The sequence below is a fragment of the Necator americanus genome, chromosome V, assembly GCF_031761385.1.
Source record: "Necator americanus strain Aroian chromosome V, whole genome shotgun sequence".
NCBI classification, from domain to species: domain Eukaryota; kingdom Metazoa; phylum Nematoda; class Chromadorea; order Rhabditida; family Ancylostomatidae; genus Necator; species Necator americanus.
The window spans coordinates 4,202,535-4,344,539 of NC_087375.1; the positions used below are offsets into that span (position 1 = coordinate 4,202,535).

The 142,005-nt window shown below is 38.3% G+C and overlaps 12 protein-coding genes across 24 annotated transcripts in view; 6 read left to right on the forward strand and 6 right to left on the reverse strand.

Moving 5' to 3' along the window:
• Positions 1 to 8,747: 8,747 nt before the first annotated feature.
• RB195_012873 (uncharacterized protein) lies at positions 8,748 to 15,926 on the forward strand (the record flags this gene model as incomplete). Of its 2 annotated transcripts, XM_013449050.2 has the most annotated exons (11): positions 8,748 to 8,852; positions 8,908 to 9,027; positions 9,125 to 9,221; positions 11,039 to 11,166; positions 11,250 to 11,351; positions 12,776 to 12,913; positions 13,286 to 13,377; positions 13,478 to 13,604; positions 14,305 to 14,408; positions 15,023 to 15,177; positions 15,850 to 15,926. In XM_013449050.2, the coding sequence occupies 11 exons, from the start codon at positions 8,748 to 8,750 to the stop codon at positions 15,924 to 15,926; spliced, it is 1,245 nt and encodes a 414-aa protein (XP_013304504.2). The 2 variants fall into 2 exon arrangements, with proteins under 2 accessions (XP_013304504.2, XP_064058327.1); XM_064202446.1 differs by lacking the exon at positions 11,250 to 11,351.
• A 2,950-nt stretch (positions 15,927 to 18,876) lies between these two features.
• RB195_012874 (uncharacterized protein) lies at positions 18,877 to 28,560 on the reverse strand (the record flags this gene model as incomplete). 2 transcript variants are annotated; one of them, XM_064202447.1, is made up of 12 exons in its annotated part: positions 18,877 to 18,988; positions 19,842 to 19,946; positions 20,017 to 20,153; positions 20,265 to 20,334; positions 20,422 to 20,527; positions 21,466 to 21,573; positions 22,427 to 22,517; positions 23,169 to 23,269; positions 23,900 to 23,985; positions 24,080 to 24,189; positions 24,679 to 24,838; positions 28,535 to 28,560. In XM_064202447.1, 12 exons carry the CDS (start codon positions 28,558 to 28,560, stop codon positions 18,877 to 18,879), a joined length of 1,212 nt encoding a protein of 403 aa, XP_064058328.1. The 2 variants fall into 2 exon arrangements, with proteins under 2 accessions (XP_064058328.1, XP_013304503.2); XM_013449049.2 differs by lacking the exons at positions 24,679 to 24,838; positions 28,535 to 28,560 and having other exon boundaries at positions 24,080 to 24,156.
• A 310-nt stretch (positions 28,561 to 28,870) lies between these two features.
• On the reverse strand, positions 28,871 to 37,051 carry RB195_012875 (uncharacterized protein; the record flags this gene model as incomplete). 2 transcript variants are annotated; one of them, XM_064202448.1, is made up of 26 exons in its annotated part: positions 28,871 to 28,967; positions 29,085 to 29,176; positions 29,326 to 29,467; positions 29,550 to 29,725; positions 29,801 to 29,883; positions 29,984 to 30,098; positions 30,484 to 30,688; positions 30,759 to 30,937; positions 30,997 to 31,084; positions 31,473 to 31,545; positions 31,743 to 31,827; positions 31,888 to 31,969; positions 32,046 to 32,134; positions 32,650 to 32,739; positions 32,809 to 32,881; positions 32,940 to 32,980; positions 33,504 to 33,595; positions 33,727 to 33,800; positions 33,859 to 33,968; positions 34,390 to 34,500; positions 34,939 to 35,082; positions 35,517 to 35,626; positions 35,685 to 35,812; positions 36,127 to 36,266; positions 36,759 to 36,853; positions 36,958 to 37,051. In XM_064202448.1, 26 exons carry the CDS (start codon positions 37,049 to 37,051, stop codon positions 28,871 to 28,873), a joined length of 2,808 nt encoding a protein of 935 aa, XP_064058329.1. The 2 variants fall into 2 exon arrangements, with proteins under 2 accessions (XP_064058329.1, XP_013304502.2); XM_013449048.2 differs by lacking the exons at positions 32,940 to 32,980; positions 33,504 to 33,595 and having other exon boundaries at positions 33,849 to 33,968; positions 36,958 to 37,039.
• A 3,387-nt stretch (positions 37,052 to 40,438) lies between these two features.
• Positions 40,439 to 42,036, reverse strand: RB195_012876 (uncharacterized protein; the record flags this gene model as incomplete). 2 transcript variants are annotated; one of them, XM_064202450.1, is made up of 9 exons in its annotated part: positions 40,439 to 40,478; positions 40,534 to 40,732; positions 40,787 to 40,884; positions 40,941 to 41,161; positions 41,236 to 41,409; positions 41,467 to 41,568; positions 41,672 to 41,811; positions 41,914 to 41,954; positions 42,020 to 42,036. In XM_064202450.1, 9 exons carry the CDS (start codon positions 42,034 to 42,036, stop codon positions 40,439 to 40,441), a joined length of 1,032 nt encoding a protein of 343 aa, XP_064058330.1. The 2 variants fall into 2 exon arrangements, with proteins under 2 accessions (XP_064058330.1, XP_064058331.1); XM_064202449.1 differs by having other exon boundaries at positions 41,672 to 41,954.
• A 1,233-nt stretch (positions 42,037 to 43,269) lies between these two features.
• On the forward strand, positions 43,270 to 53,151 carry RB195_012877 (uncharacterized protein; the record flags this gene model as incomplete). The annotated part of the gene is made up of 24 exons (XM_013449045.2): positions 43,270 to 43,403; positions 44,373 to 44,426; positions 46,017 to 46,101; positions 46,186 to 46,305; positions 47,265 to 47,405; positions 47,468 to 47,569; positions 47,619 to 47,715; positions 47,798 to 47,931; positions 48,706 to 48,815; positions 48,904 to 49,000; positions 49,095 to 49,219; positions 49,278 to 49,365; positions 49,428 to 49,563; positions 49,743 to 49,882; positions 49,964 to 50,093; positions 50,154 to 50,247; positions 51,069 to 51,219; positions 51,274 to 51,396; positions 51,540 to 51,634; positions 52,492 to 52,591; positions 52,650 to 52,723; positions 52,784 to 52,862; positions 52,928 to 53,034; positions 53,130 to 53,151. The coding sequence occupies 24 exons, from the start codon at positions 43,270 to 43,272 to the stop codon at positions 53,149 to 53,151; spliced, it is 2,538 nt and encodes an 845-aa protein (XP_013304499.2).
• Positions 53,152 to 53,707: 556 nt separating this feature from the next.
• RB195_012878 (uncharacterized protein) lies at positions 53,708 to 58,457 on the reverse strand (the record flags this gene model as incomplete). Of its 2 annotated transcripts, none has more annotated exons than XM_013449044.2 (12): positions 53,708 to 53,791; positions 54,954 to 55,042; positions 55,097 to 55,214; positions 56,013 to 56,164; positions 56,787 to 56,916; positions 56,977 to 57,135; positions 57,222 to 57,380; positions 57,442 to 57,561; positions 57,697 to 57,771; positions 57,829 to 57,947; positions 58,091 to 58,175; positions 58,407 to 58,457. In XM_013449044.2, 12 exons carry the CDS (start codon positions 58,455 to 58,457, stop codon positions 53,708 to 53,710), a joined length of 1,341 nt encoding a protein of 446 aa, XP_013304498.2. The 2 variants fall into 2 exon arrangements, with proteins under 2 accessions (XP_013304498.2, XP_064058332.1); XM_064202451.1 differs by having other exon boundaries at positions 57,829 to 57,956.
• A 445-nt stretch (positions 58,458 to 58,902) lies between these two features.
• Positions 58,903 to 65,518, reverse strand: RB195_012879 (uncharacterized protein; the record flags this gene model as incomplete). Its single annotated transcript, XM_064202452.1, has 11 exons — positions 58,903 to 58,986; positions 59,267 to 59,355; positions 59,916 to 60,033; positions 60,083 to 60,234; positions 60,860 to 60,992; positions 61,046 to 61,159; positions 61,218 to 61,319; positions 61,384 to 61,485; positions 64,826 to 64,931; positions 65,235 to 65,343; positions 65,404 to 65,518. 11 exons carry the CDS (start codon positions 65,516 to 65,518, stop codon positions 58,903 to 58,905), a joined length of 1,224 nt encoding a protein of 407 aa, XP_064058333.1.
• A 2,364-nt stretch (positions 65,519 to 67,882) lies between these two features.
• Positions 67,883 to 83,869, forward strand: RB195_012880 (uncharacterized protein; the record flags this gene model as incomplete). Of its 4 annotated transcripts, none has more annotated exons than XM_064202455.1 (30): positions 67,883 to 67,980; positions 68,251 to 68,285; positions 68,734 to 68,795; positions 68,852 to 68,954; positions 69,046 to 69,149; positions 69,259 to 69,360; positions 69,423 to 69,524; positions 69,588 to 69,764; positions 69,823 to 69,943; positions 70,692 to 70,807; positions 72,360 to 72,415; positions 72,572 to 72,675; positions 72,751 to 72,835; positions 72,933 to 73,064; positions 74,173 to 74,284; positions 74,368 to 74,546; positions 74,603 to 74,672; positions 74,823 to 74,910; positions 75,953 to 76,056; positions 76,137 to 76,194; positions 77,061 to 77,143; positions 77,826 to 77,930; positions 78,831 to 78,932; positions 80,270 to 80,377; positions 81,150 to 81,215; positions 81,805 to 81,910; positions 81,989 to 82,035; positions 82,120 to 82,222; positions 82,843 to 82,967; positions 83,744 to 83,869. In XM_064202455.1, the coding sequence occupies 30 exons, from the start codon at positions 67,883 to 67,885 to the stop codon at positions 83,867 to 83,869; spliced, it is 2,979 nt and encodes a 992-aa protein (XP_064058334.1). The 4 variants fall into 4 exon arrangements, with proteins under 4 accessions (XP_064058334.1, XP_064058335.1, XP_064058336.1 ...); XM_064202456.1 differs by having other exon boundaries at positions 81,992 to 82,035; XM_064202454.1 differs by having other exon boundaries at positions 72,769 to 72,835; positions 81,992 to 82,035.
• A 2,090-nt stretch (positions 83,870 to 85,959) lies between these two features.
• Positions 85,960 to 92,978, forward strand: RB195_012881 (uncharacterized protein; the record flags this gene model as incomplete). Of its 2 annotated transcripts, XM_064202457.1 has the most annotated exons (22): positions 85,960 to 85,968; positions 86,261 to 86,337; positions 86,835 to 86,866; positions 86,918 to 86,943; positions 87,114 to 87,253; positions 87,347 to 87,433; positions 87,504 to 87,618; positions 87,688 to 87,777; positions 87,854 to 87,979; positions 88,143 to 88,274; positions 88,446 to 88,592; positions 89,421 to 89,498; positions 89,613 to 89,706; positions 89,771 to 89,907; positions 90,704 to 90,787; positions 91,508 to 91,600; positions 91,713 to 91,772; positions 91,846 to 91,929; positions 91,985 to 92,087; positions 92,174 to 92,178; positions 92,372 to 92,446; positions 92,904 to 92,978. In XM_064202457.1, 22 exons carry the CDS (start codon positions 85,960 to 85,962, stop codon positions 92,976 to 92,978), a joined length of 1,869 nt encoding a protein of 622 aa, XP_064058338.1. The 2 variants fall into 2 exon arrangements, with proteins under 2 accessions (XP_064058338.1, XP_013304493.2); XM_013449039.2 differs by lacking the exons at positions 85,960 to 85,968; positions 86,261 to 86,337; positions 92,174 to 92,178; positions 92,372 to 92,446; positions 92,904 to 92,978 and adding an exon at positions 86,715 to 86,761 and having other exon boundaries at positions 86,835 to 86,943; positions 91,686 to 91,772; positions 91,985 to 92,167.
• Positions 92,979 to 95,215: 2,237 nt separating this feature from the next.
• On the forward strand, positions 95,216 to 107,817 carry RB195_012882 (uncharacterized protein; the record flags this gene model as incomplete). Its single annotated transcript, XM_064202458.1, has 11 exons — positions 95,216 to 95,293; positions 95,491 to 95,713; positions 95,776 to 95,888; positions 96,605 to 96,664; positions 103,243 to 103,417; positions 104,027 to 104,118; positions 104,292 to 104,380; positions 105,111 to 105,212; positions 106,218 to 106,308; positions 106,375 to 106,568; positions 107,640 to 107,817. 11 exons carry the CDS (start codon positions 95,216 to 95,218, stop codon positions 107,815 to 107,817), a joined length of 1,395 nt encoding a protein of 464 aa, XP_064058339.1.
• A 2,795-nt stretch (positions 107,818 to 110,612) lies between these two features.
• Positions 110,613 to 127,245, forward strand: RB195_012883 (uncharacterized protein; the record flags this gene model as incomplete). Of its 2 annotated transcripts, XM_064202460.1 has the most annotated exons (24): positions 110,613 to 110,687; positions 111,698 to 111,772; positions 112,426 to 112,503; positions 113,246 to 113,356; positions 113,413 to 113,555; positions 113,670 to 113,739; positions 114,879 to 114,979; positions 115,716 to 115,867; positions 115,929 to 116,012; positions 116,782 to 116,850; positions 117,260 to 117,348; positions 117,405 to 117,518; positions 119,241 to 119,405; positions 119,531 to 119,665; positions 121,115 to 121,247; positions 122,208 to 122,371; positions 122,635 to 122,738; positions 123,805 to 123,904; positions 124,028 to 124,207; positions 125,075 to 125,186; positions 125,272 to 125,376; positions 125,885 to 125,991; positions 127,005 to 127,117; positions 127,209 to 127,245. In XM_064202460.1, the coding sequence occupies 24 exons, from the start codon at positions 110,613 to 110,615 to the stop codon at positions 127,243 to 127,245; spliced, it is 2,616 nt and encodes an 871-aa protein (XP_064058340.1). The 2 variants fall into 2 exon arrangements, with proteins under 2 accessions (XP_064058340.1, XP_064058341.1); XM_064202459.1 differs by lacking the exons at positions 110,613 to 110,687; positions 111,698 to 111,772; positions 112,426 to 112,503; ... (1 more) ...; positions 113,413 to 113,555; positions 113,670 to 113,739 and having other exon boundaries at positions 114,894 to 114,979.
• A 492-nt stretch (positions 127,246 to 127,737) lies between these two features.
• RB195_012884 (uncharacterized protein) overlaps positions 127,738 to 142,005 on the reverse strand; it is a gene marked incomplete at both ends in the record, with an annotated part of 16,277 nt that continues 2,009 nt past the window's right edge. Inside the window, 23 exons of one of the 3 annotated variants that reach the window (XM_064202461.1) lie at positions 127,738 to 128,007; positions 128,069 to 128,230; positions 129,544 to 129,672; positions 130,006 to 130,064; positions 130,639 to 130,774; positions 130,850 to 131,011; positions 131,520 to 131,616; positions 132,212 to 132,326; positions 132,482 to 132,565; positions 132,677 to 132,830; positions 132,893 to 132,982; positions 133,176 to 133,261; positions 135,559 to 135,699; positions 136,294 to 136,398; positions 136,629 to 136,745; positions 137,596 to 137,682; positions 138,158 to 138,230; positions 138,307 to 138,453; positions 139,213 to 139,353; positions 139,539 to 139,675; positions 139,841 to 139,925; positions 139,990 to 140,052; positions 141,008 to 141,085. In XM_064202461.1, coding sequence (XP_064058342.1) covers positions 127,738 to 128,007; positions 128,069 to 128,230; positions 129,544 to 129,672; positions 130,006 to 130,064; positions 130,639 to 130,774; positions 130,850 to 131,011; positions 131,520 to 131,616; positions 132,212 to 132,326; positions 132,482 to 132,565; positions 132,677 to 132,830; positions 132,893 to 132,982; positions 133,176 to 133,261; positions 135,559 to 135,699; positions 136,294 to 136,398; positions 136,629 to 136,745; positions 137,596 to 137,682; positions 138,158 to 138,230; positions 138,307 to 138,453; positions 139,213 to 139,353; positions 139,539 to 139,675; positions 139,841 to 139,925; positions 139,990 to 140,052; positions 141,008 to 141,085 — 2,718 coding nt within the window. Of the gene's footprint in view, positions 128,008 to 128,068; positions 128,231 to 129,543; positions 129,673 to 130,005; positions 130,065 to 130,638; positions 130,775 to 130,849; positions 131,012 to 131,519; positions 131,617 to 132,211; positions 132,327 to 132,481; positions 132,566 to 132,676; positions 132,831 to 132,892; positions 132,983 to 133,175; positions 133,262 to 134,466; positions 134,572 to 134,624; positions 134,721 to 135,558; positions 135,700 to 136,293; positions 136,399 to 136,628; positions 136,746 to 137,595; positions 137,683 to 138,157; positions 138,231 to 138,306; positions 138,454 to 139,212; positions 139,354 to 139,538; positions 139,676 to 139,840; positions 139,926 to 139,989; positions 140,053 to 141,007; positions 141,086 to 142,005 lie in introns of those variants that run through there. The other 2 variants (XM_064202463.1, XM_064202462.1) reach the window with 2 other exon arrangements.

Consider the following 142,005-nt stretch of genomic DNA (forward strand, 5'->3'; position numbering starts at 1 on the left):
AATAAATCGCTTTAGTCTAACTGAAGGTATTTTTTCGGCTTTGATTTTATGTTTCTGGAATATTTTTTGCAACATTACATTCGTACATCCAGAAATGTCATTTCCGGTATTATTCTATGAACCAAATTTTTATTATATTAGAATGTTGATACTAGCGAACAGAAGAAATCGTAAAGAACTTAAAATGTTGTTATCGTATCGGGTCATAAACGAAAAATGACGTAATAATTGTAGTAAGTCATGTACGTCTCTATTTTCAGGATTAAGATGGACAATTTTTTTTTGTTGAAGTGAAAGTGTACTGGAATTCATTTCCTACGTTCCTCTTTCATCTTTTTGATAGACATTCAGTGTTCCTCTTCTGAAATTCTCCTCCAGATTTTAATCCTTACAATTGACCGATCATTGGGTACAGCTGAGTTAAAAGGGCATGAAGCACGGTGCAGCTGCGCTAGCGGCTGCGGCCGAAGCGGCGCGGTGGAACTGCCGATTAGGATCAAGGTGGGACCATGGCGAATTGCAGCGATAACCATGGCGAATTGCAGCGATGCTAGCAAAGGTCCCACCTCGATTATAACCCCTACGCTCTACCGTGGTCTTTGAGCGCGGCCGCTTATGTAGCTGTACCAAGTTTGAAGCACTTCTGTGTCGACTGTAACTGGTAAAGGATCCTAATTCGACGAACGATTTTCACAAGTTTTGAACTCCACTTGGGAGAAAGTGTCGGGGTTCCTTATTGATTTGCTTGAGGTCATGCCAAGATTAGTACTGATCTTTCTTCATTAATAATTAATGTTTCGTCGTTATCGCCTCCGTCAGAGCGTGGATTCGGTCGTTTGGTTCGATATATTGTTGTTTTAATTTATCTATCGTTTGAATGCTTTCTGTAGGACTTTCTGTAGGTAAATCACTGATGGATTTGATTTTTCAAGGCTCTGTCGAAGGCGATAACGCCGAAACGTTAGCTGTTAATAAAGATCAGTAGCAATCCTGGCAATAGCTCAAGTAAATCAACGAAAACGTCACTAATTCAAGATGATAAGATTTAGTGGATCAAATTAGTGTTTTCATCCTCCCAGACAAGTAGGGCACCAATTCCTCAACCTCGTAGTGATGAAGGGCTTGGTTGGCACTACAGAGGTTTCGAACCATCAATCGATCGTGCAGTCACAGCGGAACCTCTTACCAACTGCGCCACATCCGACTCATTCCATATCTCTACTGAAAACAAAAAAAAAAAGAAAAGAGAAAAGAGTTTGAAAGGTCTTCAAATTGTTTACCATCTAGTTACTTAAAATTGTACCAGTCAGATAGGTTTGTTCTTAGAAAAAAAATCAGACCATACAAATTTAGGTGCTTGATTTGTATGAAACACGACAATTCTAGTTCCCTGAACAAACATATCTAGACGCCCACTTCTAGAAAAATCTCTATTTTTAGGGAAACAATCTTCAAATATCTAATTTTTCCCATTTTTTAGTTTTCCTCACTTTTAAATACATTTGTAAAAGGGAATTTTAAAGAAGGTTACGTAGGATTTTCTTCACTCACCCGAATAATGGTGGATTTTCAATGATGAGGTTATGAAGTTGAAACAGATGCAGTAAAAATTTTAGGAATAATTGTTTCATGAAACCTTTCCTATCGATTTTTCGGTGAACGATGATAAGTAGCAGATCTGCCGTCATCCTTGTCATCCGTGTTAATGAGGACGATTACATCGCTTTCATTTTTCGAATGTTCTCTTGTCTAGGAACCTCAGCATCTTGTGATAGTGTGCCTGAGAGGTTTTTAGATGGGACCTTTTTATTTTCTTAACGTTTCGGCTTTTTCGCCGTCTTCAGAGGCCACCATTCAACTTTGATTTTTGTCAATTTCTTCTGGATATCACCGTATGAGAATTGCTTTTACTGAGAACTATGATGTAAGCGTAAAAGTTCTCTCTTTAGTTTCTATATGACAATTTTGAGATCTCTACACGAATAGATAGATGTACAGATGCACCTGATCAATGGTAAGGCTATACGGGACGAGTATAAGAGTGACCATGCTGAATTCGCTCTACAGTAATCCAGGAAGAAACGAATAAAACAACAAAGTGTTCACATAATGGCGAATCTTCAACGTTTCACTTAATTTCTGTGTTCCTATCAGTATGAATTTGAATTTCTTTGCTTTGAAGACTGAGATCTGAGACAATGTGCTCTTAGTGTGGAAGCAATTCAAGTGCTTCCAATCGTAGTTGTGTTGGAAAAATTCGTGTCCATATTGTTTCACGAGCACGCTCACTACATCGGCTGAGGAGATGTGTTCGACTTTTTTTTTGTTCCACTCGTAGTGAACAGCACTTAACGTGCTCAATTTCCAACGATACATTGTTTCTTTGATTGAATAGATATCGAAAATTTTGAAGAGGAAGTTTAATGGATATCAAGGATCTGATCTTATTTAACGTAAATACTTAGGAACACAAATTACTCTTGTGAGAACTTCATGTACAAGGATTTTCCAACCCCTATGTGGTTTTGGATCTCCGTCGAATGCGCTGAAGAGAAGCATTGACCCCGTTGGGCATCGTCAGCGTTCAATGGATTACAGGAAAGGTAAACACGGTAGAAAAAACAAACCGCAGAAATAAGCGAACTCGACGGTTCGAGAAAAGAAAAACCGTCTCTAGGAACATTCTAGATTTGTCAGAAATCCTGGAAAATATGTAATCGAAGCCAAAACGTTCTTGTTACTTTTATTTTCCTTAGGTTTTTCCACTTTAAGCATTTATGCAATGCAATTCATGTCTTTTATGATTGTCCAGAAAATCCTATGAGAAGGACGAAGCATCAGATTGGTGTTGAAGCCGCCGGAATTCATTGTTTAAGTGTGCCGTCGATGAGTGATTAAGCTTAAAATGACGATCCTGCTGTTGTGGAGTGAGTGCCTAAAATAGCTCCCCGTTCCAATTCCTTGCAATCTTTTCGTGACCACCTGTCTCACCACCCCCTCATTCCCTCCATTCTTTGAATCGCCCCGTTCTCCTCCTCCTCCTCCTCCTACATACACTGTACATCAACGTCTCACCTGTTTGACCGCGCCCACCCCGACGACACTGGTGCGACTGTGCGCGAGTGAGTGACCACCACCACCACCAGCAGCAGCAGCAGCACACTTCTTAAACCGATAGCTGCTCACAGTGTGCTCTACCACCGCTGAGTCCAATAATTTGATTTCATTTTTACGGTACGGTCGTGCTACGGTGGTTAGGAATGCGACTTCTCCTACGTATTATACTACTATCTACAGTATGCTCTATTGTAACCGGGGGTGCTGGTGAGTGACTCTGCCTTCTCGAAATTTTACTGTATATCAAACTGTAACTTTCAAACCCTTGTAAGGTTATAATAAGTGATATTTCAAATAAACATCAGAAATTCGCTAATATCACTTGAACGTTGTGGTTGACCACTCTTTCGGAACCATACAGTAGCCTTGAGAAGCAGCCGCGTAATTACGGTAGCCCTGCAAACTAGCAGGCATAAGCGCGTATTGGCATTTCTTCTACAGTTCATATTCCAATCGTTAATAAAATAATAAATAAATATTAAATAAAAAATAAATAGTAAATAAATATTAAGTAAAATAATGAATATTAAATAATAAATAATAGATATTAAATAGTTGATGGTAGATAAACATAAGGGATTTGGGAACAATGATGCGAAGAATAATGAAAAGGAGGACCATGGGACCTCCTTAAATTTTTTTCGTATTTATTATTATTATATTCTTTTATTTTGCAATAGTATTTACTCAAGAGTTGCTGAGGGAAATAACATTTGGTTTTGCCGTTGTGATTACAGTATCCGGCAATAAAGACATTAATTGCTTAAAAGAGAACATAAATATGTTTTTTTGTATAAAGAATAGAATATGATATTAGTCTCTTCTGTAATTACAGTACCCATGAACTCATGGAAGGTTTCAATTTTCTTCCATTTCATTCCGTTACCTCCTCCCATCGTCTTCTTTTGAGTTCTCTGAATAATCTCTTTTGAGTATTGCCCATGTTCGACTGTCTTTGAATCTCCGCATGTTGAAAAGTAGTTTTTAATTGATTTTTGTTTAATAAATTTAAAATTGTTTAGTAAAAACGATCAATACCAATCTTGGCTATAGCTCAAGAAAATCATTCAAGATTTCTTTTGAGTTTCCTGTGTTATCCTGCCGTAGAAAAAAAACAACCTTTGTGTTTTTTACTTATTTTTTCTCGGATTCCAAAGCGATTCTGATCTTGAACGGAGGTAAATTTGTTGAATTGTTTGTTCAGATGCGTGATGCTTTCGTTGAGCAAGTATGAGTGAGTAAACATGCCTCGTTTCCCCCTTGTTTCATATGGTCTATGTAAACAGAAGGCTCAGCACTTTTCAAGTGTGAGGTCACGTCCTGAGTTCCCGCACATTTGTCAAATTCATGTCTTAGCGTGGAACAAGTTTTCTTTTCCTAACTATTACGAGATTGTGTTGCTGGTTTGATCGTATAATTTCCCTTGGAAAAATTTCGTTCTCGTTTTAACGAAAAATACCAATGTGTTCAGGATGTGGGTATTTTTGTACTAGTGGCAACTAAAATGACAATACTTCTTCTTCAGCGTTTTTCCACTGGAGCGTAGTGGTTACGGTTACGAGGGGACCCTTCTTAGTATCACTCACCGCTGCAGTTCGCAATGGTCCCATTAGATCCTAACCAGTAGCTCCATCGAGCAATTTCGTGCGGCGCAGTAGCTTACGCAACCGCGTGCAATGAACTTCAGGAGGTTTTAGCCAGGCCATTACACTCTGCTTGATCTCTTTAAGGATACAATGCCTTTCTTGGGATGCGCTCCCACGTTCACTTCAATTCAGAATCATTTGAGATTTATGAACGTGTAACTAACCTATACAACGACTTGCGGAGACCAACCAATCATCAATTCAGTTTCTAACCCTCCCAGACAAATCTGGTACCAATTTATCGATCGCAGATGTATGAAGGGTTTGGTTGGCTCCGGTGCGGTTTCGAACCATTGATTATGAAGACATAGCGGAACCTCTTCCCATATCCATCATACCCGTTCTTTGGTTCTCAGATGCCAGAATACCATTCAATTATACCTCTTTTCACAGCTTCTGCCCATAGATAAACTTTAATTCTCTTCGACACGACTATTATTTTTTTTCCTTGAAGATCTCTGTAAACTTTTCAGATGTTTCCACTTCTTATGCTTAGATTTCTTTTTAAACCTAGAGTAACTATAGTCAGATAGTGCCAGTAATCTGGGACAATGAAGTGATTATTTGGGAATCATGAATTCTTATCGGGTTCCCGAATAATCACTTCAATTCATTCGAGATAATCTGAGGCTAATCTGAGCTATTCAAGATAATCTGAGGCTGTTAAAAGTTCTTTTCTGTAGTTTCTTTTCAACAAATTTTCTAAGGATGGATGTTGAATTGTAGCACTCTATATGATGATACTTATTGTAGTAAGTTTGCTTTAAAAATGCCGGTGATAGAGCTGATCAAGCTTTTCTTTCTCTCTCTCTACCTCTCTATTCCTCTCTCGTTACCTTTTGTGAGGCAAATTTTCTTTTTATCTCCTGCACCACACTATCTTCTCACGGTGCTCGGACCTTTTCATTTCACAGATCCTCTCAATATTCTATTCATGCGGAAAGCTTATGCATGTGTTTTGCATGTTTTTTCTCCATGCATGACATTTTTTCTTAAATCTCTTTCCTGCTATCTTTCAAAAATTTCCACATTTCTATTTGGATGTTAGAAGAATCAGATGGCAAAATCCTTCTGAGAATTAAAATCATCAATTTCTCCACGTTCTCCCTGAAAATATCGGAAAATTGTCCTAGAACGTTTCAAGAAGTATCTGGAAGTGGATGCACATCTACACCTGGATTCTTACGTGATTTCGACATTTTTATTTTTTCACGTGTAAAAATTAAGGTTTGAACGCAATGCAATGCACAATTTCAGTAATTCCGTGGAATCAATGTCTTGTTCGCTCTTATGGAATATTTTGTTGTTTTTTTTTTGCAATTTTTGCATAATTTTGATCTCTTTTCTCCAATTTCTATAAATAAGTTCATTCATTTTATAATACACCATTTCTCACGGTAGAGATCGGGGCTTCAATTTGAAATAAGCGAAAAGTTTTGCTGTTAACAAGGAGTAGTATGGAATTCGTTGCATAATTTTGATCTCTCTTTTTTTTCTCACTGGACGACGTCCAAACGCCACTGTTTGACTTGCTGTTTTCACATGTGCAGGTTTGTCGAACGTGATTTTTATTTGCTCAACCCTGAGCGATTGTCGTGAAAAGTAATTATTACTGGTTACCAGTCAATATTTTTAGAAATGTTCAACTACGGGTAAGAATATCAAAGGGATTCGTTCCAGATCCTAGATTTTTTTCTTACTTTTGCAATTCCTTCACAAAGCTAATAAGACTTCTTCGCAACTTATGATGTATATATGGAATATAAATTTATATAAAATATTTTCATATAATTTATCATAATTAAACGCACCTGCGTTACGTTAGGGCAGATCAAAAATCACTTTTTTTAAATTTAAACGAATGAGTTATTGGCTACAAATACTGCTCTTAGATCATTTTATTATCGTTTTTTTATAAAATAAAATAAGTACTTAGTGTGTGAAAAAATAAATACTTAGTTTGTGAGCCTTATTGCGGTGTTTATTAAGGTAATTTTCATTTATAAAAATTCTTCCTCTCTTTTTAAAACGATTTTTCATTGAAATAACAAAGCAGATGGCATAGGAATTCAAAACACTTCGTGGAGAACATCGTAACCGAATTAGGGAGTAAGGGAGACTTCAACAAATTTGTGCTCGCCTCGGGTAATCGCGATTTCTCGAGAACCTCAACTCAGAAAAAAAGCCTCAATCCAAACAAGACGCTCCGCGACTCCCGTTTTTCGCACGCAGCAGCCGACCAAAAGCCGATTATCGCACCAACGATAGCACCGGTCGGACCAGCACACCACAAGCAAAAATATTCACTACGATAGGAAGTCCAAACCAAACCCACTAGCATCACTACGATCGTAAAACTGTGAACGAGGGTGAATTCCGCCATCTACTTTGCGGATTTTGAGCTAATTTTCGGTTGAACTGGATCACTTCCTTCCTTCCTGGAATTTTCAACTTTAACTGTTTCTCTATCCATGTCATGGATCCTTCCTCAGTAATCGTAAGAGAATGTCAAAGGCTCCTTGTTTTTTCAAGATTTCTAGAGAATAAGAGGATTTTCTGAGCTGGGAGGCATACACTAATGATCACAAAAGTGACGAGAACCTCAATGATTCCAAGAGGAAAATCCGAAAGAGAAACAAATTTCTTCAACAAAGTTGCCTGCAAGATTGAGTTGCTCTCCTACATCCCCTATTATTATATATCCGTTGTGATTGAAGATAACATGGAGTCGAAAAAGTACTGTAGGAAAATTTGTGCGGATAGAATCCTGAAGAAGTAATCGTTGAAAAATGAAGAAAGTAATAATGGTCGAAATGATTTAAGAAAAAACTTAAGTTTAGAGGAGCACATGCGCTTATAATAACATCTGAGATTTTGAAAAATAACAGATTGGATCGATACAAGAATGAGAAAAATTATGGGAATGAGTATGAAGTAAAATGTCTGTCGTAGGAAGGAAATATTTGGTAGGGAAGCATTGGAGACATTCTGGGTCCCTGCCAGAAATAACTGAAATGATTGGTTACGACAAATAACCTCGTGCCGTTCGTGACGTTCAGTGGGCTATAAGATCGTCCCTGTTGCAGTTCCTTAACATTTTATCTGACAGCATTACTACCTAAGAATACTTCATTGTGAGTATAGTCGGGTCAAAACAACATGAAGCACGGACAGCTGCATAAGCGGTGGCGCTCGAAGCGGTGCGTCGGAGACAGCGGTTGGAATCGAGGTGGGACCATGGCAAAGTGCAGAGATGGATGGCGTTAGTAAAGGTCCTCACTCGATCCTAACCGCTACGCTCCACCGCGTCGCTTTGAGCGCAGCCGCTTACGCAACTGTCCGTGCTTCATGTCGTTTTGACTCAACTATAGATTTCACTCGCCTTGGTGACAATCTGGTAACGCGGTGACTCATCTCGGCTCCGCTTGTCGGCTGGTCAGTATGTTTTCCCATTGAGGACTCTTTCGTAGTGTAGTTGGGACGATATCGGGGCTTGACAGGGAATGAGAAGGAGTTTGGTAGGAGATAGGTGAACAGTGACAGATTCCTCGAGACAATTCCAGGACTTTAATAAAGACGAGATTGTCGAAACGTCAGATTGTGGATAAGATTTCATCAGGACCGCTTTATGAGAAAAAGAACTACCGCTACTCTCCGCCGCCTCCACAATTTCACTGAGCTAATGAGCTTCGTGTCATTTCCCTCTAACAAAGAACCCTAGGGTTGCTTTTATACTTCGTTGTTGTCGCTAATGAGCTTGGGGCACTATCTATAACATAACATAACATTTACATCGTGGAAAACTACACAATCTGACGCATATTTGCTCAGCACCGCGTTAAATTTACGAAGAAGACGTCTAAAACCACAATAATTCGCAGAAATATTTCCAAAGATGCTTAAGAAACCAGTAAATAAAAACAAAAAGATTCTAAAAGAGGAATTATCAACTGAATAAGTGAAAATCCAACAAAAATTTGCCTAATGTTCCTACTTCCAGTATCGCCACAACTCCAAGTGAATCGTGCCATCGAACAAACCAAGTCGAGACAACAGGGAATTGGCCGAGCTCCCACTAAACAGCAAAATGTTGGTGACCGGCACCATTTGAATTGTTCTTTCAGTTCGAATAGAATTTTTCCAGAGCCCTGGACGTACGGAAACAATTGATGTGGATAAATTGAATCAACTTATACGTGCTCTAGATAAAACATGGATTTTACCACGTCTTGGAGCCAGGGAACCTGTTGGAAGCAATTTTCAGGTGAATTTCAGCGTGGTTTTGTGCATAGAACGCGAATGTGATGTGTTTTATGTTAATTCTCGGTCGATTTTTATTTTTATTTTTTCTCTTTTTTCAGTACAAGAAGACATGCGCCTCGATATTCAAAGCACGTCATGGTGCATGCCAACAACTTGGATTTGGTGTGATGTGCTTTAATTACTGTCATGAACGAGGTAGGAGGAGTTAATACCGTAATCTCATGCTTTTCTCACACGTAGCTATGGCATAGCATAAAGTTATGCACGGGACATTCGTAAATCCCACGTCCCACACCGCTACATTTTTCAGAACGATTTTCAGAATATATTTCAAATAGTAAGAGATATAACGTAGATCTCAACCTGACCGAATCGCGAAATTTAGAAAAAAAAATGAAAAAAAAATGATAAAGTAGTGTAGATCGTTTCATCCTAAATCTTGAGTGGGACATTTGACGTGAACGCATTGTGGACCCATTTAACCGGGAGAACAATGGAACTGGAGGGTGAGAATTACTAGAAAATACGAAGAAAAGATATTGTAAATAAACGAAACAGCAGATAAATGAAAAACGAGAGGATCAAAATTAAAGTGCGAGCCTTTAACTTGCTCTGATGATTGATTTGATTCCGATTTTTTTTTCTGATTTCCGTGCCAGTGATTTCAAGAGTAAGAGAGTACAGAAGACCTCGTTATGAACAAAAACGTTCCATAACCTCCTTCTTCCTATTGTCGAACATGAAATTGTCATCCGTAACGTCGTTGGTTTCTTGGAATATCAGCTCTACTTGTGGAATCCTCGTTGAGATTTATTGAAACTCTTAAGATTCTTAAGCGCTCGTATATCCAACCTCATCACTAACAGTCGACGTTTTTTCTCAAAAATTTATCTCAAAAATCATGGATTACGGTCGCCAATGATCAATCATACAATTTTGGCTAAGTGTATAGGTCTACGTTGTACCATTTATTCAGATTTCTTCCTCTTTCCCTGGTTTTTTCTTAGTTTTTTCTCTCCCTTTCTTGGACATTTTCAAAAGTAATCCCAACAAAGTCCGTCGAGCATTTTAAACGAAAAATATTAAAACAAAGTCACTATTCATATAGGCTCCGGCTATGCATTCCTATAGGGTTTTTTGCTGTTTTTTTTTTCTTCTTGTACACAAAGAAATTCATCACGGTTTTTAAGCACATCATTTCTCGTAACACTTTGCTGCTATCTTCAATTTTGTTTGACTCTGCTCTCACAATCTGCACGAACTCCGCCGTTATCGTCGTCGCGAGCTAAACAGCTCCGATGATAAATAACTCTACATAACAGCGGATCGATTTGATTCCTCCCACTTTGACGGATACGACTAAGGGAACCCAACAAGCTTCCATTCGGAAAAATTATTCTAATGACAAATAACGACATTATTTACTTATTTAATTGTTTATTTATTTGAAAGCACCCAGAAAGCACCCAAAAATGTGCCGTAAAACAGAAACAAAAAGGAACAAAGCTTACTATAATTTTGTATAAGCTTTATTCGGTGAAGTTGGCCCTTCATAGCACATTGTGTGGAATTATTATTTTGCTACAGAAGGTGAAAAATCCTCACGCGTGGTCCTTTTCCCAAACCTAGAACATTGCGGTAGAACAACCCCTACCAGGGTTTAGGGGACCCATTTAATCCAAAACGTCCAAGACGAACCGTCAGGGTACTATCATAACCATCGCAAGATTTTTTTTTGGGATTTTAAGTGTTCATTTAGAATTTATGCTTAATATGTGATCATACAATACATATACATGATATTATTCATTTCAAGATGAGATCAACGTAGCGTTGGATCCGTACGTATCTGATAGTACTTGGAGTAAACGAGTAAATCGATTACTTACTTTACATATTTTAAAAGATTTTACAAATAGACAGAAAAGAGATCGAATGATTACGGTAATCGATTGATCGGTGATCAATGTCGAGCTTTCCACTATCGATCGATGCCATCCAATCGTGTTTAGGTGAAAAGCTTACGTTTCGATGTCAGGACGCATCTGATGCGGCATACTGTAGACAATCCGGCACATTCGAGACATTCATAGCGAAATATCGCAAAGATGGTTACAAAGCGAAGGCCTATATCCATCAGGTAATGCTTATTATTGTTTGAAGTTCGAAAAAAATAATAAATTGTCGCAACCTAATCTAAAATTAACAAATATTATTTTAAAGATGATTTCACGTTGTTATGCCACTTCTATCTGCAACACTCAAACAGGAATTTTGAACTCGACGATAATCAACGAGGATATCGTTCCGGAAACAACTACAAGGGTTTGGCTTTGTCCTATTGTACATACACAAAAAAAGAAGCATTTTAGAATAACTAGTTGTGTAACACTGAACTAATTGAATTTGAAGGCATAGTTTAGCTTAAAGGCATCACCCCACAAATCTGAAGTGGTACGGATTTCAGGTGGAGTATTCGTACACGGGATCGTAGATTATGGAGAGAAGGATGATTCCGTCCAATTCTTCAAAATTGCCATAAAAAGCGGCCCGAAAAATACGGCTTCGAGCGTTCCGGCGCGCTATTTTCTACTACGAATTCGATTGGAGCGCGCCAGCTGTGTGCACGCGCCGTATCTTCTGGGCCGTTTTTTACGGCAATTAGGAAGAAATGGACGGAACCACCCTCCTTTCCACAATCTATAGGAAAGTATAGGAACTCTCCACCTGAAATCCGTATCACCTCAGATTCGTGCGGTGATGCCTTCAATGATGAATTCAATAAAATGCCCTAAGGGAGGATGAAAAGAAAATCGGATTAAATTCCATTTTTTTTTGCCACATTTTAATGTCTCTTATAACTCAAACTTCCTTTTGTATTAGAATAAAATGATGATTAAGAGAGCAAGAGTCTTTTTCGTTGCTTTTTTTTTAACCATTTTTAAATGTATATTTCCCTGACTATCAGTTGTGGTAGATTTACTGTTGAATTGTTGTTGTTGTTGTTCTATTCATTGAACTGTAAAGAAAAACCGCAGAAAAAAGACTGTAAGCTATGACGGACCCCTAATTTGAGTTAATATTTAAGACATAGGATCACACTTGTGCCTAACCCTACGAAGATGGATGATTTGATCAATAAATACACGTTTGACGCTAGTTAATCAATTATTACCCGTCACAACCGTGTATATTTTGAGGTCACAGACGTCTGCCTTAAATTCTGAGGAAAAACGTAAACATAGTCGGATCAAAATGACATGAACCTCGGTGCAGTTGCTTAAGCTGCTGCGCTCGATGCGGCGCGATGGAGACAGCGGTTGAGATCGCGGTGGGACCATCGCGAATTGCATCAATAAATGGTGCTAGCGAATGTCCCTTCCTTGTCGTTTTGACCCGCCTAAACCTAACGTTGAGAAGGGAAATGTTCTGATTGATAAATACTTGTTTAATATTAATTAATCTTCGACTCTTCTTATCTGTCACGAACGTGTACGAGTCGAAGACGTGGGCCTCTTTCGTAAATTTTTGAAAAAAAATGGATATTAGTATTCGAAGGTCATAACGAATATTTTGTTATCGATTTATAAGTCAGCTAACGGTACAAAACAAAATCACTTATGTTAGGGGAGGAATTTTTTTTTCATTAACTCTTTCATTCCTGTAATTTCGTTTATTAACAAACTACTACTTCTGTCCTTGTTTTTTTTTCTCCTTGGCACTGTTGCTTCGTCATTTGCTATCTGTAGATGAACCGGCATCGACTCTTAACTCGAGGTCCTAAGTCGTCCAAACCACGCGCAACATCTACTACCACTGCTGCTCCTGAGGAAACGGAATACGTAGAGATTGAGGAGGAGAAGATTGAAACCACTACAAGAAAGAGGGTAAGATGATCTACAGGAATGACAGCTTATGTTACTTAACTTTCCTACTTTTTCTTCTGTTTCTCAGAAATCCTTCTTTTGTTTTTGTTGACCCATTGACAGCAATGTGAGTCACGTATAACTCACGACTTATGTTCACGTGAAACCGTGTAAGTCGCTGATGACTAACGACTAGGGGGTCAATAAATCAATATATCAAAAGTGAAAAGGTGCCTCTTTATTTAAACCATTGATGTCCAAGTGGTTCTGTATAAATCTGCGTGGGACCATGCGTAACTACGCGCCAATTGTGCCACTGCATCGTCGGACATGCTCGTCAAGGTGTTAATTAGGAAGGAGCTCATTAACACTTTCGTACTCTATTTATTTCAGCCAGTTGAAAAGAAGAGGACAACTCGTGCTAGGCCCACCACGACCCTGTCCCCAGTTACAGTCACTGCATCAAGAAGTAACATTTGGGACAGGTTAGTTACTTTAGAATGATAGTACCGGTTTTTTTTCCCTCCTCGTTCTTTGAAACCACTTTTTTTTTGTGAAGTACAAATCTTTGACACTGTTATACAGGTTCACAGTCAGTCAAAACTCGAAAGTCTCGTCGAAATATATACCATTTTGGAAGCGTCTTCTCTCCACCACTATTAGTCCTCCAAAAAGTGTAGAAGAAATCACTGAAGCGTCAGTAGAAGTCGAGGTATGTTTATTTTTGTCCGAATATCTTCACAAAAGCATTGAGTTGTATTGGTACAACAAAAAAAAAACAACAAATTTGCTACTTTCTATATGTATATGTTGGAAATACTTATTTGAAAAGGATTCTAACTATGAAGCACGCTCTCCTTCCCTAACCAAGCATAATTCATATTTCTCTGACTTTTCGATAGATTTTTTCTGCGTAGATGATTATGATGTGTTAGACTGAGTTACGTTTGATGAAGTTGGTTCGCCTTTTTAATGATCTAATCTGCTGCCATCTAGAACAAAAAAAAACTATGAAAGAATCGGATTATAACTTTGGCGACAGCATAGGTAGGAAATGGGTGGGTGTAACGTCTCGGTAATAGGTTCTGCTGTGACTGAACTATCCCTCGATGGTTCAAAACCGCCTTAGTGCCAATCAAACCTTTCATCCCTCCAACGTGGATATATTGGCACCAGATTTGCCTGGACTTGATACATCGACTGACCATGGCAAATCATTGAACGGGAAAGGACGGAGCTCCCTAGAATTTCGCCCGAACGCCATAAAGGCCTTCTTTGCGCATTCGTCTGGTGGTCATCCTCCTACTACAGTGTGTGATAGACTGACATGCAAGTATTTCCCAAGTCCAAAACGCTAGATATTACATATACATATAGAAATTTCTTATAAGACACCAAACACTGCAATTCAGGTCACTCCTGAACCATCCGTTGAAGAAGAAGTCGAGGAGGTCGTAGATGTTACAGAGATTCAGTCTTCGGAAGCAACCACCCCAGTGGAAGACATTGTTTCGACGTAAGTTCCAACTCTAAAACATCATCGAATAGGGCATTTGACCGAGTAGTTTCTCTACTTATCCCTTGTTGAATTTACGTCGTTCTTGTTGAATTTCGCTCCTTTTGAGTGACGTTAGCCAGGCGACAAAGGTGTATAAGCTGCATTGCGGTTGAAAAAAAGATGTGTATGTACAAGAGTACACGTCCTTCACGTGGCAGCACACTACAAATTCCAACCAGGGAAACAAATTAACAATTGGATTAGGATTTCAGCGGCTACGTACAATTCTTTAGCGAAGTTCTGGAAATTCAAAATAATCCAAAGTCTACTTCGAAAGGAGTTGTAAGCAGTGAACAACTCAAGATTTCACGATCCAAAGACAATCGTACTTCCTTGATCTTCTAACGGTTGGGATCAAGACGGGACCATCCTCAACATCACTTAGACTACAGTGATCGATCGGTGCCAGAAAGCGATCCCAATCGCTACGCCCCACCGCACCACTTCGAGCACAGCCGCTAACGCAAGTGCATTTAGCTGCAGGTCGTTTTGACCCGAGCTTAAAAACTTAGAGATCCCTTAGGTGTGCACTAACACACATTAATTGCTACGTTCTCAGAGCTTAATTACAGGAAGCGACCGGTTCAAAAGACCAATCGAAATACAGATGTGACCCAAGGACCGGAACAAACAACAGAAAGGGAAAAACACACTTTCAAGCCACTACCTATGACCGTACCTCCTTCGCAAGGACCGGAACTGGCGTTTCAAAAGGCTGGCGAAAGAGGTAAATAATAACGCTGACTTCTTCTTCTATTTCTTATCTCCTTTCTAACCAATATTTTTAGTTTCATATGTTTTTGGAGTAGTAGTGCAAATCATGAGGTCGATGAAACTGACGTTGGCTGAAAAGAAGAAGGAAAATGCCCTAATACATTGTTTCATTCCTAGAAAAGTATTAGGACTTTTTGATCTCAGAACTTCTTATTTTCGGAAAATTTTGGTGCTCAGGAAGAAACAGTTTATGAAGGGCACAGAATGAGCTCCTTGAAGACTACGTTTTCCTATCGGGTTTTTTGTCGTAGGACATGACTTAGATCCATCGATAGCATAGAACAGGGATCGGTCTCCACCAGCCTCTGTCGGTAATTCCACCAATTGTGGTCATTGTGGTGCAATCGGGCCTATACGACATGAAGCTCGGTGCGCATGCGAAAGCTGCTGTGCTCGAAGCGCTGCAGTGAAGCGCAGCGGCTAGGACCTACGAGATACCATTGCTAGAACCACCGATCAGTGCAGTTCACGATGGTGTCACCTCGATCTCAACCGTTAGTTTCCCAGCGCCAGTTGGAGCGCAGCCACTTAGGCAACTGCATCGAATTTCATGTCGTTTTGAAGTTTTTCGTTATGAACTGCAACAACGATTGAAAAAAAGTTCACCCAAAGTATTCTGTTTTAGGTCCTGGATTTTGGAATCGCTTCCAACCTAATCGATGGTTCGAATCGATACACTATGTCACTAACACAGGCAAGTAGTCACGGGTGGATATGCGCATTACGCGATTTGCAGAAGGAACGTGTTCCTGCGGAATCCTGGTGTACTATTTTGCTTTTTCTCACATGTATTTTCACTTAAAGTATTGTAGTATATATTGTAGTATCAGTTGCACACTTTCTTAAAAATAATCTTGCTCACTTGTGTGGCTGAAAAGTAGTTATTATAGTCTGAATCATTAGACGACTTACTAGGAAAGATGCTCATTGATTGTATGCCATATTGGTCTTTCTCCTACAACTTAATGAAGTTGGAATATCTTGAAATGTTTTCGCTTTTTACGTTGTGAATTAAACTTTCGCTTAGCATGACTGTCGTAGCGAAGTACTGGTCTTTCTCTCAGCCATACTTCCATCATAATCTATTTTCTCTATGCTTTTAAACTTGTTTTTTACCTACTAAAAAGAACCGAAACGCTTTTTCAGCGCTTGAAATACGGTAGGGTCTCTTGCAAAGTGTTAATTGTATCGTGTCGCTTTATACAATGCTGGTATAGTCAGGTCAAAATAACATGAAGCTCGGTGCCAGTAAGTAAAGGCTGTGTATGCGGTGCGGAGCAATTACCGGTTGCGACAGAGATGGGGCCATTACTGGATTCACTCGGATGGCAGTGACTACAACTAGCGAGAGTATCAACTCGATTGGAACCGAACCGTTTCAAGCTCAACCGCCTCTGGAACTGCACCGTGCTTCAGTAATTCGACTATAGCAGGATCAAAACGACATGAAGCACGGTGTAGTTGCGTAAGCGGAGCGGTGGGTATAGCGGTTGAAATCGAGGCGGAACCATGGCTAACTATAGCGAGGAATGGTGTCAGAAGGGGTCCCTTAGATTCTACTACAAAACCAACATCTCGGTACCAATTCCAAAAATAATTAAATAAATAAAATATTCACGCCTGCCACTCTCATTGTCGTTTATTGCTGTGCTGTACCCTCCACCAAGGAGTGAACAAAACTCCAAAAACCAAATTAACATCAACCAGATCATCGTAGTAGTCGGCAACACAATGTTGGAGGTGCGTCAATGATCTCTGGATCATAAAACGTAACGATCTTATTACAAAACCGTTCTCGGCAGTCACTGCAATTGCTACTTCGCCCAATTTCTGGTTGAACTTCGAGGTATCATTTAAAATGCCCTCAATTTTTAGAATGTTGGATTCTTTGTCCACATGTATTATTTTGGATGAAATATTCCAAGGAATGGTTTGCAATAAACAACCACTGTATATAAAGGCTAAAGTTTACTAATCCATTTCGTTTTTTCCTACGACTCAGAAGTAATCACTTAGGCGATGCATTGGACAGTTTAGTAGTTTTGCTCTCCAAATAAGCTGCTATTCATAGTCAGATGCATAGTCGGATCAAAACGACATGAAGCATGGTGCAGTTGCGTAAGCGGCTGCGCTCGAAGCGGAGCGGTGGAAAGGGCTGTTGGGATCGTGGTGGGACCATCGCGAACTGCAGCAATGAATGGATAGTAGCAAGGGCCCCCACTTGATTCTAACAGCTACGCTTCACCGCATCGCTTCAAGCAACCGCTTACGCAACTGCACCGTGGTCCATCCCGTTTCGACTCTTATTATAATTGTGAATGAGTACTTCTGTGTAACCGAGAGAATTTCTACATAATTGAGCGAGAAGAATTGCGAACATTCACCGAACATTGCCTCCAACCAGCAGTCCCTTACATCGAATAATCGATGTGACGTGACTTACGTGAAATAGCCGGATCACAGTGCAAAGCGACTCAAGTGCCTAAACAGACGCAGCAGCTGTCTTGTTTATAAGGATTTTTTTCGAAGAGGTACAGGTATCATTACAATTCGTTTCCTTTTCTCTCGCCCTCCTTTTCTTTCTTTATGTGGACGTGTCATACTTATATATACTTAGTAAGCTTGTCATCTCACGAAGTACTAAGATTTACAGCTTCTATATGAGAGATTGTATAGCAGGCAGATCGATCCTAAAAGATCCTAAAACTGGGAACAGATCAGTTTGATTGTAGGTGTTCGGCTAGATTGACAGGGTGTAAGCTCGCAAACACATTCACATACGAGTGTATGAACTTCCCACGCCAAAGATATAGGGGCAAAATGTAAAAGAACCGTAGGTATGTCCTAACCACTTGCACCAATTCGTAGATGCCATGTAAAACGTTTTGCATTCAGTTTTAAAATTTTTCGATTTTCACAAGCTACTTGAAGACACCATACCACAAAATTGACGATGTTTGGTCTTTTCAATGAAGAGATATGGTCGGATCAAAACGACATGAAGCACGGTGCATTTGCGTACGCGCTCGAAACGGCGCGGTGAAGACAGCAGTTGGAACCAAGGGGGGATTATCGCAAACTGCAGCGATAGGTGGTGGTAGCAAGGGTTCCAGTACGCTGCTAACCGCTATACTCCACCGCACCGCTTCGAGAGAAGCCGCTGCACCGTGCTTCATGTCGTTTTGACCCTACTATATAATGGTATGACCATGCTCATACTCGTAATCTAAGCCCCTAACCCTACTTCTTCCGATGTTTTGACGAAGTTCTCCGTGTTTTTCGATTAAAAATGCGTGGAATTAGGTTCGTGGAGGTAAAGGTCACAGCTGCTCGAGCTTATTTCTTATGTACTTCGCTTTGAATGCCTGACAAATTGCAAATACATGTTCTTCATATCATGAGTTCTTCAGATACGAAAATTATAACATTTATTGTAACAATTGCTGAGTGCAAATTACTCATTCTTCTCCAGACACTACAAAGCAATGAAGTTGTACTACCCTTGCAATTGCAGCAGCAGGTTTCCAAGTACCCTGTACTATGCATGTGACATATCAATTATTTATACAGTTGCTGAGCACATTCGTTTAGTATATACAACTCGTAAAAGTTTATCTTTGCACACTCATTATGAGATCATTAAGAACAGCTTCTACACCGGTGGATTTCGATCAAGACCAGCCGCCTTCCTCGATTCTTCGTAAAGCAATTTGCAAGCGTCTGCATCTTTGCATTTAGCAATCACTTCGTGTATGGCAAAGTTTCTGAAGGTACTTTTTCTGATATCGATATTTGGTGATCGTTATCCTGACCATTTAGAATACGAAATAATAAGAAATAGAAGTTAAATAAGTGTTTCTAGTCGTGTAACAACAGAATATTTGTCGAGTCTACCTGAGCCTATTCGACTATTTTCCAAAGGTTGGGACAAAGTAAAGTCAGGATAAAGTCACTGGCATATCAATCCAGTTTGGATGCGCCAACGCATTTTACTGGAATTCGCAATCGTTGAGGTTTTGGAACGCGTGTTCGCTTATACAATGAGTCGCGGAGGCTATCCGATGATCAAGTCAGTGTTTTCATTCTCCCAGACAAGTTTGTTACTAATTTATCGACCCCAGTGGATGAAAAGCTTAGCTGGAACTGGGGCGGTTTCAAACCACGATCGTGCGGCTACAGCGGACCTCTTACCGTCTGCGCTACGCTTTTCATTTTCAAAGGTTACATAATTAAAATTGCACAATGTTGGGATCCCTTCAAGAAAAGATGAAGCTGGGAATGTAGATTACGAGAGTGTTCGTGTTTACGCTCAGTTCCCTCTAGTAGTCCTGAAAAATGCCTTGGGAAGCGGGCTTTGAGTAGGAATTTTCTTGCGAGGCAATATAAAAATAATATTTTAGATATAAAACGCCACTATACACTATAACAACACTTCCGTACACTCCCACCGTCTGGGCGGGAGTCGACCATGATCAGTGAGGTTTTTACAGCAGCCTATTCAAACGTTTCGACTGTAGCAATTTGATGAAGGAGATATGTGTCGTATCTAACAAAGTCTGGCCGTAATCCAGATGATGGCCGACTACCACCACGACAACGACCGTTACTAATAATCACCTGTAGTATTGCCCATTAGGATTTTGCAGTTGTTTGCTGAGTGCTAGATAGAGCGGCATTTGTGCACCGTCATCCACCGTTTTGAGCACATACCACATAATCGGTCTTAATCATAGATAATAAGGTCTCTGCAGCATGATCTACTCAGTCGCACAACAAATACCACATTTCCTACCTGAACACTACTCGAACCCACTGATACCCCGATTCCTTGAGAATATTCGAGTCTACATTTCCTGGATGACAAACCATTACGGACAGAGGCAGCTTCCGTTTCTCAATAATTCTGGCAAGATGTCTTGTGTACATGACCTGAAAGGGAAGTTAATTACCTGTGACTGATTAGACCAGATTCATCAATTAACATAATTTACAAGTTTTACAGTATTACTAGTTTTGATGCTTGGCACAATAGAAATGTACCTGAGCCATTTTGCTTCTAGTGTACGCCATCATACCACTATATCGCTTTGGATCATTCACGACATCTAAACTGTAATTATCCACATTAGTATTTTGCGTGTGCTGAGATTCTTTTTGAGTACAATAGAGCAGAAATAGAATTTCATCTTGAACAAACCTCACGGTATCAGCGTATTCATATAGGACCGAAGATATATTGATAATTCGACCATCCGCTGACTTCGAAATCAAAGGTAGCAGGTGTTCAGAAAGTAGAAAATGACCTGAGTACTGCGAGTACGAAACGAGGTTTTAAACTCTCTCTATAGTACAGTAGAAAAATTGTAAAGTTGAAGGCACCCTATCAAGAAGTAAGGGGTTTTTTATAAATGGGGTTAAAAGTTTTTTTTAATTTTTAGAAAAGGGGGGAAGCAGCCTTGTGGCACCAAACCCCCTATCGAGGCACCCACTAACGTTCCATGTTTGCGACAGCAGGCATACGCGCCGCATCACGTAAGCCCACGCAAGGAAACGTTGCACGATATCAAGAGTTTCGTAGGGAAGATTCGAAGGGCGTTCTTCCAACTGTTTTTCTGGCATCGAGCGCCCGCTAGCTCGCAGATGCGGCGCGTATACTTGCTGTCGCAAACATGGAACGTTGATGTGTGTCTCGTTAGGGGATTGCGACAAGGTTGCTTCCCACGCTTCGGTGCGACAATGCTGCTTCCCACGCCGTTTTTCAGGATACTTAAAGGCATCGCCCCACGAATCTGAGGTGGTACGTGTTTCAGGTGGGCTACGTCTTCCATTTCTCCCTGTATCAGTGGAAGCGCACGACCCTGGAATGCTGTTTCTTATTTCTTCTTTCCGAAGGCTTCCGTTGCAATGCGCAACTTTTGCGCCTCGCCCCGCCTGCGATTCGTCGAAAACCCATTCGAACGAATCGCAGGCAGGGGCGGAGCAAGGGTAGCGCGCTGGAGTTGAGAACATAAGAAACAGCGTTCTGAGGTTGTCCGTTTCCACCGATACAGGGAGAAATGCACGGAATCACCCCGCGCCCCTCTCTCTCCATAATTTACGATCCCGTATGCGAATACTCCACCTGAAATCCGTACCAGCTCAGATTCCTGGGGTGATGAAAACTTCAAACAGATACTAACCCCACTGTAGACAACAGGTTCCGAAAGACTACATGTAACTACCTATAGGTTTTTCTCCTCACCTAAGTAATTGCACTGCCACGTCTTCTCAAAACCGTCAATGGTTTTGGTAAAAGTTGGGACGCATAGAACTCCTGCATTGCAAATGAGCACATCCAGATAGGGCACTTCTAAAAAACACCGCTTTCTATTTGTTAACGTGTGAATGCAGATTTGTAACTACTGTAATTGATCTCATTCCGACTGGACATCTCATTCCGACTAATACTTTTCATTCTTACTGAGCACTTTCTTCTCAGCGTGGGTAGTAAGAAGTTGCTGTGTGAGCGACGCACATAATTATGTATAATCATGGCTACTTATTTTTTTACACACGTTACCATTTCACAGTTCCTTAATCACACATTGATGATCATCCGTGACATACTCGCCATCAGTGTCTATTGCAGCGTTCCTCAACAGTGAAATTAACATCAGTGAACGTGAGTGAAGTGAACGGTTTTCGCTTCAGGAAATGTTTAAAGGTCCGGAATAAGTATTAGGATGATGGGGTGACGTGTGGAGAAGGGGATGAATGCGGGCGTTTCCCTATTCAAGGCCTTACATTGGCAGCCCTTTGCTGAAGCGGCATGTCTCGGTGCTTTTCTTGGATACGACCAGCGAATTCGCCGACTTGTCGGGCGTAGACTTTGGCAACGATCGTTAGGAAGCCTACTAGTACCGATCAGGGTCCTAGGAACGTGTCGCTCCGGGTGTCATCCTAGACCTTAATAATGTGGTCGTTTTATGATGTGGAGTAGTGAGCAACTCAGGCGGTGAGCACTAGGCATGTCAACTAGAGTTTTCAAGCGATTTTGACTAATCGATGTATCTAGCGTAGTCACTCCTTGTAAGACCATGCACATATTCACTTCCTGATGTGTGTTGCTCGAACTGTTGCTCAGAAGCGACAGCTCCTTTGTGTAATGTGGAAGAAATGTCTAGAAACAGTGATCGAACAAAGTTTAACTGGATCTCACTCACCTTCGCAGAAACTCTGCGTGAATTTTCGCAGCGAACCGAAATCGGCAAGGTCCACCAATCGCAAGATGAGACGCTGTGGATCACATCCTTCCTAAAATTACATCTACTTTGAATTGTAATTAGTTTTATTTTATTTTATTTTGTTCATCTAATTCATAGAATGCAAAATTAGTATAATACACGTCTACAGGCAACATTGTAATATTGTGGGATTTACACCGCTTTCCAGTATACAGTAGGGCCAAGACGACATGACGCAATTGCGTGCGCGGCTTCGTTCTCTCGAGGCGCTACACTTGTGATTCATGTCGTTTTGACCCAAATATACAAAGGAGGGTGTGACGCAGGCTGTGAGAGTTACCAGAGTTGTCTGGGAGGATAAAAACGATGGTTTAGCACTCCGCCTCGACTCTGCAAGTCACTACAATGTTGCACACGCATTGTTAGACCTCAGACGATTCTGAGTTGAATGAAAGGCGTAGTTGTATCCGCACAAGAGTTGACTAACGTCGTGCACCTTATGCCGTATCCACTTTATCTTACTCTGTCGAGACAAAGCACACTAACATCTATTATCTGATTAGCGCAATAGAAGGGATGCCCTCCGAACGAGAGACACATCTCGTGTTTGGCCATGACGCTTCCAATCACACTTTTTTTTTACATCCGATGTATTTGATATGCATTTCATTATCAGTCTTTCAAATCATTCGGAACTTTAAGAAAATCTTCAAGAGCAAACCTTCTCAAGTCGTCTTATGGAGTCAGTGCCTCGTTGCATGTCGCGAACCAGCATGTAGACCGTCGCACCGCGGCGATTCAATTCTGCCGTTACCGCTTGGCCTACAATCCAATGCATCTTCATTCGAAAGAATCTTCAACCTATGAAAATATGCATGTAATCCACAAAATTTTGGAAATAAAAACTATGTATATGCAGTTCTTTTCTTTGTAGAGGAATTGTCTATTGTTTTTATTCTCTATTGTTCTCCATTCTCTATTCTCTATTGTTTTTCTCAGAGTGACTTTTTTTTGGCATAAGAGATGCGCGTAAGATAGTGTATGTGAGATGAGATCATAAAACTGAGACTCGAGAAATGTTTTCTCGACTCTCACTGTTCCCCCTTGTGAAAGCCTCGATTGTGAGGAAAAAACGATTAGATTTCGATTCCGGTATGGAAAAAAGTGCGCCTTCAAGACTTCAAATTGGGTGGCATCGCTGTTGTTCCCCAGCTTTATATCTAGTGGAACAGCGACGATTTTTCAGCAGCGCCAGCATCCTTGACCCATGTGAGTGTTCTACAGAGTTAGTCGAAAAGCTCAAAAAGCTTAAATTGCCAAATCCGGAAGACGCACATGCCTAAATTTGTTCTTAATTACACACTAGTGTGCGATTTTCGAATAAAATTTCTGGAAATTTCATTCTTTTGGTCTATATTGTTTAGGAAACTTTCGTTAAAATTAGAAACGAACCAATCCCGGAATTGGCTCCAGTTACGGCCACGATTTTCCCATCAGCCCGTACATCCTCTTCAAACTGTAGTCCTCTGATGTACTTTCTAAATTAAGCAAACAGTTATGTATGAGACTAGTTAGATCTGAACCGTTGTAGAAGAAAAAGAGAGGATATAATATATATTGGAATTAAAATACCTGCAATAAAATAATGAGGTGACGATAATGATTGCTATTGTTGCATAGTAGACTCCAGCCTCTTGCGTATAACACATCAAACAGAATACAAAGTGATGTGGTCGATTTTTCTGTCAATAGTTTAACGAATATGTGAACATATGTAATATAGATTATGTAGGATGCACACATCTTCCAGGTTGTGCGTTTTCAACCACCACCCTGGGCACAAAATAATAAATTTAATATTCGGATCGTAGATAGGGGTTCGATACTGGTGGGGGGGATTCGTGCGTACGACATAACGATGACAAAACGTAGTGAAATGGAATATCGATGTGTGAACCTCTGGAAAAGCGAGGCATGAGTCATTGAGTGTGACGAATGCATGGGCACACACCGGTTTCAGACATTTGTCACAAGTCACAAGAGAACATTGAGATCTAGTAGTGTACATAAGAGATCTCGGAAATCAATGTGTTTCAAACGTTCATGACGGGTCCAAATTGTGAAAGAAAACATTTTAAAAAACACCACAGGGGAATGAAATTCGAAAAGTTCACGAGGTGGATTTTAGTGAAACTCAGTCAAGAAATCGGTCGCTTGAATCAAGCAATGACCTCATGATGTCCAGAGATAAATAAATGCTGCACTTCTGAAAACATGCACGGAGCCAGCACCACGTCCGTTGCCAGCGATAACGAACGGAACTCTTTATGAGATCGATATGAGCGCATGCATGGATTGCAAACGAGAAAAATGTCTTTTATTTTTGCGTCACTGCAAATCGCAATTTAAAATAAATGCAAAATATAAAGTAAATAAAGCATTTATCTACGTAGTTCTCATCGAATCTATGCCATACGGTTTCAATTTGTGCGAGAAGTGACCCATCTACACATCCTTTTTGCAATTTTCAACACAGCGGATCCAGTGGTGTTCTAAACCGTCACTGGATCTTAACATACTTGAGTTACTATCCGTCTTATCATTTACGGAAATTACCCAGAAATACTCAAGGCTAGCCATAATAAGGTTCGATCACCCACAATCGCGAAAACGTAAGAAATGAAACGAGAAAGAACGAGGAGTTGCATCCTATTCCCCCCCCCCCCCCCTAGCAATTAAAATCAAGATAAATTCCACTACTGCATCCTAGTTGTACTTACTAAAAACGATCTGCCATTAATTTTGACCTGACTGGAGAAACTTTTGAGCTTAAAGGCATCACCCCACGAATCTGAGGTGGTACGGATTTCAGGTGGAGAGGAGGGTGATTCCGTCCATTTCTTCCTAACTGCAGTTTAAAAAAAAACGACCCGGAAGATGCGGCGCGTTCACAAGGTTGGCGTGCTCCAATCGAACTCGTTGTAGAAAATAGCTGAGTGACTAAGTGACTGACTTTGTCTACTCCTTTCTTCAGTTCTTGACGGGGTGGTGCGTTTTAATGTACGTTTAAATGACTACCTTAAATTAGGATTAAAGTAAGTTTAACGAACAGATAGTAATCCGTCGGATTGAAAAAATTACACGGAGGTGTTTGAAGAAAAAACTGAAGCTATGCTTGCATTGTAGAAAGTTTAAATAGTTTTGGTGGCTGCTGCTATCCAAGCGGTGGCACACGTGGCTCACTATTGAAGCAGAGTTTTTTCTGGAAACATAGAGAAGATCACACAGATACGAGATTTCAGTGCTTACAACAAAGATATATCCCCTTTGTAAGAAGATTGCTTTATGTTTCAAAAAACATTTGAAAAAAGAATTAAAAATCAAAACACTATAGGAACAACATTTTTTAAAAAAAATGGAACGAAATTTTAAAAAATCGTCTTAAAAAAAATTGAAACAAAATTTCTAGCTCTTTGTAGATGACGTTTAATACACCCTTGATCCATTTGGTGCATATGAGGAAAGAGAGAGAGAAAGAAAGAAAGAGACCAGTTGGAGGAACATTGACGTGAGAGACAATCATACTATAATATAATGCTGTAATTCCTTCTCCTGAATGTAGTCGTACGATCCGCGGTCGCGTGCGCGAAGTCAAAGAGCTGAGGCTTAGGGTCCACACAATATATTTAGAGGGAAGAAGAAAAAAAAAGAAAAAAAGTCGGCAAAATTCGACTATGCAGCGCATGTACGAGAAAGGAAATTAATCAGAAATTTATGAATTATAAAAATTTATTAATTCCAGTTTTAGTTTAGTAATTCATAGAATTTTCACATGTTAATCAGATTCATTGGGAAAATATACATGGAATGTCTCGGACGTGAAAGAAATTCGAGAACACAACACGTTTCTAGTGTGCATTGGTAAATGTAGATAAAATCAGACTGGCATCGATTGAAGATTCGTTTTTGTCAGCAAATATTTAAGGTTTTGGTAGAACCCTTTTGGTGAAGGTAAAATATAATTTCATTTTAGTATAACTAGCTGATATATAATTATGTTATATATTACATCTTTTATTACATATATATTATTTATTGCATCACTTGCATTATTATTATTATTCCTATATTTTTTATTATATATTATTTATTATTATAGTTTTATTTACAATTTTATTTCTAGTCCTTTACCTTATGTTATTTTTTATCTTATGTTATTTTAATTTTTTTACCCTATGTTATTTCAGAGGGACTTTGTTCAAGGGAGCTCAGTAACTTCCTGAAAAGGTTCATAGAACAATTATCGACATTAACAATGTTACAGGTATCCATTAATAATGTACATTCTTCTCTGGCTCTTATACCCATATATTATCCAACTGTAAATCACATGAGTTCGCACTCGTAGAACATGTCCGCATCGTAATGATCACGTGTCTATTTTTATTAATTGGAATAAGAGATGCGACACATGTTTACAAATAAATAAATTATGATGATTAAACTTTCAAATCCTTGCAAAAATTCAGACCAATCCTAGATGGAAGATGTAATTAATCCTTACAAAAATCTGTTCATCAATGCTTTTGCGATCATGATCCTTTTCCAAATATACACACAGTAGTACTGGCTACGCTAATTGCTGCATAAATTACTTCATTGATGACCAGAACATTCTGCGCGCACTGAAGAAATGTTTTTAACCGCTCTAAAAAAATCGCCAACAATTTAAAGTATTGGTTTTTTTATGTTAGTTCGAAAACCTAGCTTGAAGAACACTTATGTGTTTGCAAAAATTGGTGAGTAGACGTAAAAAAAAATAAGGGTTATGTCACCTCCGCTAGGGAACCTGTATATGGCATAGGAATTTAATCAACACTACTCAGCACAGAGCTTATGATTTACCAACAATTTATTTATTTAATCATTTATTCATTTATTCAAGGCGATATTGCCGAAACGTTAGCCACGAATAAAGGACTATAACAACCTCGTGTACGGCTCTACTAAAGAAAACAATTATTCATTTATTTATTTATTCACATACACGAAATAGTGGACTAATAAGAAAAAAAAAGAAAATATTTGTATACGTCAGAACATTTAAGAAAAAGTTGGCAAACTTATTGCCGGTGGAACCTGGCGCAGTCGTTTTCGTGGAAACACGTCAAACATGCGGGTCTCCTACTCCAGAAAGTGAAAAATCCTCTCATGACATCTACTCCCCTAATCCAGAACGCTTAACATCAGTCTAGTTATCCACATATTAGGGATTGGACCAATTAGCCCGAAGCGGGAGGGTCACGATGGGGTACCAAGCGAATCTAACGGGGGACCTTGAACAAGAGGGTTCACCAACTTTTCGTGATCCTCAAACGCCTAACCAGCCAAATCTAGACAAGACCAAACCAGCTAGAAGATGCGAAAGTCAATAAGAGGAGGTTATACAGAGATAAAGTTGAGAAAGGAAGTGATAGGACGAAACAAATCCGAAGCAGGTATAACGGCAAGATATTACAAGGATGCAAACTTAACATCAAGTGATGAATTTCGGAACAATTCACGTTATTCCATGTAGAACACAAAAAAAATCGAACAGAAAACCTAGTTCAACTTCTTAGTTTCGCTTCTATCCACTGCAAAGCATAGTCTTTGTGTTTTTTTCTGAGAAAAATCGGGTGTTTGCGTCTCAACTTCCGTCTATTAATCAATGACTAAGCAGAAGCAGAGTTCTTGTTAGTTGAACGAGAGCGGTTTATGAATGAAAGCGAACTTGTGGATGTAGCCATGGAGATTTGCGCAAGTGTTTCACATTGCCTAGCAAAGTAACTACGTATCCCAGTCAACTTTCTCGGTCTTTGGATGCTTGTTCAATTCTAATTTCCAGTATTGAGTTGGTGTAGAGCTCTACCATATAATTTTCAGATATTAGATATCTTTCTAACTGAAATATATAATAATACATAGTTTGTTACAAAACTGTAAAAACCGAATAAAATACAAGTGGGCTGTAAGTCTAAGACGATTGTAATAATGGCTCAATTAAAAAAAAAAATATATTTTGTGGCATGTCTCAGCCTAACGTACTCCGTAAGTTTTATTAGCAGCAACATCAACCAATAACAGAAATATCTCAACAATTCAACAAATTTTAAGAGGGTGTGAAGCGTTTAGAGTGAGAAGAAAAAAGCGGAGGGAACTCTAACAACTGGTTCATTCTAATGCGCCTCTCTCCACGGTCAGTAGCAACTATTAATGCTTTCGAGCGCTCATTTCAACCGTTCGTGCAATTTTCTTCAATGAATGCGAAAAAAAACAAAATATTCTGAGTTGTTAACGTTCCACGCCCTAACAAACACGTAAAAATATTGAAAATAACAACATCCGGAATAGAGGAACACCACAAACATTCCAACAGATTGATCAAACAATAAGTTTTCTCGCCTTTTTGAGTGATGTAAAGATTCTCTTATATTGTAATCGTTCGGCTGGTGGTAGATTTGTCGCGAGCATGGATGCACTGGAACGAAAGAATGAACACTACTTTTTTTGTTGGAAAAACCAGAGGTCAATTGAAACGTGACCAAACGTTTTCTCGGTGGAAATATGGACTACCAATTTAGAAAATCTAACCCACCTATGCTTATCGCTGATGTCATGAAGTTTGTATACTGCAAACTCCAAATCGTTCTGTGGGTAAATAACCGCCGAAACCATCGCACCAACAATCTGCAACCAAAATTTGTAGCATAAGAAGAGACTAGAGTTGACAGCAATTGACGAATTCAGCTAAGAGATGGTAATATACTGTTTTGTTTGTTAAAATGAGGTGATACACTGTTTTATTTATAAAAATGAACAACCTCAAAAAAACTAACCCTACTGTAATAAATCCTATGAAGAGTAATAGCGTGTGCTAAACTGTTAAGACCATGCACTAATTCCTCTGTTTCCTCCGCTGTTCCACAGTGGTGAATTATGAAGTGTCGCACAGCATTAAATACTTTTATTAATTGTTGTCTGAAAAAAAAAACCATTGGGCGACCGCTTTAATACTTCTGTCTTTTGGTAAAAAAAAATCAAAATTACTTGAAAATCTTACACAAAGACTGCACATTGATCATTATTGACTGATGGATGTGCATAACGTATTGCGCTATCTAAAACTTTTTGTACGCATCGTATACGCTCAAAATCAGTGCCCGGCAATGGCTGCACCGAAAGGAAACTGAAGCAGAGATCAACAACATCTCGTTCGATGTCAGTATGTGCAAATATCTAAAGAAATAAGATAAATCCATCACCAAGGCCTTCTAGAATTTGAAAGAATCAAACAGCAACATCAACAATCACCTCCAAAGCGTTTGCCGCAAGCAATAGCAGATCCTTGCCATCTCCAATTTGCATGTAATTTTCGAAGGTCGAAGCAAGTGGTGCTGCAAGTAGCACTAACACCATAATCGCAACAAAAAGGAACAGTAGGAAGAATAGAATAGAGAAATACGAACGGAACTGGAAGGTATAAAAAAGACAAACCTAATGCATCGCCTGCAACATCCTTTAACTTTGACGAAATAAGAAAAGTAATTATATTCAAATTTTCCTGTGGGTGTTCCACGTTCGTAGAGCAAAATCTCAGAAGTTCCATCACCTTAGAAAAAAACTTAAAAGTTTTAGGGCATTACCATCAAGCAACTTATGCTGCCAAGTAAAGCTTATTGTTTTTGCTCGATCCGCAGAACTTCGTCTTCAACGGCAATTAAAATTATTTCATGAATCTTGGAATTCAATTACTTATGATTATTTGTATAGAAATATCGATGGTAAAGATTCACGATGAGAAAGATAAGTCGACAGTAGTCTAGTGCTGTAAGCCAGCTGATTTCAAATTTCAGTTATCAGTATTTGTATAGCGGCAACTTGTTCGCAAAGAGATACAACGGAAAAAATACATTTTTACAAAGCTGCACTTTAAATACCATGTTAACTGATCGTTATTTAAAGCCAACTGTTCTCCAAATCGAATTAGAACCCACCTTCTCAACTGAAAATTGTGCGAGAATCACATCTAATGAAACACCACTACGCAGCAAACAGACTAATGAGTCATAGCCGAGTACTTCCTCCAGTGGTCGAATTCCTTCGCATAGTATTGGAATATATTTCAAATAGAAATTAATAGCACTTTCTAAAACTTTCTTCTCCACTCCAATTTTGCCTGAGATTATGCGTGTTGTTAACCTAAAAAAGTGGGACAGTCTTACAAAGCAACCACAGCAAAAAAAAAGTTTAACGGTGTTCCACAACGTACTTGGACAGAAGTTTCACGTCTTCCTCAGTAAGCAATTTTTTCATTACTGAAGGTCGAACGCTGCGAGGAATAAAATCCCAATATACATACAATATACACAACTGTTCAGAAACGGAGCGAACTTGCTCTTTGTCATCCCATGGAACAGTAGACAACATGGTTGAAAGTAATAAACGAATCTGGAACCACACATGAGAAGTCAACTTATAAGAAGGGGAGGAAATGTTAGGAGGCCCACCTTCTTTACAATTTTTAATTGCTGTTTATCATGTTTGCTGCATTTCAACAATTCTTTCCATCTTGTTGACATGAATAGGACCGACAGGCTGTAAGCAAACGAACAAGAATTATTTATTTTTTGCATTTGGAAATCAAAGTCGAAAAGGATGATCCATAAAGGATGAAAAGGATGATATTGATGATATCCTAAGACTAATCAATGTTAAGCATAATGCCTTTTATCCATATGGTGGGATCTCTCCTTTTTCCTTGAAAGGCTGTGTGAAAAGCTCATGGAAAGCTATTGCTGACCGTCACTAACCATTCAAAAATGAGTGGTCATCATCATGCAAAGAAAAATGTGGCTGCTTCCAGAAAACTTGTAGGCAACACACAAGGCCCGGTCCACGGTTTAGCAAGATTTCAAAAATTTGAGGCTAGTACATCATCCGTGCTGGTGTAATGAAAATAACGAGGAACATTTTTAAAAAATACCTTACAACCTGCGCCCACGAGAAATCCTTTCTCGAATGTTCCATGTACGTTAAAGCAGGGCAATGATAAAATGCTGAAATTGTGACCATAAAGTAATTCTGCAGACATCCTCTGCAAATTCATTACTACAATTGTCAATAATTGGATATTTTATACACCACTTGAGTGAAAAAATACCAAAACCTATGTCGAGAGGATGTCGAGAGGAAAACGACAAATTTGGGATTAAACACAAATGTAAAAACAAATAAAGACCTTCAATAGACTCACCGTCTGACTTATCCGTATTAGACGTAACGACTACGCACAGAATGCTTGCTACATCCTTCCAAGTGGCATCACCATTTGGTAACCCCTTCAAATGTGAAGACGCTACTGTGTCATTAGGAATACTTAGTTAAAGATATAAGACTACCTTTAGAAAATACAGACAGTTATTGAAAAATAACTCGAGTGTACTAAATTCAGCATTTAGAGAGACATTGCTCTCAATACCTCTGCAACAGAAGTTCCATAAGTAAAAACATATACGAAGAAAACGAAAATAAGATCAAGAACAATAAGGTGTTTTACCTTATTAAATCCCTTATCATCCTAATACCAGCTTTAAATAATGCATCGTCGCTAGACTTAAACACATTTATAAGCAAGAATGCAGCAGCCTAGAAAAATTCACTCCATGTAAAAAATCGTATGTAAAAAATATTGAAAAGATGGATGGTGCATGAAGTTGTGCCTCTTCCAACCTCACCGTGGTGTCTTCGCTGGCACCTGACAAATTCCGCAAGTTGCGAACAAATTCCATCTTTTACCTCCAACACTGCTCTACGTTTAATCACAAATCTTTCTCTATTTGAAGTAAATGTTCTCTTCACTCCTTTCCAAAACTGCGTTACACCTACCGACGATATTGATAAATGACGCTGTTAAGAAACAGAATTTGCCTGCAGACATATAAAAAGTAGGATTAAGAATGACCCACAAAAGAAAAGAATATTAACGTGAACAACTATTAGGTTGAATTTAGTAACGTTTCTGCAAGGAAATCATGCAGTTCACTATGAAGATCAAGGAACCATAGGATTCATAAGTTTGTGCACAAGTAAATAGAAGAGACAAAACAACTAAATTTTAATCTGTATGTTATTTCATCTATTTCTAATATATAACAGCTCACCAGATAGTAACCTCTTGAGGGTTCAGAACTAAATTGCAGAGGAAGGCCAAAAAAGGCTGAAACCAATGATTTAACAGCCGGCGAGACACTCTGGAGAATAAATTGGATGTAGATTAAAAGGAAAAAATAGGAAACATTAATCACAACATCACCACTCACAAATGCTGGCGCCCATTTGTTCTTCACTACATGATCAAGGAAGTGAGCAATGTTCTTCAGGTGTTCAGAGGATCTGCAATGATGAGAACAGTAAATACATAAAATTTGAAAAAAAAAACATCAATGCTTACAGATTTGTTCGGAAACTACTAGGGCAAAGACCACCAACACACTGTCAACAAAAAGTAAAACATTTGAGGCTACGCAAACAAAAATACATCTGGCACCAAAACAATAAGTCATACTTTGCTCCATTTCCAGTTCTTAATCTTTTGTCAGGAAGTAGGATAATTCTTATATTTCTCAAAGATTCCACAAAACAATGGATGAAATGTAGGAATTGCTTTCCAATTCCTTTCCACTGGTCCTTAAAACTATCCTAATTTCTCTTGCAAATCATCCTTTTGCAAGTTAATATCACTTTCAATAGAACTAAACGACCAACCCGGTTTAGAAACGGAACGTTGCGCAAGGTTTCACTCCTATAAAGAACACTTATCTTCTTACAATCCGCCGCAAATGCGATACAGAATGCGCAGTCCAGAAGTTCTGATAAAATCCGAGAAAAACTGTAGAAAAGTAGGGAAAACATCGGCATACACGAGGAATTACGTACATACGAACGCAAAACGAGAGATGAATGCAGGGATAATCCAGAAATTTCTAATCCTTATGCTTCTCCGCTGTTCAATTACCTTTCCTTTCATCCAATAGAATTTTGCTACTACTTTTTCTTTGCCACGCATATTTGAGTAAGCCGCATAAAAAACAAGAATTGCAAGGCATCCTCAAAGAGAAATAATCATCGCATTTCCGAAAGTCGACTATGTACATAATCTTGATCCAAACGCACTTTTTACATCCCAAAATGGTGATGACGATTGTCTACAACAGTGTCAAAAGCAGATAAACACCTACTTCTTTTCATCTCCTTCACAGTGCTGGATATTTCGTAGGAAATCGAGGTAGTCGTCAAGGAAAGGCTCAGAATTCTAGAAAATACACAGTGTATGACAATCAAAGAGTTTTCAATAACAAACCGTAGCGAACATGTGCTTCAGCAGTAGTCGCATAATCGAATTAGCCATTAATTGATAAGCTGGTACGTCATTAGCCATTTTATCAATACAATGCATCAGTTCTTCAATAACATTAGAAATCTGGAAATAAAATTGATAAGTTCACTGAATTCTCTCTCCTTCTGCTACACAGTTTCACCCCATCCTTCTCTTGAAATGAAAACTATGCTAGGCTAAAAAAAGTGATCATGTGCTGCACGATTCGGCAGATTTGCAGCATGTTTTTAAAGGCAGCATCAGTTTTGCATGAACTAGTCCTTCTAAAACTTTCAGTTAAAGGCAGCATGCCACGAGACTGACGCTTTTGGAATCTCGCCACGAAAAGATATATTAGGATTGTAGATTATGGAGTATGAGCGTGTTCACGTTCAGTTACATGATGTAGTTCCCAAACCACATGACTCGACTCATAATTAGCACTTATAAGCAAGTATATTGAATGCATCCACATCTGATCGTACCTCCACGAAACATGCTCCAAACATAATACTTATAAACATACCTTTCTCATCTCAAAACCATGAAGCAACACAAAGTCCAGAAACACCTCCATTTGTCTCCGTGAACAACGGTTATAAAGAGATGAGAAATAACATAGAATGACATCGCTCATCTGAAAATAAATGCTTAAGAAAACTTCGGCACCCGTTCCCCAATCCCACAATGAGCTTTGGACTCCAAAATTGAAGAAGATGCCGTAGAAGCTAGAAAATTATTAATTCAATGTTACGTGAAGAAGACCCGTCAACCAAGGAGAGATAAGACGTTGCCCCAAATATTAAGAAAATAGAAATTTGGTCAAGAGGAAAACTACATCCGACAACAAGGAAAAAGAGATTTACCAGCAAAAAAAGACGATGGAAATTCTAGTACAAATCTTCCAAGAATGTCTAAAAAAAACGAAATCATGAGCAGCCTTGCCAGCTTTATCACCTCGAATAGACGGGTTAAATTACTACTACTGAGTAATGCAGTTCAGTTTTGGCTCTTTCTGGGCAGTGATCTGTTCATAAAATTCTTTTTAGAACTGCTAGAAGTCAATATTGCAAACCTGAGTACGCAAACACATGTTTCCTCTTTCACTGGTTGGTAACTTCTGTAAAGCAGACGCTTCAACCAAATCATCTATATGCTTCCTGTTGTCAGAAGAAAGCAGAAGAGATAGTGTAGCGAAATAAGGGCACCGTCTGGTATCCTAAAAAAGAGACTCATTAAGTCACGTAACTAAGGAAGGGATAGTGTACAAAAGCGACTGAACACTGAGCTGAACAATTTTTATGAGTACGAACAATGCCCAAAATTAACAAAATAAAAGCCACAAAAAACGACAAAGTTATTCTAGACTTCTGCAGGATTGATTATAGAAGCCTCAAAAGATACCTTATAAATGATGGAGTTACTCAAATTTTAGACAGTAAACTCATTTTTCTAAGATAGGAGCGGCTTTATATAAAGTAACTTTATGAAAGCAGTAGTTAATAGGTCTGTTCAACAAGTGTTCTCACGTACACTCAGAGATTGTTGTATCCAAAACTTGAGTGATCAGGCGCATTTGGTATTGGTATATAGCTGACTTTCATTCACCCGTACCATACTAGTTACTCTACTCAAATACCAAATGTCAGTCACCTTGGTAATAACTTGTTCAAACCACAGATCCTTCACACGCTCCTCTGCCCGATAAGAACGAGTAGCCAGTAAAAGCTCCGCAAACAATCGAGAAGTGGTACATGCATCTGCTGCAAACTTGACAATTACTGATGTTCTCAGAACGAAACGAAAAGGAAACATTCCTACTTTTAAAGCCATTTCCCCAAAGTGTGCTAATAATGGAAGGTAATCTAGTGATAACTTCTTGGAGCAGCTTGTCATATTGGATAACATTAGAAAATCTAACGAGTTGGCACATAAGAATCGCAAAATTGCTGAAATTTGAGTATTTGACAAGAAAGAATCGAACCAATATTTGAAATGCGATAATAAGTAAATCTGGAACGTTGAAGTAACTATTCTTTATGTCAGTCACTCTTTTAAAAGTCATTTTTATGTCAGTCACTCTTTTAAAAAGCATTAGAATATTGATAAACAGTAGATAAGATCAGTTATTGTTGTGCAAAAAAGTTTTGATACCATATCATTTAAAATATCAGAAAACACAATAAATGATTTAATAAGGTAAGACATGAAAACATTTGGTAAACATTAGTTAATGACCTCAGTATAGAATAGAGTAGCATACCTCACATACTCGGCTCCATTCCCGCTCTCGATAACATTATAAAGTTCTTTAAAACGTTCCGTTGCTGTACTAACGCCAATCAACGCAAAGTACTTCCGCAGAGTATTTGATATGGGTCCGCTCAGATTCACTTCTGATGGCTAGAAAATTAGGATTTTTACTCGGGTCAAAACGACCTAGAGGTTGGAGCTGTGGCGTAAACGGCTACTACTGGCTACGCTCGAAACGGCGCCGTAGAGGTAGCGGTTTCGAGCTAACTGGAAACGTTCCTGGCTCCACTCTGAGAAGAGTGGAGTTAGCAAGGGTCTCAAACTAGATGGGAACCGTTAGCTCCATCGCACCGCTTGCATCGCAGGTGGTTACACAACAGCACACAATTTGACCCGACTTTATTCCATTTATGTAACTGCAGACACAAAAAACACTAACTCGCTGATGAAATCAAAAGGAAGCGAGCCAAAAATACAAAAATGAAGCAGAGACAGTTGAAATATAGATCAAGGACGTTATCGTCTATATGAATCCTGTAGATAAGCTTTTTTTTCTTCTTATCAAGTGGAAGTGAAGTGATGGAAGCAATAGGTAGAAGAAAAAACGTGTGAAAATTAGAAATCGAATGGATGAATGCTCACATTGAGAGTTTTTAACAACGTCATCAACGCGTCCACAACCTTTTCCTCAAGACCAACAAGATCCTCCAATAAGGCTGCACATGCGGTGTCGTCACCTAAAATGATGAACAGATAATTGAGTTTCACGCAAGTGCTTGAAACTTAAAAAAATATGAGGAAAACATATACGCATACATCTGCCCCGAAAAATCATACTCACTCAACAATGCCTGAGCAACGGTCCGTCGAACCTCATCTGCACTCTGTTCAGCATATCTTAGTCTCTTCGATGAAGGAGGCATCGTTGCAACCATATCAACGAAGATACACCTCCTACAGACCAACTGAAAAAAGTGGAAGGAATGCCACATGTGGTTGTCAAAGTAAGGAACGGTTGTTCACCATCTGCGGTAGCGTTAACAACATCTAGATGATGTTCCCAACAATCGATAAGTGAAGCAGACAGACGACAAAAAAGCGTTGAAACATTTTCGTTCACAGATACGATAGTCGGAGCCTGTGCTCTGACCCCCTTCACTTTTGAACGGTTGGGGAAAGAACCTCCTTCACTTTTGGACGGCTATCGAAAGGACCCCCTTCACTTGAGCTGCACCCCAGGAGCTGAACCCTGTTCACCTGAGGAGGGTCCGGCTTCTCCCTATCGCACCTATGTTTTCGTTTCATTGTTAACAAAATCCTCTTCCTTTGGTCCTACTTTGTTCTGCTCTCATGACGTCCCTAAGATTAAGAAGGGTAGGAAAGGAGGAAAAAAAAAAAAAAAAAAAAAAAAAAAATTTTAAAAAAAAAAAAAAAAAAAAAAAATAAAAAACTTTAATTCACAGGAGTTCAAATTCTGTACTTTTTTGCTGTAATTGTGCATGATTAGCATTTCTTTATGTTGGAATCGTGGTCACAATCACAATCACGAATCGTGGTCTTTCCTTGGAGATGGCTAACTATGCACAGTTACACGAAAAGTGAAGCAGAAATAAAGCCCTATGATGTAAGGTCATAGAAAAGCCGTAGGAGAAGAACAAAACTAATGTAGAGGGACTTCCCTAAGACTAGCAATCCTATTCATGCACTACCAGACGAGGAAAAAACGATGAAAAACTACTAAATGCAAAAAAAAGAAGATATCCCATTAAAATAAAAATTCCACGACATTAAACAGAGCCAAGAACGGAGAAATATGGGAGACAATGAATTTAAAAAAACCAAATCAAAGGGGAAAAAAAGAGATACAAGGAGCATGTCGTGTTCCATGCAAAGTAGAAGTAAACACCGTAAAGTCGTCCACACACTGCCCAATTTATTGCTACGTCTAAGGCCGCTCGCAGACTTCAGAGTCGCGCGGGCGCGCGGTTTGGCGATGCTGCAGTTTTGATGGTTATTGACTATTCACAACAGTGCGCTCCATAACCACCAAAACTGCAGAGCCGCCAAACAGCGTGCCCGCTCGGCTCCGAACTCTGCGGGCATCCTAAAACATTTCTACTGCAGAACATCTCGACAGTTCTTAATAGAATTCAGATCCCGCGATAGTCGGACAGCAGCTTGGAGACTTTTGGCGTCACATATGTCGTAGTAGAGCAGACTACACACTCTGCGCAAACACTGGGACACGAACTCAGAGAACAATCAGAAAAATATTTAAGCGGGATTTGTAATGATAGACATTCAGTACGAATGCTTACCTAAGGCAACTAAAAGCTAGTGACTCACAGTGAAGGGAGTGATAAGCAAATCGTGGTCATTTACATGATTTCATTAAAAACTACGAGACAATTAATAAAACGCAGGTAACATTCTGTAGATTTTCGTACAAACCTCACAAGCGTATAGAAAGCCCTCTGCCCAAGAACAGTTTTTATTCATGTGGCGCTCAACTAACTCGGTAACAAGTATGGGCCTGGAGATTTTTGTTCTTTAGTGGTTGCAATGTGGAAAGTATGGCGTGATTTTTGGGACTTGTCAGTTATTCTGCTTGTTTTCGGGAAAGTTCACTTCTCTTCTTTTCTTTTCAAAACAACTTATGGTGTGTTCATTAGAGCAAAAAATCTACCCATTCTATTCGGCATCACCAAATATTCGATATACTGTACTCCACTTATTTGGAACGAGATGAGAACTACGTCACCATCACAGTAACGATTCAACGGGTGCATGCGGCGATTTCTTTATGTTTGCATAATTCAGCAGTCAGGTGCTGAGATAAGATGATATAAACTGTCACCTTAGCAAAAAAGGAGAACAAGAATTGAGAGCAGTAGTATTTCCTGTGCATGATCTTTGGCACGAAAATACCAATGTACCTAATTTTGACAACTCCAAAAAAAGAAAATCCTAGAGACCAATTGTGGAAGTCCGCATGTAGCAAGTCCTCACCTAGGTGAGTGAGAATGAAGTGCGGGTTTCTTCGCACCACCACAGCAATCTGCAATTGGTCCTAATCACGTAAAATTTAGTACCTCAGTTGTAGAGTATGCGTCGTGTTTAGTACGAATTTTATGCATTCATGCACTGCGATCGGAGTCGAAGTAATCTCTGACCAAAAGAAAGTCACATTAAGTTGGACTGTGTCTTGAGTTCAGCGATGGAAATTCGAAAATGAAGATTAGAATGACGAATGAGCTGTACTGAACTAATGACAACTAGGAGTGGTGATTATACCATGTTCACTCATCACAATGCGTTTATACTCCAGTGAGACACTCCTGTAAAAATCCTGCGAAGTTGTTCGGTTGGTTTGAATTTAGTTCTAATCTTGCATAAAACGCTGGTAAATAAACCGCTTGAGAACAAATAGATAGATACACACATTAAAAACAAATGGCATCAAATGAAGACGATAAAAGAAATCTAGAGATAAAGTGTTTTAGGAAACTTTGAATGGAACAAATAATATCTTTGGTAGGATACAATTATCTAAACAGTGAAGTCAAAACTAATAAAGTTAAATATGAAGAATGCTTCCATACGTCTAACATTCAAATGTAACAATAAAAACAAGGAAATTAGCATAGCATAGAAATGAGGGAGACGGCAGAATAAAAACGATGAAGTTCTCCTACTTCGACTGCTGTACAAAAAAACTTTTCTTTGATGAAACGTTGTTGTAAAGCATATTCACCAATGAGATAGACAAGATCTTTTCAGCAAATCTTTACATATTATGTACACGAATAAGTAAAGCAATAAATAAGTACACATGTTCTGTCATTCTACATTCTATGTATCACTTCGTCCAGCCGTTACCACGGGATACGTTGCTGATGCATTCGGTATGCATCCAATCTTCGCATGTTGGACATTGAATTCAACAAATTTGATTGTTTGTGCCAGTGTTTGGCTGCATCCAAAGGCAAATAGCATACACATCCTTCTAGTCCTTCAAACAGTCCGGAATATTTATCATTGGTTTTCGTTTAGCCTGCTCCTCCTTGCGTAGATGGGAGCGCTAAACAAATATTTTAAGAGAAATTCTTCCACATAGAATTGATTTCAAACCTTGTACAGCTCCCGTATTGGAGTGAGCGCTTTTGGTCGACCCACAGAAAACACATCGGTACGGCGAGCAAGACTCATATTAACTTGGCTTCTCTTCACACCCTCTGCCAACTCCTCCATTATTTTGCGGGCTTTTTCAATATGGTGTTTCACCTGATCCAACGCCAAAATCACGTCTTCCGATGGCGTTTCTAGTACTCTGCAAGCGTTGGTGCGTATTGAAGCGAAGCCCTGAACATATTATATCGATGGTTGAACATTGCACTGCCATAATTAGTCACAATACCATTTCAATTGCTTGAAAAATGTTACTGCAGCTGTCTTGCATATCTGCCAAGTTCTTGGAACCTTCTCGTCGTTTCTATAGTCTTTTATCGTTACTTTCGTCATCATTTCTTCATCTCTATCGCTACTCTGGACTTCTTCTCCAATGTTCCCGTGGAATGCACTACTTCCCAATGTCACAGCTTCATGTGACCGGCGTCCTACAAACGTTTTAAGGGGAGATGAATTTTGGGGTGGTATGTAGAACTGAATACCGTCAAATTCCGACTTGGCGTCAACCTGCATCTGAACTGACGCCGCATCGAGATTGTTGAGCTTTCCTCGCTGGACGCGACTCTTCGCAGCTAGATTTCTAAAAATCACTTCTACCGATATCTTCAAATTCTGCAGGTATGCAGCGTGATTTACCTTATATCGCGTGTTGTAGTAAAATACAACCGAGTGCGTGGCCCTCCTCCTACATGCATCCTTATTTTTTTATGTACTTGTTGGACGGTGAGACCATCCTTCAACAGTGAGACTATATACTTTTCAGCATTCTCATCCAGTCTCAGCTGAGATGGAAGAGCTTCATGTCCTAGATGGGTGAGACAGTGCTCGACTGTCACACCATCAATTCTCTCTGTTACCTAGAATACGACTGGTTTTACTAAGATTAATCTGAAAAACTAATTGTTGATGTTAAAAAATGCAACACACAGACATTCATGTACGCTGTGCAGTAGGGCACAGATTTCTTCGTTTTTTGGGGTGGCGAAGATGGACAATAGAAAGAGCAATGACAGCGGAGGTAGGTGACCTTAGCGTGTTCCGTAGTCTTAGTCCTTGTTATGAAACGACTTATTACACCCGCCTCCTCCGACGCTAACTTCCAGCTCTTGAAGGAAAGACTCTTGAAAAAGGGGTATTCGAGATGCGAACTGAGGTACTAAACCTTATAATCCTGTAAATCTTGGAATCTTATCGTCTCCACCACAAAATCGTCTGAGTTTTCAGCATGCTGTTGATGAGCATGCTCTGCGAGCTCGCGGTGACTCTAAAGTTTAGTAGAATCAAAAAGTGTCAAAACAATACAAATGCGAACGACAATTACATGGACAAAACCAACGTGAAAGCTACCGACCGTCAAGGTGACTCACTTTGACGCTCTCCCTGCAGATCGGACAAATGATAGCTGGTGCTGAGTACTCGACAGCATGTTTTGCTCCTCTGTGTCGTCCCAGCCCACTCATACTGTTGAATGTCGCATCACAGTACTCGCAGTTATATACTGACTTTCCTGAGGCGGCAACTCTCCTATTCCTTTTCTGAGCTTTAAATTCCGAAATCTGCTTTTTCGAATATTCATGGACGTCAAACAGATGCCTTTGAAGTTTTTTACCCTTATTTACACCACAAACTGGGCACTCATTCATGGCAACACTAGAATCGGAACAATATCACTGATATACAAAAGAAGAAACAAAGTAGTCTTTAAAAAAACTAACTTGCGAGTAGCTTCCATAATGTAGATAGGGGAATAGTTGTAGTAATAATGGCAGTAATAAATTATGAAAATATCGTCAATGACCGCCCCAACAGAGAATCAGATCGCTTTTTTCTTTGCTGTGAAAATACAGTTGGATCAGAATGAATTGAATTCTGGTGCAACTGGAAGCGGTTTCGCTCGCATTGACACCTTATCTATTTGAATGAGGATGAGAAAAGGTACAGCAAACGATGTCGAAGGAAACGTGGAGAAGAAAAAAGAAGCAAAAAAGCAAAAAAGATGCTGATTAAAACGTGACGAAGAGAAAAATGTTGAAATTGTAACATATCATGTAATTGGATGTCTTGTAAGGAGTAAGGCGAAATGTACATTTAAGGAAAAACCACGCAATACAACGGTATGCGCAAACCATTAGCATTTAAGGTACAATCAATTGAACACAAAAACCAAAGAAATAACAGAAAAGAAAACAGACCTAGTGGTACTTGGAAAAGATGTGGCAATGAGCGGTGTGTGCAGGCGCCAACAAAATAACATATGTGCGAATTCTATAGTCGGGTCAAATCCACATGAAGCACGGTGCACTAGCGGAAGCGCTCGAAACGGCGCGTTGGAGGCAGCGGTTGGGATTGAGGTGGGACCATGGCGAACTGCAGAGATGGGTGGCGGTAGCGAGGATCCTTACACGACCGCAACCGCTACGCTCCACAGCGCCGTTTCGAGCGTAGCCGCTTGCGCAGCTGTACGTGCTTCATGCCCAACTATACGACGAACCTAGAATTTGTGACGGCTCCTCTCGGCACTTCTTATCTTAGAGTGTGAATCATAATTCGAAGTACTGAGCAAGCCTTTGTTTTGAATCGCGGAAATAATGAAGAAAGGATGAAGTCGAAAAGGACGTCTAGTAGAGGATACCAGCATGAAGATTTTAACGAAGATGAGTGGTTTTTTAGAGAGAAAACACAGTGTTAAACACAAATCACTTTGTAAGAAGACACATTCTTGTGAAGAAATGCAGTACGCGACATTTTCTATCAGAGCTTCTTTCTAATTCTAATTTTCTTCGCAATCAACCAAATCAGTGCGGAGGCGCTCCACCGTGAGCGCCGCAACGCAGCCGCTGGCACAACGTACACAATTCGACATATTCGGGAATAGGCATCACTCGTATTACTATTGACTATTAATTAACTTATTAGGATATTGAGATTTTTTGTGGCATTAATTCTTTTCAAGTTTGCCGTAGATATGCGCACTTCATCGCGAACCACCAAAAAACGACGGGGAAATGACAATGACTCTGATGATGGCCGTAGACACAAGGAACGGAAGCGTTCTTCTTCTCGATCAAAATCAAGGTCTCCTTCTCCGAAAGTGAAAAGGTATTGTATATATGTATGGCATGAAAGATGAGTGTTTGAGGGAATCGCCAATGTTTTCCGATCTCTCCAATAAGTCACATATTTCTATGGTTCCAGTTACTTCTGATTCTGTTTTTATTTTTCTAGTTTTCTTTTTGCTGGAATATCTCTTACATAGTTACCTACTAGACTAAAAATCTGCACCTTTGTGCATGAGTTACGGGGTTCCTCCATTGAATGAACCTAATTGGAAGTGTGGTGAAACACTTTTTTCATCCTCTATCTTCAAGCTCCCGTCCTTCAATAATGTGCACAAGCAAGCGGAAAACCATTTCTTTTTACTGCGTAAAACAGTATGTGAATACCTTCAATGGCGCAGAAAAACTATGTATAATTATGAAAAAAAAGAAACAGAAACGGACTAGAAAGCCCCCTCTGTTAAGTCGAAGTGTTTTATATTTTCTTACTTTTTCTCTTTCTGAATTGCTGTTTACGAACGCGTTGCGGTCAAAAAGAACTGATTTGTAATGGATACGGTTATTTACGAAATTCTTAACAAACGCGGCCTGTTCTCAACCAATGCAAATACTCCTCGTTTCGTTTTGATTCTATTGTCAGTGCTCAGTTTTCTTCATAGTGGTTTGTGCCCACTTTATATCGAATATCTTCATCTACCTATCTTTTTTTTCCTTGTTTCATTTCCATCTCTTAAATTTCATTGCATTAAATTTGGGCAGCTTCGGTAACGCTTCCGAATTCCCATCCCACCGCACTTTACAGTTGTTTACATCAATTGTCAAGTTTCTTATAAATTCAATCATTGTCGCATTCTCACAACTATTGTGAAAAACAGAAATGAGCGAAAGTTATAGTTTTGCTTTACGTACCTCTCTTCTTCCTACATATCAAGTGAGTCTTTATTCATTATTTCTCCTTTGTGAACTGTCTGCTATTGCCTGACCTTTCTACGTTCAACTTCTACTATTTTAGGTCTCGAAGACGAGAAAAAGAGAGAGAATCTACTCCACAAGGAAAGGAAGATTAGTAAGTATTTTATTGTGTTTTATGTGTCTAGTTCATATTTTTGATATATCTGACGTCTTTTCTCTATTTAAGTTGTTATCCTGAACATTACTACCACTTCAAGCCATAAAAAAGATTTGTTGTTATGGATGATTTATGTACAGGATTATCTATTATCTAAGATGGCATAATATCTCCGGAAATATAGCAAGGCTTTCCAAACCAATTCTTTATTAGAGTTCCTGGATTACGGAAATACTAGAGCCTCTGTTTTCAGGAAGAAAAATGAGTACTTACTTCTTTAGACTGAGTATTTGATTGCTTTCTCACATGTACGACGATTTTCGAAGTAAAGTCTCAGTTAGTTTCTAAAAAGGTTCTTCCAATTTCATCAGATGTTTAGATCTTTCGCGAAGAAACACTACTGTGTGCATCTAGTATTTCAGCACGTTATTAAATGTATGACGTCAAATTTCCAACAAGCTTTGAGGTTCCTCGAGAGTGGTTTAGTAGCAAGAAATTAGCGGAGAACTAGCGCTTCCATTGTTGTCAACAGCTTTTGAATTCTGAGTTTCACCGTTCGTTTCACTAAAGCAGAAGTAGTTTCAAAGTGAATATCTATCCATCAAAAGAAATAGACACTACTTTGCCTAATCAAACCTCTGCTTTTGCCTTTCTTCGAATCTTTTCGAATTTCGAGTTCCTGAACCTTTGAATTTAACTCGAATTTGGACCGCATACTCGGAAATCGTCCGCAACGATTTTTCCGTTTATCCTCTCGACCGCCATGTGCACAAAGTTGATTCCTCGAAAGTTGTTTCTTTCGATGTCGAAAAAATTACAGAAGAAAGAAACAAAACTACCCTATGTTTCTCAAAACCCGCACTTAGTGGTCTGGAAAATTTAACAGAAAACCTTCCTAAGAAACATATTGTTCGCATTGGATCATCCTATGTATAGTGTGCCACGAAAGTAGGTTTAAAAAATTGAGAAATTCACCGTAGTTGTTACATGTTTTGGAAACTAGACTTCCAGATACTTTTAATGTTGAATTGCAATATATTCCGCATAATCTGTTCTTTGAGTTCAATAATAGCAACATGCGACGTACACTACGTTGAAATTTTCACAAAATGGCAGGGAATGGAGGGAGAGGCTGAAAGAGAAAAGAAATGAACAAGAGGAAGGAGTAGCAGAGAAGAACGGAGGTCGATAAAGGCAGACGATCTCGAAAAAAGGAAAGAACACATGTTCGACAGAAAGCGACATTAAGACCTCGAGGGTTCATCTTCCGCTAAACCGAAATTTTTGCAAAAGAGGAAGAAAACTTAAACCTCCACCTAAATTGTTTATGGCTAAGTATTGCATAGTTCTCGACAACTTGTGCGTGCATCTAATAGTATTTGATCATAGAAATACTCAGTTTGTGTGAAAATTGAAGACTAGCTTGGGAAATAATTTTTAGTGAATTAACTTAGTGGTTGTCAGGAAACAATGTTATCACAACTGGTTAGATAAATTACAGTATCATCATTAGTGGTGTGTATATATCTCACAACGTTCTCACATTACTGTTTTTTTTTCGTCTTCTAAAACATCCTTTCTTTTCAGCGCAGAATCTCTATCTATCGAAGAAACAAACAAACTTCGTGCTAAGTTGGGTTTAGCGCCGCTTGATGTGGATGACACTCCTAAGGTTAGTTACTGCGCATTGTCTACCATATTATTTATTGCTTTTCCATATCACATTAAGTTTGTAACGTTGCTGTACATATTTCAGACTAGAGAAACGGAGGACGGACTAACCGTTCATGTTGAGGATGGCCTCGAATTCCGACACAAGAAACCAGAGAACTGGAGTGAGAAGAAGAAAGATGCAGAGCTGAAGGAAAAGCTGGAGGTTGTGGTGTATAATTTTCATTTGCGATTTAATACTGCTCACTACTTATTTCTGGACATTGTTTGTTTCTCTTTTGTTCTGTTTATTACAAACGTAGATTTTAAAAGACATAATTGCAGAAAAATGCATGCTTTCGATTTTGGATTTTTTGTATTATTTGAAAACTGAGCTTTTAGTAATTATAAAAGAAGTTCTCAGGTTCTAGTTCAATTTGGTTTTATTTTTTTCTGCTGTTTATTCCATGTATTATCACCTCTTTGTTTTCTGTCCCTGTGTTCGGGTGTTTGCGAAACGCAGCGATCAGATACCCTAGTTGGTAGATAATAGAGTTAACACGGATATTTCGTGGAACGGCCAAGGTAGCCGTCCAATGCTGACCACATATGCGATAGTCACAGCCGGTGCTCCGATCCTCTTCACTTTTTGAAGGTTTGGGGAAGGGATCCTTCCTCGTCACTTGAGTAGCATCCGATGAGTTAAACCCCATTCACCTGAGGAGGGTTCGTCTCCTTCCTATCTCACCTATGGTACTGACTGATGTTGTGGACTTTTTCGACTGGTAAAACAATTTCAGAAGGAAGTGTAGCCTTATTTCCTGGTTTTTTTGGATGTTCGACCACTTGAGAAGTGCCGATTCTCGAATAATTGACCCTTTGAAAAAATTCGAATTTGTAGCCGAAAAGTGTGCTAGCGCTTTCGGATTTTCGTCACTACAGCAAGATAAGCGGTCTTCATTTTGAAGCTAAATATGATGCCTATGTCGCGATAGAGTCACTCTAGGGATTAGCTGAAAAATCGGTCTTTCATTTCCAACAATTTTATCTCTGACAATTTTATCACATTGCATTATGTACAGTACAACACTTATCCATTATCCGCTAGCCACTTGTGATTATCTGCTTGTGCATCTGTTCGTGAAAATTACTTGAATCACAAATGGTTATAGTTGCTTAGTTTAGGTAGCAAAGAAGAAACGAATTATTTATGAGAAGTTATTATCTGAGAAAGGCTTAGCTGAGTCGGATTCGGATGATGACACTTCTGAGTGGGTGACAAAGATGAGAAAAATTGAAGAAGAAAAGAAGCGAGCGGAGGAAAGGGTTAGGAATAAAATTTCAGACAGTTCTTTATCTTTATATCGTCTTAATTATTGATTGTTAAGGCTAAAATGCTTGATGCAATGGATGAAGAATTTGGGGTGAACAGCTTAATCGCAGATGAAAAAGCGAAGCAAGCAAAGAGGAAGATGCGAAACGAAGCGCAGGTTGGTGTTTTTATTTCTCTGCCTTTTTTTCCTAATATGCTCCTTATAGCGAAATAAATCTTCGGGCACGGGAGGACTTATTGTTGGACATTCGAAGGAGGCATTTTCTGGTGTATCTGATCGTATTCTCGTTTTGGAAGATAAAGGTGGTTTTACACACTTACTAGTTGGAATTGGACTACTTCGCTTGTTTTGATCAACTGTTTGCTATTGTACTGTATTGCTTAGGTGTTCTTGACGAAGGGGATGAAGTTCTCGTCGATCCAAATCTCATCGACAACGAAAAGTACGCTCGAAATGTGGAACTAAAAAAACGGAAAGAGTTGCAGAGAGGTTTTGATGATGTAGACGAATTTGGAAAGGTAATAGTTGTTTCTCAGTCTTTTTGCACACGCTTCGTCTCTGTAACTTTTTTCTTAATGCACTGCTCGCTACCGCTTAATCAGTTCTTGTATGTAACGAGAAACACCTGCGTAGGATTTATGCAGAATAGGACAAATTTCAAAAGAAAGTCAGATGATCGATGAAAGACTCAAACCAAAAACGATTATTGTACTTGTAATCAATGTGAGAATCTTTTCCAAGAAGACTGTGCGATATAGTCAGTATGTCAATTGATATTTTTGGCGAAATGTTTACAATTTTAGTGGACAGTATCTAAGAATCTTTCTGATGGTGCTCTCTTTGTTCTAAGGAAAAACAATAAAAAGAAGAGAAAAAGTCCACATATCTACAAAAATAGACACTTCGTGCAAAGCGGTGGTTAGTATATCCGAACAGTTTGTGCCTAAAGCAAAATTTGATGGAAATCAGTGAAGTCGACGTTATTTGTAAACGGAACAGCAGGAAGTGCGTCACGTTACCCTCTCGACTTCAATATATTCGTGTGCAATTTAATTTAATAATTTTGCGAAATTTACTTAGTGTAAACATAGATAATATCGATATACAAATATTTAATGTGAAGGTTGAAGCTATCTTTCCTTCAAAATTAAAAAAAATAACAATTCATGTATTACCTGTTTTACTCCTGCAGTTTTTTTTTCTACTGCGATTTTCACAAATGCAACATTTTAATTTTCTCTCACTCTACGTGGATAATTTTTGTACAGTCTTCTTCTCGTTACCTTTTTCAGCAGAAATCATATGGAGTACTGACAAAATATGACGAAGAGCTTGACGGCGTACAAAGAGAGAAGTTCCGTCTTGATGAACGCGGAGGTTATGACATAGAAAAGGACGAGAGGTAAGTGTCTAGTGTACTTACCTCGTTCTCCCTATCTAATTTTGCTAAGATTCCTTTGAGCTTCGTAGCTAATATTGCTTGTATTTAGAGAAGCCAGAATGATGAAAGAACTGGAAATGGTTGGCAAAGTATTGGTCAATATGGATACGCCAAGCTACCGCGTCGGCACCGAATTTTATACCCAGGTATTTTTTTCGCATCTTCTCTAATTTTGTATATACGTTGTTTTTCTTGACTTTTTGAAATTGTGGCAGAGATGTTTTCACCACATCTGTATAGGAGGAAATGACGGCTTTTCGTAAAGTCAAAAAAGGGAACAAGAAATCAACACGGAAGAGAAAAATCCTAAAAGCCGAAGATCTGGTGCCTGAGGAGCCAGCAAGCGGTCGTGATTTGGGCTCAAGGTATTCGCTCGAGTGCTTCTTTGTGGTATTAGTTCATGCAGAAAGATTTTTTATGTAGGAATCACAGTAAACGACGGGAAATGAAGGAAGAAGACGATGAAGAAATGGAAGGGAAATCAGTAGAACCTGAAACTGTTGTGAATGGGGTATTTACAGTTACATTTGTGTATTATTTACAAGTTTTTTTTTAAATGATACTTCTCTTCAGAAGAATGGGGACGATGATGGCCCATCGCTTGCACCACCAGCACGTATGAAGCGTGCCACAAAGAATCCTGTTGATATCAACATGTTGAGAGATCTAGCGAATGAAGAAGAAAGCAGCGAAGGAGAATCTACTGATGGTAGTATTCATTTATTTCTAGTTTGGTTTTTGAGAACCGCACTCAAAAAAAAGCAAAGTGTTTAATCAATATTTGGCTGAGATGTGGATTTCCAAGGTCTAAAAAGGATGTAAAAGTGTTGCAAACAGTAGTATAGACTTTAAGTTCCTCTCATTAAAATTGAATCAAAACCTGCTCAGAGGAATTAGATGCTGTCGCTGATCTTGCCGGTGTCGTTATTAACGATGATGCTGAAGATGAGTTATCAAGCGTTCTCGATAAAGCTCGTCGTCTTAAACAGATTGTTGTGAAGAAGGAGGACGCAGATGTTGCGCAAAGTGTAAGTATTCATTTCTCTTTTAAGTATTTTCATTACGAATATGTGGTACGTGCAGTAAAAGCTAGAAACCATGTTTTCTAGGTCCGTACAATGATCAGTTCACACGATATCAAAGAGGAAATGGATGATGAAGGTGGTATGGAAGGAAGTGATGCTGTCAAAGATGGAGTTGTGACTCTCGACGCAACCATGGAGTACTGTAGAAATATAGGTATGCCAATTTTTTCATAGCTTCCTTACATTACCCTCTTATTTAATGATTTTTGTTAAGGTGAAATTCCCACCTATGGTTTGGCAGGTAATCGAACAGATGCTATTGATGTATCAGAAATGAAGAAAGAAGAAGATGACGTCGATACAGTAGAGTTGGTTAATTCTATCTTTAATTTTTTTTAGTTCAGGAACTCTTCAAAAATATTACCAATGTGAACGTCGGGCGTTAGCACGTTCACCCTGGTGTTTCACGTTTACTCCACTAAATTGCGATGACTAGAAATGAACTGTGGAAAAACTTTCTTAAATTTCTGCTACGGAACAAAAAACATAGTTGAAAACAACACTTTATCTCTCTTTTACAAATATACTGGCGAAGGATTTTGGAGTTTTGTTGTTAAAAATACCCGTATTTTCGTTTGAAAAGTTACTCCGACTACAGTCAAACGAATTTATGATAAATTATATTCGCTTCGGTTCTGTTTTTGAACCTTCTTTTCTCTTCATCACAACAACAGTTGCTTTTTTTACCTAAAATCTATTTGAATTTGAATCTATCAAGTGTAAACGCTGAAGTAAGAAACCCGTTTGTAACGTAGTTGGATTTGAATTTTTTTTTTCGTTTCTTGCAAATATTTATTTCGATTTCGCAAATGAAAATGAAACTTCAAGTAATTCCCCGCGCCGTTTTGATAGCAAGGAAGCTACGTGGTTAATCTTGCGATGATGATGAATCAGGCTTTTGAACAAATGTAATTTGTTCAAAAGGCTGATTCTGACTTTTGTTGAGCGTCGTTGTGAAACAGTTGAATACAAAAAATTGAAGACGTTCTAATTCGCTCAATTCCACATACCAATCTAAAAAAGGCTTGCAAAAAAACCGTGATTGCATTATTAAAGTCTAATTGACGACACTATCTTAGAAACAAATTCTAAACTGTTTGTTTGTTTTGATCGTGATCCTCCGTTGCAGAAAGTGGAAGCTGATGCAGGCAGAAAAAGAACAACGGCGGAGAGAACGTCTCAGAAATAAAGAGACTGCACGTCACTGGAGTGACAAACCTGGTAGCAGCGGTGTTATTGACAGTGATGATGAAAAAGAACTACAAGAAGCCAAAGAAACAGTGAGATTCTAAATTTATTATTTATATTCGTGTCTTACGAACCTCTAAGCATAGGTGTACAATTCGGATGATGACTCGGAGGACGATAGCTCTAAAAAGGAATACGAGAACGTTCTTGGTAAAGAAGCTGACGTCAGTAAAGGTGTTGGAGCAATGCTGAAACTTGCCGCACAAAAGGTATATTCATACAGGCTATGATTTTTTTCGATGCATTTTTATCATTTTATGGTTATGTTTTATTATTTATGTTTTGTTTTATTTATTTTTCTTTATTATTTATGTTTATCGAATTAGTTCTTCCGTCAGATCAAAATTTGCAGGGATATCTTAACGACAACGAAGTGAAGAAGAAAACTACTCAAAATTTGGACCATCTCCGCAACCAGTCAAAGACCCAAGTGGAGCAAAGCAAATAGTGAGTGACATTTAAAGATTTAATTGGAATGTTTTTCGTTTGTTGGATTTTTTTTCAAGGCATTTCATCCTCACGTGCATTGTGAATGCATATAAATGAGTTAAGATACATATCAAGGTAAGTGTGTCGGTTTACCAATGCAGAGGTACATACCTCGGGCTCTTTTGTTACCTTCCCATTCAGAGTGCGTGGGGAGTTATTTTTTCTCTTTTAATACTCGAAGAAAGTTTTGTTTCTGCTATAATCGTGGTGGACTGGTTAGATCTTTTTCCGCACAGTTGTAAAAGTTGAATGGTTGTGCAAATTGTGAGAATTTCGAGCGGGAGACAAATTTTCATGGTAACACTTTATATCCAAGTAATTAATAATTTTCTCCGTCGGTGCGTGGCATCAAAGAAGTGGTACTTTACAACACTATTTGTTGGTGTAGTATTAATCCAGCTTCCAAATTATGCGCGAAAATTTTCTTCTAAGTATCATAGTTGTAGCTCACGGTTAACTAGAATTGCTAATGGAGACATTGGTCTGGAAGTGCCACAATTAAGGCGATGTATTTTTTGTGCAGATTGAAAAGAAGAATTAAGAAAAAAAGAAAGCGAGAACGTGGAAGGAAACAGGAGAAAACGTCCAGAACGTTGCAGCAGGAAAAAAGGTTTCCATGATTCCGAGAGTTCTGTAACCTGCCGATTTGACGCAAAAATTATTTCTGAAGTAGTTTTTGGCGTTGATGATCTGTTTTGAATTAGGATCTTTGAAGCATTGGGCAAAAAGGTACTTTCTGAGAGTCAAAAAGTAATAAAAAAGTGGAAGGCGATTTAAGTTTTGCAAGCATTTTTATTATTTGTTTATCTATTTAGTGATATCGAGGACAAATATGCTAAGAAGCTCGATCGCCTCGGAACTACCAGCCGTGGTCCAATTCTTCCATTCGCCGAGAAGAAAGACTATCATCCGGAGGTGAGTTAAATGTTCATTGCCTTCTATCACTTTTTTCAGTCAACAGCTGAGGTTTCAGGTGAACATTCATTATGTCGATGATAAAGGCCGCGTCATGGACCAAAAAGACGCGTATCGGGAATTGTCTTATAAGTTTGTTAAAATGCGACCTTATTTTTCAAAAGAGTACTTATAGATCCTAACATTTTCTAGGTTTCATGGCCGTAATCCTGGAAAGAAGCAGACCGAAAAGAGAATTTCGAGAAGAGATAAGAAGGAGATGCTGAAACAGGTGAATCTTTGTTCATCGCCAGTCCTTTCTGACATTTTCCTTTTCAAGTTACGTTTTATATTCAGATGAACAGTTCGGACACACCTCTTGGCACATTATCAAAACAGCTGAAAAAGCAAGAGCAATTGCAAACACCGTACCTCGTTTTGAGTGGTTCCGGACGAAGTGATCAGTATGTGAAGCATTTTTTTTTCTGCTTGTTTTCGAAAATATTGTTGGAAACTTTGTTATTTGTATTTCTTATCCTTCTTATGTATATTCTTTCAGCACATCACTGAAGAAGGAATGACCGTCGTTGATAAATTTGTGTACACTATGTTGTTGATAAATATTTTAGCTTACTTTATTATGTGTTCACAATCCAAAAGGGTCACATTTAATTTATTCTACAAAGGTCAAGCACCACAAACAGTGTTGGAATAACAATCTTAGTTTCAGAAGAATCTGTATTTACAAAAATGATTACAATGTAGCTTCCTTCCAATAACACCATTTTATGACTAAACGAGAATACGTGATGCCAAATTCAACTATTTCAGAATCCATTGCGACATATTAGACCGCGAATAAATTACAAACATACTAAAATATGAGACCATGTATTGATAAGCAATGAATTACAAGAATAAATTATGGGAAGCTTAACTAACAGAAGGGTTAGAAAAAAGGGCAAATAAATCAAGCCAACCTAAAACATTCCGTAATGAGCAACAGGAAGTACACTTTGAATAAAGGCTAGAATAATAGAACTCTGACGCACGTACTTATCGTTAATGACACTATTTTTTTTCCGTCTGATTTCATTCAACTGTAGAATTACGAATGTATCGGATCAAAACGACATGTTACACTCGTAGAATTTCCAGCCGATTCGCATAACAGATGGAAATCCAGTCTGGGAAGGTTGTCGACCAGTGAATTTGATTCACCTGAAAAGTAGTTAGATAAGCATGACTGTGCTATTTAATACCTCAACTTGTGCGGGATGGGCCAGTCAAAGCAATTTGGCGGGGAGGGGGAGGTAGGAGTAAGCAGGCAGTGAGTTTTAAGTACTGCGCCACTGGAAATTTACTAACTATGGTGGACCTGTGAACACACAGTCAGCAGGTATTTAATAAGGTGGTATAGTATGGTCAAGACGATATGAAGGACGGTGGAGTTACGTAATAGCGGTGTAACGTAGGGGTTAGGATCGCGCTGCTTCGGACGCGCCGCTTACGCAACTGCATCGTGCTTCCTAGCGTTTTGAGCCGACTATAAACGGACGAATTTCAATGGGAATTTCATCTGTATTTTTATTATTTTTGTCCTGTGCTGATGTCCCAATTAAGAAGGTCATTTCTGCTTGAGCTAACAACTTACAAACAAAGGCACTAACAAAAGTGAGAGGTGGTAGCGCTAGAACTTTCGTTCAACACTGCATGGGTATACTATACTTCCCGGTGGGTCCCGCTTCGCTTACCCACCAAATAAGATTTCTAGAAAAATGCGATTTGGCTAGTCCATACTGCATTAGCAGTATATTTCGCAGTTCTGCATATGCGCAGTTCTATTTTTAATGAAAGTGAACACATAAAAATCAAAACTAAGAACTTAAAAAAGAACAAATTGTAACATACGGCGAATATATGATGAAGCACAAGCAATATGTTTGAGCTGTGTTGTTTGTTTGAGCTGTTGTGAGTGGGCCTTACCTACAGGCCAAGGAATGTTTATCCTCAGATACTTTATCAAATACCGCACTTTCAAGTACATATTAATGATAGTCTTCTTCAAACGCTTAGCTCTCTCACGTTTTAAAACACGAGGGTATGAAATTCGTCCTTAGAGGAGTTTAGTCATTAAATTTAAAAAAGTATAAGACAATCCAATCGATAAAAAGCATATGGAGGAATTTTCTAGAATTTTAATGTCGTTTCAATCTACATTTAGATAATTGCGTCGCTCACAAATAAGGTCAAATTAAATAGAATGGAAGAGTGCTTTTCTGCAGAAAACAGGCCAGATGGTTACATAAACTACAAATGCAATAGTAGGTGAGGAAAGAAATGTAAGAAGGAAATATTAAAAAAAAAAACTCGGTACACTCACCTCGCCCGCTGCTTGATAGGCCAGGATGGGATCAAGAATTGGTCGCGGTATTTCGTGTACGTCCCATATTAAAGCTTGAGCGTCATCCGCTAGAAGAATACTTAAGCATAAGTGAATACAGTATATAATTATAATGAACTTACCAGCTGTGCAGATATGGGTACTCGAATGCGGCGCCCACGAGATGCCATTTACTGGAGCTCGATGATTTGATAGTCTTGCTACAGGATGGCACGGTATTCGCATGTCCAAAATGATAACCTAGAAAATTTCACGAGTAGGAAATAAAAACTAGTATCTCTTATCCAAGTAATGACCAGTCGATGTGACTATGACCACTCGGACCACTGCCAGTGGTATAGTCGAATGTTTTATAGAGCTTATCCAACTGAGATAAAGAGCATTTAGAACAAGTACACTCTTGAGTATTACGTAGAAAGAATATTTTGCTGACTATTAATTCTGTACAGCTCGACAAGGATAGAATAGAGAATAGATTGTGCTAATAACACTACTTTTAAGCAAACTAGTATGAAGAAGCATTACATGCTTAGAAAATATATCAAATTATAATCGAAAGATTATATAAAAATATCGAGAAGTTTGGAAGTTATATGTACAAGTTACTCGACTATAGAAATCCCTTAATCCTCTGTTGTATAAAAGGCAGGATACAAATATGTCCGACAGAAGTCGGGCTTGTAGACCTCACACTACTTGTATTTTATATGAATTAAAATTGTAGGACCAGAACGCCATCTTTTTCACCAGCGTAATTGTGAATTTATATCGATGAGGCCTCAACGCGCTCCAAAGAGTGGGAAAAATTCAGTAAATTGATATCTTCTAAAATGGTTATCATACTCGTTACCAGCAAATGCAAACAACCCAGAACATGGACAGTTCCGTTGAGCCAAAGAGGAGAAAAAATAAGTACTCAACAAATCGACAAAACCGATATTCCGGAATGATGACCACGCTCGTAACCAATGTATGAGCAGTACCGAACCGAACGAACATCAAAGTGCTGCGAATTAAGGGAGGGAAACAATGACTAACCTCATTGCTTTCGCAAGCGAATGTTGCAATATAATTATTGTCATTTCGATTCCATGCTAATCTTAGTAACGGGGTCCGCTGCGGATCTTCATAAATGATAGTTGAATGCTCCAAATGTCGGAGATCAAATAAGCGAACACTACCATCAGCTCCTGAAATGTAAATATTTGCTTAAAAAATAAGAAAATTGTAACCAGTGATATTGCGTAAGCCCATCGTCGTACAGATGTTCAGACGAAAACAGCGCTAGATGATCAGCTTTTTTTCTATAACTCCTACCAGAAATCTGCTCAACAACCCGAACATATAAGAAATCTATGCCAATATGCTCCGAAGAATTACTATTGAGTCAGCCTACATCCGTATAACATCAGAAATCCACAAAAATTGGGAATCTGATTTCTCTAACGTTCCATGACAGTTACAAAATTTTTCTGGTCTAGCAATGTCTGTTTTGCTTGGTATTCATTAGTCATAAAAAAACAATCTATTCAATGCAATAAAACGGAACAGGAAAGTTCCCTATGTTTTGATAACCGCTTCTAAGCTCTTATAATCTCCAGTGAAAACAAATCGAAGAAAAGCGAGCATATTTTGAGAACATCATTTTCAAACAATTTTTTTCAGACATTGGATATCAAAGAATAAGAGAAAAATGAAAGTAAAACCAGTAATGTTTTGCAAAAACAAGACCTCTACATTTTTTTGTGATAAAGAAGTGGTTTCGAAACTTTCTAAAGCAATAAAAGATGTAGTAACAGAGATTCAACTTACCAACGCTTGCAAACATATCTCGGCTTCCCCTACTAAACGAAATATCGAAGACCTCTTTGTCGTGCGCAATAAGTTGGGTGCGTACTGTGCCATCAACCGTGGCACGAGTTGAACCGATCGCTTGACCTGTCTGGAAATATCAAACTTTTACGCTGAGAAAGCAAAGAAACATATTAAAAAGAACAGAAACCTCAAGCTGCCACACTGTGCACGTAGTGTCAATGCTGCTTGTGCCAATAAGATTGAGGTCCAATTCATTCCAATCAAAAGACGTCAACGGAGCACAATATTCCGCCGTTCGATTAGTGTTTAGAAGAGCTTCAATCTTTGCATTGTTATCCGCACCCAACTAAACTAATACCATTGAGAAGAAATCAGAGGCCGTAGTGAGAACGAGTACAGTATGAAGCAGAAGCGAACTATATCTGTACGCACCCGCCATAGCCTCAAGTAATCGCCGCTTGTAGCTATTAAATCAGGATATGTTCCTTTCGAATCTGGTATCCACATCAACTTTGTCGCAGGATAAGGGTGATCAAAAGTATTTCTTAATACAAGTTCTCCAGCAACATCGTCTAGTTGTACAATAGAAACCTAAAATGATAACATATGAACGAAAAACCGCTTTATAAATAGACAACGGCAATCTTCGTACCTTGTTGCTATACTCCTCAATAAAACTACTGACTGCTAACCGAAACCTCCGCTGAGGATCTGTTGCACAACTCCAAGCACTCGAATACAGATTGTACGGTGCATCGTATCCGTAAATCTCCTGCACAAGGATAATTTCACGTCGATGAACAAAGATAATTTTATGTCGTTAAACTAGCAGGGGAGAATACAATGAGTACATCCAATTATAATGGAGATGGAGTCTCGATTTGGCCCAGTAACAGAGAAATCTTACTTTGCGTTTGTCTTCTTCCCGTGGTGCAGACGACATATTGATGTCCTGATTAGATGGTCCTGCTGCGTCCATTGGCTTAAACATTGGCAATTTTGTACAAAGTGTAACACGCAAATCTACGAAAACTTTTACGTCATAAACGTCAGTCTGCATCAACTGAGGGGTAGGCTGTTGCGGCGTCAGATATGTTGGTTGCTGTGGTTGAGGAGGTACTCCATAACTACCCATTATCACATTCATGGCTGAAGTACCTGCGAAAGCTGTAATCGAAGAACAAATCGACGGTATAAACATCAATCGGAAGTGAGCGAAAACACAATAAAACACTTCAAACGTTGTGATCCAGGAGCACAACAAAATGAATAATGGATGGTACAATGTAAAGTAATCGTACTTTGTGGGATCACGTGCATATTATTGTGATGCATTGTGTATCCTTGAGCCTGATGTGAGTGTTCCATTCCTAACGGATTTGAAATCTAAAGATCTACACCTTGACAACTTGGTAAAAAAAAAGGCATTCTTGTCGGCTAACACTTAAATCTCGACGTGAATGTATGCAAGAAAAAAAGAAGATAGAAACTCTACGTAAGCAAAACAAAATGAAACGATAAGAATTAAATAAGACCCACATAGCTTTGAATACTCACCTTCTCCAAGAACATAATGTAACGAAAATACTACGTTAAAAAAATCATATAATCATTCACCTGAAGCTCTTTTGGTGGTACAAAGCGCAAAACTCCGCTAGCACTTTGCATTTGAAATTTTTTAGAAAAGATCCATGCTAACCATTCGAAGATGTACTCTTAATTAGTGAGCTCGAATTATACTACGTTATCTAGAACTGATGAAATTGTTAAAACGATGAAAAAAGTATTCTGCGGGTGAAAAATCGAAACACCCTCTGACAATCACACATACAGAATATAAATTTTTAAGAGGCAGTAGAACATAGCGACAACAAGCACAAATGAGATACATGATGTGAGAGTGAATGTTCACTACTAAAAAACAAAATGTAACAAATAACCGGGTTCACTCCTCACGCAAGTGACGGTGAGGGAAACGAAACCTAAAGATCTAATTTTAAAAGTTAACTAGGTACATATCTTTGATATGAGGTCTTAGACAAACGCTGCCGAGATCGGCGGAATGAACAAGAGAAAATTTACAATGACCCATAAAGAAGGGGGAAATTCATTCTTAAACTCTTAAAATCTCGAGCGATTTGTTAAAACAAATACATATCCAGTTATTGTGTGCTGGGCCCCAGTGAACTTGGTTGACCTAAATAAAAATGATGAGGTAATGAATAAGTTAATTTTGTGCAAATATTTTGTTAAACCGATAAGGAGCTCGGTACGAGATGGACAAAGGAGGCATGCCAAAGAAGAGCATCAATAATGTAAAACGAAGAAAACAGAGGTTTGTAGAATATCTCCTTTATTCATTAAAACCGCTCTGATTTAGGACAATAAACAACAACAGAAAAGATGGCCAGGTTCAAATAAAATTGAGAAGAGAACAGTTACTGTTAGCTAATTATTGCAACCACTTATTGCCTTACCTCTCCTCCAGCTGAATAGGCTAAAATGGGATCCTCAACAGGACGAGGCATATTCTGTAGATCCCAGATGAGGGCTTGAGCGTCATCACCTGAAAGATTGGATCATCATCAGAATTCCCATAAAGCAAAAAGGCGCGCTAACACAGTAGGTTCATTGTAACCGTCATGAGAGTATTCCGTTTAATTTGTTCGAAAGCTCTGATGAGAAATTGAATGTAGATGGCAATGAAAGAGATAAGCGGCTGCTTAGACTCAAACTACTTCTTCACAGTACCCCACCCAACCAGGAAGGGTACGATTTCTAAGAAATTTCCGCTAACTTTCACCTCCCCAAAAATGCTATCTAGCGTCAAGGTAGTGGAGAAGGATCATTATATCAATTGTGAAGTGAAAACGATCAAATAAATGCAAGATCAGCACCAAATTTATCAATTATCAACTATCCGCAAAACTATTAATTAAATTATTAAATTATAATCACTGTCTTCAGGGAGTTCTCAACGCACACCTTTGGTAACACCCACTGGAGGGTCACCTAGAACAAACACTCTGAACACATGCTGTCCTTTCACTGCTTTTAAATCAAAGAAATCCTTCATCGCACAACTAAACAAATCGGAATAAAGAAAATAATTGTGATGGAACTGACTTGCTGTGCAAATGTGGTGTGCACTGTGTGGAGCCCAAGCCAGTCCGTTCACGGCACCGTTATGATTTTTTAGTCGGGCAAGTGGACTGCACGGCATTCGAATGTCAATGATAATAACCTGTAGCATATTAAGTTAATTCGAAGAGAGAAACACGTAGAAATGATACCTCAGTTGAATCTTGAGCGAAAGTGGCAAGATGGTAGTGCTCTTGTTTGTTCCATGCAACCCGCATAAGTGGTAGCTTCAAGGGATCCTCGTAAACGATTGTTGAGTGCTCCAAATGTCGCAAATCGAACATCCGTGCACTACCGTCAGCACCTATTTATGAAACACTTAAGAATTCAAGAACATATCTTTACAGTAAATTTCGCTATTGAATATGAAGTTCTGTGCAGGAAATGGTGAAAATGAGCGAATATATCGCAGGTATTAAGCAATCTTTTGGCAGATTTGAACACACGAAAAAAGTGAGACACAAAAGGATCTAACACGATCTTAAACAGCAGAAAAGGAGTTATAATTAAAACAACTATACAACAAAAACTAATGCTGAGTCTGTGTTTTTATGTTCCTTTTTTATAAACCGGGTCAGAAATCTTTAATTGCAAAGTATGTGAAGACTAAAATTTCACCATAGAAAAGCAAATTTCTAGTTGTAATAAACAAAACAAATAAACGATGTTTCGTCTTTAGTATAACTTTTCAAATACCTATCATCATGATGGTACTCAGATGTTCTGCAATGTGTTTGGAAACTCTTCGCCCCACCGCCCTCTCTCTCCAAAAAAATTTATGACAGTAATAAGAAGCAGTGTGCGTTTTTTTAAAACCGATCTTGGTGTTTCTGGTGCTGTAAAATCTTATAGACTTCCTAATAATTCCGTTCACATGTTCCTTTACAGACTGATATAAAATCACAATTGAGGTCCGAATGAACACTCACCTACAGTGGCGAAATTATCCTTTCCGTTAAAAATGCGACTGAAAGCAATGTCGTGAACAGGCTTGTCGTGAGCAATGAGCTGAGTTTTAACGCTAAATGTGATTGGTCTTATTAGACCAACGGCCTGTTGAGCCTGAAAAAATCCCATGCTACGCCAATAAAAAATAAGGCTGAAAAATTATGAACCTCAACATCATAAATTGTGCAAGTGGTATCTATACTTGACGTTCCAATCAATCGTGGGTCTACTTCGTTCCAGTCAAAATTTGTGAGAGGGGCGGTGAATTGAGAAGACTTGTTCTGAAGATGTAATAACCAGAATCAGAATACTATCAAAGCAAGAAGGTGAAATGCTTACGCTACTTAAAACAGCTTCTTCAGTGACTAGATTATTCGGATGGATTCGCCACAATCGCAGGAAATCAGCGCTTGTAGCTAACAAATCTGGATACTTGTTTTCCTGTAGCAAAATCAACATTACTCTTCGTACAAGTGAAAAAAGGAGAAAGGCAATAAAAACGTACAAGATCGGGTATGAAACCTATCTGATTTGCCGGGAATTCGTGAATAAAACTTCCTTTTTCCACAAGTGAGCCGAGAGTTTCGTCCAATTCAATTAACGTCACCTTAATTTTAAAAGTAAATGCGAGAAAGTAGAGAGGGAGAGAGGGCTGAGGCGCTCATTGATAGTACATTGATAGTGACAACAATTGATGTGATCTACCATGTATAATGGCTGTACCTAACATACATGGTAGATCATAGGACCTGGTTTCTGCTGCACGAAGAAATTGGAGCAAAGTAATCGCATCAAAAGATTAGCTTCTCCAGGTGATAGGTGATGCAGTCGGCATCGATGTTTTGCTGTCATAGCTGTTGTTACCGCAAGCAGTTCACCTTTATGTGTGTACAAGAAAAAGATATAGACGTTAAGTTTGGTCACCTAATAATCATCAAAGTGATAATTGAAAGCAAAAGTAACTTTTACTTATTTTGTATTTTGTCTACATTACTCTATTCATTACTTTATATGTATTACCATACATCAAAATTGTACTAAAGAAGAAAAATTATATACAAAATCGGATGTACTATAAAACCCAGATGGACTTTACAAGATTCTTAAAATATGAAAGTCAGGAAAACAACTAGGAAAGCTAATCTTTACTTTTTGTATTTCTGCATCCACACCAAAAGCGAACCGGCAACTCGCGAAGGCAAATTTTTGCAACTGTGGGAGAATCCCATCGATATTCTCCTGCAGAGATGGATATACTTACGTGGTGATATTGATAAGGATATTTATCCTAAGCTACGATCCATCTAAGTTGGTACGTGCTCGAGCAACATATACAAATTAAAAATTCACGACTATCCACAATTTCTCACGGAAAATGCAATAAACTAAAAGACGGAATAGAGGACCCCAAACCAGCAGTTGCCGCAGCACTTATCTCTTCTTTCGCGACTTAACAGAAATTTATTGGGCCTTTTCAGACATCTTTCAAGTAAGATTCCCATGGCACCCCAATGATTAGGGATCTCCGTCAAAATGTAATAGTAGATGTATGGTTACGATGGTATATAAGCCAATTCCATTTCCGGAAATCCCCAGAAAAACCGTTTTCTCCACGGTCTGATGGTAGGATATCTATTAAATATTATATTATTGGCAGAAAAAAGAAGTCTACAAATCAAGTGACATAATTGTTTTCAATCTTCAAAGGGTCCACAAACTTTCCTAGACGCGGACAGCGTTTGATCTGAACAGCTTTGCGATCTTGACAGGCATAAAGCAAAAGAAAATTGCTACTTTGAGGGATTTCGACTACACCACTTTGAGTTTAATGTCGAGAGAGCTTTCAGTAAAAGGAGCGCAAAAGGAGCCTGCATGGGTGGAGCCGCTTGTTATCTTCTCCGTGAATTTAGGGGTGACTTATGCACAAAGCCTCGACAAATGCATGTGGAGAAATGAGGAGCGCGTGAAATTTAAGGAATGAAGAAACCTGCATCGAATCGAACATGAATTCCTGAGCAGTTAAAAATGGTAACTCTCCGCAAGCTAAGTACGTAAAAAAAGAACGTACTACGTGCCTACCAATTAGAGTGTTGCCACACCAAGACTTGCCCTAGAGAAATTATCTTTGGAGAATCGTATCCATTGAAAAAAAATAACCAATAAACAGAGCAGAGACCTAACAGCGACAAAGATACAGAGAACGCGTAAACATCGCCCAAAAAAATGTTGAAAATAATTATGAAGTCCAGTATGATGCCGAACAAAAGTCCTAGAAGTAATAAAAACACGTTTAACGGTCATTTCTGTTCATATAGGAACCCTCTCTACACCAATGAAGTCACGAACTACAAGAACAACTTCCTCGGTGTGACGTGTGTCTATAGCACGAAGTCACATGCAAGCTCTTTTGTTCCTCAGTTTTTAAACGATTTTTGGTTCTCTTTCGTATAAAATTGCATGGATAGGATTACATGGTCATGGCAAAGTTCTTTTTCTTAAGTTTTATCGTTTACTTTCCACGACGCCTCTAAGAATTTAGTCTGTAAAAAGGATTTCTGCAACATTGTGTTTTCGCATAATTGTGCATGATTAGCATCCATCGCAGTCGTAGTTGTAATAAAATGATTTTCCGCTGGTTCAAAAGTTTTTCTCGCTACGGGGGTGTCTCCTTAAAGATTTTAGTTCCTAAAAATGAGATTTCTGCTCCACCATTTAGTGTTATTGTGCATGATTAACGTTCTCCGTACTTTTAGTCGAAACAATCTACGAAGAGCGCTAATCATGCACAATTATACCAACAAATTAGGTCCAAATCAAATCCTACCAACTGAAATCTCAAAGACGTCCTTAGAACGAAACAAAAGATGGAAGTAACGAGAGAAGATAGTGCTAAAACCATGGTCCTAAGTATGCAGAAATACAAAGAAAGAAAATGCTACAAAAAAGGAAAAAGCGCTCCATGTAGCTTACATGGTTACATGGACACTCGTGCTACCACCCAAATGTCGCATGAATAGGAGTAGTGTGCCACTGATCGCCTCTACCGACGTTACACTTCACATCGACATAAGAACGACGCCGGCAGCAATTAGAACTGAAGATTGCATAGAAAACTTTTGAGAGCAACACTTCACAAGATATCAGACAGATTACAAGACAGAACAACAGACGTTCTAGCAGGTTTTGCTAGTGTTTTAAGTAAAACGCTTTGCAACATGATCCTGAAGCTATCAAAGCAAACAGCAATATTTCCTTTGAAATCTTAACGAGCTAAATCTGATCTACAGCCAAAGAACATCAACTCTGCCATCTCATAATTATCAGATATTTTTGAAAAAAAGATCACTTATGTGATGGATTACCTCCTTAACAATTATTTTCGTAACCAATCTAATCTTACTTTCAAGCAAAGGAAATATAATTCTATACAATAATGCAAATAATAGCCCAACTGTTTTGAAAGAAGCAGATGAAAATGAATTCGAAAATAATTGTTTAGACAGCACTGACAGCACACTATACACATGGCCATATTTGTGTCGAACAATTCGATAAAACAGTTCAGACTAAGTCCACCGCCAATCGCTCCACCTTTGCACGGGGACTTTTTCATGGCCCAAATCTCAGAATTTCTAATATTTCTAATCAAATTCTAAGGACTCCACAAACTTTATCCAAACATTCCTAATCTCAGTAGTTTCCTTTACCAACCAATCTCCTTCATTTTTTTTTTGTTTTTTGACACTATTACTACATTGGGGAACACGCTGCTGAAGAATAAACATATAAGATTACTTCCAAAAGAATAATACTAGAACGAAAGGAGTGCAATTCCAAAAAACTCAGTGAATTACAAAGATCCCTGGTGAATTAAATTGATGGGGGAAATCTCAATGAAATGATAAAATAGCTTTGAATGAAAACAGGTCAAATCATTAGAATCTTACATTGTTGCCTTGTTCACGCTCCACAATACTCCCAACAGCCAGTCGAAATCTTCTGTCGTTCTTATTAGCCCATGCAGCAGCAAACAGAGGTCTTGGGCCAGAATATCTGATAGTAACAACAACGTAGCAAAATTTAAAAGATACACAAAGAAAAGTGTTGCAATCCAGAAGAAAATGTTGCAGAGCTGTGCCTTCATCTACTAAAAATCAATAACAAATAATGAATATCTGCTTGACGTAATAATAAATACTGTGCCGAGGCTGAGAGATAGCAGAAAATTCTTCAATTCCTTCAAATAATAAAAAAGAGACAAATGGAAAATACACAACTACAAACCTCAAAACTAATATGAAAGTAACTAGCAGAGCAGGTGTCAAGGTTAAAGTTTTGAGAAAAAAAAAGGCTAACCTATAGATCTCGCTTCTCCTGTTATCTCGCTGAGGGACAGGATTTTGCTGTGGAGCGGAAAGATTGCCAATTTGAGATTGAGATGATTGTGCTTGACTTACTGACGGTCCTAAATATGTATAAATTAAGAAAAACAGTGTTGAAACTAATACAACAAAATGATGAGTACCTGTTTGGCTTAACGGTGGAACCGGAAGTGGTGGCCCAGGAGTCTGACTATTTTCCTTTACTGTAGCCGAGGACGGATCACGTGGCTGACCGTTCACGACTGCTACAGTAGACATTCTAAAGAAGTCAGATATAACTTGAGTTTTAATGGTAACGCACTAACTAATTAAGAATAGGTTTACAGTAACATGAAAAGTAGGCGACAGAAATGTATTTAGTTCGGTTCGAAGAAACAACAACAAAATAAGATACCGTTAAAAAACACAAAATGTCTTTAATCGATATTCGCAGCAGTCCCGCTAACTAACTCTCCGAAAAGTTTAAATCATGTGATGACTAATATCTTCGTCACCAAAACCCCACACGCCATAAAAGATAAGGTGAACTATGGAAAGCTATAGATAAAAACAGTTGCCACAAAACAAAATCTGAGAAGCATACAAACTAGGTTGGAAAAGGTCTTGCAAATATAAGTTTTCTAAAAAGCATTCGAAACATAACAAAACGCACGTGGAAATCAGAACTTCACATTAGCTTTACGAAACAAGGGTAGATTTTAAAAATAAATGGACAATGTGACCGCAACGACTACAACAGCAACCAGCGGTCGGATCTACATATATGATACTTCACATTTGGCTAAGGAAGGAAAGCAACACTTCTCTAAGGATGTAAGACAGAAAAAAAGCAACACTAATAAGTAAAACGTAATGAAAATAACGGAATCATAATTGTGTCGCATTGGTGGCACCAATCAATATGCAAATGTGTAAACTAGCACCGAGAATGTGCAAGGACAACCAAGGGGTCAACCAATACCGGGCGTATTATTTGTGCCACCACTGTTGCGGTGTAGCGAGAATTTGAATCAGAGCAAGAGACGCGACACCAGCCGGGGTTTGATTGAATTCCTTAACCACATATGTTCCTTTGTTGTTGTAGGATTAATAAGTATTTGCCCTGTTCTGTAGTTCTATGCGTGGTCTGCTTCCTAATGGCACTTCCCCTCAAAGGAATTTTCAAATTATAGCCGAGAACTTAAAATACATACTTTATTTACCGTAATTGAGGTGATGTGTTCAGTTACTTGCTTGAGGGCGCTCTGATCCATTTGAGACTATGTCTCAGGCATTACCTGATCAGCTTTCAGGTTTTTTCTCGACTATATTATTGTGCTATCAAGCATTCCTCGCTAACCTCCAACAGCACCTGAAAGCATCTTGAAACTGAGGTGGTTCGGAAACCTTAGGGAAAACGTAAAGTTCGGGTTCTAGGTGATGAAAACGAGCGTGGCCCCACTCAATTCTCTCTAGTTGCCTTACAACTTACAAGTCGCCGTGGAAACCGCTTTAGTTCCTACGAGCTGCGCTACGGTGTGGCCTACTACGTTTTTCCTGGAGTTTTCGTACCACGTAAATTTACACTATATATATATATATATATATATTTTAGATATATATATATATATATATATATATATATATATATATATATATATACTGCCTTCAAGCGATTTGATATGGATGCTGAGGTTGCTTGTGAGATTTTTGCTGTCCATGGAAGACATCGCATGAAAGATCTAACAGGAATGGGAAGGAATTGGACAAACATGAAATAATGAAAAAGGACAAAACCAACAAGAGGCGTCGAAAAAATACTGATCAGTGGGAAGAAGAACACTGTAGAGTGTGCTGGTTACCGTTTCGCGGCAGTTTTTTTTTTATTTTAGTTCAAGAAGCCGAAAGCAATTCTCCTCAATCAGTGACAATTAGTTGACCTGTGTTCTCAGTTTTCAAGTTCAAAATTCCCAATATTTAAGTGTGAAGGCAAATGGCCTTCGGTATTTGGTATTTTATAGCATTGTTTCTATTCCGTACATTACACCAATTTCACCTTCAACGGCCTTATCGCCTCGATTAAATCAGAAAAAAAAACACGTGGTGTCGGAAGTGCTCTGCCCTTCCAATGCTATATATCACTCCGGTGAGGTCCTCAGGTTTCCCAAGGGCCGCCCTTATGATAGAGCTCGGAATAGATTTAGGTGGGGCAATACGGTGGGGCATACGTTACAGTTGTAGCCGTTTATAGTAATTTTCTAGAGTAGCATTAATGGGCCGGAGCCAACATGTTTTTGGTATGGTTGATCTGTTAACGACAACGTATTCTATAATGTAGCTTGTTCTTTCACATCCTTAAATCCAGTGTTCGGGGAGATTTCTGAAACAATAACCAAATAAATAAAGGAACCAAAAGTCGTCGTTCCGCGCAGCGTCTCCGAAAAGATGTCCGACAGAATAATTTGAGTGCTCAAAGAATGAGGGAATGTGTCGTGCTAGTGAATATAGAATCTCTTGATAATGTGTTGGTATAGTCGAGTCAGAACGACCTCAAGCGACCTCGGCGCAGTTGCGTAAGCGGCGCGGTGGACCTATCGATTGGGATCGAGTTATGATCACCGCTAATTTCACTCGACCGCAGCAATGAGTGGCACTAACGAGGGTCCCTTCTCGATATCGATCGCTGCACTTCACTGTGCCTCTTCGAATGCGGCCACTTACGCAATTGCACCGGCCTTCAGGTCGCTTTGGTCCGACTATATAGTAGGGTCAAAACGACATGAAGCTCGTACGCAATTGCGTACGCGGCTTCTCTCGAGGCGCTTCGGTGGAGAATAGCGGCTATTAGCATGGTGATATCCTTGATGGCACCACCCATCGCTGCAGTTTGCGACGGTCCCAGCTCGATCCCAGCTGCTGCCTCCACCGCGTCGTTTCCAGCGCGTACGCAAATGCACCGCAATTACACTCGTGATTAATGTCGTTTTGACCCGACTATAACTTGGTTGAAGGAAGCGTTCGTTGGAGTTCTCTTCATTTTACGAAGGTTGGCGAATCATTTTGTCGTACGTGTTTTTGTGAGGAGTGGTGCCTCTGAGTTTTCCTGATTTCTCAAATACCTGGATTTCTGAAGGGAATTGTGTTAATCTTGTCCATCATGACAGACAAAACGATCATAGATCAAAATCTTCACTTTTGTGGCAGTTGCGTAGGCGTTTGGGCGCAAAGTGAATGCAGTGGGACCTTTGCTGCATCTCGATTAGATCCAATTGAGGTTTCACTCCGACGGGAACCCTCTTTGCAGTTGTGTCAAAGTCATGCCGTTCTGTCACAACCACACTTGTGAACCACAAGTTCACTGAGTCCTCCGCCTCTCAGTGGAGAAATTCCAGTATCGTAAAATTTCTCGGATTCTCCCTTTCATATTTGGTTTCATTGCAGGGTGCAACTCAGAGTTTACTACTACTATTTATCTAGCAACCTTTTACGTTCAGACAATGTCATGGAACCGTCAACCTCCACAAAGAAAAGTGGAACTAGTTTTGAAGTGGGCGATGTAAGTGCACTTTGAGTGTATTTTCGGACTTGCCCTGCAGATCTTCACTTTTGTAGACCTCTGTTATCATTATAAGTGATAATGAAAGCATCGACTCAAACCAGTCAGATGATTTATTCGGAAATGATGAAGATAGTTGTGATGCAACGGAATCGCGAGGTAATAACAGGCATTTTCTGATCAATGTAGCTCTAAAGAGTTAGTATGTTTGGTACTTAGTTGATGTATTGGGAAAGTACTCTTGATTTAGCAATGGTTTCACATGGTGGAAATATCATATCTGTCAATGAGCAGCAATCATCGTTGAACCATGTTCCTGATGCTGATCAATCGAATATCCCTTTCCTTTCTCTGGTTGGTTGTTTGAATTTCTCGAATTCTGGAAAATTAAGCTAATGAAGCTATACTGATTGTTTTCCGCTACTGTACTAGCTGTTTCTCCACTAACACTAGAAAGTTTCAGAGTAAGAAGCAGGGAACTGATCAACATAATGAAACACTACCTCACAAAACTGCTCAGAGCTGCAACCCTTCATCGTCAACCTCTCCGCATTTATCGGATAGAGTTAGTTCAAAATGTACATTGGAGAAATCCTTGATCAGGTCCAATTATTCTGATAGCTTCAGAGCCTGAAGCAAGCAGTAGCGCAACAAAATGAAGCGCTACCTTTCGAAACTGCTGAAGGCTTCAATTCTTCATCATCAACCTCAACACATTTATCAGATAGGGTTAGTTCAAAGTGTGCATTGGATGAATCCTTGATCAGGCCCCATAATCCTGACACGTTTTAGGGCATGAATCAGTCAGCAGAGCACCAAAATGAAGCGCTACCTCACGAAAGTGCACAGAGCTGCAACTCCTCTTCATCAACTTCATCGCCTTTATCGAAAGATAATAGCTCAAAGCGTGCATTGGAGAAGTCCTTGATGAGGTTGGAAGAGGATACCGGGAGTCGCGGAAGAACTTTCGTACGGTTTACGCTTCATTTTAAGCTGTTGTTTAGAACATAGTGAGGTTCATGTTTAGCAAAACTACATGCAACTTAAAAAGGACAAGCTCCGCTACCAAGTGAATGTTCTTGGTCGTCCCCATCTTACGGCGTCCAAGATTTTCGAAGGGATCTCCATTTTTGTTAATGGCCATACAGGTACTTCAAGTTGCACGATTCTACTACCAGAAAAAGCTATGCAATGTTAGTGAAGTCTTTTTCCATCAGTTTTATTGCTTGTTTTGCTTCTGGTGAGTCTCTAAGATCTTAGTTTGTATGATGGAGTTTCTTCTGTATCGCATAGAATCGGGAGGAATTTGACTGCTAGAGGTAATCCACTATACTGAGCATGGGTACGCGTACTCCGTAGGCAATATCTTCCAACAATGATCTATTTCATTTTTATTTTATTTTTTTTCCGGACTTTCGCTACCAAATATTCCATTCAAGGTTTGTGGAATGCTACTAAAACTGCAGGCGTATTCGGTTGCGGATATCGGTATGTCATAGAAAGAACCTTCGGGCAGTTGTTGACATTGATGATGTTTACTTCTTTTTGCTGTATGGTATACTGGTCGGATTTTTTGCATAATCCAAAAATTTTTCGTACTTTCGGGGTGGTAATGTATAGACTTCTGAGGCAATCTTTAGAAAGACTCTTTCTCGACTATTTATTTAAGTACTTGTTAAGCACACTTACTTTCTTATATTAGTACTTGCGTTTGAGAACTGTTACCAGCGCGAGAGGCGATGCCGGCAATTCGCGCTGTTCACGATGATGCCATTATGTTGTTCGGTGCTTTCATCAGTTAACTTATCTTTTTGTTTGTTTAATTTGTTCCTTGCTCTGTTATTTCACAGTAACAGGAAGGCATTCTGTTCTGCTTTCTAGGGTTTTTTTTTTCAGAACCAACAGCACTTGAGCTTCGACAGTTAATCCAACTACACGGCGGAGAGTATCATTGCTACTATGAATATGGAACCACTTCATTTGTTATCGCTTCGTCATTAGCAACTACAAAGGTGTTTTACTGGTTACTTTCATACGAACAGATCTTATGTGATATGATGGATATGATTTCAAATAACCTCTAACAGTTTTGAAGGTATTTGTATAGTTTGCTGCAGTGTCTTTACTTCGCCGTCTTTTAGGCGAATAAAGACACTGGGATGATTTACTAGAAAATAAAGCGAGCGCCGCAGTTAAACTATACTTGTGCAGATGCTGTACGTGGATTGTAGTTGCTGACTCATTCTGCGTCAGTTATATTTCGTGGTATAGAATAAAATGCGCAGAATTGATCAAGTCGATTAAGATGCCCCTATGTGTACGACTTCAATCCAGAATCATTTTGGGTTTGGGGGGTTTATGGGTTTTTGGGTTCATGTCTAGCCTATACAATAACTTGCGGAAGACAGCCGATGTATCAAGTCAGTATTTCAATCTCCCACACCAGTCTGTTATCAGTTTATAAACGTCGGAGAGATGAAAAGTTTATTGGTTGCCTAAAAGGTGGTTTCGAACCATCTCACAGTCCGAGAGTAACTTGGCTACATCCACCACATGTGGCCTGGTAACCACGAACACAACATGAGCACTTTCTTTTTAAATACTGTCTTGGAGACTTCTTTCACTTGCTGGCTATCAGTACAACGTAATTTTGGTACTGTGGCAGCACTTTTGCTCAACTGCAGTATCCAAGCAAAAAAAAAAAAAAAACACGGAAATGCGATAATAATAGCAGATGGATGACAAATTTAAAATAGTTCGTTGTCACCATTCCTAATAGTCTATTTTTTCCTCTAAGGACTTGATTTCGTTAATTGATGGGTACAATGCTCAGGATTATTCTTCGTTAGAAAATGAGAAAAAAAACTTTCCTCTTGTATTTTCTTCACTCAATAGGACTCTTGTCATAATATCGTGACATAGATAGAAAGATGAGGAAGTAGACAAAATAGGTGTTTTCATTTAAAAAATAATTCCATATCAACATCTAGGGAAAACCCGTAGGTGAATTGTCATCGCGCTCAATAAAAAAGAACTAAACAATAGTCACATTAAAGCCAGCATACCAACAAATTGAGGGTATTTGTGGAATCACTCCACAAATAGATAGGTCCGGGAGAGAGCGAGTGGGAGCGCGATCACGCTCAAATCTTAAGCCAGCAGGTGAAGTTCAGTGGCAAGATGTTCTGCTGCGACCGCACGCTCGATTACTACAAACCGCCATACTTTCATTGTTCGAGAGTCGATAACTTGGTACCAAACTTGTTTGAGAGGAGAGAAGCTGTTACTTCATACATAAGCTGTATTGGTCCATCTGGATATCGGATATAACTTGCTGAAAGCTTTATTTTATGAGAATCAGAACTATTGCTTCATTCATGCAAATTCTTTTTCTTTTCTATGCCATAAAACGTCTTCGAACGGATGCTTCTTATGCAATCTTCTACAAGACGTGTATGTGGAACTTGAATTTTTGGAAACTTGCTTTATTCACTCCTTCATACTTCTTTCCTAAGATGCATTCTGCATGTTTTGCTTCACTGTTCATGTAGCCTGCCTTTTAAGGTGTCAAAGACTCGACAAAACGAAAAGTTTGTTCGACCGGACTGGATTGTTGACAGGTGAATTTACTATTGTTAGTTTTGAATGTGTGAATGAAGGTACGCTCAGACATTTTTGTTTGGTTTATCGTTGATGCTTTCTATTACCACTCCTTTTACTTTGCACTAAATTACTATACCCGCAAAATTTGTCACTAGCTCATTATTACCATTTAGTATTGCTGCTGGCAAGCTCCTAGATGTAAGGGACTACCTTCTGCTCTCAGGACCAACGAAAGGAACATTAACATCTGCTTTTCATAAGAAACCAGGAAATGATGGTAAGTGATAAGTTTATGTCATTTTTATTCCAGGTTAGTTTTACAGTTTAAGTTTTAATATATTTGTTCGTATAGAAACTCGAACGAATCTAGGAATGAACAAAGATCAACGACTTCTGGATGCACGAGATCCAAATTTTTTGGAGACATATTACGCAAGGTTTGTGGTTATTTTGATGTAATTTTCTCACTTTCTGAAAGAAGTTCGATATTGATTCAGGGGAAAATCTTCAACTATTAACCTAAACACATTCAAGGTCACGTCTTCATTTGATTTCAACGCTTGCTCAAGAAATGAAAGATTACGTTTGCGCTCTTCGAGCGGAAGATGGTCACTCGTTCCCTGGTCGTGAATCCCTTGCTCATTTAATGACTGATGACTATGAACAGTGAGTTTGATTGTGCATGTGGAAGAGAGTTGGAACTAGTATTTAGTGATGGTGTTTTTTTTTCTGTTTGACGATTTCCATTCCTCTGGTGATTTCTCAATTTCTTCGTCTTTACACTCATTTAAATTTCTTTTTATTTCTCTGCTTACAAAGGTATCCGAACTTGGTTGCAATCGATTGCGATTTACGCTGTCACGCTCATCTGATGTAATTTGAAGTGGAAGGCGTCGATTTTTGTGTGACCGTAATTCTGCAATTTAGAACTAAACTTTTTCTTTTATTACATAGTACTATGAACAGCTGTAGTATTCAAGATCGATCAGAATACAGTGAACTAAGAAATAACCTGTTGTGTGGGGAGCTTGAGGTGCATCCTGGTTTTGCAAACTTTATTCCAATGTGATTTTGAACAGGCTACGATCGTGAACGAGTATTATGGGTTTTTATGGCGCATGACTGGTGTTTCTATTAATCACCAAACTGAACTACACAAGGTTTTGGGCAAACCTCGAGAAAGCAAAGTTCACGGTAGATTCAATGCTGCCACTATGCTGGACAATTTGGCCAATTTGAACAATGTGAAGGAACTGGAGGTGGCGGACAATGCGCTAATTCAAGCACGACACAATTGCTCACATTTTTGAGGGATGACGGCTTAATTTTTTCTCTTCCCATTAAGTTTCCAAAATGTCGTAGTTCTATCCTTTTAAACTATTAGATACAGGACAGCCATATTTCTTAAACTATGAGATATAGAGCTGCCGGTTCAGCTGCATATGCCTTCTCATTCCAATTCAAAAACAGGGTGAAGAAAACAAGGAATCCATTGAGATGATGCTGGCAAAAACGAGCATTCAAGCCATGTCACCAAACCTCATCCACAACAGCATAGTTACTCTGCAATACGATCGCTATAGAAAGGAGGGATGGGTTGGCCCGTTTTCCACGCCCTTAAATAAACCCTTAAATCAGTGAAGCAACAAAAAGAAATGTCTTCTCAGCTCTTTACACTGCATCTGTTGAGTCTACCTTCCAGTATTGGTCATTCGTTTATCGTTCACGCCACATCACTTGTTTATTTAACTAGCAATTTATGTGGAAAGTTCAGCTCGTTTTCGAAGACGATTTTTCACGTTGACCTCGATTGCTTCTTCGTATCGGTAGCACTTCGTGATCGGCCTGATCTGGTAGACAAACCTGTTGCGATTACACACAGCAAGGTTTGTTTCGAAAAGAATTTAAAAAAATGGGTTTTGAAGTTCTCGAACATTCATGAAAGCAAAAATTCTAAGTTTTGATTTAGGGTGTCGGTGCAGGATTTTCCGAATTGGCATGTGTCAGCTACGCTGCTCGTCATTGTGGACTCCGTAATGGCATGATTGTCCGTGATGCTATCAAACGTTGTCCGCAGCTCGTCTGTCTACCATACGCTTTTGACGAATACAGAGTCGTTGCGAAGGCAATTTACACAATAGTTTCTAGGTTGGCAAGAGAAAGTTGATAATCAGAATAAACAGTGTGCATTTAATCGTTTTCAGATATACGCTTGAGATCAAAGCGGTTTCGTGCGACGAAATGTACATAGATTTCACCAACCTTCTTAAAGAGGTATGTTATTTTGGAGTTTTTCGAATCCTGTTGGCTGTAGTGGTGAGAGGTTCATTTGAAATTTAACTCAGTTCATTTCCTTACTTTCGCACATTTTGGTAGTAGTACAGTTACAAATATTTATTTAGAACAGAGATTGACATGATTTAGTTGCGGATTAATAATGCAGCGTCTGTGGCGGAGCATCTGCGCGCAGAAATAAAACGAGAAACCGGCTGTCCAGCTTCCGTCGGAATAGGTTCGTGGATGCCTTATCATTCTACATCTCACTAACCGTTTATACCATGGATTATAGGATTATAATTAGAAATACTTATTTTAGCAATAAAGACTTTGGGTCTTTGTACATAAGCTCATTTTTTAATATTGGGGGAAATTAAAGGGGGTACAACAGCTACCTCTCCAACGTTGATCTCGAATTCGTATTCGATTGTATTGGTTTTATCATTCCCTACCATAGGAGTTCACTGGTTTTTGTTTTAATTCTTGCCGAAAGTTCAACTCGAATAATTTCCAGACTTCTCTACTGAGAATACTATCAGAAAGACCCAGAAGCGATTTTGACAAAAACAAGTAATTGGTCGCTACAGTAACTAAAGTGAAAGTAAATGTAAAATAAAATAAAATAAAACTAGTGAAAGTTTAAGTTTTTTTAGCTGAAATTTAAAGGCAGCATACCACGAAACTACAATATAGGGTTCGAGATGATTACTAGTATGAGCGTGTTCACGCTCAATTCTCCCTAATTGTTCTCACGGACGCAGCGCGTGAACGAGGGTGGTGAACTATAAGGTATCATAGAAGTAGGAGGATTCGTTTCCCAAGAGGATTAGGGAGAATTGAGCACAGACATGCTCATACTCGTAATCTAGACCCTGAACGCTATGTTGTCCTTGAGATATCCTACTATCGTCAATTTCATGGTATGTTGTTTTTAAGAAAACTATGTGTTTGCAGCCAATATAAAGCAGTAATTCGTTTCCATTCGAGATGTACATGTGTGTTCATAAGCATGCACCTTATGTAACTAAACCAATATCGCTGGCAGTCTGTTTGGTGTTTTGTAACAAAAAAAAAACGTGCTTCTTACATCTGCATTCATAATAGAGCAAAGAAGCCTAGTTAATATTGCAAATGAGAAGACGTTATAAGTAATTTCTTCAAAATATACAGGATTTAGCAGTTTTTGATGGAACTAACTTAGTTGCGTTGTAGCAAAAGGTGGAGAACTCTTTTTTCTAGCATATTTTTAAGAAATTTCGTAAACCTTTATACTTTAGGAAGTAATACATTGATTGCTCGTCTTGCAACTCGTTATGCCAAACCAGACGGCGTTCGCTACGTACCTTCCAGTGAATCGGATTTCTTCATAGCTAATGAAAAAGTATTATAGGTTTTTTTTTTAAATGTTTGATATGCACAGTTAATGTGCACGTGATAATCATGCGGTCATTTTAATTTAAGGTGAAGAATTTGCCTGGACTTGGCTATCAGACGTACTGTAAGCTCGTCAACGTCTTCGGTAAGTAGATTTTGCTCGTCGTTCTCAACGAACTGAAGAATTTCGCTCTTAAAACTGTTTCACACGTCATTGAAACATTGCTAATAAGTATTTGTTGGTCCAATTACGATTACTACTCTTCAAAATTACGCCCATCTTGTAGTTGGGACAGAAAAATAGGTAGATTTTGAGGGACACGTGCTAAGTCCACCAAAGTGCTGTGCAGCATTGAGATCGTACGTAACTTGCACCTGTATGGATTCCTTTCACGTATGTTTCGAAAAAAATCCAGAATTTGAGCTAACAAACAGTTATCCAGCGAATAGGCGCATGCAGCATATACAGTCGGCATAAAGCCTATTGTAACATGACGACGCAGCACGTTCTCAGTGAAGGCTAGCACCGAGCTTTCTCTACAGTACACGGAATACTAACCGCACCTCTTTTCCTTTTATTTATTTTGTGGTTTTTCGTTATTTTTCCGCATAACAGTGCATGATTAGAATTGAATAGTCCTAGTGAAGTCTTTTTTCTATTAGTTCTATCTTTGGGACCAAAACAAATGATAAAACAAAGAGACATGGCTTCGAAAAGACCGCACAAAACTATTCATGCAATATTACAAAAAAGTAGTGAAAAACGTGAAAGTCAGAAAGAAAAGTTCTTAAGAGTTCTCTTCGCACCGTGGTGGGAACTCTGTACACGCCTTCAAGAGGAAGTACTGCACCGTCATGTTACAATACGTGTTACGTCGCGTGTAAAACATCTGCCATGTTTTGGAATTGTTTGCAAAATACTGCACTTTTATCCGCGTGCAATGGAAAACACACTACCACATACCATTGTTAATACCATTGTTTAGTACTACGTACTAAACAATACTTCAGGTAATGTTGAGAAATGCAGCGATCTTCAGATGGTTCCTCAAAGTGATCTCGAGCGCCTACTTGGTAAAAAAGCTGGAGATCAGGTATGAAACAGATGTTATGGTGTGAGTTTGTTACCAATAACTGGTCACAGATAGTAATCAATTTACGTATTCACATCAATGCGTTCAGTTTTGTTTCGTAGTCTGGAAATATCACAGCAAAAACGCGAAGTACCCAGTACAAGTTTGGGGCCCAGATGGGTGGCGTGCTGAAGACTGATCAGTTTGATCCGACGAGGCAATTCGATTGAGTGTTGGTCCGTATCGTGCAAACTGAAGAGTCTCTTGTTCCTGATCTAATTGAGTCCTTAATATGCAAAGATCTATTGCATTTCCGATGTGATACTCGCTAAGTACGTCCCGATCACTGTTTCTCTACTTAAACGGAACGAACCAAAAATCGAAAATTTTCAGACTTTTAAGCATAGATCGGAAGTACCTTCGGAATTCGCCGAGATTAGCTACCATTGGTAGCTTACAAACATATTGCACTTTCTAGATTCAGGGCAGGAACGAAAATCACGAAATTTGCGAAATGAGAGGAATATAACATGTTTTATGAAACGGAAGCAGATAAGAAGTATGTAGACCAGTGAATGGTGGAAGAGGCCGATGACCACTTTGAGTGCTTGAAAACGAAATGTGAAAATGCTCGAGTCTTTGATGATTTATGTGGTTTTGCTGTTTTCTAATCTACCGCATTGGAAATTTCTTGTCATTTCAGCTCTACAAGATGTGTCGCGGAGAAAACGAGGACAGAGAGTTCATAACTACGAACATTCGTAAGAGCGTTTCGTGCGATATCAACTACGGAATTCGGTTTACTAAGGTAAATTTGTTTTCAACCAGTTCTGAACTAGAACCAAGATTTCTTCCGTTGCATTTCTTTACTTGCGAAGTTCATTGAAAGCTCATCTCATCATTGTTTTATGTTACTCCTCAAAGTTCTTGAGGAAATGCTAGACCTCTGCTCGTCACTTCAAAGATGAGTAACTGCCATTTATAATTGCGTAAAAATTATTGACACCCCCATTTTGACATTAACACATTAGGGACAAATACAGCCAAACTCTGAGAAGTATCTATTCTGCATCCATCCGCCTTTTATTCAAACTGTTTTGTTTGTGTAAACGAAGTAACTGCTGAATTGACCGATTTTAACGAGATCACAGCCTTTCATTCCCTTACTAAATGCATTGAATGTTACCCCTAAAGACCGTAGTGCATTTCCTCATTAGGATTTCTCTAAAGATCTTGAATAATTTCTAACATTAGGGGCTATTCAAACGATACGAGGCATTTTGATTGTTTTCATTATCAAATCGACCGATTTAGCTTTGGGCCAAACTTTCGCGGTGTTCCAAGATCGAATTTGGTCAGATTGTGACTATGTGAGTGTTCTTGGAGAAAGCATCGTAACTATGTTGCTAACTGTCCTTTGCCTTGTGTCGACGAGCGATCTCCATTTTTAAGTTTTGGTCAGATTGTAACTATGTGAGTGTTCTTGGAGAAAGGATGGCTTAACACTGCCTTCCTAATGCGATTTCTGATATGCTATTTTCTTTCGTCTCTTCTTTCGTCTTGAGTCTTCCAAGTTTCAATACTTTAAGTTGTTCTTTAACTTGAAGTTTTAAGTTCAGATTTTGTTTTAGAAGATTTAAAAACAGTCTTAATGATAAACAGTTTTACTACTGTCTCTAGAAGCGCCACCTGTATTTATTCTTTTTAGAAGGCCGAGATATCCCAGTTTCTAAACGTAGTTGCTCAAGAATTGGAGAAAAAGTTGTTGAATGCAAGAATGGCCACCAGATCCGTTACTCTGAAGCTTATGGTGAGGCATTTTCTCCACTATTGGTTGTCATTATCATTTTGCATATCAGAAGAAAGCTATATTTGCTTAGGCAATTTTTAATCTAATTTTCCTGTTCTTTCCGCGTTTCATCGGGGACTTGAATTTTCTGCTCGCCAGGGTTTGGAAGTTGCTGTGAACTGTACGTAGTTTTGAAATCTAAAAGAGAGAAAAGAATCGAGATGAATGATGCAAAGAGCGCCCGGATTTACTAGGTTCCGAATTCCTCTACAGGAATGGGATCTGTAATTCAAAGAATACCTACCTGTACCTGAAGAGTCACATAAAGCAAAAAAAAAAAAGAAAACTAACAGCTATCGACAGTTCATCAGTGAGTTTCAGCTGGATGAGATATTATACTCTGTGAAGTTAGTAGGGATAGTATTATGCTGTTTTTGACAAGCTATTGATAGCATATTATCGCTCGTACCAAAATTTTGAAAATGGGTACTGAAAGGAAACCAAGAAGCAAAGCGGAAGAGAAGAGGCATGCTTTCATGTTTTGGAGTGAAATAATTTTTGGAAAATGTCGTTTTGGGTTCTACTAATAGGCAAAATTTAGCGGAAAAGTAACCGTACCGTTTAGATGGGTTGAGAAAATTGAACAATCGAAAATGTATTATCCATGACCACGCATGGTATTTAATAGTCGTCAGGTTTTTAATTAGCAAGGATTTCTAAAGTGCTAGACTGCTTACTAAATGAGAACATCCGTTTTGTCTCCCTAAGAATGAAGTGGAACTCTCTCCATTCTTAAGATTCACAAGTTCTAGTGTCCATAGTTTTAGTGCACATTCCACACATCAATATTTGCTTGCTATATTTCAAAAGTTCGCAAAAATTAAAAATAAAAATAAAAAAATAAACAAATAAATAAAAATTTGATCGTGATACTACAACATTTTTCTATTGCTTGTTTTAAATAGCAGTCCACAATACTTACGCAGTGGGGAATTTTTCGACAACAAGGCGAGGGATAGGGAAAACGTAAATTTGCAGTTGCAGTGACTGCATTGGCACGAATCGGGCAGTCGCAATTACTAGCACGTGCACATCGGGTACATGACGACGCATCAAGCGGGTCTCTCTCATGGTATCACCAGATTCCGTCCTCTATAATGCGGAAGAGGAGAGAATGAAAGTTATTCGAACAGAATGAGTCTCGCAAACGTTTTCAATAAAGCCCTTATGGTACGGATGCAATGGTATTTTTCCCAGCTTGTGGATGAGAAAAGCAGAAATCCGCAATTATGTATAGAGAGTAATGATATCAAGCGCTATGCGTATCAGTTTTTATTACGATTACTTTATCTTTTCAGATACGTAGTCCTGATGCACCTGTGGAAACTCCGAAATATCTAGGTCATGGAGAATGCGATGCACAAAGCAAATCAGCTTCACTAGATCAAGCAACCTGCTCTGCACAGGTAAACGCTTTTACTGGAACGAACAGTTGAACTGGTTCTATAGAAGAAGACCTACTATATACAGCTACACAAAAAAAATCAAAATCAAATTCCTCCAAAATGTAGTCTTTGAGGAAATGTTGGAACGGGGGAAATTTCTGAACTAGTAAAAAAAAGGGTTTTCTCCGTATTACGACTGCGAATATAAAAAATTCATATAAATGTAAGTTACTTAGGATCTGAATGCTCTTATGAACCATTAAACTGGTTGAGTGGAAATGGAGGAGATAGTTACTTTTATCAAGTCTTTTAAAAAATATTCTCGATGTGGGCTTTCTCGCTAATCTTCACTGAAGACCTTGATCTTGATAAGGCTTCACAATTAATTACAAATTCGAACAATTCAAGATAAAATCAAACCGTACCAGATCCGTATTTCCCGCTTCTAACGAATTCTGAATCGAAAGTATATTTGAACCCAATCACTAAAAGCTGTTTGAGATGCATTTAACAAGAAAAATTAACAAGGAAAAATGCCGCATGAAAATCAGAATAAGGATAAAACTGATTTTCTTGTTGGATTGCCAAATATCCTACCTTTTACCAGAACTCAGCTAGTTTTTTCAAGCTTACAACAAATATTCATATTTTCTACAATATGTGTAAGACCATCAGAATAGAATATATCAGGGAGCCGTAAAATGACCTTGTAAACATTCGAAAAAGAATAAAGTGATTCAGATATTTCTCTTATGTTATGACGTTTTAGCTCACCGAGTTTGTTTAAATTCAGGTCATCGCAGATGTTGCACTGAAACTGTTCACTAGGTTGGGTCCCTTAATCGCCGACGTTCGCGGCGTAAGTTTTTTTTTCACCACATACCACAGCATGGATAGCCAAGCCGCACTCTTTATAGGTATTTAGAAAAAAAAACATAGAGGAACATTTTTTAAGTCATGTATTGCAGCATATCTTTAAGAGACAAACAATACAACGAGAAAAGAAGAATGAACTAAATAAATTTTTGAATATTGCTCCAGTAAGCTGGCAACTACCATTAATCACTGTCTACGGGAACTCTCGCCGACACGGCGTAGTACCGCCGGTATTGTTCCACGAACTTCTTCAATCCCCACTTTCAAGTCCTGTATTGTTGCCGTACGAGTCTCGAAAATTTTCGACTTGAGATATCACCATAAAAAAATGATCAGAAGATTTAGGCCGAATTCGCGTTGTGCATATATGGAATTCCGGCCATATTCTAAATACGCTATATAACAGCGAAATCTCTGTTCCTCAGTTCAACACTGAGTGAAACGTAAGCCATTCCCTACTGCCCTACTACAGACACCACCACTATACCAGCTTTGTCCAAACGCACGATTTGGCTGTCCCGCTCTGTATTATTGTAATGAATAAACGCTCTAATGTATTCATCTTGTTTCAGATTGGAGTTCAATGTGGACGCTTAGTGGTTCTTTCAGATGCTGAAAGAAAGTCGGCAAAGTCAGAATCGATCAACAAAATATTCTGCCCTCATGGAAATAAAAATGGTGACTCTAGTTATATTGATTGCTAAATCCTTCTCGTTCCACATCACCTTCCAACACTTTCTCACTTGATCGTTTCAGGAGAACAAAAAATGCACAAAGCAGGTCATAAACAGGAAATAGCTGAGGTATCTCGAATGTTGTTAGATTTGTTTTCCGGTCTGTAAAAAAATTACAAGTCGGTCTATGGTATAGGATTTATGCTTTTGAAGGAACGGGAACTTCCAGCAGTTTTTATCAGTGAGTCACCGACGTTCTTTGGAGAACGAGATATGATGCGAGTAAAAAACGAGATGCTCAGATACTTGAGAAATGGTGAGTTTTACAAACACCTCATCGAAAAGAATTTGATTCCCTTTTTGATAGGGATCATTAATACAGATGCAGGGTATTGTAAACATGGCTAAATCACGGTAGTAGTAGTATTCTCTTAAGACTCCGCAGATGTACTAGCGCTAAACGCTACTACTAAAGGCTCATCCACATCGCTTGCCATTAGTCACATAAATCAAAATGAAGCTATGTTTATTGATTTTGTCGAAAGGTTACATTTTGTTACATATACTAAGAGGGATTTTCAAAATTGAAGAATTTTTTAAAGTCTGAGAAGCGCGTAGCAATCTGACGACAGTGAACCCGAATTTGGACAGGTGACCCCGACCAGATTGAACTGCAGCATTACACAAAGTATTTTCTCTGTCCTAGTCAGTACTTTCAAAGCACAAAACTGTTCGTCCGTTGCGAATCCCCACGTACAGTCAAGTTCAACAGTACCTCAGACTTGGATAAGTGCACTGATGCATCACATATTCTGCTAGGGTGCGGCAAAAATCAAACTTTCAATATTCCCGGTGGGAAATCTGTTTGAATGATGCAATTTTTTGCAGTAAAAGATGGATAGACCTAATGAGACTTTAATTTTCTTTATTGTTTAGAGCCAAATGAAGATGCGGTCGATGTCGTTACTGACTTCCTCTTTCAACTCCTTCGAGATGGTTGTCACTCAACTTTGATCTCAACATGTCTGTTCATGCACAGACAGCTCTATGCCACAACTACGGTGAGATGTGAGGAATAGTTGAAGCCATAGTATCACGAGAGTGTTGGAATCCATATAGGGGTAGGGATGTAGTTCAAGGTTATAACTGTGGTCAAATTCATTTTTGATTTGATCAACCCCCTACTAAACCAGAAAAAGACGTACGAAACTGTTTTTTGTGATCAATCCCTTAACAAGATGCAAGTTATAACGGGTAATAGAACGATGGTAATGTGCAGCCTGTCTATGATTGTGCTCGTGGGACAGCTTCTGCTGCTTGTTAAATTTTAGAGGGTCAAAACGAGGTTAAGCACGGTGCAGTTGCCTAAGCGGCTGCGCTTTAAGCAATAGAAGCGGGAGATAGCGGTTGGAATCGAGGAGGGAACATCACGAACTACAGCGAGGAATGGTGTCAGCAAAGGCTCCACCTAAATTCTAACCGCTACCGCTCTGCCGCACCGCTTCGAGCGCAAGCCGCTTACGTAACTGCACTGTGCTTCATGATCCTACTGTGCATTAGGTGCATTGTGGAGAGAGAACGACAGAGTTCTTCACTTCCACTGCGTAATAAGATAGAACGACGGCAATCCGTTGCCCGCTTATGATTGTGGGACAGCTTCTTCTGCTTGTTGAGTTATAGTAGGGTCAAAAGAGACCATAGCCATCATCAGGGAGACAAAAGGATATCACATACGTTTTTTTTCTGTATCACTTGGTTTAATTTAGCGCGATTACACGCAAACTACGCTGCCTATAAGCGCTTACAGATATTAATATCTAGAGATACTGAATTTCAGGTAGCCAACGATCCTGGATGGCTATTCGCAATGAATTTCATTTTTGATTCGCTCGACGAGAAATGCTGCAAGTTGTACGGTGCTCCTTCAATACGACCAGCTATTCTTAGATGTAAGGAGTACTAGACTTGAAGCGCTAACCTGATGGAGAATAAGCAGAAATCAACCAATGAAGCAGAAGAGAATTTGCTGGGATCCATGGTTTTCTGCAGAAGGACATCTTGATATAGTAATTTCCATATCCGTATGCAAATTTGCGATTGTATGATAAACAGGGTATTTGATCTTTTTTTTATGAGTTCGATGCCATATAAAAAATGAAGATGGGTAACAGTGTGAAACATGAAATGAACTCAGACATTCAAATCTAAGTATATCACTTCACATAGATGGAGGATAAGAAGCACTCGCCAACAGCCGCGTGCTCTGCGTAATTTGCTACTACACCAGTTAGACAGTATCCGGGACCACCTGGGACCACCTAGACTCTGTCCCCCTTTGCCATATATCCAACATCGCAAGCGACCTTCACGTCGCGAGTACAAAGAAGGTAGAACAAGCGATGTGAAAAGAAACGTAAAGAAGAAGAAAAGCGATGAAATTACCATATGCTTGTCATAGCATGCATTACAAGACATAACGTATATTTGAGGGAAAATCCACATAAAAGTAGCTTGTATGGACTTCTACAGTCCATTGAGTTGTTATGCCTTTAAAACAACCCCATAGAAATTGTACCATGCGACAGTGGATGGCATCGACTATATTGTAGTGCGTGTAGCTACACATACCGCGGAGGAACGACATAATAAGATAATATTTTCTTATTTTGGTTCTTAAGTCTTTTAAGTCTTCCTCTGCTTGTCAAGTAAGTTTTGTCTTGTGGTTCCCCTAGTTTATATTTTGACTTGTTTGCCTCTTTTATGCATTTTGTGTGTGTGCACACAAGCCCCTTTGGTGTGGATTTTTCAAACATACATTATGTCTCTAATGCTTGCGATTGCATGCATATGGTAATTCATGAATTATAAAATGCGGCCTGGGAGAATCGTCGGTTTTCTTCTTATTCAGGTTTTTTTTCACATTGTTTGCTTTATCTTCTGCCATCCTTTGTTGTCGCATGTTTATGATCATACGAACGATTAGATGCATTGGATTGGAGGCTTGATGTATACTGTGACATTGCTACTTGATATATTCTCTTCGGGCGCGGCCGGCCCAATTATGCTTAAAGACATCACCCCACGAATCTGAGGTGGTACGGATTTCAGGTGGAGTATTTGTATACGGGATAGTAGATTATGGAGAAGGGGGTGATTCCGTCCATTTCTTCCTAATTGCCGTAAAAAATGGCCCGGAAGATGCGGTACGTGCACAAGGCTGGCGCGCTCCAGTCGAACTCCTTGTGGGAAATAGTGCGCCAAAACGCTCGGAGCCGTATCTTCCGGGCCGTTTTTTACGGCAGTTAGGAAGAAATGAACGGAATCACTCTCCTTCCTATAATCTACTATGACATATACGAATACTCCACCTGGATTTCGTACCACCTCAGATTCGTGGAGTGATGCTTTTAAGCCTTCCCCAAGGGGCATCCAGTGGTTTGCATGATCACGTGTGTGTCACAACAAAGGATGACAGAAAGTGCAGCGAACGACGTTAAAAGAAACTTGACAAAGAAAAAGAATTTTGAAGTTGTAATATGGCATGGATTACAAGACATAATATAGAATGTAGGGAAAAACCACAAAGTATGAGTATCAAGGAAATCACAGATTATAAAAACATTAAAACGACATGTAGCTTAGTGCAGTTAGGTAAGTGGGTGCGTTCGGAGCGGCGCGATGGAGTGTAGCGGTAGGGGTTGAGGTGGGACCACCACGAACTGCAGGAATGAACGGAGCAAGGGTCCCCGCTCGATTCTAACCGCTACGCTCCATCGCACCGCTTCGAGGGCAGCCGCTTACGCAACTGCACCGTGTTTCATGTCGTTTTGACCGAACTATGCAGAACCGGCTTAACAGTCAGGGTTGGTGTAGGTTGCCTGCACAACAACGTATTCGATGCCTAACTTTTACGAATGTTTCTGCAAGGTGTGACTTATGTAATTTTCCATTCGTACTTTTGTTCTTTGTAGGTATTATGTTCTATACTATTCCGTAGGCCTGACATTGTCCATATTTTAATCGATTGTCTTCGTGAAGTGTGCCGTCTCAAGAATGCATTTGGTAAGTTTTTAGCGCTCTCTGTAAAAAAGAACTGATCTAGTTGAATGTCACATTGGTTTTGATAAGCTGTACACGTGGTTGTTAAATAGTTTTATTTTATTTTGATCTAGTTGATTTTTTTAAAATTTAACGCATCGCCTATTAGCTCTGAACATGATAAAAATTAGACTATCTGATTGGTACGTAATAAAAGAAGGCCTTTGCATGGCTATGCACAAACTTACATTCAGCTTCATGATCTGTTTCCTGAAAGTAACTTTAGACTTTTAAATGCATCCTTCTTCGGTTCCAGAACGCTACTGTATTGCTCGACTGTGCTATTGATTTCTCTTCATTCAATCTCTTCCTTCCATATGTATATGATCAGAGGTGAGTGGTACTGGCATTCCTTTTGTTAGAGGAAATGTTATCTTCAACTTTCTGGACATATTTAATTAAGCGAACAAACAAATCTAGGGGAAAATCTCATAAGAAGGAACTACGTTTTCTTTAATGGAATTTCTCGTATGTTTGGGTAGATTCAAAGGACTATGAAATCCCATTTTGAAACGGGTCGAATTCTTATCACCACATTTGTTTTGATTTCTTCTCTTCAGTTACGATTAAGTGGATTAATAGTTAGCTGTCCTGTTGCTTAGAAAACCCACAATCATAGTGAGTTTCATATGACTAACTCTGGGACGTTGCTCTTCAAATCGTTTTTTTTTTTTTGAAGAAGTAGAACTAGTAGCACATGCTGTCGTCACATGAACATTTTGGCAGATGATCGTGAGTGGGTAGTCAAAGGGAATAGGTTGTTAAGGTCAAACAAGGAAAGATAAAGAGCAGCATAACCAGCTCACTCAGTTAAACACGTTTTATTTCAGATCACGGTTGAAGAATCTACCTTTGTTTCACGGTGATGACTTATCATATCTTAAGCAAATCAATGATAATGTTTTTGTTGAAGGTGTCCCAGAGGTTCATCCCGTTCCGGTTTGTTCATTTTTAATTTTTTCCGAAGTTTAGTGACGCTGTTTCGCTTTTTCCTCCAACTTTCTTTCTCATTCTTTTTCAAACAACTTCAGTGTTGCTCGAGAAAGTGCTGAGTAGAAAATTGTTTCTCGGACATGTTGTTGCGTTTTTATCTGTCCTTATTTTTCTAGCTGGAAGCAATTTGTATGAATACTGTTGACTACATATTGGTTTCAAACTGGCACTCTGTTGTCGCCCTTCCGTTTTATACTGAGAACTCTGGGTTCAAAGGTGTTGTGTATTCCACGGAACCTGTTGTGCACTTCGGACGGTTAGTACTTTTTTTCTTAATTTCGGCTTATGTGTTTTTTTTTGCAGTATTGTAATGCTCTTAATTTATGATGTTGACTTTCACTTTCTCCAGGTTAATGATGCAGGAGCTTATTGAATATCACGAAAAAATTGTATCGGAACACGTGGACAGCAAATGGAAGGACCCTTCAATATACTGGTTCTTTTGGATTTCTATTCCTACATTCTCTTCAGCTTTGTTGAAGTATTGAAGTTTGTTAGTATTCCAGCACATTCCCGAACGCACCAATCCGTAATCCTTCCGAGTGGAAACAATTTTATTCGAAGAAGACCATGGATGATGCTTTATCTCGGATCACAACTGTGTCTTTCAATCAACCCATTGTGAATTTTATGTGTTTTGTGTCTAATTGACTTAATTCATTTCCTGTCATTCTGCGAGTTTTCTTCTAGAACCTCGAAGGAAGTGTCTCTGTCACTGCCTGCCCGAGTGGCTACTCTATTGGGTCTTCAAATTGGGTATTTAAAACGGAATACGAGCGGGTAAGTTTCTTATCCAGAATGATTTCTTTGGCGTTTGGATCTGTTGAGTACTCACATTCACTAATGCAATATACAGGTAGGGTATCTTGCATCGTCTTCAGTACGTCCCGCTCATTCACGGTCCATTGAATGGGAGAAGTTCCATGATGCTGATGCTCTCATCCTCACTTCCTTGGCAAGAAGTCCAGAGTTTAGTCTCGAGGTTGACACATTAGATTTTTGTTAAATGTTGAACTAATCTTTGAAAACCTTGCTTCATTGTTGATGTGAGAGGATATATGTGATAGGTTTAGAAAATTTCTACTTTCAGTTGCTGTTAGTTTTTCTTCCTCTAAATTTCCCATTTAATCTTTGACATTTTCAAGGGTGCCATAATGGAAATAGCCCAAACTGTGGTTGATACGCTGAAGCGCGGTGGCAACGTACTGATGCCGGTGAATCCTGTCGGCTCTATTTATGATCTCATAGATGTTGTATCAAGGAGCATTGATGGCGCGGTAGGTTAATAATGAGCATTGGTGGTTCATAGAATCAATAATAATATATAAGAAGCTATAAGACCACCATAGATAATGAGAGAGAGGTTTTCTACAACAGTCTATTCAGTCTTCTGTTAATAGCTCTTAACTAACTATGTTGCTTTACAGTATAACTCAATACTTCTTTAGGGTGGTTCAATCTTGGAGTCGCGAATATATTTTATCTCACCAGTTGCTAAAGGAGCGTTGGCTTATTCCAATGTTAATGCAGAATGGCTTTCTGAAGCCAAACAGAGTTCTGTGTACGTTCCAGAGGAACCATTTTGTCACATGGGGGTAGGCTTCTTTTTAAAGCTAATATTATTAGTTTCTTTCCTTATGAAACCTCCTGTGATTCTGTTCTCTTGTCAAGCTGAAAACATTGACTCTCGATATTGTCGTGTGCTTATATGAGCTACTGAGCCCGCATCTCACATTTACTTTCAGTTGTAGTAGCATTCTATTTGTACGATATTTACATACTCGATGTGGCTTTGCAAATTTTCTGTTTAATGTAAAGCGGTCATGTTTGTTATTAACATACTGAGTTTACTACACAATATTTGAGAATTTCGGAGCAAACAGTACATAACAGTACACTTTTACGTCATAAACGTACGTCATAAAAATCTGGTAGCTTTGCAGAGTATATTTCAAGGATCGCTTCTTAGAAATGACGTTTGTAGGACTGCCTTCTGCAAAACATTTAAAAGTTCTCATAAAGTTAGATATTCTAAATCTGATAGTATTCGCGCAATCTGAGCACTTTTGGTCATTAAATGTTACTAAATCATGTTTAAGTCGTTGCAAACTACACAGTGTCGGATTGTTCATCTCTTAGAAGCAATTGTAGTTTTTTTTTCTTGTGGAAAAATTAGGTCCAGTGAGAGATGCAATCGGACCCACAAGGTCTCACTGGCGCGTTTGTTTGATCTGTAGTCCCTCGCTCCTCCGCTTTCTCTTTCTCCTCCTCCACCAATTTTGCGAGCCCCCGTCACCAAGCTCGAGGCTGATGAAATGTATCCTTGATAGGCCAAAATAGCATCACTCTTGTATGTTTCTCCTTATTACTTCAGTGCTACATTGAATTGTATTAGAATAATTTTCATTTCGAACCGTTTTCAGTTAGTGAGGAATGGAAGGTTGAAGTTGTACGAAAATGTCTATGAATCGTTCTGTAGAGATTACAAAACCCCTTGCGTGGTGAGTTACATAAAATGTTAGCTTTTATGTTTTGATGCTATGAAAATATTCATAAAGTCATCTGTCTTTTCTATTTTTTATTGTTCTTTTTTCTCGGTATATTTCAAGCATTAGGTTTTCACCGGTCATCCATCACTTCGAATTGGCGATGCACCACATTTGCTTGAAATGTGGGGAAACGACTCTAAAAATGCTTTGATTATGACTGGTATGTTCGTTTCTGTTCGATATTTTACGATGACTGAGGTTGTACAGTGTTCCTCTCTTTTTAGATCCAGATTATCCTTTGAATGAGGTGTATGCTCCTTACGAAGACCTTGCAATTCGAGCATTTTATTGTCCTATTGACACTCGCCTTGAATTTTCTCATGTTAACTCTTCACTACTTCCAGTGGAACTGAAGCCTAAGGTACCAAGTGATGTCATCGTTCTATCGTATAGTTACGAGTCTAATACGGTGCACAGTTGCTTTCAAAGAGACTGTTCTATGAAAAGCGGTAGGGTTAATGATGCTTGATTCATGCTTAACGAATTGTCGTGTTCTTGGGTGGGAGCACAAGGACAGTTTGGGACGTGCCTTGTAGCTTCACTACTATCTAAGTGGAGTCGCTTAAAGGCGTCACTCCACGAATCTGGTGTGGTACGGATTTCCGGTGGAGTATTCGTATACGGGATCGTAGATTATTTAGAAAAGGGTGATTCTGTTCGCTTCTTCCTAATTGCCGTAGAAAATGGTCCGGAAGATACGGCTTCGAGCGTTCCGGCGCACTGTTTTCTACAAGTCGGTTGGAGCGCGCCAGCCTTGTGCACGCGCCGCATCTTCGGACCGTTTTTTACAGCAATTAGGATGAAATGGACGGAATCACTCTCCTCTCCATAATCTACTATGCCGCTTCCGGGCCATATATATACTATACGAATACTCCACCTGAAATCCGCACCACCTCAGATTCATAGTATGCTGCCTTTAAGCAGGAGCGCTGATTGGAAGAAAAAAAAACAGTCATGTTGGGCTTTTTGCTGAAAACAGAGACATCCCCCAAAAGTTTTTTTTTATGAATTGGGAGAGGCAGAACATCTGCGACGTACAGGTGTTACATTTGTGTCATAATTTCTGAAAAAAGTCTCCTCATCTTACAGTTCATTAGTTTAGATTATTTCTTCTCCATACAACATATTGTTGATAATATCTCACTATTTTACAGAATCTCATAATCCCGGAAACATATTCAGTGTCACATATTTCGAAGTCGCCGACTCATAACCGAATAGAATTCGTTGTTCAATATGTAAGTTTTGAGTACTTCTCATAACTTTGAATTCCTTGCAGCAAAAAGTGATACAGATTTTTACCTCAGTTTCTTTTTCTTGTGTGCCAAAATAGTATGATGGCGGTAGGAATCTGCAGTTGCTGGAAAAGAGAAGGGTTTTGATTTGCGTGAGCAGAGTTGGTCAGACATGGAATGAGAAGGAAGTCAACCTTGAGGGAGTGCGGTGAAATGTGATAAATGCGCCCAGCGTTTTCAAATAAATAAATAAATAAAATAATGAATGAAGGGGAAGTCACAGCGGCAAAGCGTATATTTTTCTAACACCCAAATAGAGAAGTCGGTGTTGTTTCTTTGGGAAGATGGTATAAGCAAACTCAAAAACTTGGGGATTTTATGTATGTTCCTATGGTAGTTTCAGATAAGGCATATCGAAAGCATGTGAGGTCACTAATCGTTAACATTTGTGAAGACATTAGAGTTACGGGAGGTTCCATTTCTGTAAATCTCTGAAAGGAATTGCCTGAGGCGCAGTCTTTGAAAGATTTCCTAGTTGTTGCATTGTGACCCTCTGTGTCTCCCGGCTGTTCTCGTCTGTAATGCTGATCACGAAAGACTAGCTGGAAGGCTAACCTTGCAGCTCACCGCCTCGAGTTTGCAAAACCATGACCAGCGGAGTAAGAGGTGTCGGCTTGTATGGAGGCATTTTATAAATTAATTCAATGAATCATAATTAATCAGAGCTCCATCACCCCCATGAGATACGATGAACAACTATCAGTCTCTTTACCATCCAAGAAGTTGCGGAAGAGGAAAATCAAAATCGATCCTGAAGTAAGCTGCTTCTACCACTACTTTTTTTAAAAACGTAATGATCTCCTTATTTTAATTCTATTTTTGGGTAATCAAACGAATAGAGCTTCGTGGACATCAAATGAACCCGGAGGTTGGCATCGCACCACTGTCAGGGTATCTGTGTGCGTACGATGAAGCGTACGAACTACATGTTTGTATAACATCAGTTTAAATATGTTGCCTTCTGTCTATACAGGGTTGATTTATCGTTCACTAATATTCAGCTTTCGAAAGAAAAAATTGGAGCATTACGTCCGAAATACGCTGGACAACTCACGACTGATGCAGTTTTGAAGGCACTTCAGAAGGTTTTTGATTTTTTAGACTGCTATGTAGCAAAATTTCGTACTTTTCATGTTTCAGAGGAATTTGTTGGGTCGCGCAACAACGCATCCAGATGGAGAAAGAAAAGTTGTGAAAATTGACTCCATCAACTCAGAAATTACATTAAGCGCAGACGGGATGAGTACGAATATTCAGTCTCCAAAGGAACATAGAATGATTCTTGTTGATGCAGTGACATCGTATCTCCAAACGCTTTGTTGACTACAGGAAATGTATGCTTCATGAATTTATCCTAGGCACCTGTTTATAAACTAACGGTTCCACAATGTTCATAAGGTTTACGTGCGGAAGTACTGCTTGCGTATGATGAAAACCTTCTGGGCATAAAAATGATGGTATCTTCCGGTTTACCTTTCGTTGTCGTTTGACAGTATAAGGAAGCAATGAAAAGAGGATGTTTTTCAGTGGGTGCCGAACGTGTTTTATCGGCGCGATGCGTCCTACATCTTCGAAACGGACGTCGGCCATTTCCATTTGATGGTACGATTGATCGATAATAGCATGGCGTCAATAAGCTCCTCAAAGCTCTATTTTCTGGATAGTTTTTCGTTCTTTTTCGTGTAAAATTGTGCATGAACTGGATTATGTAGTCTGAGCAAAATCCACTCTTGTTAATTTTTGCGTTCGTCTTGCTAAAGGTGTCCCTCTTAGACTTTAGTTTTTAGGAGCTAGATTCCTGCCCAATTTTTTCTTCTGGTTGTTTCTTCATTGTTTGTAATATATAGTTTGATTAAAATGATCTGGAGTCTGATGCGGTTGAGTAAGCTGTTGCGCTCGAAGTGGAGCTTTCGAGTAGCGATCGAACGACCTTACCAACTCCTGGAATTCAATTGTAAAACGAGTAATCACGAGCATCACCTGGAAGAATTAGAGTCATCCAAATCTACGCGAAATGATAGGGTAGGAATCCAATCCCTTCAGAGAACTAAGGCTTTAGGGACTCTCTAGCAGCAAAACAAACAGTGAAGCTGGTGAAGAAGGTGCTTGCTTTGCTTTTGCTAAGTCCACTTAATTCTATTCATAAATTACTGCACGGAAAACTGCAAAAAAAAAGAAAAAAAAAACTACGAGCGTCTTACTGGTATCCTAGCGATCAATCCCATGTACTGGAGAGGCGGCCCAGTGTCCTTTTCTTTGAAGACGTAACACACCGATACAACACGTTCGACGTCGACTGTGGGTTGTGATGTATTGTTGGTTCTTATCTGTTGTATTTGCCATGAATGAATACAATTTTCGAGCTTAGATTTTGGCCTATCATTGTGAAGCGATCACTATTTTCTTCTACAATTGTTCATTGAATTTTATTCGTCAATGTTTGATATAGTCGGGTAAAAGTGACTTGAACCTGGTGTAGTTATGAAAATGGCCGCCCTCAAAGCAGAAAGAAGGAACTAGCTGTTGCGAACGAGGTGAGACTATCGCTAGCTCCATCCGGACTAAAGAGTGGAGGTAGCGGAAGTCAAATCTCTGTCGTAAACGCTAGTTCCCCGTCCCGCAGCCGCGTTCATTGATCAAACAGAATTCTAATTAGTACAAATGTTGCTAATTTACAAATCAATTTGCAATCTTGTGAATACTCTCAGCATACTGTCTGATATGAACTAAAACCTAAAAACAGCTCTACGGGGACATCCGATACTAAAGTATCCTAGTTTCTTTGCACATCAAAATGCTTTGAGAAAGCGCGGGTATTTGTGTTGCTGACAGCTTTGTCTATCTCTTAATCTTCTATTTCATATGATTTTTGTGCGAAACTACATTTCTTATTTTCGTTCGAGGAGAATTTCGCTGCAATTTAGCTCCGATTTGCGTCTGCTAAACCGTGTTCTTCTTAGTCTCGTGTATACTACTGGAAAGAAAAGTGGAAATATCATGGTAATTGGGCTATTCTGATGCTGCTTGATAAGTTGCATCTCGACATTTGTTTGGCGCAAGTATCGACAAATTTCCAGCAGCGGAGAATAGAAAAGGCTACAATGCAGCTAAATAGTTGATAAAGAAAAAAGGAAGCGAGAGAAATGGCGAGAAGTCATGAAATATCTGAAATGTACATAACTACGCTGAAAACATTCTTTGAACAAAAGAATTTTGAAGACAAAAGGTCACAGAGGTACAAAAATCTAATGCATTATTCTGTTAGGATAGTGAAATACATAATAGTAAGATTAAAGGCAGCATCTGACGTAGTGAAGAAATCCACTTGAAAAGACTCCGTTTCTCACGACGATTTCAGCTACAACGCGCACCTTTGTACACGCGCCGCATCCAAGCGCTATCGGTCGAAGATCAAGATCGAAGTGATCCCTTCTCAGTAGCAATTCGATGCCCTTAGAAGCTATTCAAGTAAATCTAATGAATAGGGTGCTAAGGGTACCGGAACGTGTTCATAGAAGAGCGTTCTAACGTACCACGTAATAACCAAAGTGTTTCCCACGCTGTTTCTTACGACGATCAGAGAGAGATGGGCGGAACCACTCCTGATCCCGCAATCTACAACCCTGTCCCTTGCTTTTCCCGCGGGTTTCCTCACCACGTCAGATTCGTGGTATGCTGCCTTTCAACAAGCAGCAGTCAATGGAATTTTGAAGCGATGTGGATTTCGATGTTGAGGTGCTATTGGACTAATGTTGTTGTGGAGCATAAAGCTAGGATATCGCGAAATTGATTTTGGGATGTTTTCACGAAACGATAGGGTTAGGAGTGGAGATTGCAGGTATGAATGCGCTCCCTTTAATCATTTTAAAATTCAAAGTCAATTCCCTCTAATCGTCTTAAGAAAACGTGGGGAACGATCCTCTAGTTCGAATTTTGCTACGAGGCACTTTATAACGCAACCTTTGCATTTGTGATGGTTCCCTCAGCACCTTATCCATTGGTTTTACTTGGATATGCTGCTGGTTAAACCTCACTAAGTATCGTCTGCTCGCTCGCATACGCGGCGCATACGGACGTACATGGTGGGGCGTTTTCAGGTGTCTCGTAATGAAAAACGTCGTTCCCACGCCGTTTGTTAGGACGATGAAGTGAAATTGAGTGTGAACACACTCAATCTACACACATAACACTATTCTTTCGTGGAGGTATTCCTAGATCGTGGATTTCGTGGTAATCTGTCTTAAATATGCGCACTAATTTTGTTTCTCTTTCATTGTGAAATTAATCGATTTGTTCCAAAGACTTATTATTCTGAATATTGTATTTGTCTGACTGTTCCCTTCTAGCTAGAGGATTACATGGTTTCAAAGAATGAATGCGAAATGTTTGGTCAGATTGTGTCATAGTGCTGTCGTGAGACCGCCGTACCCGAAATCGTGGTTGCCTGCGGTGAGTTTTACAAGCTTATGGTAATTTTGGAGGAGATCTAAACAAAAATAATTCCTAAAGAACGCGATGTTAACCAATTCTAAAAGGATGGCGATTATTCTACTTCCTAATATTAATAAAAAGAACCGCCTGAGCTCTCTGTCATTCATTTCACATTTTGTGTCCTGAAATGGTAGCTCCACAAGAACGCATTGCAGATTTTTGTGCATTCGAAGAAGAGACCACATAATGTGCAACAACCGATATCGCCATATGAGGAATTTTCCCCGGATTTCCAGTTTTCTTTGCAAGATGAAGAAATGACCTCACACAGCGAAAATACTCTTCCGAAAACACTTTCTAAAAAAGAGCTCTATATTCAAGCTTGTGAAGAAATAAATGCAAAGAAGAGTGGATGTGCTCCATCGAAAAGAGCTCTTAGTAAGCTATCTAATTAGCATCTAGTTTAGAAGTGCTTCTATGATGAGTGGTGTTAATTTTAGCACTTGTGCGGGGAGTGTTGCATGCCCGCTCACTCTTGAAAACCTCACTTTCGGATCGGTCAGTGACTTTGTTCAATTTTCATACGACAGATTTCGCCGAGAAGCTCTTACAGGTATCTTATACCAATATGCTTTGGATGCGTAAAAACATTCGTCTGCAAAATAGCTTCGATTAATGTAAAAAATGATTAAAGACAACAAATGCTTTCAAAAAGTACTTTTTGTTTTGTTTGTTTGACATTGCAGTTTGATTATGTGAAAAAAACAAGGATCAATATTAAAAAAAGGATCAATATTAAAAAGAAATCAAACCACCGCTTTTTTATAGTGCGGGACTTTCTCTGCCAAATGATGCATGACCTTTTGTTTACATTCTTAATTCAAAAAGTTCGCAATTCTTTGTCATTGTACGCATCACTATACTATACTGAAATTCACATCATAAGTGATCAAGATATTAAGTCATCACATCACAGTCAACATGTTGTAAACGTTGTGTTGTTTTATATTTTGTTAGATGTTAACAAAATATGAAGTGAATTAAGTAGCAATTAAGGGATTTCGTGAAACTTTTAGAATTTATGCACGTATTTTTTTACATCTATGGTCAGGTCAAATGAAGCACGGTGCAAATGCGTAAGCGATTGCGCTCGATGCGGCGCAGCGGAGACGGCGGTTGGAATGGACGTAGGACCATCGCGAACTGCAGCGATGGACGGCGCCAGTAAAGGTCCTCATTCGATCCTAACCGCTACGCTCCACCGCAGCGCTTTCACAACTACACCGTGCTTCTTGTCGTCTTAAACCCTACTATATGTATGAATTTCAGTCAAACATCGGAAGTCTCGTCATCGTCGAGAGTGATCGCAATTATGCTAGAGCAGCTAAGGTTAGTTCTTCTGCTTGTTATTTTTTGAATTTTCATTCAACTGATTCTGTTGTACATTCACTTGTGATTTGTGAAATGACTCTGAGTCTTCTTTCTTCCGGATTCTGTAAAAAGTATATTGAACTGTTACGCCAGATATTGATAGCAAACAAGTAAATACAGTTTCATATAGAGACATTTTTCTTATTGAGTTACGTAAAATATAAATAGTCTTGCGGTCATCAACGATAAACATAGGGACGATGTTCTAGAGTATGTGCCTCGGGCACGAGAATATGGCGAGTAGGATGGACTTTCTTCGTCTTTCTTTACGCTCATCTCATGATCTTTCGAAGTATGATCATATTGGCTTTGTACTATGGAGATCTCTTGGCGGTCGAACACTACCATCTTTGTTCGTTGTGTTTCGTCTCTGAAATGAGGGAAACTGGAGCAGTTATGGAATTGTTAGCGTTCACATTTCATATAGTTATCCATTCTTCAGCCAACCATAGCCATTACTTGGTGGAACGTTTTCAAGAAATGAGATTGGGTAGTTTTCTAAATTTTCACTCGGTGAAATCGATCGTTTGCAAGTAATTGGAGGTATTGAATATTGTGATTCAAGGAACATCTTTCACCTATTGATCTGCAAAATTCCTTGATTAGTACGTGTGAAAGATGTGATTTTATTCCGTTCTTTATCCTTCAGTTCCAAAGAAAGATGTTGTTTGAGCACTGACAAGTAACTGTAATGTGAAGAATCTGCAGGAAGATGGGCGTAGTGTGGTCGATGCTGAAATTAGTGAATTAGCTTACATGGAGAATATCAATCTGTAAGCGCAAGCAACTTTTTATTCACGTAACTGTAGAGGCGATGCGTACAGGATGACAAAAAAGTGAAAGTGATGGTCTAGTGCATTCTCATTTAGTACCCATGTGTTATAAAAGGAGAAGTTGACAGTTGTTTCGAAACTAGAGATTCAGAATGGGTTCTATTCTCTTAGTAGTCTCCAGGGAACGTTTTTGCTTCTAACCGCCCTGAAAAACGGCGTGGAAAGCGGTCTGTTCCAGAGAACTTTTTCTTCGTTCATAAGAGAGAAAAATGATTTTTGGCGACAGTTGCCGATGTGACCTCGCCGTCAGAGGAATGGAAACGGACATCTTAATTTTGTGTCAACTCTTCAGATTATTATCTCTGATCTCTTTTTAAATTACATTTGATTTGAGATTTGCGAAAAATTGATGGGGAAGGAGGAATTTCAGAGCAGCAATGGTGATCCACTGTTTTGATATTTTAAGTCCGTTATTATAAACAGCTTTCGGTTTATGGTTGAAATCATCACGATGCATTCAGATTTCTTTTTGAATAGTAAGTGTTGATTTGGAATAAGAAGAAATTTCTATCGGTTTCGATGTACCCTCGAAGGTCCAAGCAGCATTGAGGTCAAGTCATTCATTTATCGCGGAGCCACGCGACGGAAATTCGGTTTAGCTCAGGGGATGTCATTCACAGAGAATGGATCTCCGATACGTTTATGTTGACATCATGTGTGCAATTCAACAAGGATTGTATGCTGAGAAGTTGAAATGTGCACAATTTTGCTTCAAAACTCGTTTAGTTCTAGTTGATGACACAGGGGTGTCTGTCTTTACGTTGTGACCCTCAATTATAACTGTGGACGGATAGCGCGTCTTGATTGTATGCTGCTTGGCAAACCTGTACGGCCGTTCGCCTGAATTTTGTCGACTCAGACGGTAGTTGCCGAACTTACCCCATGTGGTACTTTGACACGGCTTCGGCTTGTAAGTGTATGCGTGTTTCCTTCTTGGTATACTGTAACATGACATTGCCAGACTCCTGCGTCCTCTTCCACATGAACCGGTCGTATTTCCATGGAGAAATCGCCCATCAATTCGTCATAATCGAAGAAGTAACGGCCATTGTTGAGTAGTACGCGAAGCACAGTTTTTCCTGGAATTTGTGTTTATTAGATAGTTACAGACACTTATTCCTATCCCAAAATCGTATTAAGTTATTGCATTGTGCACAGATAAGCAATTTAAAATGGGTAAAGGATAAATTTTTTGGTGAAAGTCAATCTGCTTGGGATGTAGCACCGCGTACACTTCAATTCAGAATAGCTTGAGGTTGCGGGGGGCTAACCGTTGATCAACCCAGTGTTTTTACCCTCCCAGATAAACCTGGTACCAATTTATCAACCCTGAAAGTGTGAAAGACTTCCTTGCGCCAGCCGTGTGCATGCGCCGCATCTTCCAGGCCGTTTTTCACGCCAATTAGCAAGAAATGGACTGAATCACCCCCCTCTCCATAATCCACTATCCCGTATAAGAATACTCCACCTGAAATCCGTACCACCTCAGATTCGTGGGGTGATGCCTTTAATTTTAATTTAAATTTGGTGACTTGCACCACAAAGAAAAAGAAAAGTGTTAGCATTTACAAAATGGTTGGTGGCCCTCTCAAAAGTTACCAATGGTTTCATTTAATGGAAATCTGTTGCTGCAGGTTTTTGCTGCATGTCCGGCATTTATTATTTTTTAAATAGGTCAACTATGTTTCTTGCTTACTTTTCTTTCATTAATGTCATAAGTAGCATTATCAGAAGCACCTAGGCACCATTTTAGCTTACTCATTTTAGTTATCTCGGACTCGGAAACGTAATGGGAGATATTTCTTTGAAAAGGAAAAACTTGGCAATAACTATATAATGACTAATGCATACAGCTAATATAATAATAATAATAAATAATTTCTTGGCAATAACTTGTGGAAGAAAATCGACGTAAGTCGGTTTTCTAAAATCTCTTCATTTGGCGCAGTAGCATTTCTGAGACTTTGTATGTTGCCATCGCTATGCAACCCACCTGTAATCGATTTCTTCCTGAATGTAGTAAGCTGGTTATAAATCTTCTTTTCACCGTCTTCTACTTTCAACCAAATTGTGTCGTTCAAAGTCCATGTAACCTCTATCTGAACCTGAATCTGCATGTTTTTTAATCGAAAGGAAAAAAAAAAAAGAAATTAGGCTCACATTATTGTTGTTAGCATCGGTTACATGAGGGCAACTCAGAGAAAAAGTGTCGTATTGGTCAGGGTGCATAATTATTTTGGTTGTTATATCGGATTTGTAGGGCGTTGAACGATTCGCTGAAAATGATTTTTAGCTCGATGATGAAGTCATTATTATCATTTATTTGTTTCCCTCCATTCACTTTTGTTTCAACCTCCACAATTATTGATTAACTAAAGGAGATTAACTAAAGGTTGATGAAGTGACTGAGCGCTAACAATCGAGGCGTGATTAGATTTTCTCGCGCAGCTTATCCGGACGGCATTTGTCACGGATAAATGTGGAAATGCATCTTGCCATCATCCTACTTTCATCGAATTAGAATTAGCGGCTACGTGCTCGGAAGTAATCCTTATTACAATATACTTATATTTAGTAGTGTTTTCATGAAAGTGGGCTGATAGAACGGTCGTCTCCTTTCTGTGTTTGGTACCTGACATACTCGAAAACTGTTGTTAAAACACCAAACGACGTCAACACAAAACGATATAACAACTTTGGCGCCCCCAGCTGTCTATTTCTGCGCAAATGAAAGTCCCACAAGAAATCGTCGACGTTACAGATCACCGGTCGAAACAACGAGAACTTGTGTGATTGTTTAAATATCAACAAATTCCATCAAGTCACCTTTAGTGATAGCTCAATTCGCAACGACTGTCCTTTCCCTTTTCAAGTAAAACGTAGTGCAGGTCCAGCGCAAGCATTGCTGGCATGCCCTGCACACGATTTGATGCCAAAACCGACAAGCTGCTGTCTCATCTTATCATTTAAGCTCCTATTCCTCACATTTGAAGTGAGTTCCTGGACCATTCTCGTGTGAAGCACATCGCCGTCGTTTTTTTTCGTGAATCAATCCGAAGTTGTTTTGTGCAATTTGGATAAATATTTAGATGGCCTGCTTTCACTGAACGTGCGGGTCCCAGCATCTTTTCCATTCATTTCGTTCCCTCATCGTCGTCATGTTCTCAAGTTTCGTGAGTGACGTTGACAAGGTCTTTGAGCGGTATCCAACTGACTTCTCAGCCGGTCCATCCGTGCAGAGAATCGTTGGAAACCTCCTACGATGGTATTTAACATCTGCTTGGTTCCACTCTAGCGTCTCAATTTGGAAAATGAACTTAATTTTACAAATAAGCAATCTGCGACATAGTTAAGTAAACAATGAACCTAGTTTTGTAGAATTTTGGGTAAAGGCTTATGCCTTTTTCAGCATGTTTCGCCGCACGTGTACTTTTGATTATCCTCGAGGTAGTGCTTATTAACTCAGTAGCGAATGTGATGCAACGTTATTATGTACCCGGGGAGTGGACGAATGAGCCCATTACACTATTGCTTATGTCACCCAGCAGATGCGCCATAGCTGAAAGAGATCTTCTATACGACTGCAGGCAGGCGACGCTGATGCGAGAAGTCAGGACAAGGTGTTAGCGAGACGGTGTCTCTCTATAAAGAAGCGTATCAGTTGCTCTATCTCTGGATTTCTGTAACTCTTTATAACGGAACCAGATCGGGGGCAGTAGGGATTAACTATTTTCTATAGCACAAACACTAGTGTGAGAAAGCAATGTGTCCTTTAAGAAACATTTAACTACTAAATCCAAATCCATGCATTTTATTTTGGGGATTCAAGTTGGGAGTTCTATGTACTCCATGACTGCGTATACGTTAATGAGTTTTTTTCCCTTGCTCTCCTTTTCTTCTCACGGTGTTAATGATTATGCTAATGTAAAACGATGACATTTTTCTCCTGTTGACGTAGTAAAAATAATATTGAAGTTCTGGAATAGACTGAGTATAGTTTGAGAACTGATAAGTAGTCTACCTCTTGCGTGTCTCATGTGATGAAAATGTCGACTTGTCCGAGGAGCGTATTCTTCAACAGTGAACTCAACTGCCATAATGGCAGAACGTGCGAAAATAGCGGCGAGTGACATGTAGAAAAAGGCCGGTTGTTGCCGAGGATCGAAATGACTGATTTTCACTAACTGCACCTGTAACGGAGAGAGGACTGGAATGGAGGGAAGTGATGGGAACTATTAGAAACAGACGCTGTTAAATCTGTAATTAATACATAACTTGTAAAAAAATGCATGCAAGAATTCGTTAGTAATCACACAAGGAAGAATATGCATACCATTTTGACTGGAGGATGCATGCAGACTTTTCTGGAGACGTGTTCGGCTCCCGCATTCGAGAACCTGTAGAAGCTATGACTTTAGTATGCGAACAATAGCCTTGTTCAATATTTTATTTATGAAATCGTAAATAAAATTATTACGGATAAATCCAAGATTTGCGATGCGAAAAATATGGAATGGTGGATACCGCTTATTTTTAAAAAAAACGCTTTTTTTTAAATAGAGAGTTGAAGAGGGGATTGAATGCTGAGCTTCGTATGATATGACCTGCCCCTCTATACTCTATAAGTTCAGCAGCACTGCCGAAGCGTCCGAGACCACGCCCACTTCTCACGGAGCTAAACTCAAGTGGTTCTCCGCAAAGTTGCCGCACCTGATTAGTGACACGACTTTGTCGTATTTCATTGGTTTAAGGCCAGCGTATCATGAAATTGACGTAGTTGAGAAACCTGTGGGAAATTGTGTTGAGTTCGGGGTGTAGATTACGAGTTCGAGCGTTGAGCCCACTCAATCCTATCCTGATCGTCCTGAATAAAAAAAAGAAACGGCGTGGGACCGCATTGGTTCGTGCGAGATACGTTAGAACGCGCACCCTTCTTCACGCTCTGGTCCTCTCAGCAGCTTATTTATTGCTTTTACTAGAATAAACTGATGAGAGACCTCATTGATCCACGACCGCTCGCTTGTAGACGCGGCGCGTGCGCGAGGGTTGATTGTTCCCACGTACCTCGTGGAAACAAACACAGTTCCTCAAGCCGTTTTTCAGGACGATTTGGGGGGAAGTGAGCGCGATAATGCTCTTACCCGTAATCTACACCCCGAACTCTATATTTCCCCACAGATTTCCAACCACGTCAGTTTTATGATACGGCGCCTTTATTCCTGGATGGACTTCCTAAACTGAGGTCTTGTTTTGTGCTATGCATGTACAGCGCCATCCCTAATAACTTGTACTCTTAAATTCTTCGGATTTCGGTCGGACTAATCCATGCCAGAATTTTTGGAATGCGGTGAAATAAATATTCTAAGACGTAAGACACCTATGACTTCGGAGAACTCATAATTGGTCTTAGGCTAATGACAGTTATTTGGGAGATTGAAACGAATAATAGGCTAAAGCAGGCGAATGTGGCAGGTATGATCTCAAGAAAATTAAGAATTTTATCAAAATAGAAGCTTGTAAACTGCACTGTTCTTGGAGAAAATAGTTACTTATGAAAAGATTCCCAAGTAAATTTTTCCCAGCTCTACTGACAATAAATAAATAATAAGGATAATAATAGCAAACTAATGGTTTTATTTTAGTATTTGGACTCTAGTTGGTCTGGTGTTTTTTTCTGTCAATACCAATTTTGTTTCATTCCAGGCTTTTGCTCGTACTCAACGAGCTCAATCTCGAAATGTGGCAGCTTATCGTACAGAGCTGGGCACGCTCTTGGGGATTTCACGCAAAAAGGTATCGGGATTCCCGTCGCACTTACTCTCTGCTCGATCTGAAGTGCCGAGAAATCCTTTTGCACTCACCAGTACGGATCCTCAAGGTTTGACACGTCATCAGTTTGTTTTTAGTTTGGTCTTTATTGAGGTAGAAGAACGTGTAGATTTATGGGAGTTTTTTTTTGTGAACGCTTTGCATGAGGACCTTGTCCGGTTTGAATCGAGAAGTAGATATAATTCTGTATTAAACTGATTATTAAGGGATTCCAGGCTTATTTTTTGTTTGGGAGTCTTGTTTGATATTTTTTTAGAAAGGGAGGATTTTCTCCTCTTTATCGATTATAATGATTAATTTTCACTCGCAGTTATAGGGGCATAAACGTTGAAACCACTTAGACATCAAAAGCTACCAATTTCTTTTCTTTTTTTTCTGAGCCAGATGAAAATAAGAGGTTTATGGGGACCTAATTAATCAATTTCTCTATTTATTCCTTATGCTATTGTCTTCTGTTGATTTAGTAATTTTTAATGTGTTTCTAATTTTTTCAATGCTTATTTATTATTTATCCATTTGTGCTCATTTATTTTTTATTTTTTATTTTTATTTTTTTTTGTTTTTTTTTTTCAATTTCATTGACTGATTTCCTAGGAGATTTTGTTTTGCGCAGGATAAAGAAATGCAAAATTCTGATTTATCCGTATTTCTATTCTAGATGAGTCTGGTAATCCTTTCTCGAGATCTCCAATTCTGGCCAGCACACTTCCAACAGTATTACAGCAAACGTCTGTTCTAGAAGCTCTCTTGGTAAGCTTTTTGAATTAGCTGTTAGCTTTAACATTGCGGAGTTAGGTGACATAACAAAGTGCTACATTAACAGTTTATTGTTGCACTGCTATAATAGTTTATGAACTTCTTCGTTAAAATGTGATGAAATACGCTGAATTTCCCTGGGCGTGTAACGTTCGAAAAGTTTACAGAACAACCTACTTCTACACTATTCTGGAATAGATGAGGAAACAATTTATGCTTATGGACAGATAGAGCTGATCACATTTCTCAGTGCATTGTAAGTGTTACAAATTCTTTTTTTATATTTCTTTTATTCTGTCCAGACGACTCTGTGTTGGATGCATATATTTGTATTATGACGTATTTATGTTTGTGACGCGAGAGAAGCAAATATGAAATCTTAACGACGTTTAGGATGTGATTTTATTGTGTTTAAGCGCTCAGATTCACGCTAATAAACAGGTTTAAAAAAAATTTGAAAAATTAAACTAAGGAACGATTGCATAAAATGATAAATACAGTAAGCGCCAGCAACACAGCAGCTTTTGCATTTTTAGAAAGAGCTGTTGTTTAATGTATGCAGGAATGAGTCTAATTGGGTCTGAAACTGAAAGTTGAAGTCCAAAGTTTAATATTGGATTGAGGAAAAAGTCCTCATAATTTTTTTGGATTTTCTGTGAAGTTTAGACAGAATAAATCTACGCTGAAATAGTGTAAGCAGAAAGTTTTCAAAGCGTTACCTTGGGGAGTGGGAGAGGGTTCGTGACTTCAACAGAGCAGAGCCATTTGGGAGCCGCCGTCCAGTAGATCTGGAGCGGTAGAGGTAAAGTAGTAGAGTAAGAATAGAAAAATTTATGTTTTTGAGGTTGTATTTTTCAAAGTTACATAATAAAAAATTACGGAGAAACTACATATAATTGTATTACGGCAACATAATTTAAATGTAATAAACTTGCTAAAGATTCCCGAAATTTTCTTTTGTATTGGCATAATTTAACTCTTTTCAGCACGTTATCTCATCTTCTGGCTGGGGTGGATCCTCGTTTGTCATTTTTGTCACATTCATATCGTAGAAGATCCGAATTATTCTTCAAGTTGTTTGATATTGAGTAAGTTGACTGTTCCTCTTTAGTTATTATAATTAAACTAATTGAATAATAAATAAATAAAATATATAAAGTAAATGATTCTGTAAACAATGTATATCACAGGAAACTCTAAGAAAAGATGCTTAGGTAATTTTGTATAGTTGTTAATGTGACTTTTGTCCAATTCTCTTTGAAAGCTATAAAATAAAATTCTAGGGATTTACAAAATTTAAAAAATGGTCGGTCTTCAGAATACATTTGTAAATACGCTTACCAGCTATCGCTGTGATACTATTTGTTTTGTTTTTGTTATTTGTTAATGGTACTGCAGACGAAAATATACTAGACTGGCAACTAATTTCTTTTTCATTTCTCCGGACTTCTACATGGAGTGAAGGCAACATTTCATCGTAATCGATGGATGATACGTCAGTGATTGCAAACTAAATATGTGAGAATAAATAAATATTAATAAATTAAATAGAAATTGATATTAATTATTAATAAATTAGATGTAAATAAATTAAATATGTGAAAATAAAAGAATATTGCAAATGAAATGTTGCAAAGTGTGACAGAAATTAGTTGCCAGTCTAGTACATTTTATTTTTCGTCCGTCCTAATTTATAAAAAGACACTCTCAGCTACACAATGCGAGTCCTAACGTCTGAATGACCTGGCCTGTAGTTGCAGTATCCACTTATAGGTATGGAGATGACGTAGAAAACGACAATGCTTATGAAAAACGAAACGAAAACGAAAAATTATGTTCGAAAAAACCCCCCGCATAAATTGTTGATCAAATGGGATACGAAATGTTCCGGCAGCGCAGTTCGAGTCAGTTCGCACGCGAAAACTTTTTTGGTTACTCAAAAAATGAAGTTCTGGCTTTTTTTTACCTTTTCTTCTTGTCACCATGACATTTCGATACTCATAATACTGAGATATTGCAACTGAGGAGATAATTTGAGGTAGCAACTGCTGTGAAGGGCTTGATGAACTGTGAATAACTAATTCCTATTGCAGATTATTACGGGTAGAAGGATATTCTCGTCGTTCATTCATTCCTGCTATATGTGTACCGAAACGAATACCTCATGAGAAAAAGTTGAAGGAAGTAGGTTTTTTTTAACGAAGTTATAAGAACGAGAAGAAATGAACTGTAAATAGTATTTTTTTTTAGCTTAATATAATCAACGGATTACTGTATGCCACCGCTATACGACCGATTCGGTGCATCACATTAGGCGATGTTGATATTGGAGTTCACAATGATCGTGGATCAACGTTGGACGCTCGTTGTTTGTTACCGTTCGCGTACTGGTTGAATCTTATAGGAAAGCAGCAGGCATCGAAGAAAACGAAAAAAGTCCTCGAGTGAGTATTTACTTAGACCAGACACAATTTGGATCAAATTGATCTTCACAAAAATTCTGGAAACCCGACTGTTATCAGATTTCCTGACTTGTTCCAGACCCAATTTGGATCAAATTGAGCTTCACAAAAATTCTGGAAACCCGATTGTTATCAGATTTCCTGACTTGTTGTGAAGTTCGCTTTTTACGTAACAGAGTCAGAGTTGTACTCATATTGACTTTTGAGAAATTTATTCATTCGTTCATCCTACGTCAACCTGAAAGGGAAGCAGTGAATTATAATCAAGTACAATTCTATGAAATACAGCACAGTAAGGTGCAATAAAGGGATTTTCGACGAAATCACTTGCAACGAACCAATTTTGTCCATGGGTTGCGGTCCACTAGCGAGTGGTCGAAGATCATTGATGCTTTCTCACCAGCCTGTTCAAATAAAAACAGATGAATAGGGTGCTGAGAGGACCGGAGCGTGCAAAGGTACGCGTTCTAATGTACCTCGTAGGAATTAATGCGGTTTTTACGCCGTTTTTTAGAGCGATTACGGGGAAAATTAGTAATATTGTGATATTGTACATTGTACATTGTATAATACGATACAATATGCAGTACAATGTACAATATTACAATATTACTAATTTCCGTAATATCGTATATCCGTAATTTTCGAGTCTTACGTTTTCCGTTGGGTTCCGAAACACGTTGATTTCGCGATACGGTACTTTTAACTAAATGTAAATCATATTTGTCACTCACACCTGCTACATTCGTTATATTCTGGAGAATTTATCTCGCTCTTGTAGTGATGGCCACCCTTGAGAGGGCTTATGCCGGTTATCTAAGCGCTGGACTAATTGTGATCCTTAAAAGCACTGAAAAGACCTAGGTTTTATGCATTGATCTTATTTTGTTAGCGAAGGCAAGCCGAAATTTGAAGAGTTAATCTTCTCTAAATGTCTGCAGATGTGGCAGCGGTATTTTTTTCTTGAGGAATCGAGATACGCCCTCGAATTTATGTTTAGTAATTTAAGCTCAGAACAGAGTCCGTTTGTCCTCACTCTAAGTCATACTTCAGGGAGTTGGGCTTTGAATCTACGTCCGTTGCCCTTCAAAAAATCGACGGGAAGCGTTCAATTGGGCAAGCATCAACCGATGATCTAGAACACGCTTTTATTGCTGTACGAGAAGAGTTGGAGCAGACAAATGGGTTTGAAAAGTACAGGGAAATGATAATCTCTAGGCGAAGCGCATAAATTTGTACAGTACATATTTGTTCACTACTTTAATTCCATTGTTCACTGATCTACTCACTGTAGCTTTACTTCTTTTACTTTACTACCCAATAACAACACTGTTTCATTCCCAGTTTTGTTTTTTGAACTCGTTGTCTTCACGTGTAATAAAAAAATTCTTTTAAAATGAATATATTTTGTTGATTTGCGACATATTATGAGCACTGCGTAACGCACGACAGCGTATGATACGATTAGGGATTGCTCGTTCTCCATGCATAGCTCCAATCTCGCCTTCAGGTGTCTAATCATCTCGACTAAATGGTAAATGTAGAAAAGCAAAAGGTGCTAGAAACGTTACTTTTTGTCTAATCGACATTCTATTTTAATGAAACAACAAAAAGAACCAATTAAATTTGAAAAAAAAACAAAAGAGCATATAGAGCAAGAAATTCCATTAAACGTTATGCGACATTTTGCCTATATCCTCTACCTCTACGTGGATTTTTGAGTTTGAAAAAATTTTTCGATAAATAGCAGCGAAATATTCCACAAACCAGTAATTTAAGGAAAGAAGAAACAGTACCGCTTTATAATGCACACAGAAATAACTCTAATTGTAGTGGTCAGCTACAAATCACATTGCAATCACTGCGCGTGACATCTACGGCGCCGAAGCGGAGTCCTGAAGCGATCGATACCTTCTGCAGTTTGCGTCACATCATGGTAAAATTGGAATGAAGACAACGTTATGAAGAACAGCTATCAAGGAGGATGTCTCTTTCAATTTCAGTATTCGCTCTGTAATACAGTAATATCGTAGTAAATTCTGAAGAATTATGAAAGAAAATGAGAAAAAAAAACACGGATACGGGTCTTTAAGTATATAAATAAATAATAAATCCGCTAAATCTGATCCCAATCACTGTATTTGGACATCAGTGGATTTATGAGCAGAAATTATGGACTATGATCAAGGTATCACGAAACATGTCGGAGTTTTTGTGGACAAATATAGAGTTTGGGTTGCAGATTACGACTTTGAGTGTGGCCCCGTTCAGTTTCACTAAATCGTCCTAAAGACGAACGAGGTGGAAAACAACGTTTGTTCCTACGAGGTACATGAAAACGCGTCATTCCTGTGCATGCACCGCATCCACTTGCGAGCGGTGAAGAATCGATCAGATTTCCTCAGCAGCTTATTCGAAAATTCAAGAAATTCATAGATTCAAAAAAAAACCACTGAATGTACTCCTGAAGAGCTGGAGCGTGTACAAAGGTGCGGGTTCTAACACACCTCGTAGGAACTAAAGCGTTTCCCACGCCGTTTTGTTTTTTAAATGACAACTACGAGAAATCGGATTATGTTTCCGGATTATGGCAATTTTGTGATACGCTGCCTTTAATGTGATTCGTATTCGTACAGTGCTCAACACATGTGTTCCAACAATACTCCGATAGTCTCTAGGATCTAGGATAACGTTACAAGGAAGAACATAGATTCATAAGTGCAAATCATCGATTTGATTTGTTAACTAACTGTTAACAAATTGTTGTTGTTGTTTATTAACTAATTTGTTAATTTGTAAGCACATTTTTTTGTAGTTAAGCAAAGTTATCTTGCAAATGAATGAGAGCATAAGTCATGAGTCTCCATGCTTATCAGTCCACTCCGGGATGCATTGAATGGACGCCATTCGTTATTTGCCGTTCCTGAGCAACGCTCGATTTCATTCCACTCATCGTTGTGATTCGCCTTTTTCGATTTAATAGTCGTTTCATAATTGTTCGTTAAAAAAAAACCATAAACCTTCGTTAAATTTATATATATATATCATATATTTTAAATTTTGTACAGTAAGAAATCCACATTGTAATCCTTTTTAATAGTAATTTTTTAACGAATAATAGGACGAAACGAATAATAGGAATAATAGGACGAAAGGAATAATAGGACGAAACGAATAATAATTTTAACGAATAATAGGACTTCTAACGTATGAAGTCATGGGTCCTGGATAACGACGGAGATTGCATAATTGACCTAATTAAATGTAAATAAATTCATTTTTTTTTCTAACGTTACAGTTATATGAGATTTCTGGTAATCTCCGAGCTTGTCTCGACACGGCAAAGAAGCCAGTGCCACGGGCTGGGCCCTAAGAATTTACCGGATTGGTGAACAGTCCCAAATAGTGGCAACAATGCCAAAAATTACACCAATAACGGTATAAAAATCATTATAAAAAATTTCAGAATAGTTTCGGGGCTTTAATTTAGTATCGTGTATTAGAACATTATATATGTATAGTACATTTTTATAATATTAGTATATTATTATATTATTGTTGTACTATTGTGTTATTACCAGTATCTTATTATAATATTACTGTATTACTATATTATATTATTATATTACCATTTTATTATCGCACTATTGTATTGTTACTAGCATACTATTTATATTACTATATTATCACATTATTATATTATATTATTATTGTACTATTGAATTATTACTAGTATATTATTTATAGCATAGTATATTAACTCTTTCTTCAATTTACTGTTTCCGTTAAGTTTCCGGTAACTTTTGTTGCTGTTGTATAAAGACCTTCCTAATTTTGGAATAGTAATACTTACCAGATGAAACGAGATGTTTTTTTTTAAATGTTTTTTTTTTCAAACTTCTGGAATAGACGGAAAATTACGGAGTCAGCACTGTTATTTTTTTTGTGATACCATTAGTTTCCATACTATTTGTGTTTTGTTTAAATAATCTTAATTTTCCTCAAGATTTTCTTTTTTCAGGATTAATGACCCTGGATGAGATCGTTGTTCCGTCATTTTTCACGAAAGGCAGCAAATTTCTTCTCTTAGACAATCAGTCGGTAAGAGTTTTAGTTTCTCGAATGTTTTTCAATGTTTTCTTTAGGATTATTGATAAGGTCCTTATCTTTCTATCACAGCGATGGTTGTGCCGTTATTATATGGGGGTTGTGGATAATTTCCGGCCTAGTTGATCTGACAAAAATATTCTTGTCGGAAAAGAGCTCTTTTTCTGAAATTTTGGAAAAGAGATCTGAATTCTACCCTTCCTAACGCTGTTGTTTTTTTTATATGAAATTATTATTAAAGTGATTAGAACACAAAAAAATGAGGAAGAGAGTGAAAAATTAACCGCCATATTATTGGTCAGGCTTTCGAGATAAAGGATTTCCCCACGAGTGAGGAAAACCTTACTTTGGCGAAGACTAGTTTTATTCCTTCAATTCATGATGTGTTTTTCTAAATTCGTGTTAAAAGTAATTAAAAATTAAAAGTTACTCTAGCGGTACATCGTTTAGGAACAGAAATATGAGAAAATTAGCTTCGATAAAATTAAACCTTATGCAATCTAACTGTTTGAAAGAAGAATAATGGAAAAAATTGTACAAAAGGTTCAATGTTTTGGAATAAGGCGACCATTCAAGAAAAAATCACATACAGTGAATCCGAAAGATAACTTACTGCAACTTTGCTACTTTATAAAGCGCTATGCAAAATATCTATAAGTAAAAAGATATGATTTTTTATAAGGAAAAAAAAAACTCGGACCGAAAATATCAACTATCAGTTTTGCAACAAATTGTCCACTTTTCTCATCTTTGGCAAAAAAAAAACTCATTAAAAAAGCTCAAGTAGGAATTTCTACTACATCTAGGATATTTGATAGATCTTGCTCAATTACAGTCTTATTTTCATCATTTTTAAGTAAACAGCAGAATTTCTTCTAAAGGAAATTCGCCGTATGAAAGGCTGTTGCTTGTGTTCAGCGTTCACTATAAAGAAAAACTTTTAGGATTTCTATCGATATGCTACATGTTTCCGTTCGGTTCGCGCTTTCAAAGAAGTATTTCAGAAACCGTTGAAAGCGGTTCAGACTGTGACGCTACGCGTGGACCCGTATGGACATATCGTATATTGGATGCCAGAAGTGGGGTATTCGTAGTAGTATTTCTCTTTAATTTATTCTTCTTCGTTGATTTTAGGCGGGGAAATCTGTCTCCTAGAGTTTTCGACTTCCAGAATTGAGATCTTTACGGCTGCTTCAATCTGAAGAAGTTTCACGAGATATTTTATCGGATTTTTTTGCTACATAGGCGGAAAACATCCGACGGAGGGTCTCCAGTGCAGTTATAAGTTCTAACGTTCACCTAGCCAGTCATTGGTGTTAAAAGAAGTTTTCTTGGAATAATTTAGGTAGAGATAAATGTTCTTCTAGTACTAGCTAACTAAAGTTAAGCAAACATCTGAGTCCTATCTCGAAGAAGTACAGGATTGCTATGGAATTCATCCTGTCAAATTATGCTTACCTAAAAAACTTTCATGCTTGTTCTGAGGATCTATGTGAAAGGTTTTGTAAGATCTTGCCATGTCAAAACGACCTGAAACCAAGCGCAGTTGCGTAGATGACTGCGATCGTTAGAAGCAGTTGCGATCGAGCTGGGACCCTCGCTAGCTTTTAGTACTAGTTTTTGAAGGGAGGTACTCGATTACAGTATGGCGGTATAAGACTGAGTCGTATCCCATAAATCCGCTCAAGATATCTCTACTTTTTTCTGAATTTAATTGTTGGAAGTATTCTAGAGAAAAGAAGCTCCAAACTTCGTCTACATCCAAGATATTGTCGATGTAAGAACTGGGAAATATGCCGCTAGAAATCACGTATGTTCTCTTACATTTCCTTCTAAGTCATATTTAAAAAATCCCAGGAATCTGGGGTGGTACGGGGTTCAGGTAGGTATATACAAAGTCGTAGATTGTGGGGAAGAGGGTGATTCCGTCTATTTCTTCCTAATTGTCGTAAAAAACGGCCCTGAAAATGTGGCGCGTGCACAAGGCTGACGCGCTCCAATAGAACTCGTAGAAAATAGCACCACGGAAGGCTCGAAGCCGCATCTTCCGGGCAGTTTTTTAAGGTAATTAGGAAGAAATGGACGGAATTACCCCACTCTCCATAGTCTCAGGAAGAAATGAGCGAGATCTCACCCGTTTTTGGAACCTACGATCCCGTCTTTAGTCTTTGACCAGTGAAAATCTATATCACGTCAGATTTGTGTGGTTTAAGAGGTCTGGCGCGGCCTTACGGTCGATGGTTCGAAAGCGCCCTAGTGCAAACCAAGCCCTTCATCCCTCCGGGGTACCACACCTGTCTGGAAAGATAAAAACACTGATTTGATTAATGGATTAATGGCCGTTGGCCCCCGCAAATCGTTGTATAGGCCAATACGCGTTCCAAAACCTCAACGATTACGAATTGCAGTAAGACGCGTTGGCGAATCCCAAGTGGATTGAGCCAGTGACTTCACTTTTATTTTATATATTTTTTTAATCTTTTATAGTATTATTTTATAATTGTTTATAATTTATTTGTAGCTCGAGAACACATTACATGCTTCACTTTAAGGTTTCTATCAAAAATTTTCTGAACAGCGATCAACTCCTGTTGACAATTGTCGATAATGTGGACTTTATTCATCCGAACTTCACGTCATTTGTTTATTTAGAAGATAACGTGGTGAGCGATAGCTATGAATGATCGAGAGCTAACAGTAACAGTCGTGTGTTTTTCAGAAAAACCTCAAAACATGGGCAGAATTCTTATTCCATTTGTCCTTCCGAACACGTCGACGTCATTTTGGTGTTCTTCATCATATACGAAAACGTCTGACTCCATTTTGTTATGCTTCAAGCGTGGAACACTACACAAAAGACGAGTAACTATTATTTTTGTATGAAATTTAATCTAGTAGGTCGAACATACAAAATTTGTATGCCAAGTTTAGAATTTTGTATTGTTTCAATTCCATTAAGCGAAGTTATCTTTACAGCTTAAAGGCCATACTCATCGAAAACGCCAAGAATTTTTCATCAACGAAATCTCGATCGGATTCCAAAAAAGTGAGGTTTCTATTGAGTTACATCGGATAAATTGAACATTGTTGAAGTGAATAAAGAATAGAATAGTTAGAGAATATTCTATTAGATTATAGAAACCCAATAATTTCAGCATAGTTGGTAATTAATACTATTAATATAGTTAGAATGTTTTATTTTTATGCACTAATGTACAAAACACCGAGAATGACCGTAGATTTTCGCTATGCACCCTTTTATAAAAAATACATGGGGCCACGATTATCGCCTCTAAAATAAAGATTACACGGTTTGCCTCAGACTCTATGTTTTTCCATCACATTTTCACATTAAGTCAATTTCGTGACACATTGCTTTCAATAAGAAATATGTGGGACCTAGCCTCTCTAAAATAAAGATTACAAGTCTTGCCAATATCACTGCGCTAAAGGAAATATCGGAAAGTGCTCCTGAATCCTTCAGAATTTGCAGTTGTAATTTGACTTTGAGGTGAACTAACAGGACTTCCTGGCTTAGGTATCAATTTCAACGTAACACGTAACACAGAACTGACAATGTTGGGATCAAGATCGGCGCGTTCTGATGTGCCTCGTAAGAAAGAACGGTCACCGAGGCTGTTTCAACGCCATTTTTCATAACGACTAAAGGGGATTGAGGGTGACGACGCCCCTTTGCGTAACCCACCTCTCCGAACCCTATGTTTTGTTGGAGAGATCTTAAGGTTGTAAATTTCGTGCTATGTTGCCTTTAAAACATTCTTTTTATTATTGTGAAGGTCAGGCAATTTTTGGTTATTTATCAAAAGGAATCAGTAGTGCTGGATCATATTCGCCCAGGAAAAACATTGTGACGCGATGTAAGACCCCGGTTTGGAGATTTTTCTTACTAAAGTAGCCGAGGCAATGGAACATTTGTGGTGCTTTAGCTATACTGGTATTTTAACCCGAGATTCCGCAACTTAACTACTAGTTTAGTTAAGTTAAGGCTACTACTAGGTTAAGGCCCCTGACGTAACTACAGCGAGTTTCATGTCGTTTTGACCCGATTATATTTATATTACGCAACATAGCATAATTCACTCTGAACGGATCCCTAAGTATTTTTTAGGTTGAATGAGTTCAAAAAAAGAGGTGAGCCGACTGTGATTCACATAGAGTTTCCAGGAAAGCTATCCAGTAATGGGAGACTTGACAGATAGGAAATTAGTGGAGATTGTTCTCGGAATGGGAGATGTTCGAGGACTTCGAAAAGTATTTGATGAACTGTGAGTGGTTTTTAGTGTTCCCACTATTCAACTTTTAAACTCTCTATTTTAAATTATTATTTTATTTTTTAAACTCCATCTCTAACTCTTTTTATTTCACTTTGTTTTTTTTTGTTTCACATAAAATTATAATACATCTAGCAAGGGCGGCTGAGTTCTAAAAAAGAGACATGGAGCTAAATGATTGCTAAGATTTACGTCTCTTTGCGATTGACTCGCTTTTATTCATTCTTTTTCCATTTCTTCCTCCATTCATGTACTTCAACGAATGTTTTTGTTTACACCGTTGTAGTGCACCGGTTCGCGCAGTACGTATAAATATTGTTTCGATTCTCTGGTGTAAATATACACCAACATAGAAGTACAGGGGGTTTTGAAACAAAAAAAAAAACCCTGTACTTCTATGTTGTTATACATTTCTGGGGATTTTAGTAATGTTTCTTTAGTTTGTTGGCGATCATTCATTGTCATGTTCTTGTTTAATATTTCGGATTTCTAAAAAAAATTCAAGAATTTGGTGCATTTGAGGAAAAATAAATGAGAAGCTCATGTATTTTGAAAATTTTTTAAAGTCATATTTCATTTCAGCAAGAAGGCTGCAAAATGTGAACAGAAATAAATAATGCGTTGTTTGCAACAACAACAATTTTATTGTTTTTTTCCTGACCACTTCATGTGGACAAAACAGCTCTAGGAGTTTGAGGGTTCAACGTTAGCCGTTAAACACTTTTTTTAGGTGCGATGAGAACAAAAATCATATTTCTCGACGAAGTTTCCTCCGTTTTTTGCGAACCTATCAACGAGATCCACGTCTTAACGAAGCTCGACATCCACTCATTACTGAAAGATCGATGGATATAAGGCTTAAGCATATTGAGTGCCCTTTAGGTAAAATCATTCAATTTATTCCTGTTCATTGTTCCTGCAATTTTCAGTCTTCGAGATTCAGACGCAGATATTTCGTTCGAAACGTTTGTACACTATTTGTGGAGCGATTTTTGTACCGATGCTTCGGCTGTGTCATTGGAAGACGGTAAGATTTTTGAATGTAACCTTCAAGTTTTCCTGGAAGCTCGCTGCACGAACGTTTTTCTTTTCTCTGACATTATTTGTGCAGTAGACCTTTGATAACTGCTGCTGAGACCGATTTTTCGCTTCAGGACAGTTGTTGAGTGTAGTTTAAGGTTCGCACAAGTTATGAATGCTGAACAACAGACTTAATATTAGATAGAGTCATGGATAACTTCCGCCAAGGTACTTGGTACCTGTTTTTATTGTCTTTACGTAGAATTTGCTATCCAAACAAGAAATTTTTGTTATCGCTACATAGGCAGAACTTCTTTTAGTCTCTAGACGGCTGTCTGGTGTCGTGTGGACGTTACGTTCAGTTTTTCTTTTGTTCACCTTGAAAATGGAGAATCAAAAAATAGGTTTTCGCTACGTGATGCCTTGGAAATTTAAAAAAGGTAATAGTGCTGCGGTCACCACTCAAAAAATATCCACTGTGTATGGTGAGAGATTGATAATCGATCGGACGGTTAGGGATTGGAATTGTTAGGAATTTGATCCTCAGAATTCGATGACGATATTTTGAAGTCGAGTTGGAACAAAATCTACGTGAAACAATGAAAAAGTTAGCAGTTCACTATGAATGGATAAAAAGACAAGAAGGAATTATCAATTATTTAATTATTTATGACTTTATCTAGTTATTCTTTGAGTGCAGAAAATTGGACCCTCGCTACGATTGCTCAAATCTCAAGTTGACTTTGTACGTGGGTGGACGAGATATCTTGTTTCAGTTGCCGATGCAATGCATGCCCCACTTCCTCAATACTTCATCAATTCGTCACATAACACTTATTGTACAGGTGAGAACAATATGAGCACTCAAAATGAAATTTGAATTGGGGTGAGTGTAGCGCAGTCAGTAAGAGGTTCCGCTGCGGCTGTATGGTCGGAGGTTTGGATCCATCTCAGTGCTTACCAAACCCTTCATACCTCTGGGGTCAATAAATTGCTCTCAAGGCTCGTCTGGAAGGATAAAAACACTGACTTGACACATCGGCTGGCCTCCGCAAGTCACCGTGCAGGGCAGTTAAACCTCAACGATTATGAATTGCAGTAAAAACCCATTGGGGCATCTCAACGAAGCGAAGAAGGGGAACGGGGGTGATGTAGAGTGAAAAGTTTTTCGCTTACTGGAGCAGAATCCAGAAACCTTCTCCGATTCATGTCTACAGAGTTGACCAGATAACAGATTTATGAGGAAAAATTCAGGTCTCCAAGTTAAAGGCGCACATATCATTCCGAATCCGAATTCTTTACACAAAGAAGCTATTGCAGATGTTGAGATATACAGGCAGGTGGTAATCATATTTAATGTACTTTTATAGAAAGTGATATGTTCTTGTTTGTTTAACAGGTGCTTCTTTCTGGATGTAGATGTATTGAATTGGATTGTTGGGATGGATCAGATGGACCAGTTATCACGCACGGTCCATCTACGGTTATGAGAATGAACGAGATATCATTGAGTGTGGGTTTTATACGCTTGAATATCATTTTGGTGAAAAAGAAGTAATTATCCAGCATGGACCCAAAGTAAATCCCGAAGCCAGTTTAGTTCACCGTACAGAAAAGAATTTTCATTGTCTAGGTTAAAATTAGTTTACTATTATTATTATTAATAATTATTTATTGTTATTATTATTTGTTTTTATTATTCTAATCATTTACCACTATTATTATTAATTATTATTATTTGTCTTTATTCTTATTCGTTAAATTAATTAGTTAAAATTTAAATTTAAATTAAAGACAGCGTATCACGGCGATGTTGATGTTAGGGCCTCTCTTGGGCAGTATAGGGCCCAGTGTCGTAACTCTACTGGCGCTACGCGAAGCTGCGCGCATTCAACTGAACGATAGGCCTAGTATTATATGATATATCAATGATTGCTGATTATTACATAAATATAAATGTAAATAATGTAAATATACAGAAGGTAATCGAATTGCGAGTGAACAAGTAGAGTGGGATAAAATTATTTTCTATGCTGCTGTTCTGGTATGGTCGGATCAAAACGACATGAACCTCAGTGTATTTACGTAAGCGGCTGCGCTCGAAGCGGTGCGGTGGAGGTTGGGATTGAGCGGGAAGCCTTGCTAGCACCACGCAGCGCTGCAATTCGCGATGGTCCTACCTCGATCCCAACCGCTACGCTGCATCGCGCCGCTCCGAGCGCAGCCGCCTTATGGTACGTACGCAACTTCATGTCGTTTTCACCAAATATATAAAATTGCATAAAAAATAATATAACATAATAATAATGTAATAATATAATTTAATAATAATATAATATATAAAATATAAAAACCAAATATATGATCTCCGTACCGGAAATATTTTGGGAACAGTAATTAGTGTCTCAATTTTGAGGATCGTAACTTTTTTGGGCCGTTTTTTTTTGGAAAAGTGTGTTGTTGTGGAAACCAAGAGCTAGAATTTTCAAAAAGCTAAGTAATTCTCTTTTAGGGAATTGAGGTCACCTGCGGTTTAAAAACTATGTAGATCTCAACACCTAACTAAACAATTCGTGCAATACCGCGCTTTTATTCGTTGAAAAAGTAACATCAATGGAGACTGTAAGACTGCACCAAAAAATTGTTTGGTATTGAAATGCTGTGGCGGGTGTAGCGCAATAGATCAAAGGTTGCGTTGTGTCTACACAAGCGATCGATGGTTTGAAACCGCCTTAGTGTCAACAAAGCTTTTCATCCTTCCGGGGCCGAAAAACTGGCGCCAGACCTGTCTGAGAGGATAAAAACACTGACTTGAGAAATCGGCTAGTCCTCAGAACCTCAAGCGATTCTGAACTGAAGTGAACGAATTGGCGAATTTCAAGCAGATTAATTAATGCCGGGGCGGGTGTGATGCAGTCGGTTAGAGGTCCGTTGTAGCCATACGGTCGAGAGTTCGAAACCGCCCTAATGCAAACCAAGCCTTTCATCCCTCCGAGGTCGATAAATTGGTACCAGACCTGTCTGGGAGGATAAGAACGCTGGCTTGATCATCGGCTGGTCCCCGCAAGTCATTGTAAAGGCCAATACGCGTTCCAAAACCTCAACGATTACGAATTCCAGGAAAATGCGTTGGCGCATCCCAAGTGGATTGATACGCCAGTGACTTTATTCTTTTTAATTAATGCCAGACGCCTTATCCCCTATTGTTTATTGAAAAGGTGTTTGTTTATTTCAGGATGTCTGCTCAGCAATTGCTGAAAGTGCATTCAAAACGTCACCGTATCCAGTTTTATTGTCGATTGAAAATCATCTCAGTAAACACCAGCAGAAGCAAATGGTGACCATTTTCCGTAAATCGTTCGGCCCTAATCTGCTTGTCAGTCCATTGAAGACACATCCGGTAAGTTTTGAAGCCTTTTAAAACATATTTGGACACGTGAAATCAAAATTTATTTCTTACATTGCATATAAATATAATTAATAATGTTATATACACTTGTTATTGCAAATTATGAACTAATTTAGTTAGTGGAACACCAAGAACTACCGTCACCATATGCGCTGAGACATAAAATCCTCATTAAAGCGAAGCGACGACCCGAAAACGAGGATCAAACGGATGCATACAGGAAACTTAGCACACTCTCCTCGATTCCTTCAGTACGTCATTAAGTTCTTAGACAATACTTGCAAACCTTTAATACAAAATGAGGTCATAATGTTGAGCATTTTTCTACTTTTTTTATTTGTTTTTTTTTTCTGGAGATTTCGTTTGGTTATTGTTTGGCTATCTTTTTTTAAAAATAGTCTCATTTAGCTATCTCTTTTTCTTATGCCCTCAAATTCGTTTTTTTTTCAAATTGCTGCTCCGAGCTCCAAGTTGATTTCGTTCAGTTTTTTTCATTATAGTGGAAAATTTACATTACGTTCTTCCAAAGTTAAAAGATCAAGTTAAAATAGTTACGAAGGTAAGAAAAAAGTAAGGGAACCACTCTCTTGAGATGTGGGCAAAAATTGCAATCAGTCAGTATAGTCATTTTATATATCTAGATATTATTATTTATTTATTTTTATATATTTCTATATTATATTTGTTATTATTATTTAATATACATTTATTATTCATATTTGTATTATTTATCATATATTTGTTATTCATATTTTTGAATTATAAGTATTATTTTATAGATTTTATAAATTATTAATTTGTAATTTTATATTTTATAAATATTATAATTATATGCTATTATCTACACATATACATTTATACATGGGTGAAATTTTCGATGCTGAATTCTTTGCAATAGGAGGATTTCGTCCAAAAGGTGGATTTTTAGGATGTCAGGGAAGACCTGAAACACTTCCAAAAATTCGGAAATTAGAAAAATTAAGAAAATAACATCGAAAGTCTCCGTCAAGAAACTCTTTCTTTGAAATAGAGCAGAAAACAAAGACATGACATCAAGGGTACACTTTAGAAGCCCTCCAGAACGTTCCCCTCCTCCCCTTCAAATTAAGGCTTTTGTCCAGCATACATATTATATATTAGACATACATATTATATATTTTAAGTCTACATACGTATTATACTATATGTATTGTATATTTTTTCATATTTCACTTACATATTATATATTTTATCAAACGTGTTGTCTTTTATTCGTTGACGACAGCACGGCTCACCAGTGAGACGTACACTTTTCAACTGTAATTTTTCATGATCTCTTAGTTTTTTCAAGAAAAAGTTCTTTGTACCTAATGGGGTTATTAGTACTTGTTATTATTCTTTGTTTCTTTTTTAAAATATAGCTCTAAAACTGAATTGGTGCTAAATTTGCCAAAAAAAGCACCTTTTCGTCTATGGGTGAATTGTTCAAGTCTGTTTATGACGGTATAGTAACTGCAATGACGGACGAATGTTACTGAAGTAAAAAAATTTAACAGAAAGAAGAAAACTTTGAACTACAGAGAACGAATCATTAATGTGATTTTGTCCTTCTTTCCACTGTTTAATCATCTATTTGGATTAATTATCCAATATCAAATTTATTTATTTGTTTGTATGTTCAAGTATCTTTTTAGTTCCCTTATTGATTTTTTGTTTTACAGGGTGAATTGGAGTTGTTAGAGGATGAAGTACGAGAGCGACAATTGCGTCCTGTAGAAGAGGAAACATCCTCGAAAGATCTGTCAAATGTGGTCAACTACCTGACCGCAGATAAAGCTCCGCATACATGGGACGGTCGGTTTTGCATCGTTTCCTGCTATTTAGGGATGTTAAACTAATTGTGCTAGCCCAGTAGTTGTGCTTTAAAAGCAGCAAAAAAAAGCAAGTACCACGAATTTGACGTGGTGAGGGAATCCGCAGGAAAAGCTAGAGATAGGGTCGTAGATTGCGGGATCAGATGGGATTACAGATTGGTGGATCAGGGGTGGTTCCGCTCACCCCTCTCTAACCGTTCTAAAAAAACGGCGTGGGAACCGCTTTAGTTCCTACGAGGAACGTTAGAACGTTCCTCTATGTGTACGTTCTGGTCTTCCCAAGAACCTATTATAGGTTTCACTTGGATAGTCGAGGAGAACCCACTGCTTTTTGACCGCTACGCAGCTGGATGCGGCGCGTGTACGAGGGTGGAGCGTTGCAACTGAAATCATTTCATCTCTTCCTAATCTTAATTTTAAAAAACGGCGTGAAAATTGGAGTCTTTCACGCTGTTCTTTTTTTGCTACGATTAGGGAGAGATGAGTGGACCCTGATCCCACAATCTGCAACCGTATCTCTAGCTTTTCCAGCGGTCACAGGTGCGATAGGGAGGAGCCGGATCCTCTTCAAGTGAAGGGGTCCAGCTCATTGGAGGGGGGGGGGGGCAGCTTAAATGGTGAGGATCCCTTCGCCAACTGTCGCCAATCGTCCAAAAATGAAAAGGATCCCCTCGCCAATCGTCCAAAAATGAAGAGGGTCCCTTCGTCAACCGTACAAAAGTGAAGAGGGTCCCTTCGTCAACCGTACAGAAGTGAAGGAAATCACTTCGCAACCGTACAAAGATGAAGGGGGTCCGTCACTTCAAACCGTACAAGTCCGACTATAGCATCTATTCCAGCGATTTCCCTCACTACGTCAGATTCCTGGTATGCGGCCTTTAAGAACCCCCAGTGATCGGATATTTTTAGTAGAGTAACCGCCACTGTTCTTTATTTTTAGTAGAACCTCGACTGTTCTTGATGTGTTCAATCGGTGAGGATACGTCCATGAAGGTTTACAAGGATCAACGTCTCGGAAACAAGCTTATGAAACATACCTCAAAGAGACTTGTACGAGTGTTCCCAGCAAACATGAGAATTAAATCCGACAATTACCTTCCAAATGTAAGTTTTACCGAGTTTACTTATTTTATTTACCATTTATTTTCTCTTACGAAGTGTCGTAACGTACAGTATATATATTTATTACCACCAGACTATTTATATATGCTATACAACAGTGTTAAGTGAATTTGTTGAAATAAAAAATAAATATTAATATTAATATTAACAAATATTAGATTTTTGTTGTTCAAACTGATCCACCGTGCTCGCGTTACGTTTTTTTTTCGCTCAAGGACGGTGAGAATTTTTGAGATGATTTTCAGATCCATTGGATGATGGGAGCTCAAATGGTGGCGCTTAATTTTCAGACAAATTGTCCAGAAATGCTGATGAATCATGCGATGTTCGAGCAGACCGCGTCCTGCGGGTAAGCGCGTAGATTCCTTGCTTCCTTGATATTTCTTATCGTAGTGCTATGTCGCCTGGGATTTTGGGTAACCCCTCTTCTTCAATACAGAAAGTTAGATCATTTTCTATTTTCTATTTTCTATTTCTATTTATATCATATTTTTCTATTTCTATTTATATTATATATATTTTTTCTATTTTATTATATTTCTATTTATATTTTCTATTTATTCTATTTATATTTCTATATATTTTTATATCTATATATCTTTATTTTTATATCTATATTTTTTCTTTTTTCCTAAATAGTCACACGGGACGTTGACAGCGTCCTTGGAGTGATTTCAAACTTGTGTAAATGAACTTTATTCTTAAATTATAAAAAACAAGGCGGATTAAATTGGCAGAAAAATAATACCGCAGCTTTTTCACACGTTTTTGTACGCTCTCTATGGGCAATTTTTATTTACAAATCCTTTAAGGCTGATCATAAAGGTATTTAGAGATAAAATGAGACTACTGTAGTCAAGAAAAAAAAACAGATATATTCTATACTTTTTTCTTTGTCATATAAATTAAAAAAAAACTCTGTTCATGGACATAATTTGTTGTTTTATTTGGGCACCAAATTTTGCTCATATTCATCACTCATCACGGGCATAAAATTAAAAAATTCTAGTTATTCAAATCTCAATCAATTGTTTAAAGGCATCACCCCAGGAATCTGAGGTGGTGCAGATTTCAGGTGGAGTATTCGTATACGGGATGGGAGACTATGGAGAGGGGGGTGATTCTGTCTATTTCTTCCTAATTGCCGTAAAAAACAGCCCGGAAGATGCGGCGCCGCACAAGGCTCCAGTCGAACTCCCTGTAGAAAATAGGGCCGTTTTTTACGGCAATTAGGAAGAAATGAATGGAATCACTCCCCTATCCATAGTCTCCCATCCCGTATACGAATACTCCACCTGGAATCCGTACCACCTTAGATTCGTGGAGTGATGCCTTTAAATCTGGTATTGGTAGTAAGTGTTCTGTGTAATGTGTTGAAACTGTATGAGTTAAAAAATTTCATATAAATGCTACAGATATGTGAGAAAACCGGACTGTTTGAACGATCCATCACTGGATTTCGACATATACAATAGTTTCGTCCCACATCGGATGCCCGTCACTTTAAAAGTTACCGTGAGTTGATCGGTTCCGATTTCTTCTGTACGGTTTTGTTAGAATTCCATGCGTAACGCCTACTTTTTAAATAAAAAATCGGGGCAGAAACTGCTCTCCAAAGCGTAAACAAATTAATTTTAGGTATTATCTTCGATGTTTCTAACGCATTCGGAAGGAGCTGCTGAAACGTCACCATTCGTTGTTTCAATCGAATTATTCGGTATGCCGCCTTACGACAAATCGGCAAGCTTTCGCGTCTCCTCTCTTGCTAGCACCGGGATTTTTACGCACTTCAAAAAGGATCAAGCGGTTTTTGAAAAGGTTACGGTTTCCTTTCCTAACAGTTTTTCTACCAAAATTCTTACTTAAATTCTCGTTATTGCAATATACTCAAGGATTTTGCTTCCCAGTTACAGGAGTCATGTTTGTGGTTGTGGTACAGGAGGTCACCTTTGCTTTGCAATATTGTCCCTAAGGTTGTTGCTACCTTCCTTAAGTGAAATGCTAACAAATTCCTTTCAAATTTCTACATTTTTTTTAAAATACAGCTATCACAAACGAAAAATCGTCCTTAATGTCTCGTTTATTTTCGACAAATATCTGTTTGAAATTACTATGCGCTTCTGGTGGACCATCAGCGTCACTGGTCCCAATATTAGTCGCACTTTTCCGGAGCAGCAATAGCAAGCCACGGGACCAAGGCACACTTTTTCTCAATGCATTCTGGCGGCAGCGCCCCTTTCTGACCCCGTTCCCACATTTTTCATCCTTTTGGCTAATCTATAAATATTATTCCCTGTTTTTTTTTGCAATGATCAGGAAAAAAACTATTTTGGATAAGACGAAGAAAAGAATGTTTTTTATGTATGTACGTAAACGTATGCAAATAATTAAGTGTATGTAAGTATGTGTGTCAGCACATATTTATTTTATTTATTTTATTATTTTTTCACATTTCTTTTAATCCCGGTAGTGGGCTCTAGGAAGGAAGCAGCAGGATACATACATACATAAAAAATAGACATTCTTTTCTTCGTCTTATCCAAAATAGTTTTTTTTTTCTCTAATCATTGCAAAAAGGGCTTAGCGCTGGCTTAAAAAAGAATATTTTAGAGCGTCCGCGGAATAAATTTTTGGATTTTATACCGTGCTTTATACGAATACGAATGCTTTTATACGAATTTTCAGATTCTGCTCTCGGAGATGACATTTCTACAGTTTTGTGTTTTTCGTCGATCAATGAATGGGATTCTTGTACCGTTCGCCTATAGAACTCTCGCTGTTGAAAGACTTCATAACGGTACGAGCAGTATTTTTTCGTTTGAAAGGTGTAGAACACAGTAAAACAGTGACACCGTACTAATATTTAGTTGGATATAATTTAGGCTATCGACACGTAATTTTACGATCAGCAGGGAATCGAAATCTCGGCCCAATGTCATTATTTGTATATTTCGATGTTTTTTATTATGTAATGAGAACACGAATTGGTATGTTGATTTTCTATTTTTTTTTGAAAATTATTTTTTATTGAAAATATCCCTTGAAACGACTAACTCGCGAAGTAGTTTTAATCGATCACCGCCCGGTACCGTATTCTCATTAACCTTTCGATTTGAATCTTCAAAAAAATGCAACTTTTTTGGAGAGGCATCTCAGATTCCTAGAAAGAGGATCTATTCTCTGGATGCTCCAATGCAGCCTTTTTTCATGGTTTTTACATAATATTACTATTTTTACACAGAATTTTCCATGGCTTCCATTTTCCATCACGTTGAAAACCCGTACAGAACTTGTGTGGAGTTTCTCATCTGATGATGAAGACTAAGAAAATAAGGTCCCATTCAAAGCTTCATTGCTTCAAATTTCTTGCGGTTATCAAGAAATTTCTCTCATGAAAGGCTGTCTGCAGATGAACGCTGCGCGGTTGCCTTGGGTCACTGCATCATTTCATTGCTTATTGCCTCATATTTCTCTTATAATTCCTCCCTCATTCAGCAATTCACAGCGCACTCATGAACCCATTCCGAAGTGAAAGAAAGGAAGAGTTACTATCACTTGCATTAAGACATCCATTTGCGAAACACGAACCAGACGTTGAAGATGTGAGCTACAATTCTACATATTATCAATTTTTTATATTAATTAATTATTTTTTATTATTTGCATTTAATAAAGGTCCTAAAACGACATAGTTCTCATTATTTTCAAGTCAACATATCATTGAATAGGGCGGGTGTGGTGCAGTCGGTTAGAGGTCCGTTGTAGTCACACGGTCGAGGGTTCGAAACCGCCCTAGTGGAAACTAAGCCTTTCATCCTTCCGTGGTCGATAAATTAGCACCAGACTTAAAAACAATGGAGGATAAAAACACTTCCTTGATCATCGGCTGGCCCCCGCGAGTCATTGTATAGGCCAACACGCGTTCCAAAAAGTCATCGATTACGAATTCCAGTAAAACGCGTTGGCGCATCCCAAGTGGATTGATACGCCAGTGACTTTATCCTTTATTTTTTTTTATCATTGGATGTCATTTACATTAAATAATATCGATAGAAAAACGAATAGAGAAAGGAGAAAGATTTGAAATCGTTTCGTGCTGTTTAGTTAGTGATTATTACTAAAATATGGGATATTCAAAAAGAATTCCGAATTCTTGAAATGTTGTTGTTATGAGATTATCATATGTATATCCGTAAGCTTGTTTTTTTTCTTGTGTGAGACTCCTTTTAGTGGGGTGGAGGTAGCGCAGTGGGCAAGATGTTCCGCTACCCACACGATCGAGCGGAGGTTCAAATCCGCCCCAGCGCTCACCGAGCCTTTCATTGACACATCAGCTAGCCACCGCAAGTCATTGTGTGAGCCAGTTACACGTTCGTAAACCTTAAACGATCCTGAATTCCAGTGAATTTGATGGCGCATCCTAAGCGGATTGCTAAACGCCAGGCCTTTTTTTGCGATGATTAGGGAAAGATGGGCGGAACCTCTTACCGACTGCGTTAAACCCCCACCCATTGTGACATCATCACTACTGCTATTTATAGCATCTGAAAGTTGTTTACCATTTGAAACTATGACAACAACACATTTTCTAAATGGTGAACTATTTTTTCTCCAGGATGCGTATCGGCAGGCGATTGTTGGCACGGCGAAGAAATCGAAGGACGAGGCTCAGCAACCGACACCGCCGCCTTCACCTGTTCCAGGATCGTTCAGCTCCAAAGCGGCAAGGTGAAGGAGATCAGAATACTACGGAAAATTTTATAGTTTATCGTTTTAAAATTGTCGCCTGATCTCTGTAAAAATCAATATCATATTTTAGGGCGTTTCAACAAATTCGGAAATTGTTCTCCGGCTGAGAAAACTGGAATGGCGGTATAGATGCTTATGAAAATAGACAGAATTAATCACGGGGGCTTTCTTTGAATCTCTTCACATTCCATTTTAAGTTTTGATTTCACACAGTTCTAGTTGTACAAAATTTATTATAATAAATTTTATAATTTTATTGAAAAGTGAAAAGAACTACACAAGTAATATCTAATATTGAAATGTCCTTTAACCACTCAACTCGAGTCATATTTTAATAATTTGATTTAAAAGGAAAAAAAAACAAAAAAAAGGCACGTTATTGGCTGTATTAGGGATGGATACGGTAATGTACAGCTGGAAAGTACTAATAAATGAAGAAAAAATTTTGAACGGAACTGATAGGGGGCTCTAAAATGAGCGTGGTCCTTTATCGAATACTGCCCGTTTTTAAAAGATCTTGAGCGAAATATTAGCGTTGTGACTGAAAGATGATAGGTGAAACAAGTCAATCAATAACTGATCACTACCGATATATAACACTATTTAGGTGAATGATAATCCGGGGTAAGAATTTTTCCGGTGAGGCGATCAACGGTGGCCTTCACAACGTCTTCGTCCAGAGGTTCTTCTCCAGGCGCCGGCTCTACCGTAAGGTTTATTTTATTCGGCACTCCCTTCTTTTTGAGATCATCCATTGAGGAGATGTGTCTGGATGGAGCCTTTCTTCCCAAATCCTCTTTATCTTCTGGATCTGAGCATGTGAACACTGCTCTTGGCTTGTCGTGGATTTTGTTCGCTGATTTTTTAGCCTTAAAATTTTTTTATGAGTACTAGAGAGAAACAGAAGCCGAATAGTACAGGAAGACTCACTCTTTTCTCTGGAATAATGATCATAAGTAGTACTGGGAGGAAAAGTAGTCCATGTAGCATTGAGAACGAAATCACCAAGAAGACAGTTTTGAAGAATATTTCTACGATATATGCATCGACAAGCGTTAGAACCATGATTCCAAGTATTGTTGATGAAGCGCCCTATAATGTGAGACAGAGTGAAATTTTTAAAAGTACAGAATTCCACTGAAAACGGAAATAGAGTTATTCATCAGAAGGAGCCAAAAAATATTAGGTTGAGTCATAAATAACTCCAGTCCGGGTACATGGTACCTAATGTTATTGTTTATCCATAAAATGGGTTACCCTAACAAGGAAATTTTGTTGTCGCTATGCAAGGAGAACTTCCACTAGTCTTTATACAGCAGTCTACTGTTGTATACACTAACTTTAATTTTTTTTTGTTCACCTCGAAAGTAAAGAATCAAAAAATACACTTAAATAAATAAATAAGTCAAAAATACACTTAAATACACTTAAATACGTCATGTAATGTTTTGGGAAGTTAAATAAGGTAATAGTGCTGCGGCCAGGGCTCAAAAAATATACAGGGTGTATGGGGAAGGAGTAATAATCGACCAGGCGGTCAGAAATTGATTCGTCAAATTCCGTTCTGGAGATGTGATCTTAAAAGAGGAACGAAAGGGAAGAATCACCCTCCAGATACTCCGATTACGATATTTGGAAGTCAATATTGACTATTAATATCTTTCGTGGAACAAAATCCACGAGAAGACAACGAGGGATTTAGCAGAGAAGCTCAATACCTCACAATTACAACAAATCATCACCATAATGTATGAAAAACTGAACGGAAACTATATTATATATAATATAAAAATAATATAAAGATATAATATAAATTATAATAAATATATATATTATATAACATATTATATATAATATAAATTCAACTATGCCGAGGTTCATTGAAAGTCGAACTTTTCAACTGAACAGAAACTGTTTATGACTGAACCTAGTAGTTGTCAATCTTTATGTAAGAATTTTAAAAATATTCCTGGCTACAGGTAGGTTTTTTTTTTTGAAAAAAGTGACCTTCCAAAATAGTAGCGTTGTAGATCAAAATGAAAAATCATTAGAGCGTAGCTTGCTCGAGCGCACACAACTCTTTTCCTCCTGACCCTGTGTGTCGATAAACTTTGAATTTCTAATTCTGGTTAAATAAAAATATTTTTGGAACGTTTTGTGTATATTTTTACCTAGCTACTCTTCAACTTCTGCACACGAACATAGTCTAATTCTACATCGATGGATTTTGCATTGATCCGAGAAAAGATTCTTTTTTTTCATAAGAAATCAGTTGTTGATGACAATTCGTAGCTCACGGAGTGGGGCCTATCCGGTGGGCTGACCGGATAGGCAAGAACAGATGCAGAAGAGTTGATGCGAGTTAAGTTCTAGTACCTATTTCTGGAAATCTATCCTAAACTCACCAAAAAAACTGGCCATCCAAGCGTTTCCAGAGCAAATACAGCTCGTTCATGCGATGTTCCACATGCTTGAGAGTACGCGTAGGCTATGTGAGCGGATAGGTCAACGGCAAATCCAATACACATGATCACCTGAAATTTCCATGTTCGCGTTCTTTCCTTCTTCTTTCTTTTCTTTCTTTTACTCTTTTTTCGGTTTCTTCTCGCTTCCTTTCTTTCTTTCTTTCTGTTTCAACAAACCAACTCCAACTTTTCAAGTTCCTTTTATTTTTTCTCTCTTTTTCTTCCTCTACTCTTCTTTCGGTTTCTTCTTCCTTTCTTTTCGTTTCTTTTTCAACTTCCTTTTCTTTTTTCTTTTAACCAAATAGAAATTTTATGACCAAAACTGTTACGTTCTACGTCTTCACATAAGCATGTAAAAACTTTTTTCAAAAGTTTTTTTAGTTTAGAAAAAAAAAAACGTACCGTAATCATTGAGACGCTATCCAAATTGACGCCCCAAAATGTCATGAATCCCAGCACTCCTTAAGCATTCACATTCAGAACTATATACACAAGTTTAAAACTTTAAAAATAAATAAAATATGCCGTAAATATAAATATAGCAAATAAATAAATATAACTAACCTAACTGAATAAGATAAATAAACATAACTAACGAATAAAAATAAACGAAATAAGTAAACATAAACATAAGTAACATGACTAAATAAAATAAATAAACATAAATAATAAATAGAACTAAATAAAAATAAACGTAAACACAACTAAAAAAAAGTAGGAAAAAATATAGCATAAATCTCCAAGTCCTCTCTTCTTGAAACCTCGGCATTTGAGAGTGCATTTATGTTTTCTTGTTATGCCAACGAGGTTTAGGTGAAACTTTTTTATTTCCCTGACGTTTCGAAAAGAAAGTGAAAAAAGTTTCATCTAAACCTCGTTGGAATAACAAGAAAACATAAATATAGCATAAATAGTACAAATAAACACAAAAATACAAATAAATAACATAAATGTAGCATAAATAGTACAACTGCTAACTATACCTGGTTTGACTGAGCTTTAAACAACAAAAAGTTAAGGCGTTAACACCCTTACCTAGATTTATACTGGCGATACACAATACGACAGAAAATGCCGCTCTCACATCCGGGATCATTATTAGCGTCACAGCAAGCATGGAAATTAAACCGAATACAATGTTCTGTGATAGGGACGGTTTCAATTCTAGATACTGAAAAAGCGGGATTATTGGGACGGATGTAACGCTGTGTACAGGGGAAAAAAACGACTACAGAAGTGTGCTGACCTGATCGGCGAACGGATAGTATTCATGGAAGGTGGTGACATTGAAATGAGCGTATTTGGATGCGATTTCTCTCATAAGCTTACAACTATTCGTGTGATCGGTTGGTGTACGGTAGTTTCTGAGGCCAAGTTGGAAGCGAAACGCTTTTAGCACGTAGAAGTCCTAAATAGTATATACATAGCTTGAAGAACATATCTTTTTCAACTAATTCAATGTACATATAGAGTTATACATGTACATCCATATACACACATATTCACATACATATACATGCATATACATATACATATACATATATAGTTGGGTCAAAACGACATGAGGCACGGACAGTTGCGCAAGTGACTGCGCTTGACGCAGAGCGGTGGAGCGCAGCGGTTGGGATCGTGTAAGGATCCTCGACACCGCCACCCATGTCTGCCGTTCGCCACGGTCCCACCTCGATTCCAAACGCTGTTTCCAGCGCACCGCTTCGAGCGCAGTCGTCTACGCGACTGCCCGTGCTTCATGTGGAGCCCCCTTGCCGTTTCCCTAGCGCAGTCATCAAGCAGTAAAAAAAAACGCTTTAAAAAAAGCGACGTACGTGCATTTAGGACACAGTTGATCTTAAAATCATTACACAGCAATCAGGAACTAAACAGGTTTTGTTTCTCTGGAATGAGCATGTGCCTACCTTTTCTGTTTGACCCCATACCATATCTTTCTCCCAAAGTCTTCGCCCTCCGGCCACTAATAGCCAATCTCTGCAGCGATGATACCATTCGGAAGAGCTGAAAGTGTGTTAAGATCAGTTCCTAGTTTTCTAGTTTGAAAATCTGAAAAAAAATTGATGATAAAGGATAAAGTTCAAAGTTTCTGGCGTTAATCAATCCGTTTGGGATGCGCCCCCACGTTCACTCCACTTCAGAATCGTTAGAGGTTTACGAACGTGTAACTGGCCTATACAATGACTTGCGGGAGTTAGCCGAAGTGTCAAGACCGTGTTTTTATCCTCAAAGGCAATTCTAGTACCAATTTATCGATCCTGGAGGACTCCGTACGTTGACGGACTGTAGCGCAGTAGTTGGAAAAACGGTGCTATTCAAATCTATTGTAAGTGGAATGCCGACACCAGAAGTAAAGTGGTACGTCGATGGCGACGTCATTCAACACTCACAGCACAGTAAGTGTAACTAGGCATCGTGGATATGACCTCTTCCTAATAAATAAAATTTCTATTGAATACGATATCTGGTGCAATGAAAGGCTTGGCGAGCACTAGGGTGGATTCGAACCTCCGATCGATCGTACAGGAAGCAGAACCTCTAGCCGCTACACTAAAGTCGCCTAAAAATTTATGATAATTGAAAAAAATGACTACTGCACCTGGCCGGCTTCTCGATGTTCAACTCGTTCTTCTCCCTTTCCAGATGCAGTTCATAAGCATTCAACCAGATCATTGTGGCATTGTGATTCATGGTGAACTGAGTATTTTCAAAATCTGCAAAGAAACCCTAGCTTAATTTTCATTTTAAGAAGATAAGAACAAAAAATTTCAATCAACCATCTTCGTTCATGGAAAAATTAAAATTCAAATCGGGCTGTATCAAGATATGTAATTGGTAATCTTTTTCATGGATCTGCTTTTAAACGAACCACTCATCATTTTAGAGAATTCTTCTCGCATCGTCGTATTGAAAAGATCCGGAGGTCGATTTACAACCACTTGCATTTGTAGGCCTAAATTTGAGGTTTTTTTTGAGTAGATCTGGCTTTTTTAGTTTTTTTTCCTGAAATTGCCACAGATGTTGAGTTAAAGATTATCAAAGAAGCACAATAGTACATCCATACCTTCCACCCAAAACGATTGATCAATAAGCTTATAGAAATTGCTGAGATAGAAAGATTCTCTGACTAGGAATTTAGGATCTAAACCCTCTTTGATATTCAAGCATCCATAGATAGATAAGAGCAGGTAGACGAAATATAAAAGTGTGGCGCACACCTGAAAATAGCAAAATTTCCAAAACGTTTCATAGTAATTCATATCTTAGCGAAAGTGCAAACCTGCGTGCTTCGCTCAAGTATAAACGGTCCAATTATTTCGCGGAACAGCTTATTGACAAATGTTTCCTCGCGCAATGTCCCGGTAGTTTGCTAAATAACATGGTTAATATTTATATAAATGATATATTATATTAATGACATTATATTTATACATTCATACTCATTTATATTTTGTTTATTGTACTAATATAAACATATTAATGATTTATTGTATTCTGATGCATTCGAAGTACTGTATAAAAGAGATTTTTTAAAATACAAATCCTAAATATGCAGATAATACCTTTTCATGATGTTCCAGTTTAGTTTCCATTTTTCTAATGATTGTGTTCAGTTTTGATTTCAGTCCTTTTGCTGGTTTCTCACTTCCTGAAATAGTAAAAAAAAATAATAATGAAGAGGTCACAACCGTTGTGACTTAAAAGCGAGTAAAATTTGACTCACTTAGCGAATTTTTATTTTTAATATTTTTCAATGAGAAGAATGACATAGTAGATTCAGGGCATGATTTTTCACTGGATCCCATCAAACAGAAGCACAAAATTAGCACGGTACACAACGTTAATTTTTTTTTTGATCCAACCATGTCATGTTCACATTATTTAACGACTGTCAACTGACTTACGCTGGCTCTCCGATGTTTCACGTTAAGGATAAAAGGACAAAATTTCTGGCGTTAAACAATACGTTTGAGGGGGGGGCAGCCCACGTGTCACAACAATTCAGAATGTTTGGGGTTTACGAACAAGATAGAAGCCTATACAATCCTAATACGGTGGACTAGCCTTTCTCGTCAAGTCAGTGTTTGCATCCTCTCAGAAAAGTCTGGTATCAATTTAGCGACCACGGAGGGATGAAAGGCTTGGAGAGCACTAGGGCAGATTGGAACCTCCGATCGATCGCGTAGGAAGTGGAACTCCTAACCGCTACACTACACCCTCCCATCCATGATTCAAGTTTGGTTAGATTATTTGTTATCCTGTAAGACAAGTCTGGTACCGATTTGTCAATGCTAGCAGGATCAAAAGTTTGGTTGGCTTTAGAGCTGTTTCTAACCATCGACAGTGTAGTCGGCCCGGCCGAACCTCTAACCGACTGCGCCACCTCCGTCACAAACGGAAACCCCATAAAATAACAGTTATTCAGATTAACGAATCAGTAATATTGAGGGTATTCACTCTAGCAGATCCAGACATTACTGTACCCTTGGTCGAAAAACGGTGTTATAACATTTTTGTAAACAACTGAAAATGTTAATTTCCACAATATGGCACTCCGACAGCGCATTAAAACTAGTTAAAGATATGATATGATATATTAGTCAAAGATATGCAGTAAGATATAATTTTAGGGCACCTTTCTTTCGAAAAGTTCTTCCTGTGCAAATTTCTCTGACCTGAAGACCGAGCGTGAAACGTGGATTCCGTGGTTTGTTGCGATTTTCTGCATACTGAACCAGATAGCAAGAATAGTTTCCACTTGGACTCTGAAGCATCTATAGATAGAGATGAATTTCCAAAATCAACACGAATTTACTAAAAATGGGATGTGATTCATCCAATAAAACTCAGTAACTAGCCTGTTTCATTCGGCTGTAACGCTTTCCGGAAAAATAAGCAATGAATTCCGTTGTTTTCCATTTCAGCCGCGTAGGCTAATATCGGTGAAAAGAAGGTCAGCTGTAATAAATCACGTGTTAATGATTTATCAAGTGTAAAAATTTAATTTTTACCTGATAGATGTACGTAAATGTGACTTGTACGCAGGTGTACAGGCAAAACATCCTGACTCCAGGCAACGTTGTGAACACTCCTATTCCAAAAGTGATCTTCAAAAAGACTTCTGTATTGACCGGAGAGCCTTTTACTCTTTAAAGTAAGGTGAAGGCAAAACTTTTAAAGGACGCTTCAGGAGCAACATACAGAATCAGTTAGTGGTTAATTTACATTTTCATAAGATTCTTAAGCAGTAAATGCTTTATTTCCCATGAACATAACTTTGATACAGCCCTGCTTAAATTTCTTATCTTTATTTATTATTTTAAAATAATAAATAAATTATTAGTGGACGATAAATTATTATTATAATATTTTATTTTTTATTTTATTTTTCTTTATCCTTTTATCCTTTTATTTATCATTTTATTCCATTGTGAGAAGGGCAACATCGTTTTAACGAGCCATGAGTAGTTGTAGCATTATATTGTAGTTGTATTATTGTATTTTGTATTATTTATTGTATTACCATAGTATTATTATTGTTTATTATTATAATATTATGTATTATTGTACTATTCATTGTGTTACTGTCATATTATATTATTATTTATATTATTATTGTTCTATTACTTATCATATTATGACTTGACTACTAAAGCTGAGGATCAGATTGAGGGACAGATGATGCTCCACATGTTCTGGCAATATTTTTCCCTAAATTCGCCATTTACGATTTGATCTAAGGAGAGTTTATGTTCGTTTAATGTTCATCTTTTATCTTCTTTATCATTTTTTATCTTTTATTTCATCTTTTTTTTTATCTTTTTTCATTTTCTTTTGATCTCTTTCATCTTCTAAATAATTCTAATACGTCCTACGGCTACTTCACAAAATTTAGAATTTTACTTTTCTTTAAATAGCGTCAAATCGTTCCGAGCATGTGAAAACCTACAATATCGGTAATCGAAGTGATACTGATGGCGACCGCGGCTTCCGAGAGAGTGTCAGCGATACGACGAGCCGGTGAATGATCAGGATTTGTACGATGCCATTCGGCAGACATAATAAACAAATCATCAATTCCAATACCTGAAATAAGTTTCGGAGATATGCGCCTCTGAAACTATCAAAAATTGTGGTTTACTTTCGCAGTTACGTTTTCCATGTCAGAATACAATGTCACGACGCAAGTGGGCCACTACCAAAAAAATATTCTCATAGTAGACCCGTATAAAAAGTTATCAAATTTATAAAAAGTCAACTTATAAGAATTATTCTCTTTTAATAATTAGACATTGGATCATAATTCAAGCAATTTGCAGTTTTAATATGTTATGTATTATATGTATTATGTATTATATGTATTATATGTATGTTTCACTCCAGACCACTATACGATCACTCCCACCTTATTTCACATTTTAAACATCCTAAAAGATCCTAGAAAAATTCTTTCTTCTTTTTTTCTTTTTTTTCTTGATTTTTCTGATTCTTTCTTTTCCAAAAAATAAACGAAAATTGAAGTTTCTACACGAAAAAATCGAACTTATGGATGCATGTGTCCACTGTGTACCGAAAAAAAATCAATACGCAGATCCTCGAAAAAATCAATACGAGATCCTCGAAAAAATCCACGAAAGCAACTCGAATTAGGCATCCATGAAAAATCTCAAAAATACTCACAGAGAACCAAGAATGGAGAGACGTTAACGATCGCATTATAAAGTTCTCCAAACCACAATAGTAGTCCAAAAGAAGTGATGACAGCGAGGAGTGGACACAATATCCCTAAATCAATACGCATCGTTGTCATTACAAAGAATAAACCATTATTCTCAGTTCAGGATATGAGCTACAAATAGGAGAACATTCGAGAAGGAAGTTGAAGAAAAAAGAATAATAATATGACAAAAAACGAAGATAATAAGAATTGAAACATAAAGAAACGAAGAGGTGCTAGATGAAAAGGAATCACTCGGATGTTTTTGCCCTAAGGGCAGTTGAGCCCCATTTCTTACCTGCACATGCAACAATTGGTTTGCTACGCACCCAATCGATGCCAATAAGACCATTTCCGTGATTGATGAGAACCACCGAAACCACGAAACAAAATGTGGATAAAATCGTGCATGTTCCTGAAATTTTTGCAATAATATGGTTATAATTGATCCTTCATTATACTAATAATCAATAATGAAGATCAGTTTTTTTTAAATATAAAATCGAATTTTGGCCCTTGCTAGATGTCCACATGAAATATTATATCTCTGGTTAAAATTCACCGACGGATCCCGAGTAAAGTCCAAAAGTACTGGAAATATGTACCATAGATCTGCGGACAATTCTCGCGTCGTGATCATATGTCAAAATTCGCCGTCAAAATCAAAGTGCAAAAATTGTCAAAAATTTAGCTTCAATTCTAATTCATCCAATTGTAGGCATGATATTTTTTTATTGCTATCCGGTGACATGTCGCCAACATCAACCGGGTAGCAATAAAGATGAGAAACCGTCCGAATAAATCAAAACCAAAATCAATACAAATCGATAAAAAAAATAGCTAAAGAAGAATCAAAATAAATCAACTAGAAAAATTAATCAAAATAAGAAGCAAAATATTCGCAAAGATGAAATGTTCGCGAAATAAATATCCCGGAAAAAAAAGTGTTAACATCCGAATTGTTCGGTAATGGATACTTGGGAGCAGACTACTAACGAGCATATGGATGTTCTCAAGATTATCTCCTTTTTACTAAAGTGCAAAAAAATTGGCACAGATCTGTATAACTCGCTGGATTTCCTTCTATAACACATTATACATTTTTCAAATTTCCAAGAACAAATTTGTATTTGCATCGAAAAAAAAAACGATGCTGAGATGTTGGAGAAATTATGAATGAGAGGGCACAATTCAGATAATCTGGATTTATTTGCCATTCTCTGACCTCAACAGCCAATTTTGGGCAAATTTTTATGATTACTCACCAATGAATTTGGGTGTGAGTGTATCGGCGACATCTTGCAAACCTTCTGGCAGCGATTCGTTGTGATTCACTCCGAATTCGACCAGATCTAAACACAGTTAACAACTTTTTAACACAGTGTCAGACCGATAACATCCAAATAAAGCAATAAATATACTACATTCATTCCAGATTTTTTAAAATCATCCATGAAAACCATAATCATTTTCTAGCTATATATTGGAAAGAAACCAAAATGTTGCAAAACTGTAGAGTGATCATGTGATCGTTTCGATTGTTTTGAAAACTTTAAGAACTTCAAGAAAAAAACTTTAAGAACTTCAAGACAAAAACTTTAAGAACTTTAAGAAAAAAAAAGAAAAACTTTAATAAAGAGTAGAATTCTTCGCAAAAAGGTTCCTTGTTAGTCAATGACAATGACAATGACAATGACAACAAGGTTGCCGATTTTTCTTTTTTTAATGTTCTAACTCAGACACATGTGCTTTTGTTTTTTTTCTTTTCTTTTAGTGCACCACCTAAAAATGTAAATAAATAAATAAATAAAAGGTGCATAGACTTACCAGAAGGAGGTTTCTCTTTGTTCGTCAACCAAGATGCAAGTTTCTTCCGCCATATGTAGCTGATATTTCCTACCTGGAACATTTTTTCCCCAAAATATTCTTACAGTTTTATTTTACAAAAATAATATAAAATAGTAAGAGTTGTTAACCTTCTGCTCTCGAACATTATAAGTGAGCCTAAGCGCTATGGCGTTGTCAAAATGGCCTTCGCTATCAGTGAGATGTGGTCGACCAACAAGAGCTCCGAAATAGATCGGTTCCGATCCTCTCCATCCGATCGGATACGTGATATTCACCTATAATTTACCTCATAACTGATTTTTTTAATCCTGGCAAAGCAGTTAATTGAGTATAACTGCTAAATAAATGCTTTATGCTTATTGCCAACGATTAATTTAGAATATGTGACAACAAACTCCAGAAACTGTCCTCAATATTGAAACGAGGTACTTTTTCGGGATAAATAGAAATGTCCAGCAATTTCTCTGATACAAGCAACTCAAGAAAACTCTCCACAACATAACTTAAAGGGGATCTTGTAAATATCACATTTTATTATGTAATTGGACGTTTTCATTTAAAAAAACCGTTTTATGGCAACATCTACGCTTCCTTAGGGAACACTAGAGACAAGCAGAACTCTTCCGTGTAGAAAAAGTAAATAGAGTATAAAATTAAAAATTTGGAAAAAAACTAAAAATAAAATACATAAGCACGCAAATATGTACAAAAACGCCGTATTTTTGTTCCATTAAATGAGCGGAATTTCTCCTTTCCAGGAGTTATGAACGTCGTTTTATAAGAAAGTCTAAAAGAAAACCAGGAAAAATAAGTGGAACTATTCAGAGGTTATAAAAGATGTGGTATAAGAGCATTTGCTCACAAATATACAAAATAATTAATTAATTAATCAAAAACACTCCATTAAAAAAGAAGTAAAAGTGGAGTTTTCGAAGGTTGCGTTTGATGAATTATTGGCAGGTGTGGATCCTCAACATTAATATGGATGATTTCATGATTTTTATACACGAGGAAAAATACTCTTGAAAGCGAACCTCACTGTTGATGATGTCGCTCGCGAACTCAGCGATAGGGCCGCTGAAGTTCCCCCAACGACTTTTCGGCATCAGCATTGTCAGATGATCGTTCATATAACATGCCCAATCGAAAGACATGCACAGATCCGTGTAGGCCACCTGTCAAGAATTTATTTCACGACTGTTCTTATTAACTTCAACTTATTTTTTTTACATATCTATTTTATTTTTCTTTTATTATTTTGTTTCATTTTATTTTTTATTAATCTATTTTTTGTTTATTTCAAATATGTTATTTATTTGTTTATTTCAAAAGACCAACACATGCATGCTCTGCATCTCACCTCATAGTGTTTTCCATCAATATCGACTGGTACAGTGATATTATGAATTATATATTGATTTATACGAGAAACCTCATCCAGATATCTGAGATTCAGGATGTTCGGTCTACCGTACTGAGGATGCTCCTTGCCGGCAACTAAATACATTCTGTTAGAGCATAGTTATACCGATAATAAGTAAGTAGAGGAGTTAAAATGATCTCAGTTCGGATTTTTCGGAGTTTTCGATTTTTTTATTATATTATATATTTCTTTATTATATTATTACTATGTTATAGGTGCCCAAATATTTCACTTCTTACCGATAATATCAAGGTATCCGCTGAGGTCATAGCTTTTCCCAGGCCAAAATCGTTGTTCGTCAAGTGGCCAGTGCTCGGATATTACCTGAAGGATTTCAAACAGAAATCAAAAAACGATTAATATGTAGGATTTTCAGAAAAGAACCTACAGCTTTTTCGTATCTCCACAATGCGTTTCGAGGTGAGAACACAAATTGAGGATCTTTCGTGCTCTGGAAATGAAAAGTATTTATTGATATTTGATATCAATCGATAAGTGGATAGATCTGCCGATAAATTTCTTTGCGATCTCATTTTTTTTTCAAAATTTAATTTCAGTATCACCTTGAGTTATTTTTGACTTCGTTAATTAGCGGACGGATATTACGGCTTAAAACGGCTACCCGCATTTTCGCCTTGGATATATTCATTCTAAAAAATATCCGAGTCTATCCAGCTCGATCTTCAGCTACAAATCACATAGAATCTATCCATCCATTGTTGCTCCACAATCGGCGAGACTCTATGCCTTAGCTGAACTGCCTGCCAACGCCAGTGTACTCAGATTTTCCTCTTACCACCTCCGTCTTAAATTTTATTTTACGAACAGGAGGCGTTTTCCAGCTTCAGTCTGGGAGCATCGTCAGGACAACCTGGAGAGGACGATCAGACGATCTCCGCATAAATGATGTGACCAAATAAGCAAAGACGGTTTTCCGTGACTACTCCAGAATGCCGGGCAAGATGTGGATGTTTTCACCTATTATCGCTATGATGGTATTTTCTAATAATCTGCATACTTAATAATACTGGATTGGTTCTAATCTGGACGTAGCGGCGATCCCAAAGGGCCCAGAAAAGGAGAGACAGAATTAAAAAAACTAAAAAAGAATTGAAAACAACCCTTCATTGAAACAATTTTCTTGGAAAGTTGGAACAAACTAAATATTGAACATAACCATTAAAAAACACTTGTAAAACTACAGGTACAGGTTGACTACAATTTCCAGAACTGATTCCTCAAAATTTTCTTAAAAAAAACCCGTGGATAGCCACATTAGTACTGCCACTGAATGTTCCACTTAAAGTTTCTACTTATTTTTGCCATTCCATTTTATGTGTACACCATTGCGAGTTTTTACTTGTTTTGGTCACTCCACTGGTCATTATTTATAGTTGTTCACGAACCTGTTCTTCAATCCATACTAAGCCGTAAGCACAAAATGTCGTGCATACCAAAGATGCAACGAGGAATTCGAGTCGAAACTGGAAATGAAAATGTTTCGTCAAAGATGTAAGAAGGCAAAGATTAATATTTACTGCCCCTCATTTCGTTCTGAAAAAAAAATCTGAAAATGTGTGTCTGGAAGAAGAATTCTTGTAGCGTGAGATGGTTAAGGTTTCCCATGCCGAGTTGCAGATTTTCAATTATAAACGTTATGGTGTGCAACTGAGAAAAATGCCATGACTTTTTCTAAAATTTTCAATTTAGGTATATTAACTGCTGCTGAAGTTTAAAGTAAAAAAAAAGTCGACCAAAACTAAGGCTACATAGAAAAAGGTCAAAAAATGTAAAAATTGCAATATGATTGATGTTAGAGAAATCTTCGAAACCCTTCAAATAACCTTGAAGGAACTCTTCAAAAATTAAAAACATCCTTAATGTTGGGACTGGTGTAGCGCAGTCAGCAGAAGGTCTGGCTGAGACTTCTCCTACGAATGGTTCGAAGCCGCGCTGACACCAACAAAGCGATTCATCCCTCTGGAATCGAGGACTTTTTACCAGGCTTGTCTGGGAGGATAAAAACGCTGACTTGACACACCGTCTCGCCCCAGCATGTCTGTGACGCTGCACACGTGTTCACTCATTCATAACCTCAAACGATTCAGGGACGAATTAGAACGCGTAGGCGCATCCACACAGGGATTGGGACCACTTAGTGCAGCTTATCCTTTGGCACTTTTTATCCTCAAAGCTAGCTTTGAGGACAAAAACATACATGTATGCAGAGATGTTGACCTTGAAAGTGCATGCGTTTCCTTAGCTTGGGTATTACCCTAAGTTTATTGGATATTAAATTATTTCTGGCGTTAATCAATCCGCTTGGAATACGCCACCACGCTCACTTCAATTCAGAATCGTTTCAGGATTGCGAACGTGTAACTAGCCTATACAGGGACTTGCG